This window comes from Chaetodon trifascialis, chromosome 7, assembly GCF_039877785.1.
Source record: "Chaetodon trifascialis isolate fChaTrf1 chromosome 7, fChaTrf1.hap1, whole genome shotgun sequence".
NCBI classification, from domain to species: domain Eukaryota; kingdom Metazoa; phylum Chordata; class Actinopteri; order Chaetodontiformes; family Chaetodontidae; genus Chaetodon; species Chaetodon trifascialis.
In genome coordinates, this window is record NC_092062.1 from 17,867,362 (window position 1) to 18,011,540 (window position 144,179).

At 42.6% G+C, this 144,179-nt stretch overlaps 6 protein-coding genes across 10 annotated transcripts in view; 4 read left to right on the top strand and 2 right to left on the bottom strand.

Moving 5' to 3' along the window:
- Window positions 1-893, bottom strand: part of sec61b (SEC61 translocon subunit beta) — a 4,037-nt gene extending 3,144 nt beyond the window's left edge. The window contains exons 1-2 of the mRNA XM_070966798.1: window positions 710-893; window positions 69-166 (exon numbers count right to left, since the gene is read on the bottom strand). Of these exons, the coding sequence (XP_070822899.1) occupies window positions 69-166; window positions 710-712 (101 nt within the window). The 5' untranslated portion in view covers window positions 713-893. The remainder of the gene's footprint in view (window positions 1-68; window positions 167-709) is intronic.
- A 349-nt stretch (window positions 894-1,242) lies between these two features.
- Window positions 1,243-7,066, top strand: alg2 (ALG2 alpha-1,3/1,6-mannosyltransferase). Of its 2 annotated transcripts, XR_011602379.1 has the most exons (6): window positions 1,243-1,301; window positions 1,874-2,045; window positions 2,165-2,302; window positions 2,731-2,898; window positions 3,440-4,549; window positions 4,589-7,066. XR_011602379.1 is itself a non-coding variant. In XM_070967342.1 (5 exons), the coding sequence occupies exons 2-5, from the start codon at window positions 1,875-1,877 to the stop codon at window positions 4,175-4,177; spliced, it is 1,215 nt and encodes a 404-aa protein (XP_070823443.1). In that variant the 5' UTR covers window positions 1,243-1,301; window position 1,874; the 3' UTR covers window positions 4,178-7,066. The 2 variants fall into 2 exon arrangements, 1 of the variants encoding a protein (XP_070823443.1); XM_070967342.1 differs by having other exon boundaries at window positions 3,440-7,066.
- An 11,210-nt stretch (window positions 7,067-18,276) lies between these two features.
- LOC139334063 (DOMON domain-containing protein FRRS1L) lies at window positions 18,277-22,787 on the top strand. The gene is made up of 5 exons (XM_070966804.1): window positions 18,277-18,948; window positions 19,545-19,629; window positions 19,884-20,022; window positions 21,256-21,502; window positions 21,583-22,787. Exons 1-5 carry the CDS (start codon window positions 18,744-18,746, stop codon window positions 21,753-21,755), a joined length of 849 nt encoding a protein of 282 aa, XP_070822905.1. The 5' UTR covers window positions 18,277-18,743; the 3' UTR covers window positions 21,756-22,787.
- Window positions 22,788-24,893: 2,106 nt separating this feature from the next.
- On the top strand, window positions 24,894-38,744 carry tmem245 (transmembrane protein 245). Of its 2 annotated transcripts, XM_070966009.1 has the most exons (18): window positions 24,894-25,525; window positions 26,467-26,584; window positions 27,777-27,872; window positions 28,219-28,326; window positions 29,086-29,289; window positions 29,377-29,546; window positions 30,993-31,016; window positions 33,097-33,201; window positions 33,293-33,375; window positions 33,471-33,561; window positions 33,640-33,738; window positions 33,832-33,963; window positions 34,269-34,391; window positions 34,918-35,063; window positions 35,151-35,251; window positions 35,357-35,531; window positions 36,908-37,102; window positions 37,191-38,744. In XM_070966009.1, exons 1-18 carry the CDS (start codon window positions 24,926-24,928, stop codon window positions 37,237-37,239), a joined length of 2,619 nt encoding a protein of 872 aa, XP_070822110.1. In that variant the 5' UTR covers window positions 24,894-24,925; the 3' UTR covers window positions 37,240-38,744. The 2 variants fall into 2 exon arrangements, with proteins under 2 accessions (XP_070822110.1, XP_070822111.1); XM_070966010.1 differs by lacking the exon at window positions 30,993-31,016.
- A 2,932-nt stretch (window positions 38,745-41,676) lies between these two features.
- On the bottom strand, window positions 41,677-83,070 carry galnt1 (UDP-N-acetyl-alpha-D-galactosamine:polypeptide N-acetylgalactosaminyltransferase 1). 2 transcript variants are annotated; one of them, XM_070966347.1, is made up of 14 exons: window positions 82,692-83,070; window positions 67,410-67,522; window positions 59,220-59,359; window positions 58,959-59,127; window positions 51,861-52,027; window positions 50,947-51,074; window positions 50,754-50,833; window positions 50,198-50,368; window positions 47,521-47,638; window positions 46,999-47,179; window positions 45,389-45,528; window positions 45,081-45,179; window positions 44,753-44,887; window positions 41,677-43,962 (listed from the first exon to the last, which is right to left on the bottom strand). In XM_070966347.1, the coding sequence occupies exons 3-14, from the start codon at window positions 59,356-59,358 to the stop codon at window positions 43,816-43,818; spliced, it is 1,674 nt and encodes a 557-aa protein (XP_070822448.1). In that variant the 5' UTR covers window position 59,359; window positions 67,410-67,522; window positions 82,692-83,070; the 3' UTR covers window positions 41,677-43,815. The 2 variants fall into 2 exon arrangements, with proteins under 2 accessions (XP_070822448.1, XP_070822449.1); XM_070966348.1 differs by having other exon boundaries at window positions 67,410-67,519; window positions 82,692-83,056.
- A 10,699-nt stretch (window positions 83,071-93,769) lies between these two features.
- On the top strand, window positions 93,770-97,006 carry ino80c (INO80 complex subunit C). Of its 2 annotated transcripts, none has more exons than XM_070966492.1 (5): window positions 93,770-94,112; window positions 94,988-95,104; window positions 95,193-95,304; window positions 95,551-95,618; window positions 95,722-97,006. In XM_070966492.1, exons 1-5 carry the CDS (start codon window positions 93,894-93,896, stop codon window positions 95,851-95,853), a joined length of 648 nt encoding a protein of 215 aa, XP_070822593.1. In that variant the 5' UTR covers window positions 93,770-93,893; the 3' UTR covers window positions 95,854-97,006. The 2 variants fall into 2 exon arrangements, with proteins under 2 accessions (XP_070822593.1, XP_070822594.1); XM_070966493.1 differs by having other exon boundaries at window positions 93,788-94,100.
- The last annotated feature ends 47,173 nt before the right edge of the window (window positions 97,007-144,179 follow it).

A 144,179-nucleotide genomic window follows, 5' to 3' on the forward strand; every position in this document is an offset into this window, starting at 1 on the left:
TTGTGAAGCTTACCAATCTGTGCTGGAAAAAGTGTAGCGGTAAATTTTTGTGTGTTTTGTGGGTGTACCTCTGTCTGACTGTGGAGCCTGCTGCACGGGGAGCCACTGTCTTGCTGGGGGAACGGCTAGATGCCCCCACATTGGTTGCACTTGCTGCTGGTCCAGGCTGAGAGAAGACATTAGCATTAACACATATAAACAGATTTCAGCTCCGTTATACTCTGATTCTATCAGCCTGTCAAATCTCAGTCACTCACTCACTGATTAACTCGCACACACAAAGCACACTTAGAGCTAGAACTAACCTACAACGCGCAGACAAATAGATTTAACATTGAACATTTTATTTTCATTCGAATCTGATCTGAAACGTTACAGTGGGTTTACCGTTATGTGAGAGACTGATGGCAAAGGCCTTGACTTTTGGTACACAGTTCATTTCTTTCAACTTCTGGTGGTAACGTGCAGAGTCTATACCTAATATGTTCAGTGGCATATATGATTGATTAAATCAGTTCTGGGTCCGTTCAAAATATGTATTTTGGGACTGTATGAATTGTTGAAAACCAGCCACGTCCACAAATGATGAGCTGACGTTAGCAAGCTAGCTAACAGATAGCGAAACGTTAGCTCCACTCTCACGTCAAATGAATGTAAAAGAGCTGATTAGCATCCATAGGACCGCTTCAGATGGAGCTGAGAGTCTTACCATGTTGCTGTATTTGTCCCGATGCGAGCTGAAACCCTGAGCCTCTCTTCAAACTGATGTCCACGTCTAATGAACAGCAGGCAATCTGTGTGTGAATTGGTCAAAACTTCAGAAGAGGTCTCACAAAGCTGACGCTTGTCTAAAAAGGACACGACTGCAAAACACAAGACCAGCGCAGGAGACCGAGCAGAAGCCTGACCGGCTAACCGCCTCCTCCACAAAAACAATTAATAAAATACAATTTTAGGAGGTTCTTTTTGCACTACCGCAATAAGAACATATACTTAAAGCCACCGCCGCATTTTCCGTTTGTTGAAATTAACCGTGAACTTGTAGCTTAATTGAAAGGCAAATATTTAGCCCTCCCTGACTCTGAGGGAGACGTGTCTCACAGGAAGCGCGTCCGTTGCATCGAGGAAACAGGCGCCATTGTGGTTCCAACACGAAGCGTGACGGGACTGATACTATGGCTGGTTAGAGCCAACATGGCGCCCAAGCGGTAGAGTTTCGTGAGTTCTTCTTGCTTCTACGGTCATCCAGACGAGGATAATTACAGGTTTCCAGAATCGGATAAGGTTGTCAGGCGATCCAGGTAAACATAACTGCATTTTAATTAAATTATGCTGAGATTTTGTTTTGTTTTTCATACGAAGTTAGTTCTCTAAGAGGGGCATAATGCCTGTAGTTACAGGCAAGTTAGCAAGCTAAACACACTTGTCTTTTCTATCTCCAAAGTAGGTCTCTTGCTCTTGCTGTCAATTTGACTTCTTCAGTTCCACCAATAGGTTTTTCCTGACAGGCTACTTCTAGACACTGTGACAGTCAGGGAGGTTTGCAGTAGGTTACATTTTCTGTTAGACAGCCATGACATGAAGTGCTTCAATGGGGAAACTACTTCAATGCAGCTCTGAGAAATTTCTCTTTCTGTGGTCAGAGAGAGGTTAAATAAATCTCCGGTTTACCTTGTTCAATTTTTAGTTTTTTTATGTATCTCAGTTTAAGGTATCCACTATAATACATGTTAAGCTAGTGTGTGCTCATCAGTTTATCTGTTTAATATAGTGATGTACTTGTATTTACCTGAACTCTGTCTGCAAACCAGCACAGTCTTTTATGGATACATATTCCAGAATCAGTTTGGACTGTATTAATTCTTGTGTGCAGGATGGCCCGGGTGGTGTTCCTCCATCCAGACCTTGGCATTGGTGGAGCCGAACGACTGGTGGTTGATGCTGCTGTCGCACTGAAGAATCAAGGATGCAGCGTTCAGATCTGGACAGCCCATTATGACCCAACACACTGCTTCTCTGAGACCCTGGACCCAGACCTGCCTGTGGTATGTTAACATACACCTTACTACATAATATTGTAAAAAGAACAGTGTAATGCAGAATCTGTGATTGTTTTTATTGACACACACCTGTGATTTAATTGTTTCTGTCATTCTTCTAACAGGTGTGTGTGGGTGACTGGCTCCCCACCAGTGTGTTTGGTTACCTGCATGCGCTGTGTGCCTACCTGAGGATGATCTATGTGGCCCTCTACCTGATCTTCTTCAGCGGGGTGGAGTACGACGTCATCTTCTGTGATCAAGTGAGTTTTGTCATACAGGGACCAACCGACGTATTTCTGGTTGCCACTCATTTAAGTTCTTCTGAGCCGTCTCATAACTGTGTCCGTTGCTCAGAAAATAGCGTCCTTTGATAACAGTGACCTGTGTCTTTGTGTGTCAAACTCTGGTGTATGAGCTCTGTCCTTTCAGCTGAAACTTGGTTAGCACTGTAACCTGATTGCTCTGCAAACCTCTTTTTCATCATTCTTAAATAATACAAAGACACGTCTGTCTCATTATCTTTTATAGAAAGTTTTCTCACAGGAAACAAAAATAAATTCCACAAACATTCTTTACTTTTTAATGTTTTAATTGTTTATTGGATTGTGCTGCCATATTTGAATAGCCAGGAAGGAGGAACTTTTTTTTTATGCAGATTTTTGCTCACAACCTTTTCGTTCCTCTCTAGGTGTCAGCGTGTATTCCGGTGCTGCGACTGTCCCGTCACAGGAAGAAGGTTTTGTTTTACTGTCACTTCCCAGACCAGCTACTGACCCAGAGGAAGTCGGTCCTGAAGAAACTTTACCGCGCTCCCATTGACTGGCTGGAGGAACGAACCACTGGCATGGCTGATATGGTACGGTTGAGGGCTGAAGGTTATGCCATTCTACAGGTTGTGATGGTCAGATTTCAGGACAGTGTTTTGTCACTGTTACTATTTTATTTCTTCCTCACTTATAAAGCACAGTGGGTATAAAAAAGATAGATAAATAGCACTACAGATGAGAGGAAAATAAAATGTACTTTTGATTTTGGGGTGAACTGTCCCTTTAACAGGTGTTAGAGGGGTGAAGTGGCTTCGTTTTCTTCCCGACTGAGTTCGGCTTATGATAACTACCAAAACTATAGTGCAATAGAATAAATCAAAATACAAAGTATGTTATTTTTAACAACTTGAATGAAGCACAGTGATTATTTAAAATGTGGTATGGCATGATCTCCACTGGCAAGCTGTTGTAAAGACTCAGGGCTCTGATAGAAAGGAAATGACATTTCGATTTTAGTCTAGACTTCAGGATAATCAAAGTCTGCGGGCTGTCATCCCACTCATAGGGAATTTAAATGGCTGTAATATATGTGAGATTCTTATGAACTAATCTCTCTGTATTTCCTCATAGATTCTGGTAAACAGCCAGTTCACCGCTGGCATCTTCAGGGAGACCTTTCTTGGTCTAAGGGGAGTCCAGACAGATGTCCTCTATCCCTCCCTCAACACTCGTACCTTTGACCAGCCGTCTGAGGCACAAGGCCTGGAAGGGCTGCTCCCCGAGGGAACCTCCTGCCTGTTTCTCTCTCTGAACCGATACGAGAGAAAGAAGAACCTGCGACTGGCTCTGGAGGCTCTGGAGGCCCTGAGGAGCAGCCTTTCTCCAGGCCAGAGAGCAAGCATTCACCTAGTGGTGGCGGGGGGCTACGATGACCGAGTCACTGAGAACGTTCAACATTATTCTGAACTGAAAGAGTTGGCAGAGCAGCTCCACTTGGAGGACTGTGTTACCTTCTTGCGCTCCCCCTCTGATTCGCTGAAGGTGGCGCTGCTGCAGGGCAGTACAGCTGTGCTGTACACCCCGAGCAGAGAGCATTTTGGGATAGTTCCTGTAGAGGCCATGTACTGCTGCTGCCCTGTTATCGCGGTGAATTCTGGGGGCCCCCTGGAGAGCGTGGCAGACGGGGAGACGGGCTTCCTGTGTGAGCCCACGGCAGAGGCCTTCTCTAAGGCCATGGAGAGGCTTGTGAGGGAGCCACAGCTCCGCAGGGACATGGGACAAGCTGGGAGGAGGAGGGTGCGAGATAAATTCTCTCTTCAGGCCTTCTCATACCAGCTGTACGGGTACATTGTCAGGCTGAGCCAGTGATGACAAAGCTGGAGGAGAAGCAGGAGACAGAGTGAAACAGCAGAAAAACGATCCCCTGCTGAACTGTGAATTGTCTGTGGACAACTGAGCTCTGTGGAGAGTTGAAGTGGATGTCTTGTAACAGAGAATGTATGTGTATATGTGTGGCAAGGTGGGGGTGGGTGGGTGGGGGGTTATTATGAGAACTTAGAGGACAATCAATCAGCATTCCCCTGGAGGGGTTGCTGAGAGGGAAAAAAAGGACGGAATCTCTATACCAATTAAGAAAAGAGTAACGAGTTTACCTACCCTGTCTCTGGAAAAATACCACCCCTGCAACTGTGTGTGTGTGTGTGTGTGTGTGTGTGTGTGTGTGTGTGTGTGTGTGTGTGTGTGTGTGTGTGTTTGTGAGTGATATTGCATGTGTAGCAGGGAAGCAACCAAGAGTCTAGCAAACGAGCGTACCAACAGGATTGATTGTTAGAGTGAAATGTTTTGCACTGTGGAGTTTTTTTTTCTTGCTTTTCTACAGTACTCTTTGTCTTTGTGTGTTTGTGGGATGAGGAGGAAGAATGTAGTTACCGCCATGTGCCATCAGGCAGTGCACAGGCCCAGATCAATAAACAGAATGCTTTCCCATACTTCCCGTCCGCCCAGAGCTTTGTTCCCCTCCTTGCATTCAGACGATGCTGGCCTGTCCATGACTCTTGCTGCTGTGTGGAGGTTATTAGCAGATGATAGAGAGTGTTTGGCTTTATTAGAGGTCTGGCTGATGGGCAGTGTGTCTTTGTCTGGGTCATTATCAACGAGGAGAATAGCAGAAGGTCATTGTGTCTGCGCACTGGCCTCCTCAGCCCTCCTACTGTATAGAAATGCTCTTATTGACATTCCTGAAGTCTTAATAAACAAGAGACACATAGTTTCCTGACTCTTATGAGGTTTGCTTTGTCGGTAAGTTTTTTGGCCTTTAATACAGTTTGCTAAGGATTTTGTGGGTGACTATGGAGGCACAGATATGCTTTCACTGCTGCACCATCCTTTTTTTCTTTTCATCGAACAGATTTGATTGTGCCTTAAGTTGTTAAATGAAGCATTCTCAAACTATGTAGCAGGAAAGGAGTTTTGTTTTTGCTCATTAACACCGTCGGTGTGACAGATGTGCTCAAGCAGCACCACAGAAGATTTGAAGTTTGTCTCTGTCTGTTACATTATCATTTGCAGAGTTTGAGTTGTATCCTTAAGTGCTTGAGATTTTTTGTTGAAGGGAATCTAAAAAAAAATTGTAAATACGCAATTAGAACATGAAATTACAGGACGATTGGCTATTGATCAAAGATTTACCACACCGAACAGTCACACTTTCAATCAGGAGTTGTTGAACCTGCCTGGTTGGACTCAGCGTGGCCGTATTGAACAAACGTGGCGTAGTGCTCACGGTTGAAGTTGGTCAGGTTTTATTTGACCTCCTGGTGCTTCACAGCGGTTCCTCATCGACTCCTGTGGAGATGCAACCAGGCTGTGCTCCTTGTTGACCCTGATCGAGGCTCCTGGAGGCACTTTGATCTCCGTAATGCGCTGTGCGCGATTTCTGGTCTTCCTCGGATCACAGTCACATTTTGACTTCTTGCCTCCCGCTCAAAAATGGAAAACATGGCTTTCTCCATCATAAACACCCCAGAGAGACAATCCTGACCATGGGTGTGCAAACTCAATGAGTCTCCAGTCTCTGCTGTCCACACTGTGATCAATCTAAAGAAAATAAAGAGTAGAGTTACAGCAGCACAAAATATGCTTCATTGACTTCAAATGAGATGCAATTATATTTATTATGGGAAATGTATATAATATGTGTTGGAGAGCAACCTGTGGGAGGGAAGTGACAGAGTGAAGCAGTATTCACCAAACAAAGATGAGCTGCATCTCATAATAACTAAACTCAATATAGAAGCATCTTTTTAATTAATGGTGTTGAATTCTTGATGATAAGAAAATACATTTTACTCTGGAACGTACCTGTTAATAGCACCTCCTCAGCTGGAAAACAAACATGAACATGCACATACCGTGACAGGGCTGTGCTGCTGCAAGCTAACAATTTCTGGTTATATTAAATAGTTCTCACCTGTCAGTTTGTCATTTGGGAAAAAATGCTGTTCTGGTTTCCCAAAAGGTTCACTGATGCTTTGAGCTGAGCTCTGCAGATGGACTTAAGTGGGATTTCCAATTATTAACATGCTGTAACCATTTGAAATGCCTTCATTAGTCACAGATAGCTTTTACTGTAACTGCGTTTCAGGATTCTAGGCACCATATTACCATATTAATCTAATATATCAAATCAGGTTCAGACAGGCACTGTGAGACAATCACTTAAAAAGAAATGATTCTGATGTTTGTCTGTTTGTTTCAAATGTTTGGCTCACCTGTGTTAAGTTTTCAATCCCCACTTCTCACATTGATTCAGATATTTGTTGAGAGTCATTTTCAAAAGCTGAAATGCAAACAAACCAGCAGCGGAACCGCTTGTTTTTCACTGAAAATGATTTGTCCCTATAGGTCCAATTAGTGCCGGTGGCCTTGGTTTAATTTGAAATAGGTACTAAGGTCGAGCATTTTGAATATCAGTGATAGACCTCAGTCAATTTGTGTCAGTGATCCTCATATTTATGATGTGTGCAAATAGATTTTTTAAAAAGTTGTATGTATTTATTTTTTCATTACAAATTCAGGATCTGTATAGGTTGAGAAATCCCAGGTCTGTATATTTATGACTGACATTTTTTGTGGGTTGTTTGACCTGTCACTGGCTTGGCATTCAATAATACATAATTTGTTGATAATATTTCACATAAATAAAGACAAAAGATGAGATACTTGAAGGGATCCGTATAAATACACAACAACAAACCTTGTGGCCATAAAACATGATAAAAGTATAAACAATCAACAAACAAAGTTGTGAATAAAACATATTTTAAGATGATATATGTGGGGTTAACGTTAATGAGAGTTGTTTTAAATGAGCTTCACAGTTCAAAAAATAGAGCAAATGTGCTAAATGTGGTGTTTCCTTCGTAACCTTATAAAATCCACATTTACATTTCTTTAAGAATACATTTATTAAAGAAGGGGAACTTGTACAAATGTGTGTGTGTGTGTGTGTGTGTGTGTGTGTGTGTGTGTGTGTGTGTGTGTGTGTGTGCTACTGCAGTGTTTTCACATGCAGAGGTAGTAAGTGTAGATGATGAGGAGGGCGTTGCTGCAGTGATTTAGGGGCCCCACTAGGCAAGATGATAAAAACGGCCCCGTGGAGCCTGTAAGGGAGGGAAAGGCACATGAACGTAAACACTCTCAGGCCCCTTTGAGTGTGTGTCCCACTTTACTGTCCACACGGGAAGATGGCGTCTGAAGTCTCTTTTCTATCTTTTGCCGTTTTCCTCGCTCCTTACAGGAACTGTCTGTACCTCAAAGTTGTGAAAGAAGAATCGATGTCCCCTCTCTCCCTCCCACCCCCGCCTCCCCTCTCTCAGTGCCCTGTGGTGGGGTGGTTATTGAGATCACGGTGTGTCTGAGTGGCAGTGATAACCGGTACCCAGGTGCCACTGGCACATGGTGTTTAATTAATTAATGAGACCGCAGGGTTGGTTTTCTAATTCCACCTAGCCAGCACCGAGGTGTGGGGGAGATAGCCGCGAAATGTTTAGGTGTGTGTTTTCAGGCAAGGAAAGGAGAGATGTATGTGGGAGTGTGTGCGTGTTATGGGTGTATATCTATTTTGTTGGCAGTTTGGGAGCTGGTCCCCTTGTTAGTGGAATATTAAGTATGTATGGAATATTTTTACTCTGACTTTTAATCACGCTTTATGATTGGAAGTTAATCATGGGCTAAATGAAGCTGATGATGAGAGAAACACAGTTAGTGCTAATACATCAATCTGAGCTCCACACACTAACCAGGTCATGGACTCATTGCCCTGAAACAGAGAAATGTATGTAAGATTTAAGCATAATGCAAGCACCGCATAGTGTTTAGTGCAGCATACGGTGTGTGTTACTTTGATTTGAATGTAATGAAGTGGGTCATGCAGGGTTAAGGCATTTAAACAGAGTGAATTGTCTTATTGTTAGTGAGGATCTTGCATCATTTTACCAAATGCATCTCAAACAAAATGTGAGCAAAACAATTTCTCTCCAAACTTTCCTTTCCATGGACTTCCAACTGGAGGTCATGTATAAGAATTAAATGCTATGATATGACTTTTAACATAGTTCACCTTTGAATTAATCTAATGTAAGAGGTCACATGGTAGTTTATTAAAAACAAGTCCATCAGAATTAAACAGGTCCATTTTATCCGACCATGTTTAATTCCTCAAATGCAGTTTACAGAAGAAATATATAAATAAAAACTTTAAATACAAAATAAAGAATTCCCCGTGGGGAAAAATAAAAATGGAGATGAAAATATTGGCATCTATACAGAAATAATTAAAAGTTACAACAGGTGAACACAAACAGAGTTGGTTAACTTGGTTAAAAACAAAACATATACATACAACATTTTAAGACTGTTCATAAAAGTCCACTGTGCAGCAGTCATATAAAATCTAAGGTCCAGCAGTTAACACATGCATACGTGTACCATAACTCAGGGTGTAACAGCATGAGTTTATTCAGGAAGAGGAGTCATACTGTACAGCTGATGTTAACAGAGGGGTGAGGTGTGTAGTTTCAGTGTTTATATGTCAGCCACAATTCAGGGTGAATCTCTTTTTTAAAATGTTCTTTCACCCTAAATTGTCAAACACAAACATACAAAAATGACATTTCCCTTAGATGTAATGAAGGATGTTTTAATCGCCATCTCCATCCTTCTCGCTCCAAACATTTTTTGCACAGCAGACAGGAGGAGCTTTACGGGATAAATGTAGCAAGAAGGAGCCTTCCTGCCCATGAATGATAGAATATGCTTAAACAATAGAAAGTCTGCATTTGTATTCACAGCTCATCTTTAAAGAGCTGTTTTACATGGTACATGTTAGCAAATTATGTATTTCACTCTTTACTGCTTCTATAAACTATTCAAATATATTAGCTTACACCTCATAAATGTTAACACTGCGCAACTCTTATACTCACACAGTCTCAGGAGCTGATATCACAGACTAAAGGGGTGATTTACTAAAGCTACATAAAACTCTTCTCTCTGTGGGAGATTACAATAAAACTTCTATAATCTGTGATAGTGGAATATTATAGATAGCCTCTATAAAAATAGCTTTATGGCCCAGGAAAGAGAAGCATTACGACTTGCTCTACCCTGTGTGTTAAACGAGTCCATAGATTTCATACATCAGACGTCATCTAATTCAGTATAGGTTTATCCATAAAATGAAAGGAGTCTTGTTTCAGATGTAAAGTTATGAGGAAACGTCCACCAGCATTCATGGGCTGCAGTCAAATAAGAGATGCAAGATAATGCTGAGAAAGCATGCCACGCTCTGCTCTGATACACAGATATGCCACTTATTGGTCAGATTTAGTCATCATACGCTCAAGTTTCCGCAAAGCAGCGATGTCCTTCTGATGTTCACCGTTAATATTTCATTTAAACTGTGACACACGTACAATTTCTGGTCTGTGAATATTTTTTGACACTTCCCAGCAAAAAGCTGAAGGCACAACCTGGAAATGTTTGAACACTCTCATAGCTCATAGCCTAAACTACCCTGTCATGTAGCTCACTCAAAACTTTAAAGGGTGAATGGACACTGGAGCTGAAAGCATCAGTGATAAATTGGCAAACAACAGCTGGGAGCAGTGACATCATGGAGTCCTGTCAAGGTTTCCAGAAAACCAGATGAGACGCTGCAAGGACAGGCTGGACGGACAGATAAAGCCAGATAGAGCCAGGTTAGCTGTTCCCACCTGCTTCTAGAATTTAAGCTAAGCTAGGCTAATCCAGCCTGCTTGCAGAGTTCTGAATTGCTGCCCACATTCGTTCGTGGTTCAGATAAGTCTGGGGTTACGCCCAATGACATCTGTTTTACAGCTGCTGGAGAAACAAACGACCAATCGGAAATCAAAATGTGTGCACCATTTTCTTACACAGCTAACAGCTGTTTTATTCTTGTAAGGAACATCTGTAACAAAACAGTTTCCCCTCAGGGATCAATAAAGTATTTCTGATTCTGATCTGATTCTGATAACCAGCGACCTCACATGACATCATGTGAAGACGGACCATAATAACAAGCAAGTCAGAAAAAAGCTAGTCACCTCCTGGCTCCATCTTTGATGCACAGGCATTAAAGTGTCATCGAATTAACATCTAACTCTGAAAAAGAAAGCCAATAAGCCATTTCCCCAAATGTTGACCTATTCAACATGAACTGTACTATTATTATAGGTGAACTTAGAAATGATGTCAAGACTTTTTTCCTTTCATTCATCTGCTCTCTCACATTCATGCCCTGCATAACGTCTGAACACACAGATTTGCCACACAGATATCCTGGCTCCCTGGTTGCTCTTCCTGGAGCAGAAGGGTAATGCGGGTGGGGGGGTGGGGGGCGACAGGAGAACAGACCTCCCATTGAACTTGGCTCTCTTCCAGCGCTCATTCACCCAGTAATCAGCTGTGAGTTAGTCAGTCAGACTGGCTTTAAACAAACACATTAACATTTGAGTGCACATTACACAAACACATGCTGTCATCACATTAAACACACACACATGCACACTCGCACACAGAGCTTAGCACCCTGGGTGTTTGCTGCACACTTACCTGGTGCATTTTTCTGATTTTTATGCTCAGAAGCAGCGTTTGTTTCTGAAGACACGTTAGCCTGACGGGTGTGTTTGGTGTGGTTCTGATGGGGAATGGCTTAGGGCGACCAGGAAGGGGTCTTTAATGATGAGGCTGGAGGGTTGAGGTAGACTGCAGTGCATTTGTGAGGTGTGTGCACAGAGACAGGCTGGCTTGGTGCACCCTGATCAAGGGGTACCATCACCCACCTACGGCCCAGAAGGAACTCACAATGTCCTACAGGTACGATTCCACGGTGCTGCGCAGGAGATGCTGAGCCGATCCCCACACAGCTGGGGAGGATAACCTCCGGTGATTACACTCACGGGGGTGAATGTCAATCATGCTGTCTGCCTGAATGTGTGTGTGTGTCTGCATGTGTGAGACAATGCCCCTCGATTGTTGATGCAAGTATGCTTTATGTGCAATCTTAATGTGTATGTGTGTGTGTGCCCAGTGCCCAGTGATGGCCCGTTAGATTGAGCTGTCAGTCGGCAGGCAGCAGATGAAGATTAATGGAGCGTGCAAACAATAAGAGGCTGGCAATGATCATAAATATGCTAATGGACATTATCAATACACACTCACTGACATGCATAAGTGTGTGTGTGTTTGTGTGTGTGTACAGTATTCATGCAGCAAAGATTTGGGATAGGAGGTGATTCAGGTTAAAATCGTTCTCCTCCCCTTGGGATTCATACCAAAAAGCCACACACACACACATACACACACACGCACATTTTTAGGCCAGCAGTGTGTTGGCTGACTGATGGATGGGAGAGACGGGCATCCCATGTGTTATGTTTGGATTGTGGGCTACAAGAGGGAGGGGAGAAGGGCTCATTGAGTAGATGACATGATTGGTGTCGCATTAAAATGTGTTTATTTAGTGTTTGTGCGCGTGTGTGTGTGTGTGGGTGTGTGAGAAGGGCAGTGGATAGCAATGATGTCTGTGCCAAGCCTCTGATTAAGACTACAGGTTCAGCTAATGGCACAATGAGAGGCTGATTAAGAGAGGATGCGATGGTGAAAAAAAGAGCGGAGGGAGATAAAAGGGATAGAAAGACAGATCTATTCACTAAACTGATGATGGGGCTCTTTGTTGTCTCATCCCATTCTGCGGTTCTCTGGGGTCCTTCCTGTGTGTGTGCAGCATACGCTCATTTTTTAAATGAAAAACCGCTTTCTTTATCTCTCTCTGCCTCCCCCTCCTTCCTGTTTTTTCCCCTCGCCGCCCATCTGGGTCACACAGTGCATAAGAGAAATACAGGGGCCCCTGAACTGAAACCTGGTCATCTACTTCATCACCTAGAAACACATTTCTTAACCTCCTTCTACCTGCTTTTCACCCCGGCTCCTCTCCTCTCCCGCCCCCTCCTGCCCACTTTTTTCTGCTCTGCGAGTGTCTGCAAAGTCCACTGGGAAATGTTGGGGGCTCAGGGGGACTCTCTGACCTTACTTGTCCTTTAAACACACATGTACTCCTGCAGTCACTGACACACACACCAATCCGTCCGATCCTGATGGAGAGTGTAATTTGTGTGTGGCAGAGTGGCGATGGATGGAGCATCTAATGTAGACATAGGGAAGTAGTTTTGATTGGGGCTAATGAGCTCACAGGGGACGCTGGGAAAGAGAAGGCTGGCCAATGGCAGGCTTGGCTCAAATACACCTCTCGGGATGGTCCCAGCTGAGCTGAGACCCTCGCAGCCCCAATGGAATTTGTTTGTGTATGAGTATGTATGCGTCCGAGTAGTTCCTGTTTGAAAACCCAGCAGTCCCTGTGCTCATTATACTCTCATTCTGCTGAGCTGGTTATTATTGTGCTCCATGGATAGGTGTAGTTAAGCATTTAGATGTTGAATCACATTGGTCATGAAGTCAAGGTCACTGCTAACTGGCAACACACAGAGGGACTTGTTTTTGGAGTGCAACTGAGCACAATACTCTTCTCTTGAAAGCTAGAGCTGAGCAAACTCATAGAAACTCCGTGATGATTGCTAATGCTGCATCAGTGGGAAGTGTGGGTGTGTGCGAACAGGTGTGTGTGACAGTGTGTCATTCTGTGTGTGTCTCATTACCATGCATCGTGTGTCAGTGTTGTCCAGGAGGCTGAGCCTCCGCGCTGTGCTCCAGGGGAGAGTTATAGATTACTGGCTGGAGCAGGCAGGGGCCAGGGGAGCTGCTGAAGCCCAGACCCGAGAACTGTAGGCTGGGCACGGCTCTCAGCTCATCAGTCCGTCTCTTGAGGCTGCGGAGCTTAACCTGGAGCAAGGCTCTGATTAACCAGACTAATGACGGTGCAGCCCCCAGCTCCCACTGCCCAACACCATAATCACTGCTTAAGGCCCTGGCCAGTCGGCGTGTCTATATGGAGAGAGCGCAGTGTCACAGCTTAATGGGTGAGTCTACTGACAACAAGCATTTAAAGTCAGATTTCAATTCAAGCTTCACGTGGCAGGACACCAGTGTATGAGTCAAATACATTCAGAGCTTAAATACATTGTTCTGTGTTTGTCAGCTGGATGTGTGTATGTGAATGTGTGCCTCTGTGTGTGTCAGCACAGTTGGAGGTGTTTAATGAGTGCTGATCGATGTCTCATCTGTGCCGCCTTATATCTCAAAAGTAAACATTTCATCAGCACAGTGGAACCTTTCAGCCTTTGGTACACACAAGAGACCCCAACAGACAAACTGCACAAACCGAACCATGTGTGCAAATACAAGAAAGACAGACATGCTTTTGTGTATATCCCACTGTTAGAGAGAATCACTCAATAAGTGTAATAAGGATACAGCAGTAAAGATGCTTGTCTTCATGGGAGTGAAGGTAGCAGGGGTGTGGCGGAGGTGCATTTGCTCTGCACACAGAAGTACATGCCAATAGTCCTTACTGTCCTCTGTGAGTAAAGGGATTTCTGACAACTCCTAAATGAAGCCCTGGGGATGGCAAGGCCCGCAGCTAGATCACAGACCTGCTTTATGACTGCTTGTGTGTGTGAGAGAGTTAGAGACAGAGGTAATAGCCTGGCGTTATAAGAGGGGTTGAGTCGATAAGTGATCTAGCCTCTGTCCGATGGAGAATGAGGTGGGAGGTGTCATCATTGAGTTTAGATGCCAAAATAAGACAAAACCTACAAGGTTTGTTTCTGCCGCTGCATGAGGGAATAAAATGATTTCTCACCAGTTCTGCTACACATCGAGTATCAACCATGAGCCACCAAATAGTAACAGAACAAGGAATGAGGAGAGGTGAGACATCTGTAACTACAGGAGAAATACAGAAAAGGAGGAGGCAGACCTGCATTGAAGAATAAGGCTTGAGTTATTCTATATTCATCGCCAAAACATCCCTTTAAAAGACCAAAATCAGCAGTTCAGAAGCCTGTCTCTAAAAGCAGGTCTCAAAGTGAAAATTTCAGCTTTTTGAAAGTAATGAGTAACTTGAATCAGCTGGAAACTGTTGTTTTTTAATAAAAGCTGCTCAATCAGATGGTGCACCAGTGAGCATGTGGGATAACTTCCAGCTGAATTGTTATTACAGCTGAGTCACAGTTTTTGTGAGAGATAAATGGTGATACCTGGTGATTTTTGGGAAACCCAGAAGGCAGTTTAAGAACATTTAGTGCTGTTCTGAAGGTATTTCAAGAATCCTTGAAGATTTTAAACCCACTTCTTAACTAACTGTGAGTCCCATTCAGGTAGCTGGAAATGACATACAGCATCATCACTGTGCTAGTTTTTCATGAAACATAAAGACATTATTTTTTATTAAAATCTTTGAGGATTCTTGAAATACTTTGTGAACAACGGTAGGTGTTGTGAAAGAGAGGAAAAATCTGGGGTAATGTTTGGGATTTACTCAGAAATAAACAACAGAACCCATGTTCATCCTGGACATGTCATATATGCATTTTTAATCGTTTTTGGACAACAAGCTCTAAGTTCACTGAGCAATAATCAGACTACACAAAATGTTCAGTGTGTAGGATTGATTCATTGTTCCTAATAAGAAGAATACAGCCCCAGTTTTATCCTTTGTGGTGACAAAGGGAAGAGAAGAAGCAGCGGCAGAGAAGACATGAGTATGCAGGACGTATGTTCAATTGGCCAGTCGTCACCAGTCTGCAGGGGCTCTTATTGACTGACAGCCCTGACTAAGCCATCCACATTGCTGCTGATCCCCCTGTAACATCCAGGGCTTACCTTGTGTGTCCGGACGTACAGGTGTGGGTGGCTGCATGTGCACCAGCCATGCATTTTTCTATTAGTGTGTGTTAATGTGTGTGTATGTGTTTAGTTCTGCCTTTACAAGTGCCGGTTCATGGCTAAGCAGCAGACAGATCCAGGCGTGCACTCATAGCAGCTGTGTTTCTGAATGGATCCAGCGGCCATTGTTCTCCTGTCACTAACTCGTCTCTCAGGCCCAGGAGACACGCCGCTGACATTTACCAGACCCCCCCACCCACCCGCCCCATCCGTCTGCCTCACCCTCTTCTCATCTCCTCTCTCCCACCATCCCCTTCCTCTCTCGTCTCATTCTCTCTCTCCTACTGCTTCCATCAAGTCCCTCGCTCATTCTGTCTGTCACACCATCTCTCTGTATGGCATGATGTACAGGGACAGCTGTGTGTGTGCGTGTGTGTGTGTGTGCGTGTGTGTGTGTGTGTGTGTGTGTGTGTGTGTGTGTGTGTGTGTGTGTGTGATTGAGACAGAGTAAGTGTTTGTGTTAATGAGTGGCCCTTTAAGGCTATTAAGATAAGATTGGTACACCCAGAGTCCCTCATTACCCAGCAAGCATTGCCCCCTACACAGAATGGTAATTGGGAAGGAGGGAGAGAGAGAGAGAGAGAGAGAGAGGTAGAGAGAGAGAGAGAGAGAGGTAGAGAGAGAGAGAGAGAGAGAGAGAGAGAGAGAGAGAGAGAGGGAGGGGGAGGGTGGAGGTAGAAGTGGAAATAATTGGAGGATAAACGAGGGATAATTGGGCGGATCGAGAACAAGAGGAGCGATTGATCAGGCTGATTTGTGTCCGCGTGCAGAGAGAGGTGGTGTGAAGACAGGAGGGGTTAAAGGTCACGTACTCTTGTATGTACACACGTCTGTTCACACGCATGGTACAAAAAACATGTGTTTTACATGCATGAGTGGACTCTCCTCAGACCTGAAAACAGTGCAGCAGCGAACATGCATGGAAACTGAAAGTGAAAAAGTGATCACATGCCATATGTTTATGTTGTTGTGGGTGTTATTATTGTTTTTTTTCCCTGCCAAACTTTGTGCAGATATTCTTCAGACCTCATGTGTTTTGGATTAAAAAAAAAATACATTGCTAGGCTGTGTGTTTGTGTGTGTGCGTGTGTGTGTTAATGGATGTCAGTCAGGCTTTCATCTCTCTGACAGTCATTGTTGTCTACTGACATTTTAGTTTGTTTCAGATTGTGTCACAACAGCACCACCTACAGGATATAGGCATGAACAGCAACATTTCTCAGCCTTACCTGATGCTTCGGCTAAAAGCCTGAAACTCCCAGGACTTTCCACTCTTTGGTAACTTTATAGCCAAATACTGAACAAAATTAAACAATTAAGGCAACTTCTTATGTTATATATGTAAACAATTTGGGATAGCTTATTAATTTTGTTTCCTAAACTTACTTAAAGGTGTATGATAATAGATTAAATATGGTTGTATTCTCTGCACAATCTGCTACATCCATCCATCCATCCATCCATCCATTTTCTATACTGCGTATCTCTTTCGGGGTTGCGGGGGGTGCTGGAGCCTATCCCAGCTGTCAATGGGCGAGAGGCGGGGTACACCCTGGACCGGTCGCCAGTCGATCACAGGGCACAAACACACAACCATTCACACTCACACTCACACCTAGGGGCAATTTTACAGTCACCAATTAACCATGAGCATGTTTTTGGTCTGTGGGAGGAAGCCAGAGTACCCGGAGAGAACCCACGCATGCACGGGAAGAACATGCAAACTTCACACAGAAAGGCCCGACCCGGGAATCGAACCGGCAACCTTGTTGCTGTGAGCACTACCTGCTGCGCCACCATGCAGCCCAATCTGTTACAAGACTAACTAAATGTTCCGTATTACATTTAGGTGTCATTATCATTTCTGAGATTGTGATGCAAGTTTGAATTTCTTTGAGATGTTCTGTTGAGCTTGCAAGCAGTGTTAAACTTTTACAGTTTGGTGAGTGTAGACCAAATGGACTGACTCGTGAAATATCAAAGTATTGAAGAAATTAGAGAATGATGATGACTGGACACACATCAAGTGCAAAAATATTCATTTCACTGTCACTCTTATGTGCCTTCATGAGTCATTACATGGGGCACAGTAGTAATCTATCAGAGATGCTACAGATTTCTGAACTGTGGAGATTATACATAAGACACAACCCCACAGAAGTGACTGAAGTCTTTACACATATATAGGTAAAACTTTGCATGTCATTTTCTTTCATCTTAACAGTGAGAAGGTAAAATAAAAAAAGTTGATGAGACGAAGAGAGATTTAACCCACAGCAATCAGTATTCTGGGTAACTCTTACATTAGCCAGTATGGTAACATACATTGGAAAGTGGTGGTGTTAGCTGGTTTAAAACATTGAAAAGTAAAAAAGTGAAAAAGGTAGACAGTAGTCAAAGTGGAGACACCCTAAACTGACCTGAATATGAAGTTCAAACTGTGGCTTTATATCACCATCAAGTGGCAGGACTGTGTACAACCTCTGAAAAAGACAGCTGAGCTACAGCTCCACAAGGAGAAGGAGGCTAAATGCTGTTTTCCACATGAGTGAAACTATGCATATTCATTCATTCATGCTATGTACACAGTCATGTCTGTCCACAAATTACATACAAATTTAGAAATTCACCGGCACTGTATGTACACCTTTAGGTCACCTGCACTGCAGTGCTGCAAACAATAAATCAGGGTGCATACAAGGCTGCACAACCTGGTATATGTTTTAAATCTGCATCTAGATTCAGACCTGTATGAAAATATACACATTATTTGACAGATTTTGTTTTTCATTAAAGAAACTGTACTAGGAACTTAGTATAATTTAAATAAATTAGAAACACGGTTGTATTATACATTTTTATGATATTTTTAACTTTTGGTTATTGCAAATAATTTCCAGCCAGCTATAATGTATTTTATTTCTTTAAGCTCACTGATTTCCTTGTTTTGCTCATCGTTGGATGAGGGGATAAGATGCATCATGTGCAACATACTGTATATTCCCCAAATCTCTGCCGGACTGTGTGTGAACTGCTGTGGAAGTACTTTCTCTGACTGTGGGGCTTAATTGATCCTGATAGCAGCACGTAGCGGCTCCTCATTGGATGTTTGTGTGATTGACTGAAGAGGAAGAAGAGAGGGAGGCCGGACGAAACCATTCATCCGGCCAATACTCCGACTGAAAATGATGTAAAGATTAATGAGCTGTAGTCGGCATCTAGATTCGGATTTCAAAGAGGATTACGGGCGAGTAGTTGAATTAGGTAGTGCGGTTACAAATCGGGGTGATTTCTGGTGGGATTAGCCTCTGAATCACACGGTCATCGGCGCTGAATCCCCCCCACATCACTGCGATTAAACAGGCAAACGGGCAATTGGGATGCGGAGATGATTTTGGTGACGCTGCGATGGGTACCTGCGAAGATACCGAGATTCAAACAGCAATGAGGATCCGATCTAAGCTGGTTTAGTCGTTTTTATCGCTTCTTTTTGTCTAAAAAATATTGGGCCATGATTTTCCTGCGGAGGCTCGCGCAGCTGTTGGTGCTGCTGATCCAGAGCGGATGGTGGGGGGTCGCGCCGAGCCCCACCGATGAGGGAGCACTCCGGGCCGGCCACGGGGAGCACGGAGAGCCGGGACACCAGGAGCCGCACAAGGACTCCTACAGCACCTTCGCCTCCGAGTTCCTGGAGTCCAGATACCTGTCCGACGACGGTAAGGTCCTCGCGCATTGGACACATTCACATTTGGTGGATTTTGTTTACATCTCGTTCGCAATAAACAAACTTGTAGCCGTCGAGCTTATTTAGAATTGAAGAAATAAACACAAACTGTGGGCAGTGAGAGCTGTTTGCTTTGTCTTGCATCCAACCTGAGTCCACTGTGCGAGGCCTTTCAGCACCCAGGCCAGCTCCCCGGTGGTAGCTGCCCACCCCCTCTTCCTCTCTCACACACACGCACACACACACACACACACACACACACACACAGAGAGAGAGAGAGAGCATTGTTTTCATCCCTTCAGAGGACTATACATTGACTGATATCCATTTCCTGGAGACCCTAACCCTAACCTCTTCAGCCTTAAATGTACTGATTTACATGGGGACTTGTGTTTTGTCTCCATAAGGACAGTGACTCTCACAACGCGACCGTGTAAACAGATTTATGTCCCCACAGCGTGCCGTGAGTAACACGCGTCCACACACAGTGCAGATGGCCTCCCCCTAGTTGGCCCTTTGGCTGTCTTGAAAGCAAGCCTGGTTTGTTTTTGCATGGAACCCACTGAGTGCTGATTTTGCATTTTGCAGGTTATCCGTTCCCCACCGCCCCACCAGTGGATCCCTTTGCCAAGATCAAAGTCAGCGACTGTGGAGTAACCAAAGGCTGCATAAGGTTAGAGAAGGATACATCTTTAGCCAGCTCTCGTGTTCGCTGCATCTGTATTCCCCCGGGCTGCTTTGTCCTGGATGCTGTGGCCTGACTTCAGAAAGCTGGAGCTAAACATGGACCGGCACTGCCTAGTTGTTGCTGAAATTCATTTAAAAAGTGCACTAGTTTGGCCTTTACATGATTACCTCACCTTCTCAACTGAGATCTGTCTTGCCTTTAAAATGAGGGTGTGCTTCTATTCATTTGTCTTTGTGCAGGTATGGGAAGCCTGGGTGTGACGCAGAGACATGTGACTACTTTCTAAGTTATCGCCGCATTGGGACAGATGTGGAGTACGAGATGAGTGCTGACACAGACGGCTGGGTGGCCGTAGGGTTCTCCTCTGACAAGAAAATGGTGAGCAGCTGCACGACCTCTCTGACTGCTGAGACGTTAAGAAGTTCCTGCATCTAGTTCGAGACAGCACGACACATATTTGTGTTACAGCATCTTACAGCACACTTATTTTGAAGTTTGAAGGTTTTTATTTCAAATGCAATTATTTGTTGTTTACTTCATCATTTCTGTCTCAATCGTTTGGCATGAGATTAAAAAGTTTTATACAGAGTGTGGTTCCACATTTAATGATGAATACACAATATGAACATCATATTTTAAGACAGTCAGGGTCCCAAAATAAAGGGAGGGCTTATTAAATGATTATGATGTAAACAATTTCTGCTACAAAAAAAGTTTTCTTTTTCTGACTTTCCTCTTATTTCTTGCATTTTTGTTGCGAAATACTGGACACTTTCTGCAACTCTTTGGAGCCACTAAAAATCCTTCAAATGTAACAATGTGAAAAGGACAAATCAGTCTTCCCTTGAAATGGATTTGCGTCGATACTGAAGCCATAACCTGTGATGAGGGTCATAAGAAAACACTGCTTCTTTTTAGGGAGTCAAAACGCTGTTTAAGGTGTTACATTTACAGCACATAAAATTAATATAATTGACACAAAACATACTTTATTTAATCTTATTTATGGATTTGGCAATGTATGTGTTCTTGATGAGTTTGAATAGATTTTACACCAATCAGCATTTACAGACATTAGAAATGTAATCAAATGTTTAGAGCCTCATAATGAGAACTGGACACTGTATCAATATTTATCATTTATTGTCTGATATCTACGTGATCATATTCAGAGAGTTTTTATATTGTTGGTCAGTTTTAAACTAACATTTCAAATAATAACTGACACTTCTCCCAAGAATGAACTTTTCAGCCGGTGATGGTGAACGAGAGTAAGTGCAAATTAAAATTGGGTTTTCTAGTTATTGCTGTTCATTTTTCCTGTAGTGCTTATTCCTACAGGACAAAAATCGAAAACTCACGTGTAGCGCTGATGTGCATTATGACCCACTTTCTAAAAAGAGCCAAAATATGTCTCACGTAACTCCAGTCACAGTGTGACAGGTCTCTGGTAGAAAACACTGGGGCTTATTTGCATGAACAGAAATAGTCTGTCCCACTTACTATATTTACGTTTTGTGTCAGAATCCTACCTTGAGAGAGGAAGAGAGAGATGAGCATGTAGCACTTTGGAATGTGGCTCCTCATACTTGTTCCCTTCCGTCTCGTCAGGGAGGAGACGACGTCATGGGCTGCGTCCACGACGATAACGGACGCGTGCGGATTCATCACTTCTACAACGTTGGCCAGTGGGCCAAGGAAATAAAGAGGAACCCGGCTAGAGACGAAGAGGGCATTTTTGAGAGCAACCGGGTGACCTGCCGTTTCAAACGACCGTTATACGTCCCCAGAGAAGAAACACTTGTGGATTTACACCTGTCGTGGTATTACCTGTTCGCATGGGGACCTGCTATACAAGGTGATTGATCAAGCTTTAGCATCAAGTCCACGATCTTATTTTTCTGGTTCTTTCATCTCACATCATCTTACCTTTTTCAGGTTCCATCACAAGGCATGACATCGACAGTCCGCCAGTCAGCGACCACATGATCAGTATCTACAAGTATGAAGATATCTTCATGCCTTCCACAGCCTACCAGACCTTCAACTCTCCCCTCTGCTTACTGCTCATAGTAGCCCTCACCTTCTACTTACTGATGGGCACGCCATAATGAAGCACAGCGGAGCACATGGCGGAAAAAACAGGGACGAGAAGACGAAGCAGCAATAAAAAAAAATAGTTGGCACATTCAAGTGTGCGCTTTGCACAAAGAGACACTGTAGTAGATATATTAAACACACTAGAGAGTATATATTCATTACTCTGAACTCATACAGAAGATCTTGACAGTATAAAACCTGTATTGTAGAGGTGTCATGTACTGGCGACAGTACAAATCAAGAGGTCTGATGAAAGAGTATAGTTATAGTATACATAGGCCAGCTTCCTTCAGTATTCATGATAGCTTCCAAGCATTTAAAAAAATATGAGGTCTACACATGCCAGTAAACAAATCGCACAAGCCTGTCAAATATTGCATGCACTGGGAAAACTGGGAATGATTTCAAAAACCTGCTGTTCACTGGTGATGAGAACACAGTGCCTCATGTTGAACTTGGCTGAAACACAAAGGTTTGCTGGGGACAAAAGAAGCAGCTCACAGCTGTTTGCGCACGCTCTTCCTGTCCCTTTACCCTGTTTACATGGACGTAACAGTCTTCTGCAAAAAACAAAAGAGAAAATGCGGCTCATTTGGTGGTTTGCACTGTCACAAAATGTAGTGTCAGGGGACGTCCTACAGTCTGCGTTTACCATGTAAAAGATTTCCGTTACTTTTTCCTCATGTTTATGTTGGCCCTCTCAAACACTTGGCTCATCTCACTTTTCCATCATTTGCTTTTAAGATTTGTTCTCAGCCGCAGTGGCTGTTGGGTTTGTTTATCAGTACTGTGGCACTGTGTCTGTGTGTCAGTGATAGAGAGACTGTTACGTGAGTTGCTCTTGCACACAGCGAGCCATAACACACCGGACAGGAGCACACTGTGGACTGAAGAACAGTTTGCTTGGACATGGACTCATTTCCCCCAATACTGTTAATGTAGCCTTTTGACCTGTATTAAAAATGGATGGATGCGTTAAAATGCCTCCCAATGAAGCAATCTGCCACAGTTGTGTTTATTAAAAATAAACCTTTTAAGAAATAGCAAGTATGCAAAAGAAAGTACAGACCTTGCTGTGTGTGAGCAGACAGCTCAGTCAAACAGTACAGATCCATACAAGATGCTTTTAAATAGAATAATCATATTAATTTATATTTATGTCCTCGGTAATTTGAGAATGCAGTTTTTAGCGACCTGTTACCGTGCTTAACTTTAAGTTTTGATGGAAATCAGGTGTGAAAAAGATCTTCCAGTTGACTACCCCAACTTACTTTTGAAAAAACCTTAAAAACACATTTTTGGAAATCTTTTTTTTTTTTTTTTTTTAATTTTTCATATTTAAAGCAATGTGTGATATACAGTACTCACAAAAAGTTAGGGATATTCTGCTTTTGGGTGAAATTTCAGGATGAACCTAAAATGTGCTATAACCTTTACAGGTACACTTAAATTGACTTTTGAATGCACATGTCCAACTGTTCAATGTTACAGTACTTTTTGCACAACTTGCTGTTCTCTAACAAGAAGCTGAACGGCAAAATGCACAACAGGTGTTTGATCCATGAGTCGACCAATACATTTCCTGGTTCAATTAGCATTGGTATTTGAACAGTCCTCTTCATCATGCTGTTCACATTTTGGCTTCATAAGACAACACTGAACAACTGATCAACAGTACTTTGCCATTGTGAGGCTTCAAACAGGATGTTCTCAGAGGGAAGTGGAGACTGAGCTTAGAGTGTCACAGAGTGTCATCAGCAGGTTGCAACAGAGACACAGAGAGACTGGAAGAGTCACAGAAAGGCACAGAAGTGGACGTCCTTTGGCCACATCCCACACTGATGACTTCATTGTGAACAGTGCCCCGTGGAACCAGGCGATGAATGCCACTCAACTCCAGGCACATTTAAGGGAGGTGAGAGGCACCTAAGTGTCACGTCAGACCATTCGAAACGGTTTACATCAGTGTGGTCTGGGTGCTAGATGACTTGCAAGGGTATCTGACCACACCACCACGCATAGGCTTCACCGTCTTTCATGGGCCGGGGAGCATTTACACTGGACGAGGGACCAGTGGGCCTCAGTGCTGTTCTCTGATGAAAGTCGATTCATGTTGAGCAGAAATGATAGCTGCCAACGATGTTGGAGGTGTCAGCCACTGTTGTCACCAGACGAGCCTTTGGTGGTGGTGGTGGGCAGGTGTGTCTAGTCAATACAGAACTGCCCCACACTTTGTGAATGGTACAGTGACAAGCCCGTACTACCTGAATAACATCATTAATCCAGTTATTGTGCTCCTGCATGAACACAGGCCTAATTTCATCTTCATGTACGACAATGCTCCAGCTCATCGATGTCGCATCATTAGGGAACGGCTGCTGGAGACTGGGGTACCTCAAATGGAGTGGCCTGTAGAGTGACCTGTACTTCTCCAGACCTGAATCCCATACCTCATCAGCTGAGTCGCTGTGAAACGCTTGTATCTCTGTACCCCAGAACCTCAATGACCTGAGGGCCCTTCAAGAAGAGTGAGATGCCATGCCTCAGCAGACAATATGTCAGCTTGTGAACAGCATGAGATGTCGTTGTCAAGCTGTAATTGATGCTCAAGGGCACATGACAAGTTGTTGAGACATTGACATTTTTTGTTGTGGTATACCCACCACTGCTGTTGGCTTTTGTTTCAATAAATTGTTTGAGATGAGAAAATCACCATTACATGCTTCTACTTAAATGCCCTACTTTCATCATACAATATCACTGTAGTATGTCCTTTTTACATTTTCCCTAAATTTCACCCAAAAGCCAGTGAGTAGAGTATTTGTCCTAGGACAGCAGACATTATGTTTTTTTGAATGCTACCACTATGGGGCGCCAAAGTACACAGCAGTAAAGTATACAGCACCATACCAGAACCAATAAAAACAAGCACATTATTTGTTTATTTAGATAAAATGGGTGATAATACTAATATGACCATACGAAGAAGAAGAAGAAGGAGAATTATAAGGAGGAGGAGAAGAAGAAGAAGAAGAAGAAGAAGAAGAATTAGCAGAGGAAGACGAAAACAACGAAGAAGAAGAGGGCAGTGCCCTCGGGCATTTCGTCGGTGCTACGTCATGTGTTTTCCTCCCTCACGCGGTGGATCCTCGGGTACGCTGCCGAGCCGGAAAGGGAGAACATGGCAGACGAAGAGGAGTCAGCGCCGGACCCTGCCGCCGTCTCTCCACCGGAGAGCCCTCACCCTGGGCGGCCTCACTCCGTCTCTTTCTCTGAGAGCGTCCAGCCGGCCGTCGGGATGGTGAGCCAGCTGCTAAGCCAACCCTCGTCCCTCAAGTTTGACAAAAACATCAAACAGGCCTTCTACAACACCGGCGCTATGATCTTTGTAGCTATCTGCTGCGGAGCGGCTGTCCTGGTCTACTTCATCCTGGAGGCCTTCCTCCGCCCGCTGCTCTGGGCAGTGCTCTGTGGCACCTTCCTCCACCCCTTCAAGTACTCCCTGGCTCGGCTCGGCCGCTCGTGGCTCAGCGGCCTGCAGGAAACCGGGACGCCCATCGTTGTGGGCACCCTGTTAATTCCGGTGTGGTGTGTGAACTACGGAGTGGAGGCGATGGGCAGGCTGGTGCTGGAGAGACTCACGGTGCTGCTGGTGATCGGGGCCGGGGCTCCGCTGGTCTACTTTCTCTACCTTTTCTGGAGCGTTATCGGGATGCAGGTGATCATCGGACACGTCTGTGGGATCATCGGGGCCGCGCTGGACTGTTTCCACACTGTGTGGGTGAGTGAATGGACAGTGGCATCTGGTTCCTCCCCCCTGATGACAAAAAGCCCTCTGTGTCACTCTGCGGATGCTACAGAGGTCAGCTGGGTCCTCTAATCAGTCTTAATTTAACCAAGTAAATGCCCAAAACTGACTGGCTCCATCTTCTCTAGTGTGAATATCTGCTGGTTTTCTGGGTCTTCTGTCAAAGTTAATTAAATATATTTGGCTTCTGAACTGTTGTTTGGGCAAAACAAGCAATTTGCATATGAAAACCTGAACTTATGGACATTGTGGTTGGCATTTTTTAGTATTATATGATATTTTATAGAGCTCATGATTAACTGTGAAAATAATCTGTGAGTAAGTGATCAGAAAAATAAAAGTTAACACTGAAACAAATGTACTTAAATGAATCGTTCATGTGTATAAGGATGACACAGTATGATAAACAGTCGAGAAACAATAATGTTGAACTAAAACAGCAGAATGACAAATGGCTGCAAGATGTTTGAATTGCATTTCCTTGAACGAGTCTTATCACGTGTTATTCCATTAACCTCAATGCAGGAAGTATTTTTCTTGGAACTGAAACTTGTTCCTCAGCTGATCTTATTTTCAGCAGTTCCAGTGTCTGATCGATCAATACCTTATTATTCCAAGACGGCTCCAGGGGCCTGAGCCCAGCTGATTTTTGACCAGACATAAGTTGTATTAAATGGTCCTCCTCAGACAGCCTGTCCTATCCCTGTTAGAGAAAGACTGACAGTCTATAAATAGGATGGAGGACACTACATTAAAAGACATCAAAAGACGTCTTCTGCTGCATGATGTTGGTTAACAGAGGACAGGGAAGCCTAGAAAGGACAGTGTGACCGCTTCACGGTCTCAAGCTCCTTTGAATAATCGATAAATGGTACTGCATCCTGTAACATCCCCTCTGTCTTTTTGCCATCCAGGTGTGCACTGTGGTGTTTGGCTACTTGCTGGCGGTCTGTTTCAAGTGGAGTCCCCAGACTGAGGGCTACCTGAGGGCTCTGGCTCTGCCTGTCTGGGCCGTCCTGCTCTTCTACCTTGGTGAGTGTGTGTGGGGAGGAGGGGAAGCCTGGAGAACTGCTCAGACATGTCGGTTTGCATTTCATACTTTTCTGCAAACTCTTTGCCCGCAGGAAGACTTTTCAAATTTTGCTTACTTGAGTAGGCAGGTCGCAGGTCGCAGGTCGTTAGATGCAGAGAATGAGGCTAAACACTGTGATTGTCCAAAGGTGAGGGAGCAAAGTTGTTTTCTAGTTAAGATAAGGCCCATCCCAGAGGGTCCATTAAGACAGAGCACATGCACAGATTCGTCGTAAGATGAGGAAGTCGTCAGTATTTTTAGCGCGCTCAAGGCGTGCTGAGAAGAGGAATTGACCTTCAGGCGTGAAATGTTAACAGTGACAGAGATATCAAGACAATCTGCTCTGCAGGAGAGTGAGACTGTATAAAAACGTGACTGTAGGAACAAAATGATCAATAGTATCTCAGTAATTATTTGAATCTTGTGTATTTTTTTTATAATTTTATGGTACAACCCTGATTCCTAAAAAGTTGGGACACTGTGCAAAACAATTTGCAGATCATTTGCTAATCCTTTTTGACATGTACTCAACTGAAAACAGAGCAAAGACGATATATAATGTTTTTTTCCTCGTCAGCTTCATTGATTTTTGTAAAAATCTGCTTATCTGATGCAGCAACATGTTTCAAACATGTTGGGACAGGAGCAGCTAAAGACTGGGAAAGATGTGGAATGCTCCAAAAACACCTGTTTGGAACATTCCACAGGTAAACAGGCTCGATGGTAACAGGTGATTGTATCATGATTGGGTATGAAAGAGGCATCCTGGAAAGGCTCAGTCGATCACAAGCAACGATGGAGAGAGGTTCACCACTTTGTGAACACATGATTGTATAAAGGGTGTTACTACATGGACTCAGGGACATTTCGTAAACTGTTGTCAGTAATCGCAGATCATTTGCAAATGATTGCTTTCTGTTTTTGTTGGTGTTTTACACGGCATCCCAACTGTTATGGAATTTGGGTTGTAACACCTATTAAGAGACATGTTTTCGCTGGTCGAACAAGACACAGAAGTGCACCAGAAGTCAACATTTCTGCCAAGAAACAACCAATAATGTCATCAAAATATTATGCAGTCTAAGAGCAACATGCGTCTCCACAGTAGTGAGAAAATACACATTGATGTCCCTGATTTCTGCGTCTGTTTAGTGTCTCTGACCGGCTCGTGGAGAGTGCCCATATTTGTCATTGTGGTTGCACTTATCATCGTGGGCTCCCAAGAGAAGCCACCTGTCCCTGGCAGAGGTGAGCACACACACACACACACACACACACACACACACACACACACACACACACACACACACACACACACACACACACACACACATTCAGCACAGAATGAAGTCCCATCAGCTGGGCTTTCACAAATATGGTAAAAGATGTCATTTTTGTGTGAATCAAACAGACGTATAACTACAATTCGTGAGCTGTAGAGGAAGTCAGAAGGTTCAAATCAGCTCATAATCAACTTTGATTCCTCAAAGGACAAACAGCTCAGCATGCAGCTTTAGCAGTGTCTTGCTTTTTGCTCTGCACCAGCTCTGCCTCCATGTTTTACTGTTGTTTTCTGTCCCTCTTCTCCTCTCAGGAGAGCTGTCAGGGCAGGTGCTCTCATTTGCTGCTAACACTATTTACATGGCCATCTCCTGTAGCAACCTTCAGCTGAAAAGTGAGCCCAGTGAAAACACCACTACAGGTAAGATACCTCACCTTCATCTCTGTGTATTACAGAGGCGGTTTGTTTTGCTGCGGAGGTGGCCGTGTGTTTGGATTCACCTCTGGCTTCCATCTCACTAGAGTGTGAAAGTGTGGACTGAGGCAGAGAGGAGGAAGGTTGGTGGAGATTTGGGATGAGTAGTCAACTAGCACCAGGTTACTGATTGAAGAAAGGGCCCTAAAACGCATATGTTTTCATGCAGTTTGGCCTCTCGTTTACACGCAAACAGAGTATTTTTCATGGAAAATGATCATTTTTAAAAACTCCGGCCAAAGTGAAGATTTCTGAAAACGCTGGTTATTATTTTAGGTTCCGAAACGTCACAACATGCGACTGAAAATACTTAATGTCATGTGAGCGACATTGTTTACACTCGCGCCCATAGGTTTGGCATAGTTATGATGCGCTTGATGGCGTATTTATCCGTGTTCATGTAAACGAAAACATTTTTGAAAACGATGTTGTGTGCTCGATGTTATTTTTGAGAATGGAGGGGCCAAAATATCCGTTTTCCAAAATACCCCGCTATGTGTAAACTTAGGGTAAAACATGCAGGGCAGTGGGGCCCGAGGACCGGAGTTGACAAACACTTCACTAGAGGAACTGCAGACACTTCTGCTTTGGTTTCACCATTCAGTCATGGTGGTTGGCACAACAAACCAGTGTCTATCCTCATTGCTTTGTCCTTTCTTCCTCTTCCTCTTGGATGCTCCCTCCTGTGCTCTCATCTCCTTCAAGATGGGGTGCAGTCTGTGGGCCCCCTTCCCACCACGCCTGGGTTCCCTTCAGGCTCTCGTACTTTACCGGCCGGCCTGTTCCAGAGAGAGAAAAGCTCCCACAGAGCCAGCGATATCTACTTTATTCTCCTGGCCTGGGCCATCGTGCTGGTTCAGGTCTGGCTCAACCTCTGGATCCTACAGCTGCTGCCAATCCCTGTGGCTGGTAACACACACAAGCACACACTCTCCCTTTTCACACGTGTCCTCTCACATCGGCTGTACTCAGACTAATGTTGCACTGGTACTTTAGTGTGGGTGTTGAAGAAGCTGGTGGTGCACTTTGGCCTGAAGAGCTTTGCAGAGCGGACCCTCACCACATGGTGGGCGGTGCTGGAGAAGTTTGGACGAGAGCGAGAGGAGGCCCTCCTGCCAGGACCAATCAAAGGCTTGGCTCAGTTCCTGCTGCGTATCGACACAAAGGTAATGTCTCTGACTGATCTCCAAGGTGCCGCCAGTGCAGGCGCTACCCTCGTCTCTTCTTTCTTTGATTTCACGCATCCTCGTTCAGGCACACACACATCGTCTGTTCCACTGGTACATCTTTTAGTGTCACTGTCTGGCTAATAGATGTTGAAGGTCAGGCCTACAGGGTGTCAGCAGTTTAGAGATTAGAGGATAAAATGTTCTCTAAGTATTGAAATAGCTCAAAGGAAAAAGCAAACAAGGAATTCTATATAACATAAAACAGCTCTGTGAGAAGGGATTCATCACACTGTTTGAAGCTTGCAACTAGAACTTTTCCTTCACAAACAAGCTTCACGTTGGTTTCGGTCACTGTGTGGGATCCTTTCATTTGTCCTGATGGTGTCTTTCCTGATGCACCTATTCCTCAGGACTTCAGTACATGAGTGCAGAAGGACGTCTTGTAGCTGTTACCTCCTTCTTAAAAATAAAAACTAAACTGTAAGTGTGTATGAATTCTAATTTTGGAACAGGAAAAAAGTGCCACAAAATAGACAAAGTTGTAACGCTTTTGAGGATCAAAACCAGCTAGATTTTCAGTTCATTTATTTGCACTGTGATGAACAAAAAGCACAAGTTACACTGATGATCGCACAGCGAATTATCAGCCGACTCTGCATTTCGCCTCAGTTCTGGAGCTTTGTAGCGTCTTTCGGCTCATTGTTTCGTTCTGGCCTGAGATGCAGCCACAAGTTGTTTGTAGTGAAAAGCTCTGATAAACCTGTCCAGGATCAAAAGGCAGACAGACAGACTGGTGCCAGCTAAAGAAGCATATATTTCCAAACCTGAGCTAAAACAGAGTGAATATTGGACTTGCATTCATCTGGTGAACAAACACAGCTCCAAATGAATGACAGTGTTCCTCTGTGTCTGCTGGATGTGTATGAAGGCAACTGCTCGCCCTCATGAATCCGTTCACAGCATGTCGTGCTGCCTCTAGTGGCCAAAAAATCTATTCATGTCACCCCGAAAAGGCCTTAAAAAGTCATGAATAGAGTTATACGAAATGAGAGAATTTTCCAAACAAGAGAAACCTGAGCTGCATCTTCCACAGAGTGACGGGTCACACGGATTCCTTTTCTTGGTTCGAGGAAATTCTCATAAGGCTTCATACAGCGACATGAACGGCCTCATTGTGGACACCTTTTACACTGAAAGATGTCTTTCTCCTGATGTTATTAGGATGTAGACATGTGCTGTGTTTGTAATCACAGTGATTTGCATCCCACTCTGTAGTCGTCCACACTCCCTGTATGGTCTGTACTTAAATGCTGCTTGCCACACTCCACTTCCTGATCCCTCACTGCCGTATGCACAAAGAGGTTGTGTTCTTGTCGCACGGGTACATGTGATGACTGCTTTCCAAAAATAATCTTCCCAATGTCTCTTTGTCTCCTCCCCAAGCTCTGGCATTGGCTTAACAAGCAGGTAATGACTTGGAGGAGCAAGTGCTGAGAGAAAGAGAGATGGCAGAAAGAGTGTGTATGAAAGGAAGCGAGACGTAAAGAAATAACCTGTATATCTGTGTGTGTATGTGTGTGTGTGTCAGAGTGTGTGTGAAGGCGTGAGCACACCTTGTAATAGCTTGGACTGGCACTTTATCCATGCACTGCCATCACCCTCTCATCCTGTCTTACATGTTCGTCCTCCTGCTGCTTTCCTGCTTCCTGCTTTTATTTTGACAGGAAGCTACGGTCGGGGAGGCGGGACTCTTGTCAGACCCTCAGCCTCGTCCGTATCTTCCTCGCTGTGATCTAACTGGCAGGTTTTGGCTTGAGAGTGTGTGATCTGCATGGAGAGATGGCTGATCAGAGAGAGCAGAGCTGAGAGGGAGGAGAGGGCGGTGTTTCTGAATACTTGCTGGTCGATAAAGCTCATGTTAGCTCCTGAATGTTTTTAATAAAGACACGCTGCCCATGGTTTCCAGAGAGGACTGCTGGAGAGATGTGGCCATGCTTCAGGAGCTTTTATGGGTGGGAACGGGGCTGGGGATGGACAAAACAATGGAAACACCTAACAGTTTGTCAGTATGAAGCACTAAATTAAAACCTGGCCCAGGTTTTACCTTTGGAGGAGCTTCACTTCTCTTTGTGGTGCTCTCAGAGTCCTGACCTGTACGTAGTCTTTGGCGTTTTAGAAACTGATGCCATTTACTCTCCCATGATCAACAAATCCCAGAAAAAGCAACAATAAATTCATGTTGCCTGTGAAACAGAACAACACTCATGCACCAGATGATGCGTTCCTTCATTACTATGAACATGGGCGCTGCGGTTAGTGTTTTCAGTTGATCCCATATTCACTGTCCCGCTTTTAGAAATACTGTAAATAGTCCCCAGTAAAAACTTTCTCCTGTTAGGAAGGTAGAAAGACACTTTGGTCTGAGTGCCAGAAGCTGGAAGGTGCCGACAGATGGACAGACGTGTGGTTGGTTTCGGTGTGTTCATGAACTTTGTTGACAACAGAGAAATAGCAGCTTTGTTCTTCAAAGGTTCAGTTTAGATCTTGAACTTTGGCTCCGCTCACGGCAGGTTTGACATGAACAGATTTCTGCTGATCCGGCACAGTGTTTAAAGAGCCGGCAGCAGAGGTGTGCAGAGGGTGTTCACGTGGTTCCTTTGTAAATGTACTTAAGCATGATTTTTATGGGTTTCCCCGGGCTACATTAGAGAAACGCAGCCTTTGTAACAACTGCACTGACTGTGCTTTTGTGTTAAGTGGTGCATTTTTGGCACCTCTTCTCAATCTGACCCTTCCTGCTAATTGGTGCTCAACATGCAGCACTAAGTTGCCTGTTTAATTGCCTGATTTGGTTATTTCAAAATTAAAGCCCCCGCTTATGGTGTTTCCATTTTTTTGTGAGCCAGTTTCTTGCTGTACTGCATTTAATCAGTCTCATTCTTCCGTAAGGTAAGAGCTCGAACAGTGGGACCTTTACAGCCGCATCATTTCTAATGACAGACCGTGAGCACGTCCTCTTCAGTAACCATTTAACCATTGACTCCAGTAACCTGACTTTAACACATGGCTCCTGTGACATTAACACACACATACAAATCCAGACTAAAGCTGTTACGAGCTGGCCGTTGATGCAATTTTGAAGCATTGAGAAACCTGAGTTACGCATTTTCACCACCATTCGACAGACTGAACTTTGAAAGCCGTGACGGCGACACAGTTTTAGAGGAAGAGAAACGTGAGACGTTCAAAAGCACACAGCCTGAGCTTTTCACTGGCATGTTTCCATGTTCGAGTGTAAAGACACCGTGGCTGTTGGCTCACTCAGTGGACTACCTTACTGTGCTCATGGCCCGAGGCGGCAGCTGTTAGATCCAAAATGGCTCCTCCTCCTGGGACGGACGCAGGTTTCTCCATGTGTCTGATCACTGTATGTTTCCAGCGTCCTCAGAATTACACTGACTTTGTATCCACACTCTGTCACCTCCCTGCCCCCCTCTCTCCTGTTTCTCCTCCGCCTGTGTCCTCCTCCTCCTCTATCTGTACGCAGATGATCGTGTGGTTGGAGCGATCCCTCGATAAGATCATCAGCATCTTCATCATCTTCCTCCTGGTCACCGGGACGCTGCTCATGGCTCTGCTGCTCACCGCTATGGTACTGTTTTTGTCCCTTTGAATGAATTCACTGCATTTCAGAAGCACTGAGACATCGTTCTGGATAACAAAAGCAACCGTTATCTCTCCAGGTTCATCATGAAAGTGCTCACATCATCGACGTAACCAGTAACCTCATCAACGAGACTGTATCCAACCATCCGGAATGGGCCAAGTATGACAGCGTCTTGCATCTTTCTCTTTTGGGTTGTCTAATTTCTCATCTGATGGATGCTTTATCTCCTCTTTTCTTACATTATCCTCCTCTAGTTGGCTTCCAGAGGCTCGTGTGGTGCAGAAAGCTCTGAATTCAGCTGCTACTAATGTTTATCAACACGGCAGAGAGTGGATAACACAAAAGGCAAGAATGATAATCAGCTTTATACCATATTTCTCTTTGATTTCTGTCATACATTGGCTCTTTTCTTCTTTTGTGCAGCTCCATAAGATGTTAGGGGACAAGGTGAACCACACGGCTGTGATTGAGAAGCAGGTGTTGGAGCTCTGGGACAGACTGTACCACTCCTGGTTTGTGAAGGTAGCGTGAGGACGGCGGAGGTCACTTCCTTGATGATGAGGAGGGATTTGACCCCGTAAAATGTGCTCACATAATGTTTCATGCATTTTCCAGAACGTGACTCATGCTGGGCGGCAGCGCGGTCAGAAGATGATGGCTCAGAAGCAGAACAGCTGGCTGGGCGACATCCTGGACTGGAAGGACATCGCCTCCTTTGTGCAGGAGAATATTGAGACTCTGCTGTCTGTAAGCATGACTGCGTTTAACGATAGCAGCCAGAGGATTTGCATCTGTTTTGCTTCACCTGCATCACATGCAGTATTGGAAACACACGTCAATGAAAGAAATTTGGCTAAAGCCCGGGGGGGAGGTTGCTACATCCTTTGTTTGTCCTGATATTTCTGAGAATCAGCGACTAGATGATTGGCCCACAGTGGGCGTCACAACAACTGCAGGTCATAAATCGTTGACATGTTTACAGTGGTGTGTCTCAGAGGGGTGTGCAGTTTCCCTGTGGGTGACGTGTTTACCGCTGCCTTGTTGTTTGCTAGATCCTGGAGTCTCTGTGGGTGGTGATGAGCAGAAATGTCGGCCTCCTCATCTCCACCTCGACCACGCTCTTCACCGTCTTGTTCCACAGCGGCACGGCTCTGCTCAACTTTGCCCTCAGCCTGGTATGAAACACTGACCCCTGAGAAGCATCCAGCTAGAGTACATGGAGTGGTGGCGGTTTGTTAATTGGTATTATGATGAATCGCCCTTCTCAGCCTTGTTTAGCTGCTGCGTTAAAACCAGCGTAAAAACTGTTTCACACTCAGAAGAAGTCCTAAAAACTTGACTCTAATATGTTGTAGAATGAAGCAAGGACTTTGAGCCTGGCTTTATCCAGATGTTCAGATTCTGTTGTGGTGATGTATGCAGGTTTTATTTGGATAATGGCTCATTTGCATGTTTAAACCTAAAAAACCTAAAAAGTTTCATGGTGATATCTATTAGTCAAGTGTCTCCCTTTAATGCAATCCCTTGTAACAGATATTGAAGCTTGATACATGAGGAGTGAAGGGCATGATTATTCTTAGTTATACATGCTTTGGCGTGTACAGGCTGTCCACATGTAAAGAGGACTCTGCTCCTTCATGCTTTAATTGAATAATCCGGACTAGTTGGTCTAAAGTGAACTCACTCATCATATTTTTGCAGGTGATTTTTCTGACCACTCTCTTCTATCTGCTGAGCTCCAGTGGTGAATACTACAAACCTGTCAAATGGGTGATCAGCCTGACCCCCCTCTCACAGCCCGGACCCTCCTCAAATATCATAGGCCAGTCCGTGGAAGAGGCCATCAGGTAGTCACACACACAAAAACTCCTGTTTAAACAACCTGAGCTTCTCCTGGAGATTACTTTTTGACGGCGTGTGTTTCTGTTTTGAAGAGGAGTGTTTGACGCCTCTCTGAAAATGGCCGGCTTCTACGGCCTCTACACTTGGCTCACTCACACCGTCTTTGGCATCAACATCATCTTCATTCCTTCTGGTGAGTCAGTGTGTTCACAGCAGATCGTGCTGTCACTATAGCTGCACCTGCCAAGCCGCAGTTGGTGTTTTCTCACTCTTTGTATCCGTCTCTCCTGGCCTGAAGCCCTGGCCGCCATCCTGGGTGCGGTGCCGTTCCTGGGGACCTACTGGGCAGCGGTGCCCGCGGTGTGCGACCTGTGGTTGGTGCAGGGCGAAGGCGTCAAGGCCGTGCTGCTGCTGATCTGCCATCTGCTTCCAACGTATTTTGTAGACACGGCGATCTACTCTGACATATCGGGGTATGTATGTGTGACGATGCTGTTGATAGACGTATATACAGATGGACAATACGTCTCCACTTCCTCCCACTGTACAAAAATGAAGCCAAAAATATCCCAGATATGGGCGCTGCCACCTTGAGCTGTTGAAATCAGTTGGAGCGGAGTCCAGCCATACACCCACCTGACTCAGTCGACAGTCAATCACAGCTGTCAGTCATGGCGAAACACCCCCATGTAAGCATAAAGTTACTGACTAAAAGCAAACTTGTCAGAAAAATGAACAGAGATAAAAGCTACCAAAAAGGACAGAAACCATCTTTACATTTATTTGACTATGATTTCTTAGTTTGGCCCATATTTCATCTGCTAACCAGACAAGCATCGAGATGCTTGGGCTGTCATGAGTTACCATGTCGTCCATCTTTATATACAGTCAGTGGTTGTAACTTGTGTGTTTGCGTTGACGCATTTGACCAACAAATGTCAACAAACAGCCGCCTGGCTGGTGCTGAATATGGCTTTGTATATACAAGTCTATAAACAGTGTGTCCATTTGCCTCGGCCAGATTCATAAACTGTCAGCTGTTGAAGATATAAAAACAACACCAGACTGCGGGCCAGATGATGCTCCATCTCAGCTGTTACTGGCAGCCCGGCCATGTGTCCAAGTCTGTTTCTCCTTTCAGTAGTTTTTCCTGTAGCGCTGCCCTTTATGGTTAGGACTTAAATTAGCTTCATGATTAAGAGTCTCCAAAAGGACGAGTTGGGGTTCGCTTTACGATGAGGGGAAATTTATGGGGAAACAGACCACAGACAAACATATTTAGTAAGATTGCTCCTGTTTAACTGCAGTGTTTTTCTTGTTCCAGTCAGGTTGTTTCTGGGTACATATAATTTACATTATTAAGTATTTTTAAAAGCATGCTTTGCATTTATGGCCTGGGTTCTGTCATTTCAGTGCAGAGTAAAAATCAGCTCCTATAGTCTTAAAATCCATGATAAACGTTGGTTATTTTTATATATTTTAAAATGGTTATTACAGTTTTCAGCACTGCAGTTGTGTAGTGCAGCTGCATGCAGGGACACATTTCAAACCTCTCCGTGAGGGTGCATTCACATTCTAAAATCCAAGATGGCTGCCGTAAAGATTTGTGTTCGTGATGCGCAATTGTTGAAAAGAAAATCAGACGAATCTCTGATGCATGGGCAGAAATGATGCAACTTCAACCAAAAAGTGTTAAAAACCCGCGAGTAACGTGAACTATACATCATTTATGTTACGTATATTTGAGGTTGAATATGTAAAAATGCATTTCATGCATTTTCTAACGTTATATTTTGTGGTTATTTTGTTGTGTTGATCTGTGTCCTTGTCTTTGTGCGTTGTGTCTCAGGGGTGGACACCCGTATCTGACAGGTCTGGCAGTGGCAGGCGGAGCGTACTATCTGGGTCTGGAGGGCGCCATCATCGGGCCCATCCTCCTCTGCACCCTGGTGGTTGCAGCCAACATCTACAGTGCCATGCTGATGAGCCCCAGCTCTGCAGTGCCAACACCGGTGCAGTCCAGCTGGCCGCTCCACCCCATCAGGTAAAAACATCATCTGCAACGCATTCACACTCAGATCTCCAGGAAAACGCAAACACAGCGTCACTGTCCTCTTGCTTGTTGCTCTCAGGACCTTCGCAGACTCCACCCCCTTTGTCCTAAAGAAGACCAGTGAGTGAGAGCGAGAGGGCGTGACCCTGTGGAACGCCACCTGGCTTCCTATAGGCTGATTCCTCAGGGGACCTGCTCCCCCTCCCTGAAGCTCCTCCCTATGCCGCCCGGCTCTACAGGAGTCAGCCCCCCCGGACCGAGAGAGATGAGAGGCGGCGGCGCAGTGGCTGGTTACCCATGGTGGCGTTTGTTGACCAGAGCCGCTTCTCTGAGCAAAATGGCACCAACTGCTCTCACCTGAGACCCTAAAATTACAGATGGGAGCGTTCATCGTGGACCAACAACATCATATCGGGCTTAATGATAATGAGTGGCGGAGACGTTGATGCTCATCACATCATCTCTCAGAACTCAGTGCCTAAATTGATTTTGTATCAAAAATGCCTAATCTTATCGTGCGGCAAATTGTTAGATGATATATTTTATCTACAAAGCCCCTGATTTCCACCCCGCACACCCTGGCTGCGTGTAAGCTACAGTGCGTGGTCGTGCAGTGTTTGTACTCCCTACCTCTCTCCTCGTGGAGGCTCAAGTAGAGTTAGTAGTTACGGCTGGTGTGTGTTAAAGGTGACCTCAGCACTTCCTGTCATAGAAGTCCTCGCGCCTGGCTCAAGAGAAGGAGCTGGTGACTGGTTTAATGCGTCATTCTTGTTTCAGTTCAGCAGCTCGTGAGTCTGCAACGTTAGATATCTGCTTTGACAAAGACTCACGCTCCTGCTCTGCTGGACCAGGCTTCGTTACCACCGTTTCACTTTTTTTTTTTTGTCTGTTTAGTTGAATCACAGAAAATGTCTCTGCTTGTTTTTTTATTACAGTTGCAGGTTTAGAAGGATGACGACTACTTTATCTGATCAGATTAGACGTCCTGCTTTCAGGGAGTTCGGCCTGAAGTCTGACATCACACGATTACCAATGGATTCTGTTTGTACACTTTTTATTTATTGAAGCTTATCTTTTTTTTTTTTTTTTCAACACAATGTGAGCGCATACACACATACACGCAACCAAGGTTTTCATGTTTAACACGCTCCGCTGATCTGTTGGTACTGAAGCTCGTTTACACTCAGAAGATATTGATAGTTTGACTGAGAACTTTCCGGTTTTGTTAGGCCTGTGACATCCTCATCACACGACTTCATCAGTAGTTTTTGACCTCACAAACCTCAAATCCACAGTAGTCTTTATATTTTCTTACTCACCTCATCCACTCCTGCACCTGCTCACTCTGCACTTAAACTACAGTTGGAGCACTTTTCTGAACAGACCGTATGAAGTCGTTTACATCCCGTGAAGCTTTAATGAACAAGCTGTACAGATGAATTCTGTGTGCAATGTAACACATTGATCATACTTGGCTACTGTGTTAGCTGCCTGTGTTCGCTGGGAGGGTTGTGATGTGTTCTGTGTTGGAACAAGCATGTTTATTAGTTAACGGTTTCACTAAATTAGTCTTCATTTGGAACAGTTTTATTACTGGATATGCACTGACACAATAAACATCATTTTAACTGTAGCGTCTTTGTCGGCTGCCTCATTATTAGTTTGCTTTTTGGGCTGAATTAAGACTGCAGTTAATGATTATTAGTTCATCTGAAGTTTGTTTTTTTCATTCATTTATCAAATGTTTGGTCTATAAAATGGCAGTTAACAGTAAAGGACGGTCATTACCCAAAGATGCTGAATAAAAATACACCATTTAAGTTGAAATCCTTTCAAAGATTGGCTGCTGTTAGTGCTATATTATTATACATTAATATCATTACTGATGTATAATACTGTAATTTCAATGTAGTAGCTTTGTGTCTAACTAGTTTCTGTTTAGTATGTCAAGATAAAACTTTATTTATCCTACACCAGGGAAATTAAGCCATTGGATTGCACAAGTCTATGTAAATATACAATATGTACAGTTTCTAAGAACATGTCTGTTAACAACTGTTCATGTTTTGGATGTAAAATCTTAGTAAATTAAATTAATGGTAACATTCGAGGAGCTTGAACAGGCAGGTGTTTGACATTTCTGCTTTATCACACTGAACGGTGATAAAAAATCTTATTGATATTCTGTTAATCAATTAACTGCTTGGTTCCACACGGACAGCTTTTGTTATGTAAAGGAACATATTTCCATATTTTCTCTGTCATAGCTGGAAAATCCACGCAAGGAGATGTGAATATTTACTTTAAAAGTAAACTTCTGCTGCTAAACTGCACATTTACTTGCACAGACTTATTAAATTTGTGCATAAGATTCTCATCACAGAGCAGAACATTGTTCTGCATGCAGAGAAGGACGGAGCTGTTCTGGGCAGCTTCCAGGTGGGATTATGATGAACTGCGTGAATATAAAGCTACAAACTGAGAAAAGAAGAGCATGCGTTCAAAATCCAACTTTCCCTGGATAAATTAAAGTTAAAACTTCTATCTGTATTTGTGTGAGTTGAGTCAGACGGCGTCATCTGTTCTGTGAGGGCTTTACAGATTGTCAATGTGTCAGCGAGGCTCTGGACAGATGGACAGAATAAATATCAAATCCACTGAGAAACCTACACGGCTGCTGGTAAAGTCAGGCACCTTTCAAATGAAGAGTCCAGGAAACTAATCAACAAACATGCTGACCGCAGGTTCACATTCAGATTACTGATATTCAAAGGAAAGTTGTTAAATATGCATGGAAGTACTCTCAAGCTCAAGACAGATTTTATCATTTTTCTACAGGAATTAGAGTCATTTGTTGTAAATAAATTATAATTTAGGTATAAAGTCCTTAAAAGGTCTTTTTGATCCATATAGAAAATGTAGGCTATTTCATGTTGGACTGTAGAAAGTACTAATTTTGCTGCATGACACAGCACTTTGAAGTGTTTTGAGAACAGGTGAAAATATCCTGAGGGGACGATGAGCGACACTAGGTATTTATTCTGAAAGCTGGAAGTCCAGATGATCTTCCTACCTGACAGCTGATGCTGAATTAATCTGCTGCCTTCCAGGTCAATTCACACACTGATAATCTGTAAAAGAAGAAAAGAATGCAAAGGAGGTTTTAGCGTTAAAAAGGCCGGAGACGTTATTCAATTCATGCCAAGAAAGAAGAAAGAGACCAGAAAACAATGCATCTTATTAACCTCTGTTGAAGCTCCATGTGGATGCTGCTGCTGGCTTTCAGGTTCAGGCTTCATCAGTTTAAACCGTGGCTTATAAAACCTGGTCAAACATGATGAAACCTCTTTCTGAACAGGTAAAAATGAAATCAGTTCCGTCAAAGCAATAAATTCCTCCTGTAATGACACAAACAAGGATCAATAAAACAACAAACCCCCTAAATTAGATGGTCACACTTTAAGAGGAGAAATTCACTCTGCTCCTCTGAACACGCTTCGATATTCCGTCTTTTCGGGGACTTTCCCTCCGGGCTTCAGCCTGATTCAGCTTTGATCCTTTTCTTCACATCAAAGACTCCACATGGTTCTTCTGAAGTCTGCAGCACATAAACCAGAGCGGAGTCTTCCGGAGCTCTAAATCTCCTTAACGGCAGAATCACTGGCGTCGTTCACACAAAGGGAGGTGTCTCCTGGAGGAAGACTCCTCTGGGATCTACAGGTCAATCTTCATGGAGGAGGAAAGCACTCTGCAGAGCGACTTCTAGACATCAGACTCCTCCGGCCTGACTGACCACTGAATACGTGAGAGCGGCGCTCGTTAGAGAGCTGGAATGAATCTGTAACGAGAAGCTGCAGCAGTATGAAAACATCCATTTCATCTCATTTACCACACAGGAGATGCTTTCAGAAAACAAACCAGAGAATCAGCATCTTTATTTAAGATGTGTGCGCAAAACACTGCTGTCTAATACGTCTTCCTGATGGCTCTCGGTGGGTCTAATCCAGACAAATGAATAATTCAACATGTGGAGTCAAAGAGCTTGAATAATCCACTCTCCACAAAACACGCAGTGAGTTTGCTGCCCGACTCTGTTACCTTCACTGCTCTGTCATGTTTATTAAAAAGACAGAAGAATCTCATTTCCCCACAGGACTTATCTTGAAGCTGCCCAGACTCACTTCCTCTCCAGCACTGCGCTGCTCACAGTGGGAGATAAGAGAGATGATGATCTTCTGTCACCCATGGGCGCCTCACCAGTCACAATCCGCACCCCATGGCCGTGTGATTACCACGGGACCCAACTCTTCCTCTTTCTGTCAAAAACAGAATTACTCTAAAGTATTTCTGAGCCTGACTCCAGGAAAGAGTTGAGTGAGCATAACAATCCTTATTTGTTTCTGGACAAAGAGTATTGGCGGATATGCTGTACGTAACTCTGGACTCAAACATTCAGTATAGTTAATCAAGCTAAAATCACATTTTTGTGAGCTGTTCTTGTTTCTGACTGGAGACAAAGTGTGTTTCTGAGTGTGTGCGTGTGCAGACAAAAAGAGGCAGAAATCAACATTTTCCTCGTTTTGTTCTGTAAACTTTTTCGCCTTTATTTTCTACATTTGGATCAGCTCAGTGTGGAAGCCTGGACATGTCGGTTAACTTCAAACCCCCACCCTCCAAAAGTCAGAACAATCGTTACCCTCCCTCTGTCTCACGATCAAAACAAAAACAAAAACAAAAAAAGTCTGAAAACATTCACATCTTCACCAGTCACTCGCTCAGACATGAAATCAGTCGACGGCCGCCTCTCGCTACCATGTCCGCAACAAAGATAAACCTGTGACGTGTTCCTATGTGTAAACCCCTCCTCCACTGGAGGAGGCTGAAATGGTTAAAACCTTTATGAAACCACCTCTCCTCCTCTGGCTTGCAGCAGCAGGAGTGATTAAAAAAACAAACAAACAAAAGAACAAAGAGCGTGATGGTTGAAATGAGAATGACACACTGATGCAGCTGTTCAGCTGTCTGGCTCACAGAGATATGAACAGTGAAATACTGCAGGTGAGCTCGCTAAGTGAGATATGTAGCTATGGATTAAGATATGCCTGCTCCTGCTGTGATCCACTGTTCAACTCTTCACTCCTGTCAGCTCTCTACAATTATTATTCTGTCCCTGATTAAGTCTCCTGACACACCTCCGTGACGTGTCTTTGATATTCTAACAGGCGCCTTCCAGGCTTCCTTTCCTACTGTAGATATACGTCCTCGGGGGAGTGCGGAGACTCGGCTCTGTTTAGAAAATAAAAGCAGCGTTTTGCTCTTTTGTACAAGGGACGCAGGGATGCGCTGATCTGCCGTCAGTCTACGCTACAGGCTCTGGTTGTCCAACAGCGAGGGAATCTGAGAGCTGTTTGTTCTGGTGAACGGGGAGCTGAGGGACCGGGATTAGTACTGAAGACGAGCTCACACCCACACCGACGCAGCCATCCACACACTCCACTGGAGGAAAGAAGCCCTTGGAGTGTATTTGTTTAAGAGGTCATTGAGAAGAAGATATGACAAAATGGATTAAAGTATCAGGCAAGTGGAGCCTGTTTCCTATGTGTATACAGGATGTGTGTGTGTGTGACTATGTAGTGCCTTATGGGAGAGTTCCCTATGGTTTAACACTACATTAGGCAGTGAACATCAGTTACATATGCAGAGTCCTCAGTGTGTGTGTGTGTTAGCTCTATGTTAAACAACTTTAAAGACGACAGAGACGGACAGACTGACTAGGGTTACTGCTCTGTGGCACTCTCACAGGACTGTAGAAACAGACAAAACCATGTAAAAACTGGACATACAAATCTCAAGATATCACAAACATCATATTTCTCTATCTCTAGATCTCTGCCGGTAGCAGACGTTGGGTCCTCGTGTTCGGTCCTCTTGGTTTCTTATGTGCAGTTCTGTGGAAATTCCTCAGCGGGGAGGCTTCGGTCTGGAGGATGAAATGTCGAGGATCAACACCAGAGGGAGACACACACTGCTGCGAGACTGTAGGAGGGGCTCTGTCACTCATACATGACAGTCTCACACACCACACACACACAAGTGCACCCATCTTCATAGGAGTTCACCAGAGTTCATTTCCAAAATCCATTAAAAAATTAAATTAAAAAAAGCAAAGGAATTAACAAGGAACTCAGTCACCTTCTCAAAGCATACATTCATCTCAGAATACACACATCCCTTCACACACACACACACACACACACACACACACAAATGAGTGCACACGCTCGCTCAAAAGAGGCAGTCAGTAAACGTTAAATGATGAGTTGGGTGGACTGCTTTGTCCAGGGAAGCTGTGAGTGCAGAACCTCGACTCCACCAGTCAGTCTCAAATCCACGGCCAGGAGCGAGTCACCGCGTGGTTAAAATCTCTTTAAAAACAACAAAAATGAATGGAAAACAACAGCCATCGTCTCCTGCGGGGAGTCTTTCCTCGCGTCCCGCTCTGAGGAGGGTCAAACACACTCCTCCCTCTGATCTCTGGCAGAGGTAGTACCATCCAATTCGTCCTCCTCTTGTCTCGAATCCCATCATGGGAAGTCCTTCCTTCCCTTGTGCCCAATTTTAATCAACACTGTCCGTTCCCCCGATTACTTACTCTGGGCCGCTGTGTGTGTGGGTGTGTGTGTTTGCGAATGTGCGGAGTGTGGTCAGAAGACCTCTGGTAGTGTGACGTTGCGGAGTAGCCACTGTTGGGAGCGTGTGTGTGTGCAGTCTCTGACGCTGGGCACCTGGCTGTCCTCCTCGCTGGCCTTGTCCAGACACTGGTTGCTGTTGACATGGATCAGGGTCAGCTTCTGCATGGCAGGGAAACACAGAGTGTGTGAGTGTGTGTGAGGGGGGTTTTGACTGGATCATTGGAATTCACAAAGGGCTTGTACATAAATATCTATTTAAACAGAATATCTGAAGACAGGTTTCCTCTCATTTATACATCAAGATTTTTCTCAAAATGTAATTTTGAGGCTCAGTTTAGTTTTGGCGTAGCTCTCAGTTCGAGGCATGCTGTGGTTGGGTTGGGTAATGTGTCAACTAGGATATATCACCCTGAAGCTGAAGACAATAAATATCCCACAAACTCAAATGACAGCTGCTCGTATGTATGTGCTGTCATGACGTATGCAGAGCGGGAATCTGCTGGGTTTATTGTTTTCAGTTTAGAAAGTAAAATGTTTACCTTATCTAAACTTATGTTTTCTTTGCTTCTTTATGTGCAACTCCTTTGTGTTGTTTCCCCCAATTTTCCTCTTCTTTTTCCTCTTATATTATTAAAATGAAGGGAAAATTGGTTTCAATCAGCTCCTTGTGACAAATTTGGATATATGTTGATTAAAACTGATGAAAACTTTTCTCTTTGAGTTGCTTGTAGTTTGCTTTTTGGATTTTGTCTTCGCTATTGATTTTATTTTGTCAGTGTAAAAATGACGATCCTCTGAAATACACAGCTTTCCAGACGTCTCTGGTGTAAATTGACCGTCCCGAGAAGCCTCTGTTAGTCTGAGTATGTCTACTCCACCGGTGAATGTGTGCATTTATCATCTGCTCACACACCATATCATGTACACTTTCACCAATCCCTCCACTTACCACAGGGTCGTACTCCCAGAGCTGGTTGCCTTTGAGGTGATGGCACTTGAGCATCATGACGGGTCCGTTTAACTTGGACACGTCTAGACACAAGTCGTCGGTCCTGATCTCCTTATTGGCCGTGTAGGAGAAAACCTGCAAGTCACACAAACAGATTTCACGCTTTAAAACAAAACTTTCTCCTCCTAAACGTTCTTACCTGCACTTCTCTATCTCATAACTGCTGCCAGGAATTACTCTAACATCACTGTGATTACACTTTTTCTCATTTTGTGCCAACGTTCGTTTCTTTAGGTTGTTTTATTCGTCTGTATCGGTCTGAGGATACCTGGTTGCCTCCCATGCCGTGGCAGTTGAAAATGCCGACTTTCTCATTCTCCTTGCGGGCCATGTTGTCCAGGCACTGGTTGGTCTCCACATTACGGATCTGAGCAGAATGCACCCACACAAATCAGATTAAGCAACGGCACTACCTGAACACAGAACCACACCCTTTGATTCAAACAAGTTTCAAGACACAGTTTGTCTGTTTGGATTTCAGCCAAAAGGTAGCGAATCACAGATGTGTCTGTGTTTCTGACATGTTTTGAGTCAGATAGCGTGTGTGTGTGTGTGAGTGTGTGTGTGTGAGCATACCTCTCCCAGGGAGTAATAGTGTCTGGGGATCTGGGAGTCAGGATAGACGTTCTCCAAGTACCAACTGAAGGGTTTACATTGAAGCTTTTGTCTCAGAGCTGTGCGAGACGTGATGTCACCATAGTCCACTTTGGTCACACCTGGACACACACACACACACACACACACACACACACACACACACACACACACACACACACACACACACACTCATACAGTCAGTGTTTGCTGTTCAACTCATTTTTCCACATACGCATTATTTAAAGTGTGTCATTGGTAAAGCAGAATGAGGCCACAGATTGGTTTTGAAGCAGCCGACTCTGACCCAATATCATTGAAATTCAGAGGTCACTTGCCTGATGGTCGAGATCCTGAGAAGGCCTGACACTGTGTGACTCTTCAACTCAAATATATTTGTGGAATATCAAAGCTCTAGAGAAGGTAGAGCTTTGCAGAGGTTAGCAGCTGCAGTTTCCACAAAAAGCCGTAGTTTCAGGGGAAAAAAGTCCATACACACATTTCAGTCAGGACATCCAGGATGATCAAATTCTACGTTGTCAGTAACGATGCATGTGTTTGCGCTTAACGCTCGTGTGAAAGCGTGTGTGTCGGTTTGCCCACGCTGGAGTGTCTGCCCTCTACTCCTCCACTGATGAGCGCAATGAATGCAATGCTCCATTTTTTATAGGATGCAGCCAATCAGAGCTTTGTGGGCAACATTAAGAATGGGGACCAGATCTCCTTGTGCTATAACCAGAAGACATAGCAACAGGAAAATGCCCAAAGAAAAGGTGAGAAGCTATAGATTTTATTTTGAGTCGACTCACATGAATAATCCTTAAACCAGCCTATTTCCTTGAAAGGTTACATCCACTGCTCCAAGCAACTGTCACCACAAATGTCTTCTGTCTCAACTGAAAATGACTTAGAGAGGATGGACAAATCACTCCTACTGACAAAATAATATCCATCGCGCACTACAAATAGCCAGCCAGAAAACAATGGCACACTAATAACGCCGTGGCAGTTCAGTCTGACCATCAGGCTGCACGCTGTAACTTAAAGTCACTGCACGCAGCAGCTGTTACTCTTTTGGCCTGTAGGTGGCGACACCAATATGTCCATATCTGCAAGTTATTTGCTGTTACTTTCATTTCTTGTAGGTCTTGCCTATTTAGCATGTTTAAAACTGGTCTGATGGAAGCAGAAGAGCTCCCCTTGTGGAAAAACTGCAGCCTGCTAAAGAAAAGTGAAAGTCGGAGTTCGTGAGTGAGTTCCAAGCCACTTCACGGAGCTGCTTGACATCTAAAAATATTCTCTATTTAAGGACTCTAGCTTTACTTTAGGTTCTCTCCTTTACCAGCTTGTGTGTGTGTGTGTGTGTGTGTGTGTGTGTGTGTGTGTGTGTGAGTCAATAGATGCTTAGCAGCGTGAAATTACTCACCGCCCCCTGTCCCGCACTGTTGGGTCACCACTGCAATATCACACTGTCACTGGTTTAATGGACAGATCACAACTGCCACACAGACTAACCTCCACACACAGGCACATACATGCATACTTCTATAGGCACACACACCGCACACACACGCACACGCAAGCCATCTTACCGGGAGAGATGATATAGAAGAAGTTTTTAAATTCATCCATCCAGACTTCTGCCAGGCGTCGGTTGTTTTTGTTGATGATCTGTCCCGTCCCTCCGGGAAATGTGTAGGGTGTAGCCTTTCTGAACACGTGGCCCACATGAGAGCACGTGACAATCTCTAGAGTCCCACCACACTGCCAAATCTGCGAAACGCAAAGAACACAGACATAAAGAAAGCTGTGTAGAATACGCATAATGTAATGATCCTTAAATGAGGGAAGGCTGACCGGAGAACTCTGCAGAGGGATGGATGACGCAGATTGGTCCTGTCTGTGTTGTGACTATGAATAAAGTTTGATTGAATGCCAGTCTGAATGACGCCTGACAAAGTGTTAGTCAAGTCAACAGTTTAGTCAGAGAAGTCAAACTCACAAGTGTAAAGTGCGTGTGTGTGTGCTTCTGACCCCGAGCAGACACTCCTGAATGACTGCCAGTGCATGGAAGAACACAGTCATGTCAATTGGCCGTGGGCGTGCTCACTCACTCTGAAAGAGATTTCCAGGTTCTCTCCTCCCCAGATGTCCATGCCTGCGTCATACGTGCCGATCTCCTGGAAATAATCTCGGTCTATGGAGAACAAGCCGCCTGCCATGGTGGGAGTCCTGGAGAGAGACAGGAGAGGGGGATAAATTAAGAGCAAGGTGAGTAAGTTCCACTTAATTCACTGATGGCAGGCTTTTGAAAGGTCACACAGTATCTACAGATCACATCCCACAGTTTCAGATTTCCCGACTCTCACCCCCTGGTCTTCGTAGTTTTCCTGTTTTTCGTTCTGTGTTTTTCTGCTCACTTCTCTGCTGGTTCTGTCAGCGTTTAATGGCCTAAAGCTCTTCTCCCCCTCATAGAATGGTTTCCTCCTTCATACATCAGGCATTTTTTCCTTACTGCCTGTTTTTGCTTTCATTTAACATCCAAGTTGACTTACCAGCGCACAATGCCTCGCGTACAAATGTACAAACACAGATGAAGCATCCTGAGAGCACACGGGGTAACGGCTGAGAGTGGGAAATAATAACACAAACACTAGCTTTCCAAACAGTACGCAGCTGTTGTTTAACAATCACAGATAATAACTGGAGATTTAAAACAAAGTGGTGAATTATGTGTGCTTTCCTTTTTACTGTAAACTCTCTAAAATCGCTGTTTTTTTAAGACACATCACAGTCAAAGAAAAGACGAACTAATTTGAGGGAATCCTTCAGATGCACACTGCAGCTCAAAGCTATTTCTAATTAAAGATATATTTATCTAAACAGTGAGTGTGTATCACTTACAAAGATGTATACAGAGTGTCTATTTCCTAAACAACACTGTGGTTTGAAATAAACAAGCATACTGCTGAAATAAAAGGCAACAAAAAACGCTCAGTATTTTGTACTTTAGTATTTCTGTCACATATTTTTTCCAGGTGATCCTGCTGTAAATTCTCTCAGCTTTTGTCTTGAGGATTTACAGCATCTAACTGACACGAGGGCATCTGATATGTACAGAGGATTTTTTCATAACCTTGGATAACTTGTATTTTTGTCAGTCCAATAGCTGTAAAGAGAAACTTTCCAAGTGACCTCAGATTTTCGAACAGTACTGTAAATTACAAGGTAGCCGTGCCCGTAACAACCAGTTCAGCTGTTGAGGTTTCCTCCCGTACTGTCACTCTACGGGGTTCCCACACATCTCCATGCACAACATTTCAAAACTATTGCATGACACTTTAAAAAAACAATTAAATTTGCAGTTCATGTACTATAAAGAATGGTAAACTTTCTCCAAATGTTGATTATTGTATGCAAATTAAACAGTAACCTTTTTCAATAGTTGGTTTGTTTCTCTCATCAGAGAGCCACGAAATTTTAAAAGTACACTTGTCTGCTATCATTCAAACATATCAGATTCAAACTCTACTCAAACACTGTTTTAGTTATCGAGCATACATGGAGGAAGAGCTGGAACATGACGGTAAAGAAAATGCTGTCACGCATCGACACATGTTTGAGCTACGTCATGTCCTTGGCTACAGAACATATATTTGCTGTTATGTTACGTAACGTGGAAGCTTATCCGCTGAAGATTACTGCAACAATTTCATTACACACAACAAAATTCTACAGCCATGATGTTTCCAGGTTTTCAACAACCGTGAGAACCCAGGAGGCTCCTTAGAGCGTCCCATCAACAGGCCTATAGCTTGCCATGCATTAGCTAATGAAGAAGAATTCCCAATGTAGTCATATTAGCAGCCATTTAACACCAAATGCCCCTGTGAGAAGTTGAAATCAGTGTTACTCTGTGTGTGTGTGTGTGTGTGTGTGTGTGTGTGTGTGTGTGTGTCTGTTCATTTCCCACTTAATACATGAGCTTCATTTTGAAAACTTGTTTATGTGCAAAAGCTTTCAAGTCTTCTCAATAATGGAGAACTACTTTGTGACAGGACAGGGTTTATGTAAATCATGTCATTAGTGTAAAGTACTTATTAATTTCTTTCCCTGACACTACAACCCATTTTTGTTTTTTAGGCCACTTAGACACCCTTAGGAACATTTTGTCACGCAGAGCTGTGAAAAACAACCGAAAACAGGGGCAGAGAGTGTTACATAAGATATATTATGTGTGTGACCTTGAATAATGGCGTCAAGCATGCTCAGAAACAAGAGCAGGAAGAAGATGATGATAGACAGGCAGAAATAAGCTCTTGATTTTAGCTTCAAGGGCTGGGCCATGAGAAATGATACAAGGCAAAATTACACAGAATCTTACATAAACATCTTGACTTCAGCTACAGAGGAAAGTTCAATCTATTCTTGCAGTACTTCTGCCCGCGGAACATTTTATGATTATTAACTGTGGTAAATTAAATGGTGAAGTGCGATTACTCTATGCACATCAATTGTGAATGCCTATCAGTGATGCTAAAGCTCACAGGATATGAGCTATTTTAAACAGCTGACTGAGCTAGTGTGTATGATTCATGTGGTATTTTACTAATGATTCAATTATGCCCCTGTAGGCAATATCTGTTTTCACTTCACTCAACAGAGAGGTCAGGGTCAGCTGCACAACAGCAGCCCCGCAGCTGGTGGGGATTAAACAACTAGATGAAAGACACTTCAGAAAGGCAAGTGAAACCTCTCCGATTTGAAGGTTCATCCCACTATATTACCCACCTGACAGGCAGTGTGCGGTCTCCTTTGCGGCGGTCCATCTCTCTCTGGGGCACGGGGTACCAGCGGAAGTTGAGCTTCCAGTTGAAGCCCCCGTATGTCATGTCGGATCCTGCCATGTATTCGAACGTATCATCGCTGATAACGTCGATGATGGGGCACACCACCGTTCTCCTACAGCAAACAGAAACGGCAACGCATCAGCACACACACAGACATTCATCAGCCTGCTGCTCATAAACTCGGGTGGTCATCAATCACGACTAAGTGCTCATTTGCAAGGTGTGCCACCACCAGAACCAAAAGCATTAAAACAATGGACCATGCTGTGACTTCCTATCAGCCATCACTCATCGCACCTTCTTAAACCCAATGTGTGTGTGTGTTGGTTTGTATATGTGAGTGCCTGCTTGCGGGAGAGCAGTTAACAGAGAAAGAGTAATTAAGCATCAAATAAACACAAGGGCAAGGCTCAGGCTCAGGAATAGTTTATTGATTTTCTTACGCTTATGCTGCCATTGTTGTGTGTGTCTTTTGTGTGCGCGTGTTTGTGTCTTACTTGTCTTGCTTGATGCGGGCAAGCAGAGGCTCTAGCCACCCTGTTGTGCATTCACAATGAGCATCCAGAAAGGTTATGACCTAGAAAGATGGAGAGAAAACATTAGATAACCCCACAGTGCACACACCATACAGAGAGCAGGTCACTGGGCAGCGGGTGTCACACATGTGCGCGCGCACACACACACACACACCTGGCCAGTGGAGAGGGACGCTCCCTTGAGCCGAGCGCGGATGAGTCCAGAGCGCTGTTCCATCCTCACCACTCTGACAGGAACTTCCAGCCTTCTGACATACTGCTCCAACGGTCGCTTTAGGAAATCTTAAACATACAAGTAAAAAGATAAAAAAGAATCAAATTAACACATGCAAGCTATCACACAAGACAAATACACACGCACACACACACACACACACACACACACACACACACACACACACACACACACACACACACACACACACACACACACACACACACACACACACACACACACACACACACACACACACACACACACACAACAGAAACTGGACTACATGCGACTCCTCCAAACCACTCCTTTCGTAGAGACAGAGATCAAAAGGTTGTGTGTGCCTGTGTTTTTTGCTTGTGTGGATGTGCTTTAGCATGTCTGCTGGCATCCTGTCTACCTGCAGACAGCTCCCCTCCCTGCATTCACCCCAAACACACACAAACACACACCCTCTGACTGGCACCATCCAACCTGAGGTCCTATAGGGTGAAATGGTGCTGTGTGGTGGCGGCTGGGGGGGATTGAGGGTAATAACAGAGTGTAATCCCTGCGGCTGGTGAATTAAAGACCTAATCTCCCCCAAACAGGGATTAGCAGCATTGCACAGGGTGGAGTGGCGCACACACACACAGAAATAAACACACACACACACACACAGACACACACAGCCCATATATGCTGACTGGCTGTTGGGCATCAGCACAGACACACTCACACATACTCACACAAACCCGGTAAAATCATACAGTAGCTCTAAAAAAAATAGGCTAAGCCTCAAACAAGAGGCACAAGCACTGAAGGAATTATCTGCAGTGTGTGTGTGTGTGTGTGTGTGCGTATGCGTGGGGTACCTCGCTCGCTGGCATCATCCACCAGGACAATCTCCTCCAGCAGTGTGTGTGGAGAGCGGTCGATGACGGAGTGGACGGTTCGCAGCAGTGTGCTCCACGCCTCATTGTGAAACACAATCACAACACTGGTGCGAGGCAGATTATCTGGGTATAACTTGTTCTTGCACCTTCAAAAGAGAAAAATGTGAGAAAATGTTGAATACAACTATGCAAAAGGATACAAAGCAAATCTCAGATCATTCCAATGCTGAAGAGACAACAAACTGTCACAATGACACGGCACGACAAGCGGAAGTGTGTGAATTGCATTAGACTCCAACGCAGACATGATCACAGAAAGACAACCACATGTGCGATAAGTGAAGTTGTAAGCTTTGAACAGAGACAAAACTGAACTGACAGAGACAGAGCGAGAGGAGAGAAACACACTCTAGTAGAGACATCACAATCCAGCCTCTGTCTGATTGTAAGAGACTGCTACAGAGAGAGAGAGAGATGCAGCTGAAGTGAGTCCACACAAGAGAGAGATGAACAAGAGGGAAAAGCTGGGACTTAAACATCAACTAAAGTGCATTAGTCAGTCATGGAGTCGCTGCATTAATCAGATCTTCATTTATCATATTTTTATCGACTTCAAACAAAGAAAACTGAGGGTGAATAATAAGCGAGCAACCAAGCGCATATTCCCAAATTTAGACGGAGGAAGACAGACACAGAAATAGTGGGTCAGCATGATGACAGTTGATTAGTGATGCTAATTAGAGTGTGAGTCATTATCATAGCAGTGTAGAGCACACACATCAAACTCTCTTATTGAGACACAGAGGAGCGAAGGCATGAGTGGAGATTGATATCAGTGAAGACAGTCACAGGCTTATTTATATATTCCCTGAGAAACGCTCCTTCAGGGTTTGTACAGCTTTTTAAGAGTAAAATTCAAGCAATTTTAAAGCACTTTCAGTGTACCTGAACCAAAAATGTCCAGACTCTCAAAGCCATTATCATCACATCTAAATTATTACTTGAAATGCAACTACAAATAAATGTCATTTACAGACCAAGTTAAATTGTCACCTTGTTTATTTTGCCAGCTGTTCATATTAACTTTTTGACGTTTTGATGATGATTTTTTAATGCTTGACAATTTCAACACCAGGACACAACAAACAAATATGACGATGGGATCGTTTCATTTCAAATAAAAGCTTTCTGGGTTAAATGAGTGACTGTGTAGAGCACACACCATATTATGTTGAAAATCCAAGGCCTATATTCAAATTCAAGCATATTCCTAATCTCGAAAACATAATTGTTAAAACTGAGCATATTCCAAACTTTCAAGACTTTTTACTAACTGTTTAAATGAACGTGGGTTTGCTTTGCTTAGGACATTAAGTACATAGTTTGTTTACACCAGAGCACCTTCCAAAGAATAGTTAATGGTTTTAAAGTCGGATGTTCACTTTCCAGCAGCCAGATGAAGGTTTGTTTGATTTTAGTATGAAAATCAGCTTGAGACTTTCTTGACGTAGCTAGTGCACCGCAGTGAACCTTTACAGCTGTTTCAAAGTTCTGTCACTGTGTTGTCTAGTGTGCATTCCTATTCTAAAGTGAATTAGGTTAGGGTTATTTTTTTTTATAATACATCATATACTGTAACAGAAGATTTTCCATGTCAGCCACTCAACTTGTAAACACTTTTATGACTCCAGCCAATGAATTCAGTTTTGGAGTGGAAAGAAAGGCAATCTCTCAGTTTGCAGGTTCCTACAAAAGAGTGACTGATGACATTTTAGGCACTTTTATTTCAGTGTTACAGTATGCAGACTATAGCGGATGCTGCACAGAACAGCACACGTTCCCACAATGCACCACAATATTTATGTCTAAAAATCATCTCTAAATAACCACAAGTGTCACAAGACAGTACATGGCTCCTTTGCTAAGGCATACAAGTCTTTCATGATCATCTCACCAACAACAACAACAACAAAAAAAACAAAACAAAAAAAAAAAACAATTACATTTCTTGGAAACAGCTTTGAAACTGTGCTCTAATCATTGGGAACAATACACATATTAGAGATGGATTGACTTGCACAACAGATGGCAGAAAATGTGGACTTATCTAATTCCAAAATAATGTGAAATGTTCTTCTCCAATTAAAAAAACAAATTCAGCAGCAGTAAGTAAAAGTAAGGGTCATAGGAGGCAGACGCACACTTCTGTAGGTCAAGAAACAGCCTGTCATGATGCCTGCAAGCAAGCTCTCTGAAGCGTTTTTTCTCTAAAGACGCTCAGTGAGCCGCTCACGCTGTCATCTACTGACAACAAAACTGAAACCAGCTTGTGACGTCCTTCCTCTGACAGATTCAGCTCTCACAATAAAACCACATTGAATATGATCCCTCTTCCTCCATCTTCATAACTTCCTCGCCCCACACCCCGCCTCCACCCCTGTGCTTCCTCTCTCTGCTGCTGATTCTGACAGAAGGAATGCAACAGCAACAGAGGAGAGGAGGTCAAGAATATATTCCATCCTGCAGCTGCCTCTGGAACACGCTAAATAACACAAACAGTGATTCTCAGTCTGTGGTGTGCATGTTCACACTCATACAAGGAAGGGAGGTTGATGAGCACATGAGATGATTCACTGTAAAAACAGAGACACCCTTGGAGACGTTCAACTCTTATACACGTCAGTTCATTATTTCTGTCTTCATGCACAGAATAACGGAGACTTTCCACTTTTCAGACATGATCCTCGCTTTGCAGCAGAGGGAAAACAAGACGTCTGTGTGTCCACCAAACCGACGTGTGTTGACACGCGAGCGCAAACACATGTCTATGTGTCACATGATTTCAAAAACTGAGGAGTGGTTGTGTGAGTCCTGTGTATGAAAACAGTCAGGGTGCTGGAGCAACATTTGGCAACAGCAAAGTAGGGTAATGAGTTACAGGCTGTTTCTCCAGCCAGTGGATTGTGGGGATAGTTGGGATGGGCGGGCAGACTGGTTCTGATTAAAAAGCATCAGTCTTGCAACATTAAACTAACACACACACACACACACACACACACACACACACACACACACACACACACACACACACACACACACACCTATATACACATTCTCATAAAAATGTTGGAGTCAGGATCTAAAAAAAAGAGGAAAATGTCAAGTTTTCTAAAAGGTGTGGTCATGGAAAGTGTTGTCGCATACTGTAGATCCACCCAACTACATGCACACATACATACACACACATGCATAGGCTTCACTGTCAGAATGACCTGTCCTCTCCTGATATATTTTGACAGCATTGCAGAAAATACGGAAAATAAACCAACAATGACTTTCCGCTTCAAAATATCAGCTAATGGTGACCTGCTGAATTTATTCAGTTTCCCTAAACCTGCCGATTAGCGCGCACGCGCCCGCGCACACACACACACACACACACACACACACACACACATAAATAAATACAAACATACGCATGCCTGCCTGCCTACCCACACACACACACACACACACACTCACATTGCCTTGCTTGATATTGACTCTGTCTTATCTCCTAATTGGAAAAGCAGATAGACAGAGTGAAGGCTGAGTGAAAACACACCTAGTAATCAACTCTCGCTCAAAGACTAAAACCCATTTCACGGATCAATGTCTTCTTTCTTTCCTGCCCGTCTAGTGTGCATGTGCCCCTGCCTGTCCGTCTTGTGTCTGTCAGTCAGTCTTTCTGTCTGTCTCTCTGAAAACCTTCATTACTGATCTATGCATGTTCCTCTACTGAAGCGCAGTAAAGGGCGAAGGGGGATGGGAGGCCGAGCTGGTTTCCACCTGCTTGAACTAACCTTGACACATCTTCCAAACGGCTGTCCGGATGCATGCCTGTCTGTTGTTCTAATTGTATCTCCCTGCCTGTCTAAAGACTGAAAAACCTGCAGCCACTGGCACTGACAGACAACAAAAGCAACACTAAAGCAACACTTTGTGAATTGAACACCTTAGTATTACTGATGCAAAACAAAAGGGGCAAACAAAAACTGTGTCTACTCTCTAATCATTATCCTTAAAAATATAATGTTTACTTTGTTTGGTTTTGATTTCCTTTACATTGCAGTAAATCTGTAAGGCAGTGAGCTTGAGGTGTGGTACACTGGAATTCAGGGTTCTGTTACCTTCAAGGTTTCATACCATGAAATGGTATTACAACTTCCTCTATGGTACAGCGTTGCCACATGGCAACAACCTCATTTTAAGCCTTCTACACACAGATAATACATCCCAAGGTATGATGCAATGCATTAAAAAAGAGGTGGGGTTCTAAGTAAATGATTGGCAGTGTTTAAATTTGTCACATGACTTTCTGGAGGCCATTTTGAAACCCTTTTCTGCAGACATCATCGACAGGAGGAGCCTCACCATTTGACTCCTAAAAATTCACCAAAAAAGTGTTTTCTCGAAGTTTTTCAACGGGGAAAAAAATATACACTCAATAATAGGTGAGTTAAGTTCATTATTATGTAGTTTCTTGCCCTGTACTTGATTAATAAATAATAGAAAATGTTAAAAATGTGTACGTTGCCATATGGCAACACCGTACCATTATGGATTGCTAGCCTGGCATGTTGATAACATGTTGTATTTAGTTAGAGGCCTACTTTGCAATTGCATTGGTGTACACTGATCTTCTATAGTCTATAAACTATAATAATGCACTTTGTGAGTCCTTTCCACATTGCATAAGATGATATTTGACACATCTTTCTTCCATTTACAGAATGAATGCCAATTTTTTTTATGGTAAATCACGGAAAAAAGCTGAACTAGCCCTCCCACTAGATGATAGTGAAGATGACAAGGGATTCAGTGACGAGGAAAATGAGCTGCTGGAAACACAGCAGAGTGAGAGTGATGAAGACAGTGAGATGGATGAAGACTATGAGCTAGAGAATGAGGACAGTGGAGACAGTGAGGACAGAGACAGTGAGGGCAGAGACAGTGAGGGCAATGGAGACAGTGAGGAGAGGGAGGACAGTGAGGGTGAAAGTGAAGTGATAGGTATTACCAGTAAGAGAGTGTAAAATGTATATGGTAATCATGTTCCAGCCTCTATTTATGTATTGCATTAAACTAAGGATATTTACTAAGGATATTTGCTTGTTTTCTAGGTCCACCTCCTCCACAGGAAACGGTAAAGGCTAAAGGGCTGGTGTGGAAGAAGAGCAGGAGTATTCTTCCAGTCCCACAATGTCTTTTTAAAAGCTTTTATTTCACATGAGATGTATTATTAACTGTTCAGGCTACTGGGGATTGTTTATACTAAAACATGAGTTTTAAAATAAATGTTATATACAATTTTAAAAAAAACTCTTGTTTTCATTACTTTCCTTTATGGTACGGTGTTGCCATATGGCAACGAACCCTAAAAACTACTAAAAAAATAATATTTTTTGAAAATGTCTCTTCATTATGTTTACTTGATCTATTTTAAGACAAAAAAACAACCCAAACATTTTTTTACCAACTAGGATCATAGTGCGTACCATAGAGGGTTAACTGTGATGTCTTTCCTTTTTAAACAGGACAGTGAGCCAATGGGCTATTAGTCAGGGTGAGAAAGGCAGTTTGATTTGACAGGCAAAAAGGTGGGATTCTTGATAAATGTGCCACTTCATTGGTGAACCTTTAGGTAACACCTGCTTGTGCAGCATGACGCCACGACGTAAAATCCCTGGCTGGCCGTATCCGAATTCCATACTCCATTCTAAGTCGGCTGTCATAAAGATAAAATAAACATACTCAAAAGTCACTGTGCAAGACCACTTTCACACCTTTACATTGGTTCATTTGTTCCAGACTACAAGGGGGACAAAAAATTATATATTGTTGCACTTTAGCCAGTGTGAACATGGTCTGGATCATGTTCACACTGGCTTTTAAAAACAAACCAAGAGCCATGAGCAAATTACACAGAATGCTAGTAAACTCATTTCTGGCCACTGTTGTCTTGCATCATCAATACCAGGAAGCCATAATGGCAAATAAAAACACAGTAGCTCATAGCAGCAGTGGCTCATGCTGTACTTTAATACTTCTCTGTATTTTAATATCTGTTCTCTTGTGTTAGCATTACTAGAGTGCAGGTGGGCCACATGCTACGAACAAACAGAACAGAAAGAGGACACACTCTTTCTAATGGACTTAACCAACTATCAAACAGCACAACAAGAGCCCAAATTTCCTCCCAATACATAACATATTAGCTCTCATGCAGGCAGTTATTTGGCCAACTAAATACAATGCAACCAGTATGAAAACATACTTACAAGCAACAAACTGCAGTTTTAACTGCTTTTCACTGTCTGTTTAATCAAGAAAAATCCCCGCACTCTTGCACTGATGCTCATAAATTGAGCGTTTGAGGGTCCATGGACTGCACTCTCCCAAAACACACTGAACAAGGGAATTTGAGGAGCTGCTCACAGCTGGGAAAAATTCAAATGATTTGTGGATGATAGTAAAACAGCTTTGTGAATGTCCCAGGAATAAAAAAAACAATAACTAATGAATCTTCTGTGTAATTGGCAGTGGTATTTCAAAATTTGCTTGACTGACATCAGTACATGTACTTCACAATTTCCTGTTAGAATAAAATGTTCAGATTTCTTTCTAATACACTGACTACAGGAGAGTATACAAAGTCAGTCAGCATTTGGTACATACTATGCACAATCAGTATAAGGAATCGGGACTTGTTGTACTTGTAAGCATGCTTTTATAATATAATACTAAAACGTAATGATAATTAATAGTGTTGCTGAGGTTATGCTTTCTGCCTCAACTTGTGCATCCATACATCAGTCTCTATGTCCTTATTCATAACTAACCTTTACAGAACAACAGTGGCTCACTGTGTGACTGATTGTGCAGGCATCAGGCCACATGTTTGGCTTGCGCTTTATAGTTGATCACCAGTGTGGACTGTCCTAACAGTGGATGCCAGTGGCAGCCATTTTGAGGAGAACTTGGTGTAAGTAAGAGTAAGTGACAGGAAAGATGATTAGCTGCAGGGAGGCTGCTTACCCTTCCAGGCGAACGTCAGGCAGTGACCGATTCAGAGCAATCATCTCAGAGGCCATGAGATTGAACTGGTTGATCTTAAACATCTCCTTCATCTTCTCCTGGTTCTCCTTAGGGATCACCACAGGCTTCCCTCCCTCACCGGGACCGTCCCGCGGCCTGGCCAGGGAATCTGCAGTGGATACGCAGACATTGAACACACTCAGGATGTACCTCTACCATCTCTCTACCATCATATGTATATGTGTGGTAAGGCACACTCACCGTCTCTCCCAGGCAGTCCTCTCTCCTTTTTGTCGTCACACTTGTTGCACTCACTGAAGTACAGCAGAATGAACATGTCCAGCATCACCCACACCAGAGAGGTGGCCAAAACCACCTTACAGTAGGCGAACCTCCTCATCCTAAAGAGAGAGAAAGAGAGAAAGGTAGGCGTGATGGTGAGTCCTGAGCTGCTGCACACAATCACAGGATTTTCCAAAGCTCTGCAGAGGAGATTACTCGTTAGTTCTTCTCATATCTCCCTGCCTTTCTCTTCATCCCCCTCAACCTCCACCCTGCCCACGGCTCTACGCCGGAGTATCTTCTCAATGCAACCATTCGTCCTTCTGCCTGTTTGTCTGTCCGTCCGTCTGACTTCCGTCTCTTATCTGTCGGGTGTTTCTCAGCAGCTCTCCAAATGGTCACCTTCACACTCAGAGGGAGCCACAAATCGAGGGCTGAGGAATAACTCCAGTGGCAACACAGTAAATCCATGAGGACATTTGTAAAGGTTTATCAGTTAGGTTAGTGGCATCATTATAGGCAAAGTAAACACTGACGTTTCGTGTTCTAGAGAGGATGTTTTATGGTATCTAAGCAAGGCTTTAGCTGCTTTTAAGTTTCAACAGACATCCACTGCATCAGAGTTCCCAAACACCCTACAGTGTCCAAGCCAATCTACCCTTTATACATTTAACATACCAAACCCCTCTGTGCTAGAGTGTAGTCAGATATACACACATTCACATACACAGAGCAGAGAGAGGAGCTGTGATAGTAATTGCTTTTCTTTGGCAGGCAGCGAGAGACAGACACAGCCACATTAAAATTCCTCTGCTCCCCTTTCCTACTCTCCTCCAGCACCATCTCTCCTCTCTTTAGCTGATTCTCTGCCTCAGTGATCCCTCAGGTTGCAGCAGCACAAGCAGAAGGGAGGAAATTAATTTGGCCACAGTGATTTCTCCCGTGCCCCAGGGAGGAAAAAAAAGGTGTTTGTGCATAGCTAGCTTAGCTTAGCTTAGTTTAGCTTTGCTTAGCAGCCACGGAGGATAGAAAACTGCAGAGCAGCATTTCTAAATTCCACCTGATAGGATTCTGGTAGCACAAAGTGCCATGCACAGCAGAAAACAAGAGCAAAGATCTGTCTGTTCCCTCAAAGTTTGTCATTTCTCATACTTTTGTGCCTGTGGAACCAAATAGTTTCAATGTCATGATGTAGTTGTTTGACCAGTTAAATCTTTACACTGTATGTATGTCAGGTTTATCTGATATACTACCTGATCTCTATCTCTTTCTTGTATTGGAAAGCTATGACATCATAAAAACATGATTGGTCAGTTGCAGTGATGCACCTGGAGCAACATTAAGATGTTGTAGGAACAGCAACATGGTGATATCAGATCGTGTATATATGTGTGTACTCTGCAGCAGACCATATGTAGCATCACAACAACAGGGCAAACGAAGAATTAGTTCTCTCTGGGATTAGATATCAAACAAAATAAAGAAACACAAAACTGCAGGGCACTGCAATAAGAGGTGAGTGTTGCAATAAACAGTCAACAGCAATGAGCACTACACCATTTGAACGGCTGCAGTTTGATAAAAACCTAACTGCCGCTGTCAAATGCAAAGCTGACCGCGATTGGAGATGTACATCTCACAGCTCTTGCCAAGTTTGTCATGTGACTCATAGGAGTTTGCAACTTTGCAAGATGTTATCTGCCAGTTTGACAAGGTGAGACTGGTGCAAAGATACATGCCAATGCTCTGTTTGCTCGTCCCTTGAAAAGTAAATAATTAAATCAAATCAATGAAACTACAGCAACACGATTCTGACAAGGTTAACTACAGTGACTCATGTAATGTTTACGCTGGCACTCAGCGGCAGATTTAATCAAATTTATAATATGAACCTTGGATAAGTCTCTTAGTGGCCTGGTATCTACAGTACATGAAGAGCCGTTCATGTCAGATCTTTTGACAGTGACCTTTTGATCAGCGTGTCGCTTTCCCATGCTTCACCTCTGGAGTCCCCTCTCACACAGTCTCAAACACAGAAGCATGAGATGACACCTTTTTATTTTGATTGAGACTTTCTAATGACACATAATACACGGTTTAATTTATACAGCTTTACAAATATACTTCCTGTGTTTATTAGTGCTGACTTTGACTGGTCGGCCACTATTTTGGTAATTGACTAATTTGTAGTTTTCAGGCACAGGACAAAACGTTCACTGGTAACAGCTTCTTAACTGTTAGGATTTGTTGCTTTTCTTTGTCTTGTGTTATAGTAAACTGAATATCTTTGGATTTTGGATATCACTTCAGGCTTAGGGAAATTATGATTAGCAACTTTGTTGAACAAACAATTAATAGATTGAGAGAATAATTGGCAGAAAAACTGAAGATTTTGTTAGCTGCAATCCTAGTATTTACTGTATTATTCTATTCAAATCATATTTGTGAAGCACTTCGAGATGCTGAAATCTTGTTGAGTTATAATAATTTATTTGAAAAAAGTAAGACAAATGTGAACAAAATGAATACACACATTTATTGGTAGTTTCACAAGAAGCTCATATACAGGTCCTAGCTGATAATTTAGGACCTGTGTGTGTGTGTCAGTGGAGGGGAGGAAAACGGCAGCATGTTCACGCCATAAACTGTCGTTACACTTCACACACAGGTGTTTTTCTTAGTGCAGTAAGTGTAACTAGAGAGTGCATGAGTGATGGCTGAGTGCTAGAACAGATTGCCATGCTATATGGGATGTTACTGTATCATTATAGCTTCTACCCTTGCTGTTTTATACATCTGCTTTCTTCGATATATAACCTCTATATTTTCCTGTGGGCCACAGTAAAGTTAAGTGTTTTTTCAGGGTTCCCACCACATCCCTGTTAGACTTAAAGTGAAAGATAGTTTGGTCAGGACAGGTGAAAACCAACACAAAATAAAATACACTTGGTACATAGTAAGCTATATTCCTGTAACTAACTGTCTGGAAAATTCCCTCATCCTCCTGGATATCCTCAAAGAATTAATCAAATTTCTTGTCTCACTGTTCAGATCACTCCTCTCAAAATTCTTGAAATTCCAGGAGCAGTGGGAAGCCTGAATTTCAGTCCCTGCTCCACAATCTCTCTGTCCTCTGTTTCTCAGACCTCTGCTGGATTGGACCGGCCTTGCTTGACCATGACGCAGTAACATGACACAACCTGATATCACGGCAGAAACTTAGATATAGCTCACTTTTTCCTCCTTTCTCTGTTCCACACAGCCAGAGCTTGGCACATCTGCCAAACACCTAACAAAGCACTCGAGCGGAGACAGACACAGGCACGGAAGCTCTCCGTCACAGAAACACACACATATATTTTCTTGCTCACAGAGTCGTGTCACTATGCTGTCAGAGAGATGTCAGCTGGTTTCTCTGAATGTTATGTGATCACAGCAAATAGAAAAGAAGTAGACAGCAGCGCTCCAAGCAGCAGCAGACAAGACTTATATGCATGTGCATTGACTAAATGCATGCAAACACGCTTTCCCATTGCTTTCTTCCAGCCGTACCTCTCCACTCACTGTATTTCTAAGCAGGCATGGCAGAGGACACCTCAGGTCTCCTGTGTGCTCATGGCAGCCCCAGGCCCTGCTTCTCTGTGTGTTGCATGTGTGTGAGTGTGTGTCAGTTTAGTTTATGCTGGGCGCTAGGCTCTTTGAAGTCTCTTTTAAACAGCCGGGCTCCCTATGACATTAAACAGACGCACAATTCTCCATCTCTCCCTCTCTGCACTCTCTCCCTCATCCATTAACATATCACGTTCCCTCCATCTTCCTTTTATATCTCCATCCAGGACATCTAGCTTTCTCTCCCAGCCACTCCACCCCCACTCCCTGTTCGTCTCTTAGTGATGTTGTCTCCTTTCAAGAGCGGTTGCCATCACTACTTCCCGACAAGAACACAATTTCCCCCTTCACATCCTTCTCTGTGTCTCTCTTCATATCCCCTCCTCTCCTCTTCTCCACAGGCTTAATCCCCCTTTAGAGATTGCACAACCAGTGTTTCTCACAACGGCTTGGAAAAACTCTGAAGCAAGAGGATCCAGAGCTTCACTCACTTCACAATTTATGTCTGGGAGCAAGGAGCCTCCCTTCTGGGGATTTCATGTTTATAGGCTTAAAGGAAATTAAAAGAGAAGGGGGGAGTATTTATATGAGGGAGTGCCAATGAGAGGGGAGGATTTGCATGTTACTAATCAACGCAAAGTTTGTACTTCTAAATCACATAATAAACTACTAACAGTTTCTCTGCTTGCTCTCTGTCTAGTCTAATTTCTTCTTTACGAAACCAGATGTCTTTTACTCTTCTAACCGCACTCTCCATCATAAACCAATGTGTTAAAATGCATGTTGCTGCTGCTGAAGCATCTTCAATGAGAAAACCAGAGATGGTGCTATTCAAGTGTGTGAGCTGTCCTTGGGTCACGTGGGCTTGATAAGCTCAACAGTTTCCAAGACAACGGTAATGGGTGCGGTGATTTTCTGAACAGTTGTAATGCCTCTCAATTGGAGCAGAACAAGGCACAGGCTAATATTAGGGAAGTGAAACAGAACAAGTTGGCCTGAAGCAGTGTCTGTTGCTCTCTGTGGAGCAGCCGAGGTACACAGCAACTCCTGGCAAGAAAGCTGGGGTCATTTCATTTCCAGGTCATAACCTTGACTGCAGGACGCACACTCGTCCTATAGAGGAGGGTGAGACAAGGACTGGAACAGAGAAAGAGCGAAAGTATACACTATATATGTGTCAGTGGACACTGTCATAGGATATGTTGTGTTCTGTCTAACCACTGTATATGAGTATATTCCTATTTATATATGCATGCATGTAATTACAGGGATGGCTGCAGTGTTTCCTAACAAGTCACTTTGGATCACCTCCACTAACATCAGAAAAGTTAGTACATGTTTCTGAAATAAGACATTAATCTTCAGTGAAAAAGAGAAGAGGCATTATTTATCATAATTAGCAGACACAGCAGTGACAACAGAGACTGCCAGCAACTGAAACTGAAACTGGACTCTGTCTGCTGCTCCGTCATTCTGCTCCTGAGCTCATTGTTAATGTCAATGAACTACTTTTGAACTGGTGTCACTTCCTCTAATACCATCTAGTATTAGTGACTCTCCGACTGACAGCCTGTCAGCAGCCACGAAAGGAAGACTCTCCTCAGTGGACAAGGATTTTGTAAATGACTTTTTGTTTCTCCGGCTGTGGGAAATCTGATCATTTCACATCACAGATGACAAACGAAAGCATCAAAACTGGAACGATCTGAGCCTCATGTAGGCTGTTAAAGCAGTTTAGTCGTGGTCTGGTGCAGGTGCAGTGAACTGAACTGTGAACAATAAGGTAGACGTGTACTACCTTACACCAGAGTACTTTTTCAAGGGTCACACAAAACTAATATTGGTAATGAGAAGGAGAGAGAGAGAAGGGGAGAGGGGAGAGAGAGAGAGAGAGAGAGAGAGAGAGAGAGAGAGAGAGAGAGAGAGAGAGAGAGAGAGAGAGAGAGAGAGAGAGAAAGTTTAAAAACTCAATGTAAAAATGGCAAAGAGTAAAACAGAGAAAACTGCCCATGGCTGCAACTCCCAACTGAAATTGATTACCAATGCAAAGCTTGGCACAGGCGCAAAGTGGAATTAAACACTTCAATCTCCAATCACTCGGGCATTTTCGGCCAAAATCAATACACATTATTGTCACAGGGGGTGTTCCCTTGATGGTCGAAGAGAGCACAACTGCTTGGCTATCCAGTACCAGCAAATCACAGACACACAGCACATGAATACAAATAAATCAGTTTCAACAGATAAAAGAAAGCACAAACCACAACATCATAACAACTCATGCGATAGCCGTGTTTTTGCCTAACAAAGATGATGAGTAAGGAGAGATGGCACGCATGCAAACAGGCATTCACAACCTAATGAAGTCACAATACAAACAGTACTTCAATGCAAACTGACCTGCTAGGTTTGTGTGTCTGGCCTCTGCTGTATCTCAGCTGCTCTCACTTGCACTCATACTACTACTCATGCCAGCCAGGCAGGATTTATGAGGCTCTGGCATCACAGCAGGGTTTCCCTGCCGACAAACCAATTTAACAGTCTCCCTCGATGTTTTTTCTGAACATAAAAATGTGAAAAATGTGATAGACTTTACACTGTGCTTTTACTTTCTAGACATGAATTTGTTCCACTGCAACTATACTGTTCTGTTGGTATCTAAATCCTCTTGAAGTGCCATGAGCAAATAAGAAGAATGGTATTTTAGAGAAGAGACTTATTACCCACTGAAAAAAAAACTTTTGCTTTCTTTTCTTAAAAGACTGAGCATGAGGTTTCTGCAAGTTTATGTCCTACCAATCAAGTAATATTTACAAAATAGCCCAATAAGCACACAACATATTTGAGTTTTACTTTCTACCTTCCAGGCAGTGATTGGTTAACATTCACTTCAAAACACTATTAATTAGTAGAGACATGAAACTTGTTTAAACTTTATGATGCTTTACAGTAAATATATCATGTCTAGTTGTGGTCAAAGTTGGGCAGGACACTTGAACACTTGAATGAAAGGGAACACATAACAATTAAACATGATCACTGCTAAAAGGATCATGTGGTTTTGACAGCTTCTCTTATGAAAAACATCACTGTTCACCAGCCGATTGTTACATTCATTGTTAGTCTGCATCATTATACTATAATAAATCATAACAGAACAACAAGTTTATTTATCAATATTCCATCCACAAACCAACATCAGACTTAATGCAAATCTGCTTCAATACAAAAAAAAAAAAAGAAAACAACACCAAGGAATCAGGAGGGATCTTTTTCAATTTAACCCCTAATCGTTTTATGTCTTTTACTCTGAGCAATGAAATTTGTTGTGTACACTACAGAGAGCATTTAACCCTATGTATTCACACATTAAAGAAACACCCAAGCAATGTCACTGATCACTTATCTGTCACCTGTCACTTATCTCCACAGATGGAGGAGAAGGGCCTGGCTGCACCATTATCATTTTGCTATAGGGAAAAAACACATTTGCACGTGAGGAGGCGAGTCGTGGTATTAAAAGGGCTAAATCCCTGCCAAATAAAAGGTAACGGCTGCCAGCTTGTTTAGGTTCGTTCCATTAGCAACCAAGTTGGGGTTAGAGGTAACTTGCTATTTTCAACATGTAGGTTGTTTCCTGTAGCGACGGGGGATTTTGAAAAATGGTTACACACAGATAATGGCATGGGAGGGGAATGCCGCCTGAAATAGGCAGCCAATGGCAGACTTACACCCACAGTCTACATCCAGCCAGTCAGACTAGGTCACTAATGACTGTAAGAAGTAAGAAAAACACAGTCCAACCACTACAACTATTAGGCAAGCTATACACCTGTATTGTACGTGGACAAGTTGGTACAAGCTCGAGATCTTATCAAGAGTTGACACAAACTAGTTTAATTCTAAACCAGCAGGGCAGCAAAGTGAGAACAGAGGTTATCCTTAAACTGGGAGGCCCACATTCAAGACACTGGGTCAGCAAGCATCTGAGTTTATCGCCTATGCATTTAACCTTTGTGAACATCTAAATCCTAATGCAGTATTCTTGGTGTGTATGTTCTGGTCTAAGTCTAAGTCTAAGTCTAAGTCTAAGCCCAATACAATTTAAATAGCTACAACAGGTTAAATACAATTACAATGACCAAAATAGAGTGAAAAACACTTGCGCTGCTATCGACTATTTACTGTGGATTTGACAGAAAAAAAAAAAGATTTTTAAGGGAGCTGTTAAACAGCAGTGAGGACTTGAAAGGAAATGAGGGAAAGAAATCCCTGGATAATCACACGAACCAACCCATACAGAAATCAGGGATACTTTCAAACATACATAAACAATAGATTTTAGCAAAATCAACTAGACCAAAATCTTCAACACATACAAAGTAAATTTGGGGTGGTTGAGGGAGATTCAGCCCCAAGTGCTGTCAACATGAGGATACCAGCAGAATAACAGTGAGGACTGTCAGGTTACATGTGACTTTTGAAAGCTAAACTTTTCAGTTTATTAACCTCTCTGTGTGAATTTTAGATACATAAAAAATAGCTTCATCGCTCTCATACCTGCCCAAGTGACTAAAGGGGTCTCTGGACAGATGTGCAGGGTGCTCCACCAGAAGAGGGGGCGGAGCGTCAGAGATCCCACTTCCTCCTTGGCTTGTCACTCGAACATGCTCCTTGAACGAGAGAGACACAGACACAGTCACTAAATATCGTTTTACTGCAGATGGGAAAATAGCAGCATGCATGTTTTAAACACTTGTTACAGTACGTGAATGGGGGACTGCTGATGGTTTGAAAAGTGACAGACAGCCTTCCGATCGCACCTCAGGGACACAAAACCACAAAGTAAGCACAGGAAGACATGGGAGAAGATGAAAGTCGACGGTCTTAGACATACTTCCTGGCTGTGCATGCACAATAATTCTCTCGCATTATGCCAGTCAGAGTCATATGTCACCAGGCATGTCTCCAGTTGTCAGTCATTTACTAATTGCCAGCCTAGCACTGTATCTCTTTGTGTTATAAATCCATCATCCTCCGTTCTCCCTCAGTCCACACCCACCCAAAGGTCGAACATAACCAAAGACTCTCTCCCAGGCTTGGAGCAGGATAAAAAAGAGAGGGAGGGAGAAGGCAGAGAGAGATGAAGGGGTAGAGGGATATATGGATGGACTACTGACGGATTCTCAGAACTGCTCATTTCACTGGATTAATCTGCTATTTTTGAAAAATCCGCAGAGAATAAAGATGCGAGTGAATATGACTCAGTGTGTGTGTGTGTGTGTGTGTGTGTGTGTGTGTGTGTGTGTGTGTGTGTGTGTGTGTGTCCTTCAATCTGGACCTTGGCCTACTTTAAAGCCAAGTCATCATTCTGGTCCACTGGGACTTTAGATCGCTAGCCTGTGTGTGTGTGTATATTAAGAGTTTGTACAAGAGGAGCCATACCATAAATCTCTTCCTGCCAGCCCACACACTCGTGTGTTAGTGAGTGTGAGGAGGCTGTACTGCAGTGCAGGTATGCTTCAGTATGTGAAGGGTCCTGGCCACCAAAGGTGTCTTCTCCTGGGTGAGTCATCATTCCTCATTCCTCATCCCCCCCCCACACACACACACCCCATCTCTGTCTTACACACATTCCACAAACCGTCTCTCTTTCTATCCCTCTTTTCTCTCCCTCTTTTCTCTCCCATTATCTTACACACACCTCCACAAAGTTTGAGTGGAATGTAATCCATCTGCAGATTGGAAGCAGGACAAGCAAGAGCTTCTATAAATACACATCAGATTCCCCTGACAATCACAAAATAAACCCACAGAACTACGCACAACACTGCAGTGCAAACAGCAACCCATGTCTGTCTCTGTCTGTGGAGCAAACCTCTTCTTCTCCTCATTCTGCTTCCTGCTCGGCTCATGCTGTAGCCCCTGCATGATGTGCTATATGTTGAGGAGAACAAAAGGACCAAGAGAGGAACTGCAAAGAGCAAAAGAGACGAGAAATTGAAATGCACTGAGACAGAATTAAGGAGCAAACCTTGTACAACATGATTCTGCCATACTGTACTCAGATGTCAATTGTGAAAATTTTAATGAGAGAGATACTTCATGTCTGTGCATTTTACTGGGCTCTTCTCCAGCAGTAAAGCAAAGTTTGGAGGTCTCACAGCATGTACAGCTAACTCAGCTTTTCCTCCACCTGGGTATTAATTGTTCCACAAAATGTAGAGTAGCGTGTAGCTACTGCTGTTGCAAGACAGACCTGATGTCAAACACAAACAAATATGCTGGCTTTCTACACACAGGCACGCACCTAGAATACCTAGCATATCAACATGTAATGCCTCAGTAGTTGGGCTAACAGACGGACACTTAGTCAGATGTGTAATGCAGAGCAAGTGAGCAGAGATGGACCTGTCCAAACAGTGAGCTGTGCCAGTGGAACATGGCATTATGTAGGCCAACACTGCCCTGACAGAAGCATCCACAGAGCAGAGACAGAAATATGCTGTTAGTCCACTTTGTTACAGGTTAAGGGGATTGATCCTGCTGTAAGGTCCAGTAACTCTCAAGTTTCTATTCTAAAAACACCGGAATCTTTCCTTTGACATGATTACCACACTATTACAGTTGTCTATTGCAGAAATTAGAGGCTGACCTAGGTTTAAAGGCTGACATAATATATATCTATAGCTTGGAGCAGGTGCTTGGTCTGCTGAAAAAAATCTAAACTGTCGGGTCAGAAATACACACACACACACACACACACACACACACACACACACACACACACACACACACACACACACACACACACACACACACACACACACACACACACACACACACACACACACACACACACACACACATAATCTCTTTAATCAGAATTTGCTCCCTCAGGCCAGTCCTCCAGCAACAGGAGTCAAAATCCCACATGTAATAGTTGATGATGCTGTTTTTCTCTTTCCCTACTTTTGGCACTTCAAGTATATGTTGATGCTAAAACTTTAGTTCTTCAATGTAGATTTTTACTAGATAGAGTATAGAGTATAGTATAATAGAGTATTTGACACTGTGGCATTTCTATTTTTACTTCAGTGAAAGATCTGAGTACTTCTTCCACCACTGAGAGTGAGCCTGTGAGTGTATAGTTGTCCTACTGTTGTAGCAGACATAAAAGTGGACTGAGGGACACAGGTGAAGCCTGTGTTCTTGCTGTCCCCATAGCCCGAAAAGTAGCTTTAATTCAGTAACAAGTTTTGAGTTTCATTGGGGATTAACAAGCTAACTGCTCTCTGCTCACTGTGGACCACTCCTGTTATAAGCTAAAGCTAAGCTAGTGACTCGGTTGGTGTACTGGCGGAATAAAACAGACTTTGTCAGACATTAAATCATCAATGTTAAATTGATGGACAATAGGACGACATAATGAGTAACAGACTGGAACAGTGGATATAACTTTATTCTGTACTCTTTGTGGATTTGCACACTGCTTCACATTGGGAGTACTGCTTTCAAACTGTCTGTGGGGCACAATCGCCATGTAAAGTTGTGTTTGTTAGAAAGTTAATCATATTTTCCTCTAGTGGGAATGGACCAATACAATTTATTTGATTGACATCGGTTCCAATGCTGACCTTATTAAGGAGACCATGTATGGGCGAGCAATCCACATGAAATACTTTTCTGTTCTGCTCCATTCATTTGCTGCAGTGAGCTTATTTTAATGCGTTAAGCACTCAAATCACAATATGGTAAAAATGGAACGGATGTTGATGCATTATGGTTACAAAATCTCATAAACCATGTAGCAAAATATAACTTAAAATGCACAAAAAAGAAGACAGTGTACACTGAGAGTTAAGACACTTACACTTCTGTGCAGTGAGGCAGTGTTATCGATATATATATCGTATTGATTTTATATTTGGGAAAAGAGGTGACTACTGCCATATTCTGTATTGGCAGATGCCCTCTGCCAATACAGGATATGTTCTCAAAATTGGAACAGTGCATCCCTAATTCTTTGCTTCTTAGAGTCTTAGCCCTCCCTCTCTTTTGTACACCTCCTTACTTCTCTTCATTACAGCTGTGACCAGCTGAGAACCAACACATAGAATGCAGAATAGCAGCCAAAAAGCTGAGTCCTCATCATCCCACCCTACTCTTGCCTCTATCAATGTCCCAACAGAACACTCCCTGTCATTAATCCAAAAACTCTGTCTCCTCTCCCACACAGGCCTCTTTCCATTCAGTCTGGGTCGACGTAATTCCTTTTACAAGTCCAAAAAAACAGTGACAGAGGCAGACTGAAAAATGCAGAGGTGGGTAGGAGCTCATGGGCGGACTAATTATGAAATCTCTGCTAACAAGCACAAGTTCCCTTTCAGCAAGCAGACATCACTTAACACACACCATGTGGCTGACAGTATGCATGTCTGCACCCACATAACACCTTGCAAGCTAAAGTTGGCATGCTAAAGCTTGAGGCCTCTGAGGCTTCAAAGCAAAACTGGTGCCAAACAAGGTTGTGGAGCTTTGAAATGACCCTTGCTCTGGACAATTTAGAGGGTATTGTGGGCTGAGCTAAAACTAACAGTCAAATCAGTCCTTCACAATTCCCCAAACTGAGTGCAAACACACTGTGACCAACCAGCCATGGTGAAGCATTAAACCTAACTGCTCTCTCCAGTGCCAGAGAAAGACACAGAGAAGAGAAACGGGAAGAAAGGTCTTCTTTTTTAAAAGCTGGGTGATAGCTTACTATGTGCATGAGGTGTGTGTGTGTTTGTTTGTGTGTGTGTGTGTGTGTGTGTGTGTGTGTGTGTGTGTGTGTGTGTGTGTGTGTGTGTGTTTGATTCCTAGCCAGGGATTCTCCATGTGTTATGTGACTCTGTTTGTAGCGTATGTTGTAACAGAGGGAGTCCAAAGATGACATGTTGGGTCTCATCAACAACAAGTAGTGCTGTGCCAATCCTGGACCAACTGTGCACCCCCCCCCCCCCCCCCCAGCTCTCCCTTCGACCTCCTACCCTGTCAAACACCTCACATCTCTAGTGGTGTGGGAAAGGAAGGCCTTGAGGGGCCTGCAGCACTTCATGCACGCACAAACACCAAAACCATGCTAAATAGGGACTAGAGGAAAGGCAAGAAAAGATGACAACAAAAGTGTCACAGGCAAATGTAGCTGTAGCTCACCATTTCTGACAGCTTTCCAGGGGAAGCCCAGAGAGGAAAAAACAGGAATGCCAAGAATAGAGCAGGGAGAAAATAGGTAAGAAGCAGCTGCTTCAACCTCCTTGGACACGCCACTATGTCACACTTAACATGGATGAAACGGCTCACACAACAGCTGGCTTTGCTTTCCATAATAAGCATGTGCTCTGGGAGCTGGGGGCTTGTCACTTTCTAGATATAATGTATGTACTCACAGAGGGAAGCAGGGTATGAAGAGGAAGAAACAGGGACCAAGGGACAAAGGAAAAGACAGAAAAGGACAGATGAAAGGAGAGTCGCAAGGAAAGAGAGATCTGCTTCCTGTTTACAGAGAGCACAGAACACAAGAAATGGCACAGCAGGCTGCTAGACCACCGTTAGCATGCATGACAGTGACGACAATACACGCACACACACACTCACAAGCTACCTTCCTGTGTCCTGGGTGATTACATGGAACAGATTTAGCCCAAAACTTTCACATCAATCTCTGTGTGTCACGGTGACATCTGGAGGCTTGTGATTTGTTCTCGGTTCCATATCTCCCTGCTGTCTCTGCTCTGGCCAGCAGCCGTGCTAACAGGATAAGGCTTACAGTTAGTGTGTGCATGCCCCCAGCTGTGTGCTCAAACGCTCCAGGCAACATTCCCAATCCAGGACAGACTTCCTAGCAATTCTACGCAGCTTGTGATCTCCTCTTCTTGTGGCGTTGTGGGAAAGTGTGGGTTTAACACATTTTCTGCACAACAGAAGCTGGGTTTTAGCTGTATACAGTGTGATAACATTAATGATCCTAAACTTTGTTTTCCATTTAGCAGAGTTAGTGCTTTTACTGTAACAGCTGCAGTAGACCCGCAGTTAGGATGACATGATATATGTGCAGCAGGCATCTGGAGACCCCATATAATAAAACTGGCAAGTCTTTCGAAGCACTCCAAGTGTGTACAATATCTACAGCATCAGCTCTTCAACAAAAAGCAAAGCTGTTGTTCTCTCACAGGAAAGAATTACATTTTTGATCTCACTGTTCAAGCAGTGCCAATGAAAGCCTCTTACCAACAAATAAGACATCATCTATTAGTTGCTGACTTTGGCATTGGGCAGCATCAAATAACCTATCCGGCTGTTTGCACTCCCAGTCCTCATTAATCTTGCTATTTAACACTACTAGTTCACAGCTCAAGTGGTTTGATCTATGAGACCACATTTCAAAAAATGGACACTCAATACCCCATTGGCTGCTGCAAAATACACAATCAATCACTGGACAAAGTTCTAAATATACACATACAACTCCACGCACGCATCCACGCACGCACTTCCTACCCAAGCTAGCACTATCAATATTTCATTTAAGCAGCACCGTCATGTGTTCAATATCCCATACCCCACCCCCACCACCACCGCACACATGCACGCACACACACACACACACACACACACACACACACACACACACACACACACACACACACACACACACACACACACACACACACACACACACACACACACACACACCTAGTGACACTACATAACCTCCAATAAGCTTTGAGTTCCAAATGTTCAGCAATAAATTTGGCTTAATGACTGCAGGTAAAATCCACTATATGAGCCGCTGGCATGACTAATTTGGTGTCCTCTTTCCAACCTAGCCTTATTAAGAAGTCACATTGATGTACATCTCTATTTCTAACACTATGCCTCTGTGGACCCTATTTTAATAAGGCGAGTTCCACACACACTGTCTATCTAAGCACAGCTAAATTATATAACAGCCATACACTGTTTTTCAGGGTATGTGAAAATGCACAGCTAATGCACAAATACAAAAAAAAATCACAAAAAATCAATTCTCAAGTGCATGTCTGTTCCTGCTTTACTTTGCATTTTTTAAAACATATTTTTAGCCAGGCTGGTCCCCCTACAGTAAGAGCGGAGGCACTATCCTGCTGCTGTCTCTCTCTGCAGAGCTGCAGCCACACTGACCCACATCCCAGCCTCTGGCAGATTACACTGCAGTACATACGACACACACACACACACACACACACACACACACACACACACACACACACACACACACACACACACACACACACACACAAACACACAAACACACAAACACACAAACACACATAGCCCTAAGATACATGAGCACAGCACGTCTGACATTTGTGGCTCTAGAAATGCAATTTCTGATGGCTTAGCATACACAGCCAAGCGCACACACACGCAGAAAAACAATGGTCTTGTTGTTCTACAGTCCATCAGCCAGGAGTAACTGTTGATATGGCTATCAGTGTGACCGGGCCACAACAACTCCACTCAAAGAGTCCTCAGACATACACACACACAGACCCACACATGCACACAGAAACCCAGGGTAGCGGCCTGGTAGCAGATAAGAGTTAGGGATGGATGGCTGTGTGTATGCAGGCCCAGGGGGGAGTGCTGTACCTTGGTCTGGGTGAGCCTGGGGCAGATAGCTCGCTCTGTCACACAACCAAGACAGAGCACAGAGCTGCAACAGCAGGGGTCTGTCCTTTCTGCCCCTTCTCTACTTCTCTTCCCTACAGATCTATCGGTTACAGACGCAAACATTTCTATTTGTGATAGACATATTGCCACGGTCACATTTGCAACATTTAATGATCTAAACGAGTGCAGTCACACATTTGTCAGCCTGGTCACCAGAGGTCAACTGACAGTGGATTTTTTGAAGGCAGATATAATTTGAGGAAGAAAAAGCCAATTAAATAGGCTGATACTGCGAACCCCTGTGGGGGAATAAAAACACTTTCAAGTCAGAAATGAACAATCTTTGACTTTATTAAAAACTGGATTACTGTTGAACTGAACATCTAAATTCTAATGACCACGCTTGCTAGTGTAAAATCAGATTTCCTTTTGTGAAGATTAATTGAGTAAATTACCTTATTTTTCCCAGGCGTATTGAGCGAATAAGTACAATTTTATTAATTCTAACTACTAGACATATACTCTTTTTAATCAGAATTTGCTCCCTCCAGCCAGTCCTCCAGCAACAAGAGTCAAAATCCCATATCTTATAGTTGACTTCAAGCATATTGTGATGCTAAAACTTGCTATTCTAAAATCTTCAATGTAGGATTTTTACTGGTAAGAGAGTATTCTACACTGTGGTATTGTTATTTTTACTTCATTGAAAGATCTGAGGACTTCTTCCACCACTGAGATTGACAGAGTGAGACTGTCAGTGTATAGTTGTCCTACTGTTGTAGTGGACATTAAAGTGGACCGAGGGACACAGGTGAAGCCTGTGTTTTTGCTGTCCCCACGGCCTGAAAAGTAGTTTTAACTCAGTAACAATCAACTTTATAGTGAACACTAAGAGTAACTGGCAGAGATTGGAGTTTCATTGGGGTTTAACGAGCTACCTGCTCTCATATAAAAATACAATATTGCCATAAAATAGCCCTGCTCAGTGATATGCAACACTGTCCAAAATGACCTAATACACCCAGATATATGATCCATGGTATTTTTGGTAAATTTATGATGCCTCATAGTACATATTATCACATGTTCCACCTCTGATGACATGATATTGACATGAGTATGTTGTGAAAACATCAACTTTTCACTGAGATCCATCACAAACTGTACCAAACTAACATACCAAGTGTACTGAGAATACATCAGTTTACCATAACAAGAAAATGTACTTTTGTGTGCACTCATTGGTCATCCACCTCTTATCTGTCAGGGTTCTGCTGTAGGACTCTCAGAGTCTCTGCCTCTTCCACCACCCAGACTAGGTATGTGACAAAAATCTGCTTCATCCATCAGTTGATTATGGATTTGTCTTAAAAACCTTATTAATACTAATCAGGCTGACTTTACCCACAGCAAGGTCCCTCTTCATGTAACTATGCATTGCTTTCAGTAGTGAAGGTCTTCATGTAAAAGCACTGGGCACAGAGAAAATTAAAAACTGTCATCCAGGTAGAAGCAGAGTTCTCTTTTTTGGAGAACAGTGAGAAATGAGTCGTAAATCCCTATAAATCCACTCTGGGCTTACTTGATTAAGCTGCTGTTTGGATACGGCGGCACAGCTGATCAGTGTTTAGTAATGTCTCCTCACAGCAAGGCGTCCAAGGTTTGAACCCTACTACTACTCTACCACTAGGGCTGACTGGTGGAAACAGGCATAATACAGTGGCAAGTAGTACTCCTGCCTTTGTCCTTGACCAAGGCACTGGCTCCACAACTGGAATCTATCCCCCGTGCACTGCACCGTGGCTGCCTACTGCTCCTAAACAACACAGTTTGGGAAAATGCAGAGGACAAATATCCCCAGAGAGATCAATAAAGTGTAACTCCTATGACATTCAAGTCTTACAAAACAAACAGGCTATAAGCTTAACAGAGAGGTGATTATACAATAAGCTCAGAGTGTCAAACAAATCTAAAAGGCACACAAACAATTACCATCATTCTTGACCAGCGTGAAGAGAGACATCTGTGTTTCAGTGTGTGTCACACAATTGTTTCAACACGAGTCAGCAAAAAATTGGACATATTCCACTTCCTCCTATGGCGGGTGTGGGGAGGGGGGCGGGCAAGGAGCAGGGCTGTCGCCATGGAAACTATGTCTTTTCCTGTCGGGTCATATCTCAGACTGAAACAGATGCTATGAGCAACATACAGACGCATGAACAGCATACTCCTGCAAAGAAGGAGAATTGTTGGAGCTAAGCTGAACACAGTGTTAAGGGTTACTCAATGCTACCAGGCTGAGCTGTTGCAGTTCATATTATTTTACTCTTTTCAGGTATTCAAGGTGCCTCTTAAAGCTTTGCACCAAGCACACGCTACGCTTATGAAGTCAACAATGTCATAGGATGATTAGAAGCACTGAGTAAAAGGCAACTGCACTCAAAAATCATCCCAAGTTGCAGATCCAACTGGATTTTGTTCAAGCTAAAACAGTTGCATTGACATTTCCAGCTATAAAAGGACTGTGGAAAAATAGACTTGAATATTATCCTGATGACACAACTGAAAGTAGAGTTCAACACTGACAAACTTACATTCATTATATTCATGTCCTAAAAACTGACTCATCTCACAGGGCCCCCAGCCACTGTATTCCAGCTGCCTCTCCTCTTTTTGAGGTGTATCACTGATCTACGATTACTGGTCGAACACAAATTGGGTTTAGTAGTTCTTAAACCTGCAGTAACCGATTTTTTTGGCTGCTTGGGGAAAGCTGAGAACCTAATACTAACATAACACCTTTTTTAATTGATAAGGCAAACTTGTTAGGAAACAGTTTTCAGTTTACACATCCAACAGATATCACATTAGCATTTATTGAGTCCAGTATTCACACTCCTTTGGCTAATTTTATGTCTCTCTGTTTTTATAGCCATTTTTATAGCCATTTTACAATGATGATGTGAGATAAAAAAAAGCAAAGTGGCATCCCATAAAGCCGAAAAATTATATCAACGAAGTGATAAAGCTCTGTAGAGCTGGACAGTGAGTCGTCTGATAATTCACTATGGGTTCATCCCTAAGAGCGACACATTTCACTGTACACATCCAACGATCCAATGACATGTGAAAAATACTTAATACAGTTGCTTTGAATGGTTTTAGAAAAAGAAATGCATGACAAATGCTACAGATATATACAATGACAACTATAAGCATGTTTCAGTATCTTGTGAAGAACTCATTTTTCATTTGCTGGAATGCGAATCACTTGCAAGTTGAGCCTTGCTTCTTAAAAATATTTATGTATTCCAATCCACAATCATCCATCACAGATTTGAGTTCTTCCCAGAAAGTTCTTCCACAAAGCTATTTATTGTGAGTGGTCGCACAGTCAACACTGTGGAGTAGAGGCTGTGTAAATAATAAATACAGAACAGTATTTGCTACTGACCACTTGAAACCACCGAGGCACACCTGGACAGTGGTGGCTGAAAGTGGGTACAGACTGTGGCCACAAGACCTCTTTATTGTTAGAAAAGTGCTTTCCGACATTATCCGACAGTCTGAAAATCACTTCATTTGGAGCAGCAGCTTTTATTTGTACGGGATGGAAGTTATGTGTGATCTCTGCCTTATTGAGCTATAATTCAGTCTTTTACTATGCTTATATTACTGTCTACTTATTACCTCATGATGTCATCCCAAATCAACAATGCAGGCACACAGGCAACCAAACTGACAACAGATAGACCATTCATTCCTCATCAGAAGAACCAACGCAGAAAACAAGAGACTGCAGCGAGGAGATGAAATAAACCTCTGCTGAATACTGGGCTAAATCCTATTTCCTTATCATTAAGCCAGCAGAAACAGTGTGTCCATCCAGCTGAGACACACTGACTGTGACAGGCTCTGAATCATCTGTAGAGGCTCCATATGCAGTCTAAACATACTGCACCATAGCTGAGGCTTGCCACTTTTTCTGCCTTCACAGCTTTGCAGCATTTCAGTTTACAGCAAAGAAGTTAATGAAGAGTCTAAGTAGAGTGAGCAAGGCGGGGATGGACTTATCTCAATGAATGACAAACAGCAAAGATCACAGTTTTCACACTCTGCGTCATGTATCTGCACATGAACAGACACCAATAATGTCCACGAACAATGCATGCACATATACTGAAGTACACACAAGACACAAACAAGGTTTACGTGTTTGTGTTGGCCTTTAGTTGGTTCCAGCCTCAGGAGAGAGCAGGGAGCTGGCAAGATTCCCTGGTGGCACTGGCTGACCCACTTCTATGCAACTCTATCCCTAATGTGACCCGCTGGAAAGCCAGAGGACACAAACACATAGACAAACACGCACACATATGCACATGCACGTGTGCGCAGAGACACACACATGCACACATCTGAATTGCCTGCCTACAACCCCTAGAGGACAGAGAAAAAAAAACTACTAAATGCTGCTGATGGTTATCTCTCTCTCTCTCTCTCTCTCTCTCTCTCTCTCTCTTCCTCTCATCCCTTTCCATTTTCTCTTTCTCTCACTTTGTCTGAAGATCAACCATTTAAGTCTCTGCTATCTGATCTAGCTAAACTAGCTATCAACATCCGGAGTGAGTCTCTGTAAGGTCTACACTAAATCTAGGCTGCCCACATTTTGTTTCACACTTAACTATGTCTTCATGAATAAAAAGGTTAAAAATGCCCCTGAAATACATGGTCATGCTACACATAAAATAGCTAGATCTGTGTGAAGTGAATCTGCTTTTTGCTGCACTGCCACATTGCCAAAACCAATTGATGCAAAGTGTGGAGATAAGTCTGTCTGATGTGTGCTGTGATCAGACATTATTAAAAACAAAGCCCACCTTAGAGAAGAAGTAATCACATGTCTTAGAGACAGCTGGTGTTTGTGCAATGTTTTCTTGTGTGAGGAGCATTTGATTAAAAAGACAACTTTGAAGTAAACAAAGTCAAACTGACATTTCGCCAGCTAGAATAGATAACGCAAGAGGTGTCGCTACACATGCTCTAGTCTCTCGATGACAACATGCATGCATATCAATGAATTTAAATGTTAATTTTGAGGTCACAGCTTTTGGTTGTATTTTGGTCTGCAAGAAACATGGCTGATCAATCTGTCAACTGTTTTTTTTGAGTAGTCAATGATTTTTTTTATCTGGAAAATGAGTGATAATAGTGAAAATTGCTTGAGCACAAGGTGGTGTCTCCAAATCGCTCTGGCCAGCAGCACAAAACTCATTTGCAAGAGATGAGAGAAAACAGATAATTGCTTAAAATTCCACACACTGGAGAAACTGCTACCAGAAATTCCCATTTTTGCCTGATAAATAACTAAAACAATTAACAGTTTCTCAACTTTGCGCAACTGATTCAGCACTTATTGCATTTTAAACCACTTCTCATGCTCTCATCACTCATGCCTGTCTTAAGTCTAGAGCAGTATCAACTCGGCTCAGTTTGACAACAGAAGAGTGGAACAACAGTAAGTTAAACTCACAGATATTTACTGTGAGTTGCAGCTAAAAATACTAACCAGCCATACTGCTCTGCTGCTAATGTCAGGTCTCAGTGGTTGTGCAGGCAAAGGTTTGATGTTTCACTGTCTATTTATGTAAGCAATGACAACGACACCAACGAAACCAAAGTGACCTAAGTTTTGGGGGACACGCAGGCTTGTGCGCGCTCCTCTTGCATGCTGTGTACTAAGTGTGTGTACATGCATGTGTCTGTTTATGTGTATTTGTGTGTGCATGTGTGTCTGATCCGGCCATAGTCTGGAAGAAGGAACAATGGCATTCCTGTGCTCTGAGCTCCAGGTGGCTGTGGAAACCCAATCCCAAACCAAGCCTTGCTGGCACACACAGTGCCGGGAACGCCGAATGCTGCTGCCTCCCTCCGGAGACGCGGGCCAGAATAGAGCTATTGTTCCAGACCGGCTCGGAGCAATAAATGCACCACAGCCACTCTCTATGACAAACACACAGTCACAAATGCCAATACACATTATGAGACCGGATATCAGAGATTTTCACTTTCGACTTTGACAGGAAAACAAAGGTCTACTCACTTCTGACCTTGGTTAAAAACATGAAAAAGGTAAAACATCTTAGTTGCATTAGTGCACATGCTTTTTAATTTGGAGTTTTGTAATGACTAAACGAATTACATTCCATGCATGCTATTACCATCATTATTACCTCCTGTGTTACCAATGCACAGTAAAAACACACAATCTATTATTTACACATACCCTCTATATGACCTGAAACCACAGTGACGTACCTACAGCAAACACACATTTTTATTTTTATACATGTTGAGAGCTGTCATTAATGTCATTCACTTAGACACAGAACTGACCACTCACTAAAATTATGTGCCAAAGATGGGCCAAAACATTGACAATTTGCAAAAATTTCAAATCAGGCCCAGCAAATACAGTAAAAGCGGACCACATTCCCACATTTGCAAAAGCAGGCACATCTGCCGACGCCTGAAAACACAGTCAACACACACGGGGCAGGAAACGCATCATGCCGACTCCACAGCCTTGAAATGAGGAACATGATTCATTTCCTTTCAAAGCTGGACAGTCATGTCTTAACACAGGGCTAGGTTCAGATATTAAGCTGAGGCAAGGTCCTGAACATGACACACATAACCCAGGTCAGGAAACACACGTTTCTGGGAACTTGCAAGTCACATAATGTATCTATTTCTAGGCAGCAACCATGAAATTTTACAATATTGACCTACATGGTGAAGTCGGTGCTTTTTTTATGTAGTTAATCTTTACCACACATCTGTTCAAAACACGATCAAAGCTATCAGCTCATGTTCAGGTACCTTGGGACCAATGCTACAGGTAGTGCAAAGGTACAGCAACTTCCCTCCAGCATAACAGAATATTTCCCTCCTGCACAGGTCTCTCACACACATACACTGGAGCATAAATAATGCATGCTTCTCGTTTCTCTCCCTTTAAGGAACATGACAGATTAATTTAATTGGTTCCCTGTCAATCCTACATCTTCATCTGTTTTGCTCTGCAACTGCAGACTCTTGCAGGATTGATAGCGAATCCATTTTCTTATCTCTTGAGATAATTACAGATTTGTTAATGCGCTCTCTCATGCACACTCTCTTCTTTCACTCACTCACTCACTCACTCACTCAATGAGTCTATCTTTCGCACATACACACACTCACACAGGTCAGGCCCCACGTGTTTCAACCAACCAAAACCCTATAAAAGGTCTGTTAGTGATTGAATTACATGAAATGTAATTAGCCACTGTCTTACAGAGGAGGAGGGCTCTCGAAGTCTGCAGTCCAACATGGAAGGAAAGAGGTTCGATTTGGCTACTGGTTATTTTCCTACAATATGTGTCAAGATAAACTCAATCACCTGAACTCCATCAGGACACAAGAGACACAACAAACAAACAAACCGACCAGGGGTTAAATTCCGGTGTTGAGAGATCGTATTTCCAGGCTGCGATGCAACACTGAAGCTCTGAAATGATCACAGATAAATGAGGAAACGTCCACCAGGAAGAGTACATGCACAACCCAGGCACCTTTACGCTCCACTTTAAGAATGAACTGCTTTGTCTATATGAATATTATCGAGGTTGTTGAAGCAGCTCAGCTGATATCTGTCTCAAGTCATTTGAATAAACCGTTAGGAAAACTCACTGCAGTCAAATGCGGCAAGAGCGAGATCATGTTAACCTGGTAGAGGTCCATTCACGATACAATGACAATCAAGTTACCTTAAAATGGCTAAAAGTATTCACGAGAATTATTCATATTACCATCGACAAAACAGAAATGATTTCATTGGACGTATTTCAGTGGTTTTGGAAAAGCGACTGTCGGTTAATTATCTGTGAAGTAAAGTAACATTTTGTGTGTTTAACGGTGAATCGCATCACATCCCCGTTGCTTGGCTGCCTCTGTCAACAAGGACCTCTCTGCCATAGCGCCAGCCTGCTGCTACTAGATAACGTTAGTGGTTCCCTGCCCAGAAACAAGCCAGCGGTTGACAGTGTGGCTGGAAATGACAAACACAGCTGTAAGGCGGTGTTTTAAACGTAAATGTTCGCTTACCTTGAGTGACGAGGCACCTCAATCCACGGCGGTGGCGCAAGAGACCGCAGGCTAGCTGCGAGGCTGAAAACTGACGCCGATACGGTACAAAGTAACACAGCTAAGTTAGCGGGCTAGCTAGCTTAGCGAGCTAACGATGGGGAGAGTGTGGTCCCCTCTGTGTCGTCGAGACAAACCACAGTTACCTCGACCAAGCCGGGACGAGGCGTTTCTCGCGTTGAACGCGGCTACAGGAGCTCCGTCCAGTGTCAAAAGGCGGTATCAAAGGAGACATCCATTTGAAAAGACCGTGAATGTGATAACGGTTCAGTCGGCAGTGCAGCTATGCGGTGTGGTCTCCCTCTCCGGGCGGACGCGCTGCTTCTGCCCGAGTCTGTGTGACTGAGAGAGAGAGGGAGAGGGAGAGGGGGAAAGAGAGAGAGAGAGAGAGAGAGAGAGAGAGAGAGAGAGAGAGAGAGAGAGAGAGAGAGAGAGAGAGAGGAGCTTGGCTGCTGATGTGCACAGCATCACTGCTCATCCCTCCCTTCACTACCTCAACCCGGAAGAAATACTATAACTGATCCCATCGTCTTACATAGTTTAAAAATGGACCGTCCGTAATTATGGACCTGCTGTACTCTTCAACTATCATTGTCTGTGACATTGGCTAGACAAACTTGGACTCAACAACAAATGCATTAACTCATGCAGTGCTTGGTTTACTAAAATCTATTTGACAGAAAAGCTATACAAAATGAGAATGATATAGCCTGACTAACAGAACAGTGCTAGTAATTTGCACAGATCATGTCAATGACAGGAGGGGGAGTAAGTACTCAGATCTTGTACTAAAGTAAAAGTACCACAGAGTAGAGATACTCTGTTGCAAGTAAAAGTGCATTTGCATTTTTACTTTAGTAAAAGTACAATACTCATTATGCCAAATGGCATATTTCAGAACAGTTTACATCACTGGATTATAATAATTGATGCTTTAATGTGTTCAGCACTTTAATGTTGAAGCTGATAAACGTGGTTTAAGTGCTTATCTGTTATGTATCTTGTGAGTCTCCTCTCTGGGATTAATAAAGTTTTAACTTAATCTACATGATTAAAGCATCATTTATTTGTTGATTATATTTGTGTTGATGAAATGTGCAAGCAACATAACTAAAGTTGTCAAATAGATGCAGTGGAGTAAAAAGTACAATATCTGCCTCTGAATTGTTGTGAGGAAGCAGTATAAAGTAGCAGAAAATGGAAATACTCAAGTAAAGTACAAGCACATCAGTGTGTACTCTAGTACTGTATTTGGATAAATATACTTAGTTACATTCTACCACTGCCAGCAACCAAGTCAGAACTTAAAAGTCAAACAGTGCCAGTCAGACAGTATTTGTATTATGGATGCGAAACACACATTGGAAATCACCAGAGGTTAAATCTTGCAGTTTATCTTGTTTGAAGTAAAGACTGAACGTCTTAAACTGCAGCCATATGGCCCTCAGGGAAGCTGCTGCTTCCCATTTACAAGACAGGAATGTCAACTGTCTGTTCTACAACTTTCATTCTTTTACATGAGAAAAACTGAGTCATGAAATAATTTAAGACAAATCATTCATTCTTCATTCTAAAAAACAAAACAAAACACACGCACACATTCAAACCAAACAATAGTAAAACCTTTGGAATATTTCACCGCCTGCACAAACACGGGATATGAAAAGTGTCTCGTGTATCCGACGTCCTTGTGATATTTCTTCCATCCTCAGTGATTCATCCATCTATTTCAGGAACTTACTGCATTAATCAAAGCTGCTTCATGTTGCCAAAGTCTTATTAGGTCATTAGGTGATACCATCTTGATAGGAAGCTTCATATCTGAATTAATTGGAAACTTCAGCACTGACTGACAGGAAGATGCACACATGTTCCTGGAAGCATTTTTCAGATTCTATGACATACAACCATGTGTTGGAATATGAACACATAAACCACAAAGCACTGCTGGGAGGTCAGTATGAGAGGACATAACTTCCTTAACGTTTTTATGGGCCACTACTTGCAAACATACCATCAATCCAAAAAGACCTCAAATGCAGCTAAGGGCTTGTCATATACTGCTATATATTGTAGATAAAAATTGGACTGAAAAAGTAGAGAAAAGAGAGTAGAAAAGAAAATTGGCTCCTCTTTTCCACCACAACATAGAGGAGGAGTGTTTATGGCAAATGGGATACTCTCAGTTACAAGAAGCCATAAATAAGATGTCAACAGTATTGCTCGCTATTACCTGTTCCATCAGGGGAGTGTTTAAATGTCTTGACTGCAGGCATAACCTTTTTTTCGTCACAATTTATTACCAGAATACAAGAAGCACTTGGGAGTGCTCAGACTGTTGCTAGTGCCAGGCAGAGCTAGCCGCCTGACTCAGTGAGTTAATTTTCTTCAGCTGATACCGTTTTATTGAGCGCTCATTCGCAGGGATGGTAAATTCTGTTTCAGATTGGCATTACATTCCAGGGCGTAATTCTCTGAAAGATTCAAGGTGGCCATTAGAGGATGTGCAAGATGATGGCACTTTTTCATAGGTACACATGCAAATTGGCTTGTGTCAGCATCATTGCCGAACTCCTGTTGCACATAATGAAGTCAGTGAGGAGCTGTGTCTGATTCTTATGACTCAACGTTGGACCTGCACAGACAGAAAACACTCTGCCCAGACTTGATGAGATGGGAATCACAATACAGCTGCACTTCTAGGTCAGGTCATGCAGAATGTATTCAGGAAGAGAGACTCAGCTCAGTGAATGATTAAATATGTGATACACACAGGCTATTTGCATTCTCCCCGACAAGCTTGCCATCTTTTATTCGTTGTTATACATCTGCAAAAGAGTCTCACAACCTTGAGGTTTTGGGTTTTGGTTTTTTATGTCTAGTTATAATCTTTTATTTGGAAGAGAAAACCTAGTGTCAGCTGTTTTGAGGATGCAGCAAATCCACTCTAAAGCCGTGAAGGCTTTAATTTGACAAAACAATTCGATGTCTCTCATTCTTTAGAAATAAATATTGTCCACGTTCTTTGTACAGCATGTGCATACGTTAAAGAAGCAGGCTTCAGATTTAAACACACGAAAAGATGAGATCTCTCCTCTTGGCCTAAGCACCACTGCCGCACCACTGAGCAAGGCAGTAAACATCCCATAATTTATTAGAGGCTACCAGTTTCTTTAACTGTGATGTAAGGCTAAACTGAACAAGACCAGGCTTGCCCAGTTAGTTTTCAGCAGATTCTTTTGTTGTGTGCTAACACAGAACAGCACAGCTGAGAAGTTGAAAGCACACTTTTTTCATATAGGATCTGCCTACACACACACACACACACACACACACACACGCATGCATGCACACACGTGAGAGCTATCCATCCCCATTACAAACATTGACATATTTCCAGCACCAGTCAATGGCCTGCTGACACGGATCAATAGGTTTTGCTTCAGGCTGTGGCTTACATGTTAGGCTTGCATACCATCCAGAGTCACTAGAGCAGAAAACTCCACCAACACGCTTACATAATCTGATTTTAAACGACATCCCTAGCAGCATGTATTCATATGTATGTGTGTGTGAATTTGAAAATCAGCTTCACGGTGGAAATGATTTTTTTTTTTTAATGTTTTTTTTGTAGTGATAGGACAGTTTCAAGAGGATGGCATGCAGCTCAGAAGAACCTAAAACAGCTCCCCTTGTTTGACAGAAGAGCTCTTTGTGGCACTCAGGTGTGTTTAGACTGTCAGCTTTGGTGCAGCTGGTGCAAAATCTTTGACTTTGATGTCGCTGGTTCCAGCATGCACCTCCAGCCTGCTGTCTGCCTGATACAGTATTGTGGGAAAGGGGTGTGTGGGTCCAGTGCCCCACACTTACAGCTCAAAGTTTAACTTACCCCATAAAACATTCACATCTGTTTGCAATTGAGCTTGAACAGAGTCTCTAGATATACTTTATTCATGTAGGTGGCAGCAGCAGTGTGCCAGTACTGAAAAATGAATGAGAGATTCGGAAAGACCTTCCTCTCAATCACCATTTCCCCTGTGAGTGTGGTCCTCTTGTCTCTGTCAGACAGTACAAGGACAGCAAAGCAGCAGTAAGGCCTCTGTTTGTTTGTGTGTGTGTGTATCAAAAATGCACCCCCTCACATACAATATTACACAAGCATCTCTCAGCTCATCAAGGTCTCCCCAGCAGTTCAGGAGCACTGTGTTGAATTTGGATACAGGAGATCTTTGTGTTGTGGAGATGTCTGGATGCTGACAGCTCCCTCCCTGGTGGGCAAGCATAGACTGACGGATATGCTAGAGGCACTTTCCCCTCAAAGGTGTTTGTGCAAAACTCTGTGACTGAATGACAAGAGAATAACCATGTACCTCCCATAGCATGACATTCTGCTCTAATCAACCAGCAGATTACCGGAGGCCACCTCAGACTGCAGAGTTATGCTGACAGTTAAGCTTGTTTGATTTTACCCAAACTACTTTATACAAAGATCCCTGGAAGGGGAAGTTTTTCTCACTTTCACTCTTTGGCAGGTCAAAGGAAGTGTCTTTGGCCGCTGTTATAGTTACATTCAAATGGGACTTTAATAATCATCTGGCCATGCTTATGCATAGGCCAAATAGTCTGCTACTGCTGTAAAACCTGGGGGGTCCCAACCTGCAAGGTGTTACAGGGTGAATGTGACAGGCCACAAAATGATTCTTGGTACAGGAAACCAGAAAAATAATGTTTTTCTAAGGATTTTTTTATTCACTTTTTTGACATTACTCAAGTATTACATGGTTTTACCTCCTCGGGCCTCTTTTACTTTTAAATTCTGATGAAACAATCTAAGAAGTCAAGAGGAGAGACTTGTGGCTCACCACACGCTGACATATTCAACCTGTGAAGCATGGTATAAGCAGACTGTTTTTGTGTGACAGTCGGTCAAAAACATGAATGACATTAGCAGACAAGTCAAACTGGCTCTATGTAGCCAAGAACATTACAGCATTAAGACGGATGCTTCCTGCATTTGGCTTTTTAGTGTACAGTTTGTGGTGTTAGAGCAAAAAGTACAGAACCAATAATGTTATTGGACATTGTACATTGTTATTTACGACAACTGACCATTTCTTAATCACAAAGCAAGTCAACTCATCATTTGTCAAAGACGATCAAGCTGAAACGAAGTTGGCAGTGAGGAGACCAACAGGAAGTGGGATTTATCTCAGCATTATTCTCTCCAAATTGCCTATATTGCATATAGACAGTCATTATTGTACATGTGTGTTAGCTTTACACCAGATGCACTGCTTGCAGCTTTATCTGTTTATTTATCAGTTATTTTTCTACTGTGACTTCAACAACAAGGAAAGTATAGTGCAGATTATGTATCTTTAACTTGACAGAAATCTTTGCAGTGAGCAAAAGTTTATTGTCCACAGCCAAAAGACCAGTGTTGAATTGACTCCCACAGAGTTGATTTCAACACTTTTTCTAGGTTTTTACAGCTCCACAGTCTAGAGTTAAACACTTTTGAAACCGTTAAATATTTAACACATTTCCAGAGTTCCTTCTTTAAATCGCTAAACAGAGTTAAGTTAATGCTAAGACAAGTAACACTGCTGAGATGTCTTTTTTACATCCTTAGTGTTGGATTCACTCCCTGTAGTGTCAGGCCATCTACACTAAAAAGTGTTAAAATTTATTTTAAATTTGAATTCCATTAAAAAAAAGCCCAAAACTGTCATTTATTTATCCTTTTCAGTGAAAATTAAAACATTTTGAAAGAAGCTCTGACATACAAAGTTTCATCTAAAACAATGACAATGGTCATCAAAATTCTCTGTGAATAGCTTGTTTGTTAACAAAAAAATGTGACCTTCAACCAAAAGTACTGGTTTTTGTACTTGGGTCCAGGATAGTTGAACTATGTTGAACTCTTACATGTGAAATCAACAGCCGACTGCTGGCATACAGTTTCAGTCACAGAAAACAGGTCAACATCGTTTTAGACTCTCACTCACAGAGTGAAAGTGGCACTGGCTGGTGAAGCAGCCTGGCTCTTAAACCTCCCAATCCGGATGACTCCTTCATTTTCCCCACATCATGTTTTACGCTGTTGTCTGCAAGAACATGTAGAAGTTTAGCAACGCAGCATCAAAAGACAAATTAAACACAAAATGTGCTTTGAAAAGCTCATCAAATGCCCAGAGCTAGCGGTTTGCCTGGCATGGAATGAGATGCTTATCCATGGTGATGTAGAAGCTGTCGCTTTGGCTCTTCTGATGCCCCACAGCGAGGAGGTATGGCTGCCGACCTTGCTGATTGCGGAGATGCTCCTCCAGACTGCAGCATGACTGGTGCTGAGATAATGAACCAGAAAACCTGTATACTAGACTGATTTGAGCCACAGAGAAAAGTAAATCGTAGAAACAATTGTTCAAACATGCTTTGACTGCCTATTGCAAGATGGGAACACCTATTAAGACGTATTCATTCCATTTCATTCAATTTTAATTACCCTAATTTACAATTGCAGCTAGGAATGTGACATGAAAAAATAATAATCTTAATATTATAATTACCTTATGAAAGATTATGAGCCTCTAAACTGCATCACTTGCACTAACTTTTGGAGACTTCAGTCCACCTGGTGGTGGTGGAAGGAGACGTATCAGCAGCAGCAGGGATGCCATTTCTTGGTCGTAGCCTGAGGATGAACAGCCAGAAGAACAAACGAAGAACTCTTCAAATTAAAAACAAGGAGAGGTTATGAGATTTATCAGACTCTTCCATCCATTTTTGATTTTTGAGAGATACAGAAGAATAAAGAAAATGTTATGATTGTTACAGGTGCTCATACGTGCGAATTTTAATCATATGCATAATGATACATGAAACTAATGTAACTGTAAACTGCTTTAAAACAGAAAAAACTCACTTGTTGGCTCATCAACATCACGTCCTGGGGGACTTTTCTGCTGACTGCATCAAGCGACACAACTCTGGTGCTGACGTGTAAAAGTCTGTATCAGGAGGAGTGAGTTTGCTCAGATTGCCTCCGGCTTTCTCCACGCAGAACCTCCTATGAACACACGGTGGCAGCAGCACTGCACTGACAGAGTCAAGCGCTCAGCCTAGCACTCACTGTAATAATAGTATTGGTTTAAGTCACACTAGCTCTCTTGTTTTCCTATTTTTCTGTTTTTTATTCTACACTTGATTTTACTTACTCACACAACGTGTTTTAAATGGTGCTTTCGTGCTTAGAAGCTAAAATATACAAATAAAATGCAATATATATCTAACAGAATAAAATCTAATATAAACTATGCTAGTAATAGTAGTAGTAAAGTAAGAGTACCTCAAAAATGTACTTAAGTACAGTATTTGAGTAGTTTGACTTTACTTTCCACCACAGGTGTGCGTACGCGTGCGCGCGCGCGTCGCACGTTGACCAGCTTTTGAATTCTAGAATGTCTAATAGAATGTGACATATGGTTTGGAATCTCTGTGCATTCTTGTGGTTTTGATCTCTTTGTTCTCATTTATTGCCCGCACAGTAAACTTTTTCACACCGATTTAATTTCACAGCGGTCTCAACGCAAAAGTACAGCGCTCAAAACTATCAACAACGATATCAATAACGAAGGTACGTCCTTATTTCGACGTATATATATATATATATATATCACAGATTTATTGAAAACGCACTCCGTTAGCAGAGCAACACTACCTCTGAGTATTTTCCATTGTATATTATAGTCATGTATGTAATATGATAAATGCTAGCTTTGGGAAATGTATATTTGGACTGTGTTTGAAAAGCGTTTAATCTTATTATGTAAAGTATTGGAGACATCTTTCAGAAAGTGAAATCAAGTCATTAATCCGATATAATCCAAACCAAAAACAATTAGAAAAGTAACAGTTAAAAATGTGTGACACGCCTTATGTTAGAAAGTGACTGACCCTCTCACGCTCTCTTTATTCTTTTACAGTTAAGATGAGAAGAAGTGCTCGTTTGCAAATTACGGGCTACTACGACGGTGAGGGAAAACCCTCCATCTCTTATAAGGAGATCATGTACAGGTAAGCTAGAGTTACTGTGTGTTTGTGTGTGTGCCACAGTCATGTTCTGTGTGTACACACGCTGTGTATGCCTTTAATGCAATTATCTGTTCCTCATTATACATCTTCCAAGCTCTCACTCTTTTCTCATTTTCATTACATCCAGGGTTTTCAAAAGACGTAAGGGATGGTCCCAGGTCTATGAGAGAAAGCCCACCAGCAATGGTTACTGGGACGTAGACCACAACATCAACACTGACCACAACAGCAACAGCAAGTACAGATGCTCCACAGTGTTAAACCTAAAGATTTTTGCCATCATCATGCTGCTCTTGTATTTTGGTAAGTCATCTCTACTTTCTTGAAAAATCATATGTCGTACATGAGTTTGTGAGTTTTGAAGAGCGTCTTTCTTTTGAATGAGACATCCTTAAGTTTGTTTCTCTCAATCCCTCAGGACTTGGATACATGTGGAGCCAGCATCTGCATTCAGGACCCTCAGATTCTCCCACCACGCACAGCATCATTGATCAAGTATGTCCCGTTTAAGCAGCTTGTTTTTCATAGAAACTTCTTTTTATTCCTACTGTGTACCCTACAAACACAGTTACAGTTCAAAGACGTTCTCACCTACCTGTGAGACACACATTGATGTCAGCATGCTAATACGCCAAAGCTGTGAACATGTAACCTTAACTGAATCTTTTCTGAATTACAGGGCTTGAATGTGACACGTGAGGAAACGGCAAAGCAGTTGAAGGAGCTGCAGGATGAGCATCTCAAGTTAAGGAACAAGGTGAACAAGCTGCTTCTGGATGTTGACTCTTTGCCAAACTTTGCTCTGAGGTCACAAGGTAAGACATCTGAGTCATCCTTGTCATTGTCATCTGTCAGATTGTAATTCACAAAGATTTTTGTTTTGGGATTGCTTTTTCATTTTCCTTGTGTGTGTTTTTGTGCAGGAGCCAGGGTGTCATTGCAGCATTCTTCACCACCATACTACACTCAAGAAGCTACACTGAAATTTTTTGGGATACCTTTTCGACGACCACCTGAAAGCCCAGGGACTGTTATTGAGGTAGGTACTCGACACAAAACAGATGGCTGCATGGTATGGCTATATTATATTATAGTTGGGATAATTCATTGCTTTGTACAACCCAAACTTAAGTCTCCTTTTCACTCTTACCTCAGGGTCACTCACGTATGGTTCCAGGACGCTGCTGGGCCTTTCCGGGTAGACGGGGAAATTTGTCTATCGCCCTGTCCCACACAATTACCATTGGGCATGTTACACTTGGTCACATTGGAAAAAATGTGTCCCCAACTGGCACCATTTCCAGTGCCCCAAAAGAATTTTCAGTCTATGTAAGTAACAAGTGATTTTGTTAAGTCATCTTTTCTTCCATGAGAAAGCATATCACATGCATAGAGAACAAAAAGGTGTTCAATAAGATCTGTCTCTTTCTGTCTTACAGGGCATGAAAACTTTAGATGATGAAGGTACCCGACTTGGAACTTTTCTTTATGATCAGGATGGTGACTCCCTGCAGACTTTCGAACTGCCAGTAAGTAATACACCGTGCAGTTAAACACATGCACTTTTTTTTTTTTTACATCGCCCACAGCCCCCCCATCATTTTTTGCTGTCACTGTTCTTTTGGCCACCCAACTAACTCTCTCTACTCATTTCTCTGTTGTCTCAGGATCATGAAAGTGGTTTCTTCAGCTTTGTGAGGCTGCAAGTGGAGAGCAACTGGGGTCATCCGGACTACTCGTGTCTGTACAGCTTCAGGGTCCATGGCAAGCTGGCAGAGTGAAGATGAAGATGAAACAGGATGAAGGCCGCACAGAGGAATGAATAAATAAGGGCTGCATGGTGGAGCAGCAGGTAGTGCACATGCCTCACAGCAACAAAGTCGCCGGTTCGATTCCCGGGTCGGGCCTTTCTGTGTGAAGTTTGCATGTTCTTCCCGCGCATGCGTGGGTTCTCTCCGCTCCGGCTTCCTCGCACAGACCAAAAACATGCTCATTAGGTTAATTGGTGACTCTAAATTGCCCCTAGGTGTGAACATGAGCGTGAATGGTTGTTTGTATGTATATGTTGCCCTGCGATTGGCTGGTGACCGGTCCAGGGTGTACCCCACCTCCCGCCCATTGACAGCTGAGATAGGCTCCAGCCCCCCTGTGACCCCGAAAGGGATAAGTGGCATAGGAAATGGATGGATGGATGGATGGATGGATGGATGGATAAATAAATAAATAAATAAATAAATATGAATTCAATTATAATTAGACTGAGCCTTTGTAACTGTAGGTCTTCAAACCTTATTCTAACATACATGCTGGCTGATAAAAGGATTCTTGTACCGCACTAAGTAAAAATTTGTAGTACTTGTGTATTTCCATTTTCTGCTGCTTTATACTTCTAGTCCTCTATATTTCCTAGGGAAATGTACATTTTGTTGAATCACAATTGCAGCTTTGACAGCTTTAGTTACTTTACAGATTCATATTAACAATACGAACAAATCAATCAATAAATAATGAGGCATTACTGTAAGTTAACAAGCTACCCAGCAGATAAATGATAGAAGCAGTTAAACCACCGTTACCAGCTGCAACTTTAAACTGATGAATACATTAATGCGTCAATAATAATGAAGTCATACAAAAGGGTCCTTCTGTATATTGCTGGATAATTTAAGTATATTTAGGTGGAACTTTCGTATTTCCACTCAAATAAAATTTTTAGTGTGAAAGAGCACTTCTGCGCTGTTTTTTTTGATACTTTTACTTTACTAAAAGAAAGTCTTCCATTATTAGCAGCTGAACAACACAAAATAAATACATATATATCGTTTTTAGGTTTTACTACGAACACTCGAAAGTGTCTGTTTATAGCTGTTGTTACACAGTCTTAATTTAGTGAAATCACAACTAAAAAAAATAGTATTTAATGATTCCGTACGATGACATCGGCGGAAGTGAAACAATTCCACATCCGGGTCAAGCAATGTTTACGATCCGGATGGTGGACGGCTAATGCTAAGTATGTAGACAGAGAGCCTCAACGACATCGTATTACAACCACTTTGCTCACTACAAATGGCGTCTCAGATGCCCATAACCGTTAGGGCCCAGCCTGTGGCCGCCAGCGCTGCCTCTCTCCGGGGGAAAAAGCGTCCTGGTAGTCCGGCGGTGTGTGGAGCTCCGCAGGCTGCAGGCAGCAGCGGCAGCATCAGCAGCAGCAGCAGCAGCAGCAGCAAGAAGAAGAAAGGCCAGCTGGCAGGGACACCGGCAACACCGACACCGGTGATCTTCACTGTAACTTTTTCAACTAAATCTTTCAAGTTGTGAAATATTTTGCATGTCTTAACAGCTACACAGTCAGAGTCATGAAATTGTCAGTTTCTCTCTCTAAATTATGTAGTTAATTTCGTCTGTTTGTCATAAGGTTAAACTTTGTTCATACATGGCATCTGAACACACGAAATGAATTTTGAGATTGTTTTTGTCAGTTTTTGAAAATTGGTCTTCCCGGTCAGAAATGACCGGTCATTAAAAATGAATGGGTAAGATTGCATTTAGTGTATAACCTGTTTTTTTTTTTTATTACTAACGTTATTGAAGACATCAGCGTGTACAGTCCACAGAACAATACAGAGACAAGAGTGACACATTACAGAGAAGACAGACTAAGATACGAGGAAAAGAAATAGAAGGTGTAAATAAATAAATAAATAAATAAATAAATAAAAATAGTATGCAAGAGCATGTTTGTCCTGAGTCTGAAAGTTTCCTGTGGAAACCACATCTCTTTTCATCATTGTTTCCTAAACTTTCTCGTAGATCTTGCATATTAAGCTTTTTTAGAGGCCTGCCTCTGAATTCATTTCTGTGGCAGCACAATGGCTGAAGCTTCAGATAATATCTTTGACCATGACACTGATGAGGAGGGGAGAGGGGAGGAAAATGACAATGAGGATAGATTGTGAAGATTTTCTGTAATTATCTCTTTTTGCTTTTCATTTTTTCAAAAGGACCCAGAGAAACAGAATAAGATTTGTTTTTTGCTTGGGCTTGATTTTGTTCGCATGCTTTTGCTCTCTGCTATATAGAAGACAAAGTAGTTAAAGCAAAACGAAGACAACGGGAGGGTTACAATCAACCGGGGTTGCGGTTTGTTGTTCTTTCATCAGATCACAGCAGTGGAGTCGGTGGCTGAGGTCAAGGCGGCGGGGCCACCGGACAGCGGTCCAGCTGCCACCACAGAGTCCACAGCAAAGCCTCCACCATTCAAAGACCCCGCGTTTATGGTGAGGGTCTGTGCCCATCTGGGTTTCATGTTTATCTGCTTCTGTCGCTTTCTGCTCAGTTTCTGCCCCCCTCTCTTAATCTCTGCAGCATTCTGGGATTGGTGGAGCAGCGGCAGGTAAAAAGAACAGGACCTGGAAGAATCTCAAACAGATTCTGGCTCTGGAGCGGGCTTTACCCTGGAAGCTCAATGATCCCAACTGTAAGTTTGGTGTATGAAAAGATTTACCACATTTATTCTTATATGTTAGCTCTTACGCAGGGTACGTGGTGTAACGTTTGAGGAATAAATAGGCTTTGACAGTCTAACCTGTAATCTTACTCTTTGCTGTATGTCAAAACCACATAATATTACATTAAACGTATGACTGCAGTGATAAGTCAGCGTCACTTTTACAAGAAATGCTCTTAATGGTACACTTTTAATTAGTAGTTGCTGTGTTTGCAGACTACAACATTGACGCCCCTCCCTCCTTGAAGCCAACCAAGAAATACTCTGACATCTCTGGACTCCCTGTGAGAAATCACTTTGCTAAAAATCCCCATTGTTCAATAAGCAGAATTACTTCTAAGTCTTGTATGAAGCACACGCAGAATACACTCTCTTGTCTTTCCTCAGGCGAACTACACAGACCCACAGACAAAGCTACGCTTCACATCCTCTGAGGAGTTCTCCTACATCCGCCTCCTCCCCACTGATGTTGTTACTGGCTACCTGGCCCTTCGAAAGGCAACCTGCATCGTACCCTGACAGCTGAGCAAGGCTTGAAAGCTGAAGCAGGCTCAAACCAGGACTGAACTCATGTCAGTGTAGGAAGCTGCTGGGCCAGCCAGGAGACTGTGAGCGCAGGAAGCTCACTGACTCTGGAAGGACATTTGCACTGCTGTCTTTAAGAATACAGTTTGAGTCATAGTTGTTTACTGTGTGACAAAATAAATACAAAAATATGAATTTTCAGTTTTTTCTTTTTCAGAAGTCAGCAAGTTAAGTTGTTGTCTCCTTGATATTTTCTCATTAAATGTAAACCCTGGAGAAAGTCTGAGAGCTTGGCACAGACCCACTCCTGCTAAATTTTGGGGGGGGGGCATACTGATTATAGGCATTAATGCTATGGTGCTCCCTTGTGGCAGAACATCTGTCTCCAGTAAAGAAACATTGAAGGAGTTTGTCCATTTCAGATTGACTGTTGGTTGATGCACTTGAATTTATTTGGTGTTAAGTTTGATTTCAGTGTGTCTTTCATCTGAACTTTCTTATGTGCTTCTGGGTATAAACACATTTTCTTCAGTCTCTATTTTGCTTGTATTACAACCTTTAATCACACATGCACATCGACATAAAACAGAGACATCCACACCTGCAGCTCTACTTGGCTGTTTCCTGGATCTTTTGTTATATGCTGTAGCCTGCCTGAGTCACCAAACAGGCCTATTTCACATGTGCCATGTGTAAATGTAGAATTGGTTCCACGTGGTTTTGATTCCACAGCTGCATTTGATAAAAAAAAAAATTGGTCTTGGACTGGTAGAATGAGAATGTCTCATTAATCACACGTGGCAGGCATCCAGGGTGATTTCCATGTTATATTTTAAGCTGTTTTTCACAAACTTGATGAATGAGGATATAAGTGCATTTCTCATGTGAATGATTCTTATGTAACCAGCACAGTCACTGAGGATCAGCAGCTTGAATAAAAATAAAACCTGCAACCTCCACAAGTTCACCTCTCTGACCACCGAACTATGAGTCTTCACCTGTTGAGACAGGGAGACACTTGCCAGTATGAATAATAATTCTTCAGCTTCTACAGTTCTTTCTTGATGCTCTTTACACACAAAACTAGTCTTTGTTTGCAGTAAGTTAACTGTGTGCGTTACCAATAAAGACTAATGTGTTGGCATTGAAGGGTAAGGCTGGTGATTTTCTATATTTGTCTTATTACAAATAAAACAACAAATATCTTGAAGATTAAGACTGAAACCAACCACTGATTGACCCAGCTAACAAGTACTGCGCCTTACACTGCACAGTATTCCCCTCTGTGTCACAACATCCTAATGCTTCCCAAAATCTATTAAAAACACATCCATGACAGACTGTAGCACTGGGTGACATATTGCACAAATACAAACATGGTAGTATTTCTGCAAATGGTCGGGCTTGCACACGGCTGAGTGCAACTCCTCCCAGCTCTGGACATTAGTGACGCTGATGGAGGCAGTATAGTATATCTATGAGAGTCAGACCAGCATTTCTATTCCTGCTGTGGCATCAAAACCTCAACATCGTGATTAATGAGCAGTGCCAGGGCTTTCTGCTACCCAAGCACACAACTCACCAGAGTGTGTCTGTGCGTGTCTGCAAGCATGTGTGTGTGCTTTGATGTTTGGGGCACCTTTGTCCACCCAAGAAAGAGTAGCATGTTAGTTTGTCTCTTTGTGATCAGGGCTGTGTTTTAAGTCAGGATCAGTTTAGAGTTAGGATTTAAGGAAAGGCCTCAAAAGTGTCACTACACGAGTGTCTATATATTAATATTTATAACATGTGACTGCTTAACTGAGTCTACCTACTCCAAAATAAATGGAAACATGGAGAAACATGCAATATGTGAGCCATTTTTCACTCTTTATGTGGCCAGTAAATCCTGCAGGTGCACCTGTCTGTGCAGTCACACTTTTTCACCACCTGGGTGTGCCAGAGCTCTGCTCATTCCATACTGAGTGTGTGCTTGGTGCGTCAGTCCCGCAGTGAGTCAAGTCAGGTCGCATGAGCGTGCCCATTTGTGAGCAAAGTCTGGGATTTGTCCACTTGTACTGATGTGGGAGAATTTGTATATATGCAGTCAAAGCTCTGACTGTCTTCCACACATCAGCAGGTGATTAATAAATACTGCCAATGACTGAAAGGCCCTCGTAAATCAAGTGAATAGGCTAAATAGACATCTAATTAATATAAGTGACATCGTAAACATTTTAAATACCACTGTTACAGTTAAGCTGACAAACGTGCCTTCATAAAACTGACACAGACATGTGCTCTAATAAAAACATGAGCACACTGATTAAAACAGGCTTATGACAATCATTACTAATTGTAGCATGGGCACAGAAATGGATGTAGCAATTTAGGACTACAGTTCAGACATATAATAACCATCATTAAGAAATTGATTGTGGTGTGCATAAACCAGCTCATCTTCCTTTGATGGAGGATTTGGCACCTGCTGCATTTCAAAGGGTGTGTGTTTTCAGAGAGCACACACGCCGGCTGAGCTTAAATCGGCGAGTCAATCCTCTGTCGATCTTGTTTTCAAGTGTATACTCTGCTGAGCTTCTGCAAGCAGGATTCTGTGACACTGGGGAGATGCACTCTGTGAACCGCTGTCATCTTGGTGCTCATTTAGGTCCTGTCTGCCCACTGGTTTTTGTCACTCACATTTTAGTGATGATGAAGATGACATCTGTGCTGTATCATGATACAGATGATAATTATGCAGCTTCTTTCACCTCCCAGGATGTGCAGTTTTTCCAGTGTCATGGGACCTACTGACTATATACACACAACAACACCCTAATTTAACAAATCTACCTTCTGCAGAGGTATTTGGTGGAATCATTAGCACATTTGATTTTGAATGAGACTATTATCAAATGACCTTCAGATCCATTGCTTGATCGTCCAACGTGGCTCAGTCTGCCGTCACATCCAGGGGAAGCTGCCAGCGACTGTACATAAACACCAACCTTTCACATCAAGTTGGGGTAAAGCTGTTGATAGAAGCCATATTGCATTACTCATCTGACATGTCTGACTTCTTTAAATGTATGAGAAAAATTCATGAGATCTCCTCAAATGTCAAGTCAGAGAAATGGACTGCACCACCAGCTCTTGTAAGCTGATCGATAGACCAACTCCAGAGCCTGCTGAGCCAGCAGGGGAACTTTCATATTTATGTTTTTGACCTATTGGAAGAGCAGAAGTAGCAGAGTGAACTTCTTTACTCCTTGTTAACAAACATGCAACGGTCTGAAATTGTTAGATGCTACTTCAGCGTATGAATGATTTCACATCAGCAGTTGAGACACAATGTTTATGGTGGACTTCAGCTCTGCAGTAGATTCAACATGACACGAACACCTCGCTGAACATAGATCAGCGTTAGACACATGAATGCTCTGATTATTAACTTCATTTGGCAGTGATCTTCCAAACAGCTGTGTGCAAACAAGGACCAAGCTCACAGAAGTCGATGTCCAGGCAAAGGCATCTAGGAGAACTAAAGCAGTGAAAAAACATCTGTCACATTCACTTTTTGCAGCGAATGGCAACATGCATTTAGATGTGAAAAAAGGGCAGAGCTCCAAGTGCTCTCAAATTCTAGTCTGCACAATCCTCACATAACCTCTGTGTTAGAGATGGAAGGAGTGCAGCTGAAATCTAAATCAAGTTCTCAACAACAGCAGGGACACACGTGCCTGGAGAAGCCAGAAGTGGTGCAACTGGTATTCAACACACACTAGGAAATGTGGCTAACTGGTGGACTAAACCTCTAAATGCAGTATTTTTGCTTCTCCCCTCTGGATGGAGATTTGGAGTAATAAGGGCTTGCTGAACAGGTTTAACAGTTTCTTAATCTGACATGTCACCAAACTGTAAAATGGTCACATAACAGTGATAATCCATAATAACAACTGGTGGGTGGTAACAGGGATTGTGTTTTAACCACTGAAGGCTGGTATGTATGGTGATGACTTGATGTACTCCAGGTTTTTTTTTTTCACATTTTGTACTCATTTATATCACATCTTTTGTGTATTTCATTATGTTTTTTTGTGTATTTTATTTTCAGGTCTGTGTCTGTTGTGTTTAGCTCAGCTTTAAATTGAAGTTGACAATCTACTCAAAATGTGTTGCATGCAGTGAATAAGCATTTTCACAAGTTTTTGAAGATCAATGCAGCAAGAAGAGTTTCTTCTTCCTCATTTTTACCTGAGGTTGTTTGTACAGATTAAACAAAGATGTGACATGTTAATTAATGAGCTTGAAAGATGTTGGTTGGTGGGTTTCGCCTTTGAAGAGAGCCAGGTTAGCTGATTCCCCATTTCAGTCTTTATGCTAAGCTAAAGTGACCAGCTCCTGACTCTGGCTTCATATTTACTGTGCAGATAAGAAAGCGGTATCAATCTTCTTTCCCAAAATGTCAAACTATTACTTTAAAGGTTTTTTCCCTCCTTGTACTGTATTATGGGGCCAGGCAGCAGTGATGCATAGGAAGCTATTTCCCCTGAAAATCCTCTCCTGCCCCTTTTTCCTTCAACACCCTCACAATGTCTTTGTGCGTGTGTGGCGGTCTTTAATCGCTGCTTGTACCTATCTTTGTTCTTGTGCTTTTGTCTTCTTGGGAAGCCTTTGCCCTTCACCACCTCCATGGCCGTACTTTGTCACTGCTGATGTGTTTGTCCCTGTCTTAGCAGACAAAACACAGAAAAAACTGATGTTTAACCACAACTGATCACGCCGTGGCTGCCCACACAGTGACACACTTTCATGGTTCATTTAGCTGAGAAAGAACACAGATCACTGCCTCAAGGCATCCTGCATTCGTTTTTTTCTCTCCTTGTTTGAATGCAGCGGGAGCAAATGAGACGAGTTACTAGTTGTTATTGGGCTGCAGAGGTCAAACAGCAAAGTGTCATCAGATAGCTTATCAACTCATTCAGATATCATTACACTGGGCTAAATCCCCGTTAATCCCACTGAAGATTCCATCAGTGTTCCCTCACAGGTCAACTCGTTCCTCCGTGTGTTTGTGTGTGCACTCACATGTGGGACAGGGAGAAAGGTAATTCTTCATGTTGATAGACAATGATTGTCCTTCAGTAGACCACGTTCACCGTCTCCTCTCCGTCCTCCTCCTTCTCTCCATTTTGCCGTCCTCTCCGCTCCTATCTCCCCTCCTCACCTTTCCTGTCTTCTCTCTCCTCAGCTGGCTCCTCTTCTATCTCTGTTGGCTGGAGGATTAGCATTCTGCTTTGGTCTTTGATTGATAAGACTTCTGTCAGTCTGTCTATCTGTTGCTCTCCTTGTACAATCCTGATTCCACAAAAGTTGGGACGCTGTGTAAAAGGTAAATAAAAACCAAATGCAGTCACTTGCAACCAAACAGGTGTTTTTGAAGCATTTCACAACTTTCCCAGTCTATTGTTGCTCCTGTCCCAACTTGTTTGAGAAGTGTTGCTGCATCAAATTTAAGAATAAGCAGATATTTACAAAAATCAAAGGAGTTGATGAGGGTAGTTTTGAGTAAACGTCAAAAAGGATTAGCAAATTATCACATTCTCTTTTAGTCGTTTCACACAGCGTCCTAACTTTTTAGAATTGGGATTGTATGTGTGTGTCTTCCTCTGCCTTCTCCCTTTGCCCAGCACTCTCATGCACGCTCTGGTACTGTAGAGAATAGAAGTGAGGGTATTGGTTCAGGCCTGTTTGTATGTGTAAAAATCGCCTGCTGTGACTGTTGCCTGTAGAAAATAACAGGCACTGGCTATTACATTAACTGTTGACTTCCAGCTAAGCCTGTTGGAGGTCCAGGAGTTTCTGGCACATTCAGATTGTATTTCTGAAGCCATATATATCCTGGGGCTAACACTCTCATGTCTAGCAACAGAAGATTACACTCACTTTAGAGATGTACAGCAGCTACTTTTTTTTTTTATAATTGGCTATGTGCATTTCTCAATACTGAGTTCACTTTTTCAAAAACTCATCACACAGTCAGCACAGCAGACGTCAAAGTGGACTAAAATGTGGATCGCTTTGACACAACAGGCATTCAGTGACCACAGCTGTCAAATTCATGACCTGTTTTGTCACTCAAAACTCAAACACAGTCAACCAATACCCAATTTTAAAGAAATTTTAAAAAGGCATAAAGTCCTAATTGGGACAGACAGCCCTTAGCTGAGAAGCTTTTTGTAATTGCATGGGACAATGTGGCGTTTCACCATTCTCTTCTGCCCATAGAGAGGTTTAAAGCCTTGGATGCCTGGATGTCTGGCCCCTTCCGTTTGCTGTGATGGAGTCCTGGTTTATGCTAAATAAATAAATAAAAGCTACCTCAACAACAATGGTGATGCATATTGTAATGCTCACTGTTCTTAGTGTTTTCAGGTCTTGTTGAGTTGATCCTGAGTTGTACATGGCATTTTTGGTTGCATTAGTGCATGTTGGATGTTGGATTAACTGTAGCGCCGAGGTTCTTGTTAGTAAAGAGAACTGTATAAACAGAGAAAGCAAACTCAGTATATTAAAAAAAACAAGCAGTTTGACTGATTTGATTAAAAGTCACACGTTTATCAGCTGCATTTACTGTAGCAAGGCAACATTAAACTGCTGGTTTTATGAATGGAGTCTATCTATCTATCTATCTATCTATCTATCTATCTATCTATCTATCTATCTATCTATCTATCTATCTATCTATCTATCTATCTATCTATCTATCTATCTATCTATCTATCTATCTATCTATCTATCTATCTATCTATCTATCCTTTTACTTGCCATCCCATCTGTCTCTGTTGCTCAGATTAGCTCCATCCATCGTGCACTGCCAGACCTACATTCAAGTGAATGAAGTGTCATTGGACAGAGAGAGAGGTAATAGGAGGGATGTGACCCTGCAACCCTCTCCACAACAGATGGAACCAATCTCTCCAATCCGAGACAGACCATCAATTCATACCTACCTACCATGGTGTGTTTGTGTGTGTGTGTGTAATGATAGCACCCATCCATTTACACTGCTCCTGGTGATGCAACTCAATGCTTTACTGTGCTTAAGGGTGTGTGTGTGTGTGTGTGTGTGTGTGTGTGTGTGTGTGTGTGTGTGTGTTTGTTTGTTTGTGTGTATCTTTGAACCCATGTCTCAGACCCGATATTTTATCACCAGCTCAGCTCCAAAAGCCAATTTACTGTCTGAGGGCTGTTGTGTGAATTTCAACCGCTGACTGGAAAAATAATCTTGGATGACTTTGAATGAACTTGTACATGTTCTGTTTCCCCTGTGACTGTGCAATGCTTGTTTTAAGACCATTATATTTTACGTAAATCCATACATTCATACATAAACGGGAGTATCAAAACTCATATATTTTGTTTTTATACTGCAAAAATAAAACCATTTTTGCAAAATGACAATAAAAAAGCACCGCTGTGCTGTGAAATCCTCTTCCCTGTAGCTGTAGAGAAAGTTTATATTGATACTGAAGCTTTATGAGCTAGTGCCTCCAATAACTACTCCCCCTTCTCACACAGACACACACATTTACTGCATGTCTCCTGGCCATATTCATACATTGGATACACTGCAGAGAGAGTAAAGAGGTAATTGCATTGACTTTAGAAGTAAAACAACAGTTACAGGCTTAGTGTGTGTGTGTGCGTGTGTGCGTGTGTGCGTGTGAAAACCTTTCATCCATCCATATCACTGTGCATAAGAGCTCTGGTCCATTCTGCCTAATGCTCTGCTTGCCCTTGGAGAACAATCCAGCACCTATTGACTCCAGCAGATATAAGCTGGTCTCGCGCTCCCTATCATTTACCTTTTAAGTACGTGTGTGTCTTTGTGCTTACTTTGTGTACTTTGTGTTTGCCTGTGTACGAGAAAGAGTGAGACAAAGAGCATGTATATGGAGAGACAGAATGACCCTGAGCACAGACGTGCGTGCACACACACATATTCAGATGCACAGTTAGTGTTTTGGGAGAGTGTGATAGCAAATGAAGCGTGAAATGAAGAGTCAGAGATGTTAGAACATTCCTTCCCCAGGGGAACCTCTACAGCGGACTGACACAGACCAGGCCAAGATAGATCAGGACGGCCAAAACCGAACGTTCAATCTCACTGCACCAGCACGCCCCCTGGTGGGTACACTATGACGTCTCCCAACCCTAGCCTTATTTGACTATACAGTATAGGTGAGCGAGCACAACATGAAAAAATTCAGTGTGTTCCCTAAAGTTGACCAGCATAAACACAGAGCGCTCTTCCTTGTACAACCATAAACACGGCAAAGCAGAAGAAGACTGATGTTGGTGCTGTGTGGTGGAACTGTGACAGAGCAAAGGTCACAGCCGCCATTTCTCTCTTTGTTTGAGACTTTTCTGAGCTCAAATCAGCTGTTACTGCACGCACCACTTTGTACACCACTATTTGTTTACCTTCTTGTTTCCAGAAGATTGCCCCTAGCTCCTCTGACCTGATGACATCATGCACGTTGCGGAGGACGGCACGCTACGATTGGTTAATTTTTAATTCTAGTGCGGTGACCTGCCTCACTGGTTAAAGACACCCATTTTTACAAAACTAGTGAGACAAGACATTTTCTAGTTGAAACAGATGGAAAGATTTTCACTGCACTGGCAGATGTTTCTTCACCTGTTTTAAGAAAAGTTTATTAAAAATGACTTGAGAAGATTTTTTTTTTCAGCAGGCAAAGTGGCTCAGACGTCTTTCTTCCAATCACAGTATAGTAACAGCGGACTATACAATCTGTTGTGTTTACAATACCACTTTGCTAGGCTGAGCTAATTAGCTGTTTTCAACACTCTGCAAGTGCTCGTTGAAATGTGTCTCTCCTATGAAGGAGTTACATGCCCGAATACAGCCACATGAGTGTCGTACTCTAACATTAAAAGTAAGTAGTATTCCCCTTTAATGGCCATTGTTAACATTATTATCCCAGACTTGACTGCTGTAGCAGGTCATCTAATTCTATTGGAGACAGCTTCAGCCTTTCTCTCCTCCACCAGAGTCCATTACAATTGGGTCTTATCTCCTCTAATATGCTCTGCTGTTAATGAACAATCAGTCCCGTTAATGTCCTGCTAATTAATGGCCCATCAGCCCTTCAGAGTGGTAATTAAGTGCCAGTTGAGGCGTCTAATTGGCATGGCTTCTGATTGGATCGAGTCACGCTCGACCCTCTGGGACACAGGAAGTGAATTATAGCGTTGTCATCGTTGTGGAGAGGACTTTTACAAAGACTGCTGACTTGCTTGTTTAAGAAATAGAATCATCTTGTTAACCTGAGGAGAAGCGAACTGAACGACAGTTTCACTTGAGTGACTCTGTCAGAGGACAAACTGTCAAATCTGAATTAAGGAACAATCAATGAGAGAGGCCTGTTTTCTTCTTCACTTTCCAAATTACTGATTGAGAGGTGTCACAAAGGGGTTTTGACTTACAACATAAAAACAGACCACCTACCTTAGCTTAGTGTACGCTCATAGCAGCTTGGAAAGTCATTTAGATTTCTTGAAACAGATTCATTTTGAATTCCAGCTTCTATATGAAATGTACATAAGGTAGAGCTCAAAGTGGGAAATAAAAAAAATCTTTTATCAGCTTACTTAGCGTAATACATTACCATCCCATGCCACATAAAGAAGCATAAGGAGACAAAAAACTGTAATATTTGACGTACCTAATATCAAAAAGAAAACAGGCCACTTGGGGGCAGCACAACAAGCTAGAAACACAACACTGATATATTCACCTCATAGAGATGTTATGGTGAACGCTAGCAAACAGTCACTTTTGCACATCCAGCAGACAAGGAGCACAATTAGCATTTATTTTGTGTTTCTCGACACTTGGTGATTGTAAGTCCAATGTTCAGTCTCCTCTCAGCTCTGTTTTTGCTTTCCAATAAGTCCTGACAGAAATATCTGTTGCAAGACTCACTGTGTTCACCAGCTAGCTGCTAACTTTATCTGTCTGCTGTGTGGTGTTGAGCAGGGAATGTGCAGTTTTTGAAAACAGCTGACTCTGAGGAAAGCAGCATAGTGTACCAAAAGCTGTGTGCTGTAAAACCAAAACAATCACCTGAAAGACACTAAAATGTTCCACAGAGCTGAGGAAAAGTCTCAACCTCACCAGAAAAATGGCTTTATAGGTGCAACCGCCACCAACATTACCTTTTGTTGGTAGGCAGTGGCCTCTAGTGGCTGTAGTAATTACGACAGACGCAAAAGAGGAAATCAGGTGACGCAGTATAAAAAGCAGCAAAGTCCACATTTGGAAGATGGTGATGAGGATGGATGGGTCAAACAAACAGAGGCTTTTCACCCAGGGGACAACTGTTCCTGTCCCTTCATCGAATGTCATTGTTGACCTGCAAAATCTACTTATGTTACATCACGTATGAAACAGTAACCTACTTATGTTAATCCATGAGCTTCTCCTAGACCTAACCCAGAAGTTTTGGTGCCTAAAGTCCCGCAAACTGCAAACAAATCATGACGTTATGTGAGGACAAAGGTCCAGTATGATGATGGTCCGGTGACGTGGTACTGGCTTGGTGGTAGTGTCCAGTGGTGATATAAATCATTATGGGAGTCACTGGGAATAAACCTGGTCAATGGTTTAAGGGTGGTGATGTGTTGGATAATTTTCGTAATGTGAAAGCCCTTTCATATTATGTGCAATCATTTCATTCACTGTAGATAAATATTGATTATAGCAGCTTCAAGAAAAGCAAAAACAAAACATGACTAAGTGTGAAAATGCACAGGTCAGTATGGTATCCCTTAATGAAGGACAGGAGAGAGGCAGCCTGTGGCCAACACAGCTTCAGTCCTAACAAGGCAACCAAACAAGCTTCACACATGGCTGATGGTGTGCTCCTTCATTAATTAGTTATACCGAGAAAAAACCCCCACACACAATAGAAAAGATTTCAAGGCAGACACGAGTTCAAAACCAGCTAGAATTATGAGATGGATTCACATATGGCTGAATGCTGGCTGCGAGCTGCTCGCTTAATTAGTTTTACTGTTTAAAAGAACAGAAATAGCCAAAGGTTTAGGGCAAAGTTTAAGGCAAAGAGCAGACTTGAAATAATACAAGCTAACAGTGTGAGGTGACAGTTTTCACTCACATATGGCTGACTGGTTGCTTCAAGCTGTTGGATAATGAGTGAGAGAAAGGTAACGAGAAGGGGAGAGGAGGGAGGGGTAGTGAGGAAAAGGAGGTTGAGAGTAAAGGGGAAGGAGAGGGAGGTGGGAGAGAAAGAAAGAGATGGGAAGAAGAGAGGGGGGAGAAGGGGTAAAGTGGTTTTTATAATGAGGGGACAGAACAGACAAACACCTGAGTAGAGAGAGAGAGAGAGAGAAGGTTGGAGGCAAATAAAGACTCCATTTGGCAGCTACTGTACACACACACACACACACACACACACACACACACACACACACACACACACACACACACACACACACACACACACACACACACACACACACACACACACACACACACAGACACACAGATGCACAGCGTATACTGGTTGCTTGGAGCAGCTTGGGATAATAAGAAACACAATAAGGTGGTTTTTATAATGAGAAACAACAGCTGAACCACCGATGGCAGGGAGAAGAGTGAGGAGGGTTGCAGGCAACGGACAGCTCCACTTACTGTACAAAACAAGCTTCTGCACGGAAATAGCAAGCTGTTATATGACACCTATACTTAAAGTAAGGAGGCTGAGATGTTTAATGCGTCCCTGACTAAAAGCCTGGGCTGATGTATGATGGGTGTTATGACTGAGAATTTACTGATGACAAACTATGGTGCAAGGTGGCAACACTAACAAGCTGTAGATATATTGTGAGACAATGGAAATCAGTGGCGTGTTCGTCATTTACTGTGAATATTAGCAGGAACTAAACAGAGCCCGTCCTCACCAGGAAACAGCTGTATAGGTTGACTTTGCAAGGAGGTTATTGGGTCCCATATTTACGATTATTGTCAGGTGGTGACCTCTAGTGGCTGTAGTAATTGTGACATTTTCACCCAGGAGGCCGCTGTTCGTGTCCGTGTGTCAGTGCTGACTCATTCGGAGTGACATCACACATGTAGCAGTAACATACTGATTTTAACCCGGGATATTTTCCTAAACCTGACCAAGTAGTTCTGGTGCCTGAACCTCAGTAAACTGTGATAATGTTAATGACGTGAGGAGTCACTGGTGCTCTCCAGTGGTGACGTATATCATATTGGGACTCACTGGCAATCGAGCTCTTCAGTCGTTCAGGTATGAGGATGTGCTCTATGAAACAGAATTTTAACTGATTATGTAGGGAAGTAAAACTTATGGAAAATATAGTAAGTCATCTGAATATCTAATTCTGAAAAATCTAAAATAGTTTAAACAGTTTGCTGACTGTCCTAGCTTCAGCCCTGCTCAGGACATCAAAACCTGCTTTAAAACCCGAAACCCATTCCTGGAGTTTATTAACAACAGACAGTGATTGTGAACTTTGCTATGGGTAAGCCCACTCTTTTTCTAACTTAGTTTAAAAAGTAGCTTTAATTAGGTGTTTTTTGCCTTTATCTGTGGCATTTTGTCTTTATTTGACAGTCACAGTTGAGATGCAGACATGAAACATGAGGACCTCGGTCTCCTGAGTGAAAGTCTTATGTATGACCCACCCACCTCCACCCCTCTAAGGACTTTTTCACTCTTTATACTGCGTCACCTTGCTCTGAGCTAATATTGCGGCAGATGCTTACAGTGGAGTTAGCTGAAAACATCTCACACAGAGGCTAAAGGGTACCCTATGTGTCTGTATGAGGCATTGAGCGGCATGATAAATGTTGGTACATCACGCCCTGGGGATGAGACCAGGCTCAAACACCGCATACAAAGAAGTAAAGCACCTTTTTCACAGCAGATAATTTGACTTATAGCGGGAAAATAACAGATTCTACTGATGATATTAAAAATGGCTTCATTCTATTCAAGTTCCTCAGTGGCAGTGTGACAGTGAGCCAGCAGGTCCAACACCAGGACCATGAAACTGAAGCAGCTAGATGGAATTCAGCCATGATTCCTTTTATTGGATTTTATTTTAGTTATTTATTGACAACTGTGCTTTTTCCTGCTCTGTTCTGCACATTTGTCAGTTAGTTTATAATGAACCTCCATCAAAATAACTGTATTAAATGTACAAACTAACTGTGTTGTTGACATTGCAGCAGGGGCACAATGCCTGGATAGATTGCTTGTCTAAATAGCGAGACCAGGACAGATACATTACTGTAAATGTGTGAGTGGGACAGATATCATGAGACAAGGAGAAAGACATTTAAACAAGGTGCATGCATGCACGAGTTAAGAGGCTTGTTTTTCTTTTTATGTCCATACATGTGAGCCTATGCTGAATACTGAGGTGTGTGTGTGAGTGTGTGTGAGTGTGATCAGAGAGCTCTACAGCCTTCTTTTTTTCCTCCTGGATAAGCACTTTGTTGTCCTTGGGAGACTGCTGGTGCTTGGCTTCTTGTGCACAGTCGCCAGGCGCTGTTCCACTGAGCCGTACACGTGAGGTGACCTTCCTTTGCCTCTGGCTCAGTCATGCCTCTGTGCACCACACACACACGCACACACATGCACATACACGCACGCGCATGCCTCAGGATAACACACTCCGTCCCCTGCGATGTTTCATACTGACATACATCCTGTGTTGTTCACTCTAATGGACCAATAGAAACACAAACTACCACATTTACACACATGGACACATATAAAACCACTGCACAGTACCCTACCAAACCACTCACACACATGCACACACGCACACACACATTGTATTGCATCCATTTCCATCTCCAGGGGCAGTGGCTGGTGCTGGTCACACAGGTGTCCAAATAAAGACAACCACCTTCCACTGGCAAATCCACACACAGATTTTACATGACCAACACACACACACACACACACACACACACACACACACACACACACACACACACACACACACACACACACACACACACACACACAGAGTATTTACTGTTGAACAGTGATCAGTCACACAGTGTAGGAAGCAGCAGGACTTTCTGCCATCTGAGTGTTAAGTATGTTAAAACAGTCATACAACACTGGTAAAAGTTCATTCCTGGAGGACTGAAAAATGGAACGGTTACATAATGTTAGATATTTGTCAATTGATATTCTTCATACTGTACAAACGGTGTGTAGTTTAAGTAGTATACTGCACACCAGAGACCAGAGACTTGACTTGATTTGACTGCTGTGAGACTTTCCTCCCTGAAGACTGGACTTGAGGTCAAGCTCCGGGCTGAGAGCAGTAACATAAGTCAAGTTGAAAAACAAGTCAGACAGTGACAGACAGGCTTCATATGAGCACGCACTTTGAATACTAAACTAATATGCCTTCACACTGCCTTCACAGCAGAGTTATTCTCTGCTATGTAAAACAGTGGTTTGCAAAGTTTAAAGACATAGAAAAACATCTGGAACATCTGGATGGAAACCTGTCTATTATATCATGCTTTTGAGTGTAGCAAAACAAGTCAATGATGCTGCAGTTGGTGACAACACCTCAAGGTTGAAGGTTGTCATATTAATGCAAGCATGGCGCAATGCAATGCAAGCAATACTGTGACAACTCAAAGAAATATACATCTCGCCATCTTGTAGCACATCTTCCAGGGGAAGCTCACTGTCGCTCAGTTGTCTCATGCGTTATCTGTCACTTTAATGATCAGCATTGTAACTCACAAAAGACCCTAAAGAACTTGACTTTGAGCTGGCTTTGACAAGACTTGAGGCTCTTCCCAAAACCACAGTTATATAAGTTAAGTACTGTAACTATGTTCCGCACAAACGGTTTCATCAACTCGTTATTTTTTGTAAAGAATGTCCCGGCACACTGCAGACTCCTTCCTTACAGCTGATGATGTTTATTCCTCTAAATCCCATAAAATTAAGAGTAAACTACACTAAACTACATACTGTACAGGAATACCAGTTCATCAAATAAAACTACAAAACATAGCAGACATATAAAGTACCACAATAATCTGCAGTACTTTGAAAATACATTTTCAAGGGAGCATGAAATGGTCTCATAAACCTCTGCTCTAAATGATGACGCTGCCCAACACCTGAAAAGGCTTTTATCTTTTTGCCTGTGTAAAATCAGTTGTAGGAAGTTTATAAAAGCTATTGTTACTGTAGCTTTGAGGACAGCTTGCTTTATAATTCACCAAAGATTAAGACAAAATTAGAACAAGTGTTACAAACTGCCAGTCAACACCTTAATACTCCAGCCTGGTCAAACTACTGGACGCACTGTCCAGACTGCCACATATGTCACTTTGCATATACTGTATGTGGGGTCATCACGCAGTATTTACACTAAAATATTTTGATAGAACAAACAAAAACATTTCTATCAAGTCCATCGAAAAGACAAAAGATAAAATACTATTTTGTGTTTCAAACGTGCATTTTGCATCCATTTCTGATAAACACTGGCCATCCCTGCCTGAGCGAGCAGCGTTACAGATATTACCAGAGCACCTCTGTGTTAATGACAGCAGTGTTAAGAGTGTTGCAGGGTCTGACAGTTGTTCTTTCAGGCCAGATGTTGACCTCGCTGTAGAGCCTCAGAGCTTCTGTGAACATGGGCAGAAAATCTCCCCGGGTGTTAGCATGGTTATCAGGTCTGCACTGACAGATGCTCATTAGAACAAACAAGCACACATGCACATGCACTTACACAGAGCCCATAACTCGAAAGCCTCTCCTCACTCGAATAGTTCAGACTACTTTCTTTCTTGGAGCATTAGACCTCTAGAAGCTGCTCAGCGGAGAATGAACATCACCTGTGCCACTTAGAGCGCACACTTTAACGCTCTGATTCATGAAGGATTCATACATCCTGCAAAACTCATGATAAAATAACAACGCCATGATGTATTTTAACAAAGTGCGACATGGAAAGCGTGTGAAGAATAAACCGCTCTGATGCGTTCGTGTTGTTTTGGCTCATCTGAGAACGTTTTAGGTTACTGTAAATTTACAACTAATAATCAGGCTGGGAGGTGGAGGAGAGCGCCTCCTCCGCTCTGACACCTCACAACTACGTCTCCCCGAGGAATGATTAGAATCTGACACATGTTGTCTGTTCGCTGCATCGTTAATTCAGTCCTTCATACTTTTGATTTACACAATGACTGATGTCATTTGAATATGCCCCTGAGATATATTGTTTAGATCCATGTTTTTTTTTTTCTTTCACAAAAAAAGGGAGATGTTTTGTTAATATTGGTGCTGCAATGTCCCAGTTTCTCCATGGAGATTATGAAAGTTTAATCTTCTCTTCTCTTCTCTTCTCTTCTCTTCTCTTCTCTTCTCTTCTCTTCTCTTCTCTTCTCTTCTCTTCTCTTCTCTTCTCTTCTCTTCTCTTCTCTTCTCTTCTCTAACTGGCCCTGTATCTCCTCTAAGTTAACAACACACTACGAGCAGTGTGTTTGCTACTCGGAAAGAAGAGGTTGCACATCTTCTCCCCAAACAACACACTTCTAGAGAATCGGCACCAGTCTGCATCACAAGAGTTTCATTTGTTCCAATTCAAGCTCTGTGGATCCACAGGACCTTCTGTGCACAGGAGCAACAGTGAGCATAGAGGAAGAAGTGAACGTTATTCTCCACAGAGGGAAATATATTTATTCATAGATTCGCTTCATCAATGTTTAATGTGATAGTGATTTTTGTCCATCATGCTACGACTGAATGTGACAAGAAATATTCTCAGACTTTTGATCTGGTCTGTGCATCTTCACAATCCACCTGAGTTTCATTATTCTGCATTTAAAAGCTACCAGCAGGTCATAAATGTACAACACATTAGCATACAGTTGTGGTTATGGGCTGGCAGACAGGTGTTAATGATCCTCTAAGGACTCAGATATTTATTCATGAATTCACTTCAGCCTAATTCTGCTCCTATATCTAAATGCACCGTGATGGCCCACCCAATTTTCACTCTGTTTTCATGTACCTTTACTGTATCTCAGGCACAGCATGCAGACAGAAAGTGTCATATTAAATCTTCATCATCGTTTTCCAGTGGAGGCTTCGGCCCTTATTGTACTGATGTATTTATGTGCAGAAAAACATGAAAAACATGGTGGTTTTTGTTGAGACTGAGATATTGACAGATTCAGTTCATCATTGATCTATTGAACGTAATAATGCTGTTCCACTGTTACATTTTAATCATTATTTACTAATTTAGATGTATTTACCTTGCGCTCGCTGTGCATTTACATGCTGCATTCTGCTATTTAGTTTTTGTGAGTTATTTAACTTGAGAGCAAAGAGAAATAGATAGTTCCTTGTGTTTTCCCTTTCAGACATTTCTGAATTTCAATTCTTATTTAATCAGTCAAGTTCACTGAGAGCATATTCTTATTTAAAGCAAAAGCCTCAGGGAGGATTTTAAATTGAGTGATTGTCTTCTTCAGGGATTCTCTCTAAATTGTGTTTTTATTTTTTCCAATTTTAATTAAAGGTTGATGCATTTTTAGTGTACAGGAGATTCAGAGTAGACAGACAATATTAAATTATCCTCAGTGGATTTTCTTTCACAGATCTAATTCATTCTTCTTCTATAACGCCTGTTGTGCGCCAGTAAAACAGCAAAACACTACCATTACATGCATGAGAAGCACGAATATGTTTCATTTTCAGTGAAATCCACATGCAGAAAGGGACAGGGAACCGGGATGACACGATTTACTGCAGCTTGAATTATATCTTAATAAACACAAACTCAAAGATACATACAGAGAGCAACAGAGATGTACAGTAACACTTTTCACTGTTTTAACAGTGGGTAGCGTACCTTCATTGTACAGTAGGCACAGTAAGCAGACAGGCGGGTGTAAATAATCCTCTGTGGCCTCCAATTTTTATTCATAGATTCAGTTTACTCTAATTTTGCCGGCTCATTGTTGTGTCTGTTGCAGGCTCCTCCCTGGCGGCGGTGTGGCTCATGCATATTAATGAGACGGATCTGCATAATCAGATGCAGTGTTATCATAATAATAAAGGCTTACAGTATATAGTATCTCTTAAAGGATCCTAGACCACGGATCACATCTTCGAGCTTTGACCTAGAAAAGAACAAAGATGACTGTACTGCCAAGATCCCTCTTTGGATCTGCAGCCATGGGCAATGAAAGGCACAGACGCACCAAACTTTATTGTCTCTAAGTTGTCTATGAGCTGAGCTCCTCCGTATACACATTAACATAAAAATATATGTAAAGCAAAGAACTGTTGCAAGAAGTCTAGTTTCATGAGCAGATTGTAACACAATTCAAAGAGTTTGTGCTCCTGTTGAACTTTCTGTGTTTTAGTGTCTCTACTGGCACTGCACTGCACTGTGGATTTCTTTCTTTCTTTCTTTCTTTCTTTCTTTCTTTCTTTCTTTCTTTCTTTCTTTCTTTCTTTCTTTCTTTCTTTCTTTCTTTGTCCCTCTGTGCTACTAACATCACTATCATATCATCTATACAGTTCTCTTCATCCACCTCTTTGTCTCTCTCCACCTCATGATGCAAGACACACACACACACACACACACACACACACACACACACACACACACACACACACACACACACACACACACACTGATGGTAATTATCTAACCCACAGGGGGGTTGCCAGCTTTGAATCTGGATTTAATGTGGTTTCAGAGTTTTAGATTTAGTGTGACACTTGAGCCCACTAACTCACATACATATAGTACTGATACCATAGGTGCAACACACACACACACACACGCAGGCACGCACGCACACACACACACACGCAGGCACGCACGCACGCACACACACACACACACACACACACACACACACACACACACACACACACACAACTGCATTAAAATCACCATGAGACACACACATGCTTGTAAACACAGGCAGTCCTGAGCCTGTATGGTCAAAATATATGCACATGCATGCACAGACACACACACATACACAATATACAATACATACGCGTGCAAATAATCCCCCTTACCCTCCACCCCTCTGTCTCTCTCACTCACTCACACACACACACACACACACACACACACACACACACTAACACACACAGACCCCCACACACGCGCTCGCTGGCTGTGTCCTGTGGTCTGTGTGTGCTGATAAGGGTTTAATCCTGATTGGAGCCTCAGTAAAAGGCTTTGTTATGAACACTAAATAGACTGGCCCTCGGCGAGCACACTGGGACACTGCTGATAACATATACACACGTGCACGGACACGCGCAAAATGGATGCAAATAAACACACATTTACACACGTCTACATAGATTGTATATCCATACCCACAATGCACAGAAACTCAGGCTACATGCATTATATACCTGTGCAAATTTACTTATACACAAACGTGTCCGGTTCAGACACACTATGCACACACTCCATGACATCTTCCCATAAAATCGCGTGCATGCATGTGCGTCTGCATGTAAATGTGCTTGCATGGAGTTTATCAAAGGCTTGATAAAGCTCTGGAGAGCGGTAAGTGTTGGCAGACCATGGACTGAATACGCTGTAAATAGACTACTAATAGAGAAAGAGAGATTAGAGGACTGGAGGAGAGGACAGTAAAGGAGAGATATGAAAGAGAAGAGGAAGAAGGAGATGAGAGAGGAATAGCAATGTCAGCAGAGCCACATTTTAACTCTGTATTTGACCAAACATGGGAAGAACCCCCACTGTGTCACACCTGTAGCAGCAAAGTAAACTTCCTGGAGCTCTGATATGTTGAAGTGTGAAGGTTAGACACTTTAAACATCTGTTTGTCACTGCATCTGTTAGCTGCCCTGCACGAGGGGCCACAGCAGGAAGCTGGCAATTTATTTTTGTCATGCTTTGCTCCATGATCTGTCTTTGTTGTCCCTAAAACCTCCCATAAAAACACTGTCCTTGTCCTTTTTTTCCCTTTTTGTTTTGCTGTAATCCTTGTGGTTACAGCTTTTTTCCCTGTCTGGCTCAACCCAAATGGAAAAACTTAACATGGGAAGCATTGGCCTTAAAAAGTCCTGTCCCTAACTTAGTCTCTCTGTGTCTACTGTAGTTTCATTCTCTCCATCAAAATTTTAATAATAACTATGATCTTTAAGAAAAAAAAAAAAAAAAACCAAGGGGAAAAAGATGTTGAATCTTTAATTTCTCCCTTCTTCACCATGGTCCTCAGGGGGTCTAGTGGATGCTGCATGTCACTACAGGGTGGACAATATAAAAAATGTGGTTTTGATTCAATACCAAATAACACCAGCACTATCACAGGGGACAGCAAAGTAAATTCATTACTATGACCATGAAATGATTTACCAATGACAAATGACAAGAGAGTGTATTCCAACATGAGACAGATCCATTATTTTTTGGTATCAATCATATTTCCACGAGTAGTGTGACCCCTCAAGTCTGCTGTTTTGTCTCTATTGTCAACAAAGGCAAAACTGTGATTCCTAAAGTGGATCCCATGAAGGAGCTCTTACTGCGCCGCTGATGTTGTCTGTCTCTCCTCTTTCCATCCTCCTCTAATTCCAGACTCATGTTTCAGACAGAAAGTGTCCTTTAAATGATGTCTGAGCAGCACTAACCTGTAATCTTTGATAACAGACGTCCAGCTTTTCCTCCCCCTGCTCTATGTCTCTTGCTTAAATTGACTGTGTGGTCAGTTAATCAGTGGATCCAGCCCCTTCCTGAGGTCACCGTGGCTGGAGGACATCTGCTCTTGACCTTTCATTGCTGACCTTTCTCCTGCCCAGAGGTCATTAGATGTATCCCAGTATCATTACAACCGTCCCAAGAGGTCAAACCTGAGGTCAAGGCTGCTGCTGGAGGTCAGAGGTGAAAGGTTGCTGCTCTGTCATCAATAACAAACAGGGTGTAAAGTCTATTGTTGTCTACAAGTAGTGACAGGCAGAGATGGAGGGGTCTGCTCCCACGGGGGCACATCAGTGGGATCAGGAGTGCTGCTCGGTCTTTGTTGGTTTGCATGTGACAGTTTGCTAAGCGCAGAAAACATTATGCACTCTACAGCTGCACTGTGTTGCCCTTTTGGCTGCTGAATCCATTCACTTAAGATGAATGTTCACCTTGTGGTGTTCAGTCAGATGTGGGGGCTTTTTCAGGCATACCGCCTTTGCTGATTCAGTCCACAGGTTTCTTGTTTTTGAACGCACACACACACAGACATGCACGCACATACACACTCACATCTGGGTACACACACCATCGTCACTGTCTGGACCACTCGCTTTCTCTGCCTCATGTCCTCAATGAATAATTTTGTCTCCTTTTCTCTTTTGGCATCCCGTTCAACAAACACAAATCTTTAAAAAAAAAAAAAAAGTTGCACCAAGTGAATAAATCTGAGAAGTCTGGATTTGACTTAATGTGGACGGGGACTGATGCTGATGGTCATGTGATCCATGACATCAAAAGTGGCTCTCTGCGGCACAGTCTGCTCTTCTTGTTGGCTCTGGAAACAACAAACAAAACTTCAGAACCCGCAGAAGGAAGCTGCTTGCATTCAAATGCCGTATGGTCGTTGGCTCAAGCGGCTCGTACGTACGTAAGAAGAGGCTTTTTTTCTGCTGTTTGGGCTTTCATTGTCGACAACAATGAAACCCCAAACAGCAGCGCGGATGGAAAACTTTGGAGTGGCGTTTCCAAATTGCGGACATGGCCTCTATCACCTCCTCGCTTGTCACAATCCCTGCTTTGCTTGTTTCTCTTTTCTTTCTCATTCAACTTTTTCATTCTCACCTTCGTTCCCTCATCCCCTTCCTCCGCCTCTGATTCTGACCCCCCTCTCCCTTCCCATCACACCCCTCCCTCTGTGTAACCTTGCGGGGTAAAGCTCCATTGACATCTGCTTCATAAGTATTCAGGACTCAGCGCCTTTGACATTAATCAGCCTACAGTACATTATCTCCCCACTCCTCTCCAGCTCCCCCCTCCCCCTCCTTTTGCCTCCTGCTCCTCCTCTCATCCCTATCGCCCCTCTTTCACCTCTCTTCTCTTCCCTCCGTTGCCTCTCTTTGCCCCCCTTTCCCCTCCTCTCTGCTGTCCCCTCCTCCCCTTTTTCCTCCCCTCCTATCATGTCTCTCAGCTTTCCATCCGCTGTTTTCTTATCATGGTGTGATAACCAGAAGAGAGAAGGGCATTACTAAGTATGTATATTGCCTACCTGAACGTCTGGCTATCGAGATACATTGTCTATCTGTTTGCCTGCCGGTTTTAAGAGTAAGGCAGCAACTTCTATATAGCAGTCACAGCACAGTAAGGTCAACCCAGCCAATAAGATTAGAAGAGATTAAAAAAAAGAACAAACACAGGGCGAGAAAAAGATCAGGAGTCCAGCAGACAGGCACATATTTATCTTAATTTTTGCTTTGCTTTGACTGGACTTTGACGTCTCTGGTTCATCTTAATCTCCAGTTGCGGGACGTATATCCACATGACAGACTGTAGTAGACTGGTGACCTGTTCAGTGTGCAATGCCTCTTGCTTGGTGCACGCTGGGATAGGATCCAGCCCTTCACGACCCTGAACAGGATAAGTGAGTACGGAAAACGGATGGCTGCATCTCAATACTACATCTTTGCTGCACCCATGCGGGGGAAATGTATGACAGGACCCAGTATAATTTTTCAACAGCAGAGAGAAATCTTCTGGGTTGTTGAATTTTGCCAGAACTGGTAAAACTGTGCAAAGCTCACTATTTCTCTTAGTAAACTTCAATTTTTCTCCACACAACCGACCAAGCAAGCTTCAGTGCATGAGCATAATGGTGGGGGTGTGGTATGAAAAACAGGACAGGAGTGAGCCTTATCAGATATTAAAACACTGAACAGTAGTTTATATGAGAAAGGATTTTACAGTGCTGGAAACTGATGACACTTTACTCCTCTTCTTGATGATGGAGGGGAAAAAGTACAATTTCCACAATGAAATTCATGTCACAAGATCATCTAGAATAAATGTGTGCTTGCTTGGGTCTGACTGTCCATTGCAGTGAGTTGACACATGATGCCATATTGTGTTGTTGCAGAAGCTGAGCCAGGCTCCACTTTCTTTGCTGGACAATCCTGCAGTATTTTGCCATGTGGCCTCATATGAGAGGGTGTGAACGCAGCCTTACGTCAACCCCCAAATAACTTCATTGACTGCAGATAGCCTTGTCCTTTCTGATGTTTTCTGCTATGATTTTTTTACTCAAAGCACTAACTTGGAGGGTGGAGTTCTTGTCAATGCTAGAATCCCACTGGACATATATTTTCTAACCAAGTGTATTTGGGCTCAAAGTTCAATTTAGTCGACTCTGGTTGCACTGATTTTTGCAACCAGAGTCGACTAAGTTGAACTTTGACCTAAGCTGCTCTTAGAGAGAGCACAACCACGGTTTCCATTGGAAATAATGGCTTTGACCTCTGTAATGTTGAACCTTTGGTGTGAAAGCCCTGTTTCACCTGCTGACATCAGTGTGTAACTCATGCACTTACTTGTCATAGAAAATGAGACTTTAACAACAACTTATAACAGAAGGGAGAGTGCAAGGAGGCAATAGCCATGCATCCACTGACTCTGAACTTGCATTTTCCAAAGGTGTTTAAACACGACAGAAACTCTGAATGCTGTATAACATAACATCAAGTGGATTTTGTGCCTATAAGGGCAAGCAGAAAACAGCTAATGTCAATTTTTATACTTCAGAGTTTGCAATTCTGTAGTTTGCTTTAGACTGAAGGGACACTGTCCTGACAACAGCTGTGGTGTATACATATGATCACAGAGAGACTATCCCAGAAGGAGTAGATTATGGGAGTAGATGAGGACAAGGCGAGGTGTATAGCTGTCACACAGCGCTCAGATTATCTTGGAGGTGTGATGTATGCCTCCGCAGCTAGCTAACAAGGGATTATAAAGCTTCACATAATCCTGGATGGGCGGGCTGGCTCAGGACTCTCACTGTTACTGCATTAGCATTAAGCATTAATAGTGCCCTAGCATTAGTGTTAGCAGCTAATAGTGTCCCAGAATACATTAACAGCTAATAATGCGATGCTGTAAGATTAGCATTAGTTATAATAGTGCCATAGCATGCATTATGAGTGTGTGAGTTTTAGAAGACAGGATAAGAGTGTAAGAAAGAGCGTGTGTGTGTGTGTGTGTGTGTGTGTGTGTGTGTGTGTGTGTGTGCGCACGCAGTGAACAGGAGCACACATAAGGCTTGTGCCTGTGTGTAGGTGGTGTGTAGGTACCTGTGTCTCAGTGCCAATGGTGTGCACAGGGGCATGCATTAGCAGATGATAGAAAACGTACAGAAAGACAATAGAAGGTTACTGAAGACAGTGAAGGAGGGAAGACGGAGGCCGCACCAGGTGAGGGGTTTAACAGAGTGTGTAGCAGCATGCATTAGTTACAGCAGACACTGATGCAGCGATAATAGACACACAAACACAAGGTCATATCACAAAGGATATGTCATTTTGTCATATGCCACAGGAAGGTCAATTAAAAATAAAATCAACCTGGCACTGCTGTTGACAGAACATCATTTGCCAGTGCTGTGTTACATATGACAATTACAAAAATGAATTATTTGATCCTTTTGTGATCTGCCGCTGCCATAGACTGGGTTGAAGGGATTGTTCGGGTTGTTTGAAGTGGCGTTGTACGAGGTATTACCTACAGCAGATGGTGGTCAGCACCAAGCTACAACCTCCAGAGCTGAAAAATGAACCCAAGGCGGAAATGCCAACAACTGCAGTTCCTTGAATGTCCACTTGAAGCTGGCTCCAAAAGCGAGTCAATCCCCATAGACCCCTATATTAAAATGCAGAACTTTACAGCAAAAATAAGCATTTACAGCCTGGTACAAAGGAGAGTCGAAGAGTCATAGGGAGGGGCAAGGCACATTTTCACAGGGGCAAGACATTTTTTTTTGTTCAGAAGGCATTTATGATGTTGTGCTCTGTACACACAAGGATGACAGAAGTAATTGTGCGAAGAACATAAAAGAAAACTTGAGAGAGAATTTACAATAGTTTGTCATGTCTGATAGATAGATAGATAGATAGATAGATAGATAGATAGATAGATAGATAGATAGATAGATAGATAGATAGATAGATAGATAGATAGATAGATAGATAGATAGATAGATAGATAGATAGATAGATAGATAGATAGATAGATGGCTGGCTGGTAAAGTCTGTGGCTAATAAACTCTAGACCTGTCAATAAGGAAGAAGAAGAGCTGGAGTACAGACAATAAAAAAGAGGAGGAAGCAGCAGAGAAAAGGAGAAAATAATAAGAATAAAAGCTGAAAGAACAAAACAGACAAAGAGGAGGGATGCAGACAAAATGCAGAAAAGGGGGAAAAAGACAAACATTTCACAGAGAGAGGTATAATCATGCAGCTATTCAGTGGAGTCATTACCGGGCTGCAGGCTGTTCGGTTCTTTACAGAATAACAGCAGGGGTTCAGAGGAGCTTCTGAACCACCCACAGATACACACTGAGAAAGGTCCTGCCAGCTACAGTACTATCTTTAGCCACAATTTTTTAAGTGGCATACCACTCAATCTCAGATTTTCTTCCTATGAAGCAGAATGAGGATTTATGAACTTGTAGATTAAACTGTATATTCCTGAAGAGGTGTTGAGCTGCTAAAGAGGTGGGTTTGATGCTGCCGTCTTATATTCTTAAACGATTAAAGGAAAAACAGGCAGAGAGGGTGAGAGACAAAGAGAGCGACAGACAGACTGGTTCATTTGTGGTATCAGATGTTCATGGATAACATATGTTAATTACTGCTGTTAATGACGCCATAGATTACAGCGTGAGATGACAGAGGATAACTGAGACAAAGGCCAGTCGTGTGTCTCATGGTCACCTCCTAATGTGCTTGAAATCACAGTGCTATTACAGGTGCATGTAAGTACTGTATGTGTGTAAGTGTGTGTATGTGAAAAAAAGTGTAATTGCCCTGTCTATCCATATCTGCCCACAGCACCATGTGGGACCCCGACTAAAGTGGCTGCCACTGCTTTAGAAATAGCCGTCTAAATGGCTGGAGGGAGTAGTAAAATACCCCATTGTCTCCATGGCCACATAGCCCGGCCTTAAGGGACCCATTTACTCACTCACTCCAACAAATAGAGGGCACTGAATTTCTCTCTTTGTGCACATTTGTTGGACTTTCAAAGAAATGCATTGTGGAGAGTTTTAGCTGAAGATTTTGGAGTGACATGATTAGAGTTCCTGTTTTGCACAGTAGACCTTTCTTATAATCCTCAGAAATCCCAAAAGCCTGGTCTGCTGAACAGGACGTGTGCAATTTGATGGCATCTGCCTTGTTAAACAGACATCTTGACATTTTCAATCTAAGTTGGCTGCTTTCACAGGACACACTGAGGGGAAAAAGTTTCTACATTTGATGCTCATTTATCCCCTTATGTTTGCTGCTGATAATAGGAAGAAAAATATGCTTATGCATCTTTTGCTAGGGCGTGCCATTAAAAAATCCATTTCCTGAGCAGTCAAGTGGAAGGTTAAGAATAAAAAAATCCCTTTGATGTGTTTCATACATCATAAAAATACACCAAGTCTCATTGTCACTGTTGCCTTCCTAAGAAACCCAGTGAGACAGGTTAAGTACAGCAAGAGTCAACTGTCAAGGTGGAAATCATGACATGAAACCCTTTATTGTAAGAAATCTGACAGGGCTTAACTTTTCTCTTTTGGTTACGTGCCTTTTCTTTGTAAAGGAATAGTTCAACCTTTTGTAAAATATTGCTGATGTGCTTTCATTCCACCCCACAGTACCACTCTCATGAGCCAGGAAGCAATTAGCCTAGCTTAGCATAAAGACTAGAAGCAGGGGAAATGAATAGCCTGACACTGTCCAAAGCTAAAAAACACAAAAACAAAAAAAACAAAACACGGATCTCCCTCATGAACAAGGTACAAAATGTGAATTAGTGAGGATTTTTGAATGTCATCAATTGAACAGCAAGACTAGCTGTGTCCCCCCGCTTCAAGTTTTGCTAAGCTAGGCTAATTGCCTCCTGGCGGTAGCCCCATACTGAACCCACAGATTCTCTCCTCTCCTCTCCTCTCCTCTCCTCTCCTCTCCTCTCCTCTCCTCTCCTCTCCTCTCCTCTCCTCTCCTCTGCCTCACTCTTCTTCTTGTACGTTTGTTTTACTTCGTCTTATTTGTTTCACTCTTTCTTTCCAGCCATAGCTCTGAAAACATACCAGAACCAGTGTCATAAAGCCCACATACAAGTACACACACAAATGCGCTGAAACACTTATTTAATTAGTCCATCCTCACTGCAGCTCTCCGAGTCGCTTTGCGTGTTTAATATTTGCACGAGCAGGAGTGCATGTGTGTGTTTGTCTGTAACGTGGATCATTTTGCATTTTGCTGAACATCAGCACACACTCATCGGCTATCAGGAGTCATTAATCAAATCCTGTCACCAATCTGTAATCATTTACATCTCTTCTGCTTACTATACGTCTGTCTGGCAGTTTGAATGTGTGTGTGTTTGCATGTGTGTGTGTGTGAGTCACCTACACCATCTGGAGTATAGGAGAGTGTACAAGAGCATGTTGTGACACAGAGGGGGTCCTCCGAAAACACAAAGACACATTCTAACATCCCCCTCAAGCTTCATGGCATATCTCACACGCACACACGCACGCACGCGCACACAAACACACAAATAAACACACACACACACACACACACACACACACACACACACACACACACAGATTTGTGTGTTCATTACTAACCATAATCACAGCCTACATCTCACACCTGTGTTCTCCTCCCTCTTACATGCATGAAGGTGTGTGTGTGTGTGTGTGTGTGTGTGTGTGTGTGTGTGTGTGTGTGTGTGTGTGTGTGTGTGTGTGTGTGTGTGTGTGTGTGTGTGTGTGTGTGTGTGAGGAGTGCTGCTGAAAAAGGAATCCCTCCTTTCAGGATGCGTCTATCATTTCTCCAACCAACTAAACTACGCCCATTTCCATATGATGAAGGCCTCAGTGGGTGCGTTCCCATGGAAAGCGCACTCACATGGGTACGTCAAATTACGACGGCTATGGTAGCTTGGAAAATAGCGACATGAGGCACTGAATTTCGTGAATTAGCTGTTTAGCAGAGTGTTGAGTAATGGCAAATGTTCACGCTGAGGGATACACCCAAACAGCCATTGGCGGTCCTGATTCATTGCGAGCTGTAGTTCCCCCCTTAAACACAACACTGTCTTCGGCTGTTGCAGGACCTCCTGCACGACCTCCTGCTCAGGATCACTCCTCCTCTGGAGGCCCTCGTTGATGCTGGACTCTCTCTTGGCTAGGCAGAACGGACTGCGACTGCAGGGTCCATCGAACGGCCTGACAGAACGGCCAGCTCATCCACCGGTGGGTACCTGTCCTGGTCCAGGCCTGAAGATGGTCCAGCCCATCAGAGAAAGAGGTGAAGAAGTGCTCTGCTCCGGAGGAAGACTGACCCTGAGAGGAGCAACAGCAGGCCAGCAGGGGGGACTGCGACAGCTGAAGAGGTCGGTGTGCTTATCAGGCAAACTGCAGCTCACAAACCAGTGTAACTGTCCCACTGGCTGTTTGTTTCACAAACCAACCACAAGAAAAACAGACACAACCAGAGTTACACATAATACAGCCTCTATGTTCGACTCAAACTGTGAACTCAAAGTCCTTCAGAATTAATGTGTCCCATGAAACAACACTCTCTCAACAGTTAATTAATCAAATTTTGTGCCCCATGCTGCTATTTTACAAGCTACTTTTTTAATATCTTGTTAGTATAAACTGTATAGTAGACTTCTGGTGCATGTCTCTGTATCATATTTGTAGCTTTGTATGTAATGTGCTACACGTGCTGCAACAATGTGATGTTGTCCCATCCATCCACCTCAACGTCCTCACTACACTACATGTTCTTCCTCCTTTGCTTCCATCATAATTATGACGACTACCAGAGGAGCCCTTTATTATCTGATTTCTGATCTGTCATTTATGTGGTAAAGGTTTGGACACACTGGCTATTAAAACTACATGCTTAGGGTTAAATAAAGACCACCTATATGGTTGAAAGAAACCGAATTTGCCAGCTTTTTAATGTCAAACAAAGTCATACATGTTGCAAGTTCAAATATCCATCCATTTAGATTAAAGCACTAAAATAAATCACTCAGAAGTCAACTTGAGTCAGTTTTATTTATATAGCCAGAAGTCACAAATTTCCCCCAAAAGGCATCATAATCTGTGCAACACCTTCTATCTTTAGAGCCTCAGTCAAATCAATCAAATCATTGTTCTGACTGGCATTTGGAAACCCTCTGACAACAGTATCTTCAAAGACAAACATACAGTCAGGAGCTGTATGGCAGCGTGCAGAGCATAAAAAAAAAGATTCAGAGGAGCTGTACAGACACTGAAAGTTTGCTCAGCCGTACTCACAGAAATCTGAGGTCTTGAAAGAGATGCCAGCATGCCTTTAATTTAGCGAAGTCCCAAAGCAAGAGAGGGCTTAGCTTATAGACCGCCGCAGACCCAGGCAGCATGCACACTCGAGGACAATAACCTTGATCATGGGAACTCTTCAGAATTGATAAGTGCTTGGAAGTGTGGTTTATGTTTGAAAGTGCATCTTTCAGGAGAAACACAGGAGGACACACCACTCACGGCCTTGAGGCAGGGCTTCCCTTGTACACTTTTCTCTGAGAACACACTCAGTAATGTCATTACTATAATCCAGAGACTTGTTCAGGAACAGTTTCAAAAGAAAGAGCTGCAGCTGGGATGTTTCCTCTTAAAATCAATACAGGAAATAACCTCCCTAGACCAGAGCCAAGTTGCACTGAGAAGTGAAGCAGATGCCACGACTGTACATGTAAAGTGTGGAGATGCTTCAAAATGATGGCGAGTGAGATGATGGTGATGAGAGCCTGACACGTGCAGAAGGCCGGTCAATAAGACATCCACGTTCAGAGTATGAATACAGTCGCAGGGGGCACAGAAACACAACATCCTGCACTATTAAATGAACACACACACATCCAGTGAGTCCTGATAGTATTTTACCAGGTGTAGATGAATAAGAAACACAAATAATAAGTACTTAAACATGCTGAACTTGACCTCAATTAACAGAGTATCATATTCTCTTCTTTGCTGTGCATTAATGGACTGCAAATGTGTGTGTGTATGTGTGATCAGGGGGTCTTTCATCATCTACATAAAAATGAAAGGGCTGCCCAATGTTCCCGCTACACACACACACACACACACACACACACACACACACACACACACATTGGTTTCAGTGTGTCTGCCAGTGACTGTTTTTGTGTGCATATGGTCATGCGTGAATGTATGTGTGTGTGTGTGTGTGTGTGTGTGTGTGTGTGTGTGTGTGTGTGTGTGTGTGTGTGTGTGTCTCCTTTTCCACACTATTGTTTACATGTTAATCCCAACAACTCCATTCACCAAACCTCCTTTTTGCTCCACATGGGGTAAGCGTGTGTATGCATGTGTGTGTGTGCACGGTCTATGCATGTGTTACCATTGTGTTTGACCCCCTGTAGTCTGTCAATTATATCAGTGGCCGTGCTGAAAAGCAATCCACTCATTTAAATACAATGAAATGGACATTCAAGAAATAATAAAGCAGTCAAGTGTTCATTGAATTCTGTCCGCAGCACCAGACAACATGATCACAAATGTCTGATGTCTTTTCTTGAAATAATATTGATTGGAATATTGAAAGGAATACTGATATGGATTCTTTTCATAATAGTTCATTTATTATTAGTGCTATGGTTCAATGCAATGCAATGAAAAGTATAGCCCAAATGACATATATTTTTTTGTATACTTACAGAGTGAAAAGTGTGGAAAAGATAAGATAAGCCTTAAAAGATATAAACACACATGAAAATGTAGTGAAATAAGCTAAACAAATTGCAACATGACAGCACTGTATGAGCGGACGACTGCTCGTTACAGGCAAGATAATATCAAATCTGTGTATCCCACACATGGAAAGTGAGGTTTATTGCTTTAAGAAGACTTACTAACACTAAATCCAAAAGAAAAGGTAACATACACAACAGTTTCTCACCACTACTCAAAAGAAATGCCTTCTTGACTGGACAGGAAACGTGTGCATCAGCAAATATACATGTAGGATATTGAGAGTGGGAAGTAGCAACTTTGTCCATGAAAAAGCCACAAAAAAACCACGTCTATTCAGCAAAACATGCTGGATTGATAAAAACGTATCCACATTCCTTATATCTCCCACAGTGATGGTTATGCTTTCCACCACAGGCTGCCGCCAAGAGCTACTGCATCCGATGGCTCTCAACTCCATCACCGATGGACCACCCCTCATGTCATCAGTACAAGCAGGTTATCACGAAACATACTTATGTTTATTATGACGAGCGCACAGGAGGAATTTAGGCGATGTATCGAAAAACATGAGAAAGTCTACATATGGAGGAAGGTGGAGTGGATAGGTGGGTCAAACAAATGAACAAACAAACAAACAAACAAACAAACAAACAAACAAACAAACAAACAAACAAACAAACAAACAGCGGTCTGTCACAGAGACTGTCCTGGGACATGCATGCAGGTTTGTTTTCTCTATGGTGTCAGCATCCAGTGCAATCCTGTTTTTCTTCTGCAAATCAAGTTCAAATAGAGTTCAGGAGGCTGATTAAGCAACAGCGTTCTTATAAAACACCCGCTGAATACGGAGTCACACCGTCGCCCTCGTTCCACTTGATATAGGAAGTCAACTGGTGACAGTAAACACAAGGTGTGTGTGTGCTTTCGTGCTCATTTTCCATTTGATTAGAAATCTTGTTGCTACAGGAAACATTAAATAGGACAGCCTCACCGCCCACTATGTCAGTTTAGCCTGTCTGCCCTGAGGCGAGCTAAGACAGTAAACTGGAGACAGAATGTGGTGACATGTTGTAGGATTTATGAGGCAGGCAGACGGATGCACTGCAGCAAGAGGAAAGGAGACATCAGGGCCAAAGAAAAACAAAGCCATACTTTCTGTCGATGAAAAATGGAGAAATGACATTCTGTGCTCGCTGGAAATGTCTTCATTTCAAGACGTCTTTCTGTAAACTTTAACCATTGTCCTTCAGCTTGTGACGTCTATGTATCCCTTTGGTCATTCAAAAAGGAAACTCTCTGAAATAGAGGCTCTTGACCCATGTGAGTGACTTGTGGAGGGAACTATAAGCTGTAGTGTGAGGGGGCCCGGCCACCTGGAGCAGAGACAGTGTTTCTGCTCTTCTTGAGTCCTGCCACACTGACACAAACAGGCAAAACTAAAAGTATTAAAATGCTTTTTCATCCTGTTTGAGACTCACTTTTCTCCCCTCACTAATTGGACTTCAGTGCACTGACACTTTTTACAACATACTTTCTACCATCCTAAAGCTCACAAGGTGTATGTATTTGTATCCCCATAGGTTGTAGCCCTCTGCGTTACATCCATACTGGACCTTAACCAGTTGTTTTAGTTGCCTAATCCCAACCATACGATAACCAGCCATAACCAGAATGTGCTCCTAAGCTTAACCATTTCACTGCAGATACTGTAATTTTGGTAAAAATATGCCGTCATTGAGCATAACCTGGGCTTTTGCAGAATTGTCCACTAGACAAAGTCTTGCCTGGTGATAGGAGTGTGCTTAATCATGTATGCAGCAGCACATATGAGACGCAGTTTTGTAGTTGCAACAACTGCTGGATCTAATAATGATAACAATAAACAATAACAACAATACAATGACAACAATAAGCAATATCAAACACATCAGCCAGATGCTTCCAAAGAGATTTTTCCTGAAATACTAATCATTTCATAGTCTTAAGATGGCATTTGCTTCTCATAATGAATACACGACCCCAATCTATGCATTTCAGGGACCAGATCCTAATTGCACTCTTAATTAGTGCTTTAATAAAGCCAAATCCACTGAAAAGGTCCACCAATTGCTGTTTATTAGCATCAATAAGATGAATATACAGTACTATGTTACCTACTACAGGTGCCTAATTAGTGAGCAAGATGTAGGCCATTTGTGCTGAAATGAAGTCATACATTTCTTAGTCCTCTTCGTCTTATTCTTTACTGATATTCTTCACTTCCCTGCTTACATGAACACTTGCACTCTGAGCTACAATGATCAAATAGTCCATATTATTCAGTCTGTTTACTGAAATGAGATGAAAGGGTCGAGGGGTGAGCAGCTCAAGTGGCTGAAAAACATATTTTCAGCTTCAAATGTAGCCGATTAATGACTCAGTTTTAAATAAAAGGCAAATCATCCAATGCACTAATCCACGCTGTGTTTGCATTACATTAACACCTGACGACAGCACACACATTGAGCCAGTGTGGAAAAGAGCCGCAGCTGTGGTAAAGTTCTTGTTTGGGGGGAATAAATGTGACATAAAGTCAACATAAAGCGCTGCCAGCTTTTAAGTTTGTTAGTGTCAATAAAAGATGCTGTTTCAGTACGATAAAATCGAGAGTACAGAGTGTGGAAATGAGAGTGATACCGATAAAGGAGAAGAATAGATGTTACAACTGCTGAGAGAGGAGGCGAAAATCAAAGAGGATTAGCATAGCTGCTCTTTGTCTGCAGTCTGTCGCGGTACCCTCTGCATCTAATGAGTAACCAGTGGTCTGCCAGACAAAGATGAGGTGTGTGTGTGTCGTCCCAGCGTTAGCTTGTCTCTCCCAGTGGACTTTAGTGTGACAGTTAGATTGATGTTGCCCTCAAACACCAGCTGATGACTGCACATGCAGTCAAAGCTAGGACGACTGCACAGAGCTGAGCGACCTGTGTGAACGAGGTGTGGTGAAGATTCATCACAGTGTTTCCTGAAATGTAAACAGACTTATGAAGTACATGACAATGCACAGCTGTCTGCTTTGAACCTGGCCTGGCCTGACATTTGTCAAGGTCTACAAATCATTGCAATCTCACAACGGGGACATTTTTTTATTTTGGGAAAGCAGGAGACGGGCAGCCAGGGAACTATATTTTTTGGACCATATCAGCAGACTATTCCCTCTTCAAACGATGAGCTTAAAGGCTTCAGGAAATCCTGACTCACCCCCATAACTGAAAACTTTAACCTTTCCGGACTGTTTAAGCAATGAAGCAATGAAGATCACTTGAAGAGGAAAAAATTCAAAGAAAGCCTTAAAAGGCAGATATGGAGAGAGCCTCACATTTAAGCTTGACATCTCAGCACCAAATGCTAAATGACAAATCATGACAAACACAAAAAATCAACAGGCAACAAAGCACTGAGTGAACGAGTAGCTTCAGGGTCAACTATGCATCTTGTACAAGAGGACGTCACCTCACATGTATCTCCTCTCTGCAAACTGCCTGAAGAGGTTTGTTTTTTGCTGAAGTTGTGAAAGTTTTGGATGTTTGAATTTATTTGGAAGATTGATGCGAACAGTTGGCCAATTAGCTGTAAAAATCGACACCTGATCTCAGGGTATAAGTTAAAGCAAACACTTCATGTAAAGCTGACAACCTTCCTGAGGTGAAAGACACAAGTGATGGTGAAAGACACACACGATGAACTGACCCTTCATTATAAGTTACTGAATCTTTTGACTGGACAACAGATCATAATCACCAAGAAGAATTCATTCCTCTACATATGGCTTCTCCATCTGGAGATTGTGATATGTGAGACAGCTAGTTATGTAGGTATCCACATAACTCTGCAAGCTGGCAACGTTTACACTGCAGTTCTTTTTACCACATACAGCGTGCCTGCAATACTGTAGATACCTGAACACTGTCAGTGCATGTGTGTATGCATCAGTATACATTAATGCTGATATTATCACATCATTTCACACTATGAATACCTGTTCATTCTCTATGTGGTAATATTGTTTTTTTTTTTCTAGTGCTGTCATTCGATTAAAATATTTAATCGCGATTAATCTCATGAATGTCATAGTTATCTCACGATTAATCGCAAATTAATCGCATTTTTATCTATTCTAAATGTCCCCTGAATTATCATTTTAATACTGTTTTCAACATGGAAAAGTGGATAGGCTTGCTTTGTGCAAATGTTTTTTAATTGAAAACAGTGTGTAGTGTTATATTTCACACTAACATTCTCACTTTGAGCAGTCATTCACATTTGAATGAATCAAATCTCACACAATTTAACACTGTCAATAAGTAGATGACAAAAAAATAAATACTTGGTTACAAAAAAGCCCCTTCAACAACCCTTTCTAAGGGATCAAAACAGGGTGATACAAGATAAAGTTACGAAGTGCACATCATTCTAAACTAGGAGCCTATAGTGCAGTTAAACCATGGCTTAAACTTTCCTGTCTTAAGTTTCCTTTGAACATAACAGCATCCATATGCCTCTGTCGAAAGCCATCCATTGTCGCCTGGTTTTGACAAGGAGGCAGCGGAGAATTCGCATTCGCCCTGTGTTTGGCCATCAAGTGGTATTTCAGACTGGATGTGCTACGGTGATAATTCAGTTCACACCGACAACACACACAGATAACTTTGGTCTTGTCAGTCGACCCATCTGGCAACTCTATGAAACTAAACTTTCCATTCAGAATCTTGTGTGCATCCAATTCGGCATTTCTCGCTTGACATCCACACAAACTGCTAGCCTACTTTTTTTACAGCTAGCAAGCAGGCAAGACCAAACACGTGCGTGGGGCGTGCCTATTGTTTTGTTTCCCGGTTTACAATCGGATCCTGTAGTTTTTCTTACGTTACTAGCAGTGGCCACAGCTTCTAAAAAACTACAAGGTCACAAAGAGTGTTAATCTCACGATAAAAAAATATAAAAAAATAAAGATAGATATAAAGATAAAAATGCGTTAATGCATTAATAACGCAATATTTCTGACAGCACTTTTTTTTTCTCATGTTTTCATGTATCTATATTTTATCATAAACATGTAAAGTAAGACTTTATTGAATGGTTGCACATGCATTTCATTTGTTTTCTTCAACATCTCTATGATGTAATACCTGCATTTACGTAGTTTCACTTGAGCATTTAAACAGTATTATAACAATGATATTGTCCATTGTTGTCCATGATACCTTTGCCTGCATGTAAACAATTAGCAGCATGTTTGAAATGATCAGCAGCCTCAGTGTCATGTTAGCACCAATGCTGGCATTACTATTACGATTTGGACCATTCTTGGTTATCTTTGTCACAAAGATGAGTTTGCTTCTTCAGTCAAAGGGTTCCTCTTTCTCTTTTACTGACGAGAACAAAGTTGTGAATAACTGCATGAAATATTGACAGCTTTAAAGCAACTCTTGTGGAAGAGCAGCTCTCTCTTCTTCTAAGGTTCACTGGTTGTTTTGTGCCTGAAAGCAGTCCAGTAAAATTCAGCTCAGCTGCACAAAATATGAAGTATAGCTCATAATCTTTCCAATAATAGTCTTATTTGTCTCTATTAATCATCTCAATATAATGAGATTGTGTTGGCTGTTAAAATTAAACATAGCATTTCAAAATTGTATTTTGTTTAAATTTCATCTCCCTGGCTGTGTTATCTGCTGTAGATAAGAGCCCCTCTTTCTTCTTGGAGCCACATGGCAGGAAGCCAGATGCAGCACAGGTGACCTTTATAAGTTAAACTTCAATGTAACTTTAAGCATTTGGCAATAAATGGAGTCACACTTGGTCAATATGGACACAGATGTGTCCATATCTAACATAACATAGAAAAAATGCTCTTATTTCTAAACTCTTTACACGGAAAGTTCCTGATTCACCTCAAAGAAGTGCACAGGTCAGTTTCCAAAACAATCTATTTTCCCATGATGACACAATTAGCAAAAGACTTGTCCCCTGTCTTCTAACGAGTAAAATTAATCATGTTATCAGATATGGAGTGTCCCAAGATTGTAGAAGTAGTATGTGCAAATTCTTCTTCTTCTTTTTTTTAAAATTGGACTTGTCGTCTGTGTGAAGATGAAATTTAAGCAAAAGTCTACAGCAGTTCAGATTAAAAGCCATGTGCAGCAGAGCAGGCGGCACGGCTTAGAGCCAACTGTCCCTTCTGCTCATACGGACAGGGCCAACAGCCAATTAAAGCCCTTGTTCAGGTTTTGAGCCAATTAGAGCCATTGGTCAGAGCTCTGGACAAGTATGAAGTATTGGCCTGTGCTTTTAGTCAAAACTCCAGTTTCAAAACAGGACTGAATGTAGTTTGCCTGCTGTGCTTTTTATAGACTCCTCTTCAGAACGTCCATTTACTTCACCAGTTATCTACGTCATATCACACGGTATGTTTGCTGTGGCGTGGCATGAGGTCAAATATGCTGATTTACACACCAACAACTGGACATTAAGACTTGAATAAAAACAAAAGTCACTAGCAAATAAGCTGTATATCACCGGCTCCTATATGTACCAAGTACACATTTTCTGTACATGATGGTCACATTGAGCTACCCCTGCTGGCTCATCCTGCTCCGTCCTGTTGTGGACAAACACAGGTCAAGGCTTTTAGCCAAGAGAAGAGAGGAGAGCCATCAGTCAGCAGCTTGAGCCAATAAGACCCTCTGCTCTGCAGCCGCAGCCAGACAGAGAGGTCAGGCCGGGTTCAGGTGGTCAAGACTGGGGTTGACGGTCAACAGACTCCCTCAGTGACCAGCAGTAATAAATGTCACTCACACACATGAACACACACTCCATAATCAGTGGCAACCCGGACCAACAGTGGCCAGTGACTGTGGCTGATTCCCTCTGCTGCCCAGACCTTCATTTATCACCTGACCTGCGCTGATTTGAATGAGCATGCTCGAGTAGCTGTTTGGAAAGAGCTCCAAACATCTCAATAATGCACTCAGCACCAGGGTCTTTGTAAGTATATAAACCCACCCCCCACAGAACGAGATCTATGTGTGATTACTTGCATGAACTACATGCTCGCAGAAATCAAAACAAGATAAAAAAAAGAGACAGATAAACGGCGATGTACCATGAAGATGAGGGGAGAGGGTTTGCTTGGATGCTAATCTTTTTCTCCCTCCTTTCAGGTGGCCTCTCTCAATAACACATCACGGATTCAAGCAGCATAAAAGAGCAATCACAGAACAATTTAACCTCTCCTGCTTCTGTGCTCACACTCTCAGCGCGTGTGATGCCACAGTAGAAGTGGCAGTAACTGCCAATTCACAAAGCTCCCACTCCACGAATTCCTCACAAATGATAACTTTCGGGCCCCCTAGCGATAAAGTAATTTCTCCATCTCTCCTGTCGGGGGCTTGGGGGACAGCAGAGGACTGTGATAATCTCATAAACAGAAGCTGTGTAGATATGGGCCATCTATTATGGCCAGGAACAGTAGCGTAGATAGCAGCATTTATTATCTGAGACAGCAGACAATACATTCTCATTCTGTGATACTACTGCTGACAGACGCAGAGTGATCCATCTTCACCGAGCGAGTGGAGAGAGAGGAGGGAAGAGAGCGGGAGCGACAGATGGGGGGTGAGAGAGGTACAGGGAGAGTGAGAGGGGAAGGACAGCAAAGAGACAGAGAGAGAGAAAGTTAGTGCGTCTGGACAGAGGTAGAGAGAATTATTATTGCTCTGCTTCGTATTAACTCTGCTCCTGAACAATCAGACACACTGTATGCACACACAGACCGACGGAGACGCACACACAGGTTGATGCAGCTGACAGGACACCAGTCTGCTGTTGCTTGAGGCCACAGCTAAATAAATAAATAGGTAGATATAGCGGTTTTATTGGAAAGCTGTTATTTTACTGCTAATACTAATATTTTAGTATAAACCAAGTGCCCAGCCAGCCTCCGTCTGGCATTCAATCCCACTGTTGTCCTCGTCTGCAGCTGCTGTATTTGAAGTGGTACTCATAAAGCACTACAGGAATCATATGCACATTATGAGCACATAATTATTATTATTATAGTGTAATCAGACTCTGTTAGAACAAACGGAACGCACAAGACTTTAAGGTGTTGAATAGCAGTGGTGGAAAGTGACTAGGTACATTTACTCAAGTACTGTATTGAAGTACAGGTTTGAGATACTTGTACATTACTTGACTATTTCCATGTTATGCTACTTTATACTTCTACTCTGCTACACTTCAGAGGGAACTGTTGTACTTTCTGTAATGTCAATTGATTGTATAACATATATATATTAGGGCTGTCAGTTTAACGCGTTAATTAGATTAGTTAATTACGCTGCAAATTAACGCGCTATAAAAATTAACGCAATTAATCATGAGTGGCAAGTCAATGCGCAAGCATTTTAAATTTGGCCCTTTGAGTGACCCGTAGGCTGCAGCGGCAGGCCGCATCCTACCTGCGCCACTAGTCAAAAGCAGGGTGACAACAGACGTGGATGCGACACCGGAAAGCGAGGCAAGCCTACTTGGACCTTTGAATGGCAAGTTTATTTATAAAAAGAACAAAGACGGGACTATTAACAAAGAGCGCAATGATTTGTACCTTGTGTAAAAAAGAATTTTCCTATCACCGTAGCAGCTCCAGCCTGAATTATCATTTAAACGCTAAACATGTAGTTGCTGCTAGTGCCGCTAGTGCTACCGTGAGCTCACTCCGCCAACCCACACTTGCTGAGTTAGGAAAACGAATGAGCAAAGCCACGACAGAAAAACTGACAAACTCAATCGCAAAGTGGGTTGCTGCTGATTGCAGGCCGATTTCAATCGTGGAAGACGAGGGCCTAAAAGAGGCGTTTCAGATAGCGTCATCTGACTCTAATTTCCAGCTACCGTCGAGAACTACAGTGATGAAAAGAATTCACCAGCTGTAATGTGAATGTCAGTGAATTGTAATGTCCTAGAATTCAAATTCTTTATTTGGGGACCTTTAGCAGATATGAGATTAAAATGCGATTAATTAGATTAATTAACTACAAATCCCGTAATTAATTAGATTAATTTTTTTAATCGCCTGACAGCACTAATATATATATATTTTTTTAAGTGACCAAAGAACTTTGTGCGTTATCTATTGTGCATTCCTGTTTAAATTGTTTCACATTGGAGTATTCAACCACTTTGTGCTTTCATATCATTCAACATTGGATGAAGATTCCTCTCCACTGCTCGGTGTTATGACAAATGGAAAGTAGCAGTAAGTAACAGTTTTGAATCCTGCTCAGGGTCAGACCTCTAAGATGTCCTTTCAGCTGACACTTGGTTAGGGCTGTAACCCGATTGCTCTGTAAACCTCTTCATTCATTCATTCATTCATTCATTCATTCATTCATTCATTCACTCATTCACTCATTCATTCATTCATTCATTCATTCATTCATTCATTCACTATCAAATAATACAAAGACAAGTTTGTCCCATCTTTCATAGAAAGGTCTCTCAGGAAATATAATTCTTTACGCCACACTTTCTACTCCACTACATTCACTTGGCGGCTTTAGTTATTAATTACTTTTAAGATGAAGATTTCAGACAGTGGATAATACAGCAATAATAATATTGGCAACAGTATTTTTATGGGCAGTAGTATTTTAGGATATTTAGCATTTCTATAATCTGTACATAATGTACAAATACATAGTTGATTTTCTATTCTATATCCTGTACACTTTTCATCTTGACCTTTCTGTGTCACTGTTTTTTTTTTTTTTTCCTTTTGTAATACTTGCTGGCTGTCATGACTTAATTTCCTTGGTGTGAGATCAATAAAGTCTTATCTTATCTTATCTTATCTTATCTTATCTTATCTTATCTTATCTTATCTTATCACAGTGCTTTTTAAATAAAGTGGTAACTCTCAGGTCAAATAACCTGGTAAAGTCCAGGGAAGTAGCACATTATGTAATGGACAGCTATTTTAACACTCTAATGCACTTGAAAAATGTCATTTTCTACTATTTTATCATAAAACGTTGGTGACATTTAAAAACATTGTCAGACATTTGGGGAAATGCACCTCTTTCTGAGAGTTAGATGAAAAGACTGATATCACTGCCTGTGCTTTAAGTATAAACCTAGAACCAGGAGGTGTTTAGCTGAGCTTACCATAAAGATGACACAGGAAAAAAAAACAGCCTCTGTCCAAAAGTAACAAACTTACCAAGAAGTAATTACAGCACCTAACGCCTCATGAAACCACAAACCACAAATTAAACAGAGGGGATACAACTGAGGTCCTGATAGATGTGTCTTTGAACTCTGGACACAATCAGCCTACGGTGGCTCCACTTCCAGTCTTTATGCTAAGCTAAGCTAATCACCTCCAGCCATCTTCTCTGAAAGACACTGAACAGGAATATTTCCCCAAATGTCAAAGTATTCCTTTAAAATATTTTGGACCAGGCAGTTTTCTTTTAGCCCTGACACCCATGGCCACTGTGAAAAAACACACTTTGAATTTATCTCTGCAGGTTTCTGGCATCCATGGGTGGTGATGTTATGGAGGACAGGGATGTCTTGGCAGGAAACCTGCATCTTCAGAGAGAAGGGGCAGAAAGAAAGAAACAAGTAAACAAACAAACATAAAGAGAAAGATAATAATAGAGAAGTTGGCAAATAGATGATAAGGAGTGAGATGGGGGGGTGATGGAACGAGTCCAGGTGATATTTTTATTTGTTTCTCAGATTCCTCCATTAACTCAGAGACGGTGTACTGAAAGAGAACAGGTATAAAACACAGATAAGCTGTGGCTTATTATCAGTGTGTAATGACAGATGAGAAGAGATGCAATTAGAATGAGCCATATGGATGATCATATGGTCATTTTATAATTAGCACTATTTAAAATAGAACACAGACTTGCATAAAACAAGAGAAAGTGGTGCTTGATTTACAAATAACTTTTAAAGAGGGTGATTTGATTCAATTAACAAAGAGGGATCTCAGTATAAATCTTCTTCTTCACCAGGACTTGGTCCTAATCACTCTTTATCACTCAGAAAGTTTTCAGACATCTTCTTAAATTGGTTCATTTGTCAAACATTATGAGTAGTCCAACCCACCACTAAGCTGAGTGTTTGCGTTACAGTGTGACTGACCTCATAGATCAGCCACTGCTTCATCTCCTGCAAAAAGCACTTCAAGAATTTCTTTAGTATACAGGCATTTTCCCACCAAGTTAGCAAATTAATTATACATATTCAATTACCAGCTACTGTTGAGTTAATGCTTAAAAAAAAAAATTGATAACAAAGCTAATTTTACCACCACTGAGACAGAGCTGTTTCTGTAGTAATAAAATGTAATGAACACATTTTATACTGAGAGTTATAGATTTTGCAATATGATACCAATTATGATCCCCATTGCTTGGAGTATAGCTTCTTTTTATTATCAAAACTTCCACTGTGAAATGTCACTCCAGTTGTGTCAAGACAATGAAAGCTGTTCGCTCCAGCTTTGAGGGACACGTGTTCAGGTAGAAGACAAGGCAGGACAGAAATGAAGAGGTGGGACACTCAACATGACTTTCAGTGAAGCTAACTATCATTCTTCTTCACTGGCCCCCCTCAGGGAAAGTGTGAAACAACCTGTGCAGGATAGTTTATATTTTTCATGGCATAAACATCATTTACTTTCAGTAGCGTTGTTCCTTTGCACAGCGGAGCTCGTGCATCCTTGTGATCCATAAAAGGTCACTGCCACACAAAACGCACAATAGCGGCGACATTCTCACACTAACACTCTCCAAACAGTGGGGGAAACCCTGGAGACGAACCTCACTGCCTGTGTCCCAGAATTAGAAACAGTCAAGTCCTCACTCAGCACTCACCTCTACAGTTCACCTTCCCACAGCTTTCCCCACCTATTTTATGCAAATGTGTTTTTTTTTACCTTCACATATGTCCTGTCAAAAATCATCAATCTGGAGGCTGTACACACTTTATGAGTGCACATTGTGTTTTTGTGTTGTGAAACTTGAATCAGATCTGAAGTCGAGTTAAATGTGGCGCCTCAGAGGGCTCATGCACAAGCTATTCTGTCTGTGCTGTTTCATAAAGCAAAAACAACATGAAAATAGTCTCGGAAAATGGGAAAAGGGCCTAACACTTATTCTAAAAAACACATTATATGAGAATAAAAAAGATGCTCATGTAATGGGTTCATTCAAAGGTCATTTCATCTCTTCATAACAGAAGTGTGCTTGTAAACTGTTTGCCCTCAGGAGGCATATAAAGTTGATTTAGCAGTATTGACAAAACATTAGAACATTTGAACAGTAGAGTGTTGGAATAGTAATGTGTTGTCCTGCTGATGAAACATCAAGCGGCGACTGATGCTGCAGCACCGCCTCAGGGATACATACAGACAGGCTGCGTGTGACTCTGAGCATGAATTGGTGTCGTGCACGTGCCCTGCAGGGTGGTTGTGTCTATCTGTGATCATGAGAGTGTGCATGTGTGTGTGAGCACGTGCGCATGAGTGACTGTCTGAGAGACAGATTAGACGCAGTAGTGGTGTGGATGGAATCAAAGAATGAAACCTCTGATAATATTGGAAACACTCAGCGAGGAGGAGGAGGGAGGAGGGAGAGGAGGAAGAGCACCGAGGCCCTGAATCCACTGAGAAACAATGCTGGTTTCTTTTTTTTGTTTTCAGTAGAGAAATACACCTGATCCATGTTACCAACAGCACCGAGGGCTGTAAAGAGTCTGCTGCTGGGCACGTTGACAGGAAGATGTTAGCGATACTTTAACAAATTACACGATTCGTATTTTTCAGCGGTTCTTCGCATTAAATTAACTGTCGGTTTGATGACGGAAAACTTGACAACATGTTATTGTCTCCTTGTCTCCTATTCAAACACCCGGCAGACATGCAGCAGCATTAGAGTTCATCTGAAGTTTTTGTTTCTTCATGATCGCAGGTCCAATATTCACCGTCTTTTTGCTCTGTTTTTGGTCTCCACCAGCTCCTGAGGGTATTTTCTGGTTCTTTACCTGCTAAATGTTCACGAGCTAGTCAGTAACTGTGTCTGTGTGCAGTTTGGTGCAGAGCAGGCAGCAAACAGTGCGTTTTTAGAGCTTCTTCTGCTGTCTGTTGCAGCTGAAAATAATGGTTGCACGACAAAAAAACAAAAACAAAACAATCAGCTAAAGGATGCTAAAATGGACAGTAGAGCTGAGGTTCCACACGAGTCATTTCACTCATTGTCAGTATAAAACATATTGACTGCAGCAGCTTTAAGAACAGGCTGTGTTTCATTTTTGAAAGCTATTTTTATTCCTGATTAATCCTGAGGTACTGGCACATTTGTCCTGATTTTCTATGAATTGTGTTCTGCAGTGAGACCTCACCCCTGCTTCGTGGTGATGTGATTCATTCCTGGAACAAACGAAACCTAAAAACATCAACCTGATGCTGCCTTTGTACTGTACATGAATGCAAGCTAAATAAGTAATGTCAGTTTCAAAGCCAAAGCTTGCATTTGCAAACACTGCTGAGACCATGTGTGTGTATGTGTGTACAAATATTTAATTATTTGCTTGATATGCTTGATCTTGCCATTTAAAATGTATACAGAGAGGCAGAATGGACAGAAACAAAGAGAATATGACTCCAGTTTATGCCCTTTAATGTCTTGTTACCACTCACTGGTAAAATAGATTTTGTCTGACCCTTGTCAACCATTTGCCCTCTGAAGTCACGGCTCAAGCGTTCACTGATAGTGCTTCAATTCATCGTTTCCATTGACTTAAACTACCATCGTTCTGCTCTGTGCCCCAAATTCCCTGAATGAATGGTCCCAATCTGGAAAACAAATAAAAATGTTACCTGGAACGCTTCCATAACCCTTTCACTGTCTCTCATCCCTTCTTTCATTTTTCCTTCCTCCTTCCACCTCACCTCTTCCCCTCTCTGTGTTTCCGAAATATGTCCCTCTTTATCACATGCGACATCGCAGGATAGGCCTGTCTGAAGCAGGTAATGATTTTTTTGTTCTTATTTCTGCGTTGAGAGGGATCAGAGTAGTGCTGGTTATCAGGCCATTTATTACCCTGCCAGCTCACCACTCAGCTGTCTGGGTAAATGCAATCTCCCCTGATTCACACAATTACCCCAAGATAGAGAGGGGAAGAGGAATATCCCTCAAACCGGCATTGTGGGTCAGAGACAGTTTAGGGAAATACACATAAAGCGAGACAGGCGACTTCAGTGCCTTTCCAACCAGAGCAGCAGTCTGTTTGTTTGTATGTTTGGACACATGTGAACACGTGATGCTCATCTTCTACGACAGAAATAAATTCCATGGGAATTAATCTACATCCTGTTTTGCAGACTGTGAAATCTTCTCTTATGGATTCATTATGAACATCATATAACTGCATTAGAAATTCTTGACTGGGGTTCATCACTTCTTGAAAAGCACATTAATCCCATATTTCTTCCATATTAATTTAACTAATGAAGCAGTACGTTATATATGTATGTGTGTGTGTGTGTGTGTGTGTGTGTGTGTGTGTGTCTCACAGTGAGTAATGCAGTGTGTTCTGTGGGTCAGCCAGTGACAATTTAGACCATGTGGTGCATGAAAGAATTAATTAGTATGAAAACTGATCAGACGGTTCTGTAGAAGAAAATGTTTTTTTTCTTGGTGTTTCCACATAACATGACATGCTTTTATTCTTTTATTCTCTTAACCTACTCATTCATACCTACTTTATTTAGACGCACAAGTGTGACAGCTCATTCTTTAACTCCACTCGAGGTCCATTAAGCCGGTTTTCATCGCTGATGAAAACAACATAGTTTAAAGAATTATTTTACACATTTAGCTTAGAGTTAATTTGTATAAGTAATGCTTCAGTGGACATAAAGATGATGCAACGTTACCAGTCAGGAAAGAGCACACAGAGTTTTTGACCTGATTTAAACGTGTGCGTATGCACAGTATGTGTCACTTTCACTTCGACGAAGACTAAAAACTGACCTGGAGACATGTTTTAACTGGAGTGACGCCTCTTGTGGACTGTTGATTTTTAATCAGAGGACACTACATTTATCAACTAATTATGTTATGGAGAAGCTATGGAGAAGTTTCTTATTAACTGCTGCTTACAAAGTCAGTAATGATCTGGTCATAACATAAAGTGTGAATGCATTTCCATGACAACTGTGCAGCCTTCATCTGCTAATGAAGATAGTGCGATACTGTTGAAAGCTCCACAGCAAGCGAGTAAGTGGACTGTGGTTGGATGTCACTGGCCGTTTCTCAATACCAAGTACGCCAAGTTCGGACTTACGAACTTGGCAGTCCGGATTTAGCAAGTTCGACTTGGGAGTACAGTCTCTCCAGGACGGGAGGACGCAGGACCGTCATTCTGCAATTGGGACAGCAGTGTACTTGATGACGTTAGCAGGACGACACATCTCCGAAAACTTTGGAGCAAATGTTAAACTACGCGCTATCGTGATGAATCGACCACAGATTTTAAGTCTTAACATCCACTTTCTCACATAAAATAATCTTAAAACCACATTCCGTACTACTAAAACAGCAGTATTTCCAAACTTGTAACTTATAGTTGTGAGTCCTCTCCTCCGGCATTGTTGCGACAAAATGCATTCTGGGATACGTGGTTGCCCCAAGTCCGACAAAAGTCACCATCCGATGCATCCTCGATAAAGTGGGAGGGGCAAGAACACATCCGGGTATTTGAGTGTACTTGTCGAGATGCGGACTTGAGAATTGGAACAGTACTTGGACTCAGAGTGATGACGTTTCTCAAGTACACAAGAACACAAGTACAGAGAAGAACGCATATTGAGAAACGGCCACTGACTTTTCCTGATTTCCTGTTTAACCCACCTTTATCTTTTTGGAACTTTCAATGAAAATGTCTTACATTAAAGTGAGATTTTCCTGATGTAAAGGATGCTGCAGTGTGTAGTTTGTACCTTACCTCCTCTCCTCTCCTCTCCTCTCCTCTCCTCTCCTCTCCTCTCCTCTGTTTTGGGACACTCTATCCTGTGCTAATGTACGCTGCATTCTGTTTCACCAGTACAGCGGGAGTCATCAAAAACTGCAAAGAAACAGGCCACATTTCTCCCCTAGCCCAGCACTTCTGCGTGTGTCTGCAAGTGTGCACGTGTCTGTGTGTGTGCATGTTTATGTGTGTGTGTGCGCGTGCGTGTGTGTGTGTGTGTGTGTGTGTGTGTGTGTGTGTGTGTGTGTGTGTGCCTGATGAGAAGAGCTGCTCAGCAATATTTAGCGTTACTGCGACAGAACAGCTTTAGGACAGAACAGAACAAGGCTCACCTTCAGAAAAGACGAAATGAGAGGCAAAGAGAGACACAGAGAGCGGGAAAGAGACAGAAATATATTCTGACTTTTAATGCTCCTTCATGAAACATTTGGCTTTAAGTAAGAGAAAAAATATTCAGGCTGCAACACTAAAACCATTTCACCCCTCAGAGAGAAAAGAGGGGCAAGAAAGAAACTGTTCTGACCTTTTGTGGCAGAAACAAACCGTTTATGTGGCCTTGAATTGACCACATACAACGAGAGTACTACTAAAATTAATTACAACACTTGGAATAATTTGTGATTTGTCTGGAATACATATAAATCAGGATGTCGCGTTCTGCCTCATGGATTTGTTTTTTCACTCTGTATGTTTGTTCACTTTGTTCTTCACACCACAGTTAATGAGACCTTTAAGCCAGTGCATGTAAACACAATTAGATAAGAGTCTTCCAGGCAGTATGTGTGTGTGTGTGTGCGTGCATGTGTGTGTTAGGGTCAGGGGTGATGTGTGGTAATGAGTCATAACTCCAAAAGCACTATGTGGTATTCCAGTGAACCCTTTATCTGTTTGTGTGTGCATATGATCATATAGAGACACAAGGCAGCAGCTGCCTCTCTGTCACATACACCATGCACCATATACGCACCCACATCCGCCCACACACACACACATGCACACAGACCAGCTGGGCCGCGGCTCCCTGTTTGGTGTACAACACATGTGCCGGCCTTCACTGTGGCACAGCATCAATTACACCGAACAGGACATCTATTACAGCTCACCTCAGAGCAGCATCACACAC

Coding starts and splice junctions, on each gene's coding strand:
- alg2 (XM_070967342.1), top strand. CDS start 1,875: ATGGCCCGGGTGGTGTTCCTCCATCCAGACCTTGGCATTGGTGGAGCC. Junction 2,046..2,164: donor TGGACCCAGACCTGCCTGTG/GTATGTTAACAT, acceptor TTCTTCTAACAG/GTGTGTGTGGGTGACTGGCT. Junction 2,303..2,730: donor ACGTCATCTTCTGTGATCAA/GTGAGTTTTGTC, acceptor GTTCCTCTCTAG/GTGTCAGCGTGTATTCCGGT.
- LOC139334063 (XM_070966804.1), top strand. CDS start 18,744: ATGATTTTCCTGCGGAGGCTCGCGCAGCTGTTGGTGCTGCTGATCCAG. Junction 18,949..19,544: donor CAGATACCTGTCCGACGACG/GTAAGGTCCTCG, acceptor TGCATTTTGCAG/GTTATCCGTTCCCCACCGCC. Junction 21,503..21,582: donor ATGGGGACCTGCTATACAAG/GTGATTGATCAA, acceptor TACCTTTTTCAG/GTTCCATCACAAGGCATGAC.
- tmem245 (XM_070966009.1), top strand. CDS start 24,926: ATGGCAGACGAAGAGGAGTCAGCGCCGGACCCTGCCGCCGTCTCTCCA. Junction 33,202..33,292: donor CTCTGCTGCTCACCGCTATG/GTACTGTTTTTG, acceptor TTATCTCTCCAG/GTTCATCATGAAAGTGCTCA. Junction 37,103..37,190: donor TGGCCGCTCCACCCCATCAG/GTAAAAACATCA, acceptor TGTTGCTCTCAG/GACCTTCGCAGACTCCACCC.
- galnt1 (XM_070966347.1), bottom strand. CDS start 59,358: ATGAGGAGGTTCGCCTACTGTAAGGTGGTTTTGGCCACCTCTCTGGTG. Junction 59,128..59,219: donor AGGACTGCCTGGGAGAGACG/GTGAGTGTGCCT, acceptor TATCCACTGCAG/ATTCCCTGGCCAGGCCGCGG. Junction 52,028..58,958: donor CCTGACGTTCGCCTGGAAGG/GTAAGCAGCCTC, acceptor TCTCTTTTGAAG/GTGCAAGAACAAGTTATACC.
- ino80c (XM_070966492.1), top strand. CDS start 93,894: ATGGCGTCTCAGATGCCCATAACCGTTAGGGCCCAGCCTGTGGCCGCC. Junction 95,105..95,192: donor TCAAAGACCCCGCGTTTATG/GTGAGGGTCTGT, acceptor TAATCTCTGCAG/CATTCTGGGATTGGTGGAGC. Junction 95,619..95,721: donor CTGACATCTCTGGACTCCCT/GTGAGAAATCAC, acceptor GTCTTTCCTCAG/GCGAACTACACAGACCCACA.